Source organism: Ahaetulla prasina, chromosome 3 (genome assembly GCF_028640845.1).
Source record: "Ahaetulla prasina isolate Xishuangbanna chromosome 3, ASM2864084v1, whole genome shotgun sequence".
NCBI classification, from domain to species: Eukaryota; Metazoa; Chordata; class Lepidosauria; order Squamata; family Colubridae; genus Ahaetulla; species Ahaetulla prasina.
The window spans coordinates 206749261-206862219 of NC_080541.1; the positions used below are offsets into that span (position 1 = coordinate 206749261).

Consider the following 112959-nt stretch of genomic DNA (forward strand, 5'->3'; position numbering starts at 1 on the left):
AAAAATAGAACCACTCCTGAATATAACAGAACTAATTTTATTGACTAATGACTAATACAACAGATATGACTTTAATAACTAACCCTTTGAATGAACGAGATTCATTATAAAGAGTAGCAAAACCAAAATAAATTTATTTTTATTTTTATTTTTTATTTGCATTTATATCCCGCCCTTCTCCGAAGACTCAGGGCAGCTTACACTATGTTAAGCAAATGCTTAAATGCTTATCTATTGCTCTGATTGCCAAGTTTTAGTACTTGTAAAAATCCTTTTATGACTGCAGAGACTAATGAACTCTCTTGCCCAGTTTAAAACATTTTTATCAGGTATCCTAAGGGTAGATCCCTTTTTCCATCACATACCTAGGTTTTGAGAGCCAGTTTTGTATACAGTTGCTTAGCAACCACTCAAAGCTACGGTGCTCCCCCCCACCAAAGCTCTTTACAACCCAGCTCTGATAACTATACCAAGCTACTTATACTTACAGTTTATTTTTTCTTCAAATGGTTCCTGGTAGGGTGTATGTCTTTCTTCACATTTTTTACTAGCGCCTTGTGAAGGAGATGACATTGAGAAGTAGGCTACATTCACATATTGAGCTAAAACAGGTATGTTTTCACATGTAATATGATGCAAGACATATTAGAATAGATCAGTGGTGAAATCCAATTTTTTTTACTACTGGTTCTATGGGCATGGCTTGGTAGGCGTGATTGGTAGGTGTGGCTTGGTAGGCGTGGCTTGGTAGGCGTGGCAGGGCAAGGATACTGTAAAATCTCCATTCCCACCCCACTCCTGGGGGAAGGATATTGCAAAATTTCCATTCCCACCCCACTCTGGGGGGCCAGCCAGAGGTGGTATTTGCCAGTTCTCCAAACTACTCAAAATTTCCTCTATCGGTTCTCTGAACTGCTCAAAATTTCTGCTACCGGTCCTCCAGAAAGTGTCAGAACCTGCTGGATTTCACCTCTGGTATAGATCTTGACCTCAGCAACTTTAAGAGGGGTGTACAACTTCAACTCGCAGAATTCCCAGTGTTCTTTGGGAACAGGTTTTCCCAGTTTGATGGAAGTGTTTCATTTTTGTTAACAGAGATCTTTACACTACAGATAGTCATTGATTTATGCCCACAAATGGAACTAGAATTTCCACTGCTAAGCAAGGCAGTTTTTAAGTGAATTGTGCCCAATTTTATGACCTCGCCTGCCATAACTGTTAAGTGAATCGCTGCAGTTTTAAGTGAAACGCATGCTAGTTAATCAAATCCAGCTTTCCCCCCACTGACTTTGGTTTTTGGAAGCTGGCTAAGATGCTGCAACTGTGGCAAATATAAACTGGTAGCCAAATACCCAAATTTTTATCACAGGACCATGGGGATGCTGCAATGGTTGTTAAGGATGAAGACTGGTTGGAAGTAACTTTTTCAGTGCTGCTGTAACTTTAGAGCAGTCACTAAACAATTGGTTTTAGGTTGAGGATTGCCTATTCTGAAAAAAAAAAATTAAATTTGGAAAAACACATCTGTGCTAGATCCAAAACATTGTAGCAGCCCTTGAACTAAATATAGCTGCATTTATAATTTTGACTGAAGGACAGTTAGGTACTCTGGGACTAACTGGTTCTAGAAAACATACATTTGAAAAGATTCCCATAATACTCAGGTTCCACCTAGTGGGCAAATTGTGCAAACTTTGCATTCTAGAGAAATTTAGGAAGTAAGCAGCATGCTAACGGTAAAACCAATCAACACCTATATGGAAATGATAATGGATGGCTCTGGAACCTAATTCCAACTCAATTGTTTTTCTTTTTTGTAATTGCTGCTGTCTACAGGGTTCCATTATCTTCGATCATGACCTTTATACTTACAACTGTTTTCATTCCTTTTAAACAGAAAACTATGGGTTGAAGACTTTAGTTTTAGAATATTTGTTTTTAGAAAGGTGTTTCACATGTTTTGGTTTTAAAAGTGCATCTGTGCATAGATTCAATGCAGACTCTATAATGAGAATGTTTGTATTTTATTTCACATGAAATATTCTTCCTCACATTATTGTGTGCCAGCCTGCATGTCTGTCTTTTTCTTTCTTTCTTTCTTTCTTTCTTTCTTTCTTTCTTTTTCTTTCTTTCTTTCTTTCTTTCCTTTCTTTCTTTCTTTCTTTCTTTCCTTCCTTCCTTTCTTTCCTTTCTTTCTTGCTTTTCTTTCTTTTTCTCTCTCCCTCCCTCCCCCGCTGTGTGATGCATAAACATGAATACAGCTGAGAGTGCGTTGGGATTGTTTTCATGTGGAGAGAGGTATTATCCAAGCTAAGGTTTCTCACTGTTCACTTTTTTCTTTCTAATTCAATTCTGCAGATTCTCTCTTTCCTATGAATTAAAATTTAGTATTAGTCTTCCTTCTTTCCCAAGAAACAGACTTGACACATGTAGGTATGCCTTGAGCAAGTGACCTCTATTGCCATGTTGACATCACATTATCAACCTATTTCGAAGGCTTCATATCATCATCATAAAATGATGATAAGCAATTTGGTTAGTGGCTAAATGCTTAGGCTTTGGTATTTAAAATGATGCAAAAGGAGTTAAATAATTGTACACGATGATGGTGCTAGTTAAAAATTGATGAAGAATATATCAATTGTTCCTTTGCCATTTTAAAGTCAAGTGTCTTTCACATCAAACTTGACTCCTGATGATTTCCTATTGTTTTGTTGGCAACAAGTTGTTATTATATCCTAGTCTTATTTACAGCCCCAGTAATTCCTGATTGTCCCTCATCCAGGTATTAACTAGATCTGATCTTGCTTAGTTTTCCCAAATTCAGACATTGGCTTGATTAGCTACTGTACACCTGCTACACTTGAGTTTGTTTTCTGGTGAGAGCCAGTTTGCTGTAGTAATTAAGGCAATGGGATAGAAACCAGGAAATTGTGAGGTCTAGTCTCACCTTAGGCACAAAGGCAGCCACTTTCTCCCAACCCTAGGAAGGAAGCAATGGAAAGCCACTTCTGAAAAACCTTACCAAGAAAACTGCAAGGATTTGTCCAGGTAGTCTTGAGAATGGGATACAATTGGAGATTTTTTTCCCCACTATATAGGTTGATATTTTTAAATTCTTTTAAAATGCATTTCTAAAGCAACTGTGTGGAATAATTTCAATTTTAAAAATGATTTCATACAAATTTTAAAATAGGTTGAAAATTCCCAATAAAACATGGCAGGTGCCTAGGGGACTACAAAGTGGAAGAATTAGATAGTTTTCAGTTCAATTACTGAGCTTCGTTCAACTCTTCTCTTGGGACACATTTCCCTAAGAAACCTAACTAGTTTCTGCCTGATTAAAGCTTACCTTTTGAGCCTCTTCCAGCCTTATTATTAGGTGCCTATTGTTATTTTATCCATCCCACATGTGCACTTATCTAATACCTGTTGTAAATCTTTTAACAGGAGATTCTTCTTCATGACTATAATCAACCAATGTGATATTTATGGAGAGTCTCAGTCATCCAGGTCATGGTTATCCCAAAGATGCTTTTTCCAAGAGGCAACTGGATTTTCTGATTTTTCTTTGAAGATGTTTCACTTCCCATCCAAGAAGCTTCTTCAGCTGAAAACTTTGAAGAAAAACCAGAAAATCCCAGTTGCCTCTTGAAAAAACACCTTTGGGACAACTAGTGTGATGGTTGTGCTAAATTCATGATCACTTCTGAATGCAGCAACAGAAACAGGTATAAAGAAGTCTCAAGATTTGACCAACACAATATCAATTCACAATGCCAAATAGCTATGAAGTTCCATAAAATTTATTGTTAACTTGTTTTCAGCCATTCCCTTTTTAAAAGTTCTTACACATCTGCAACATGGAACTGCACATGACAATTACTCAATTTGCATGTATATTTCTCTTTGATCAAGAATATGCACATCTCAGTTGACAAGAGGACAAGTACAAAACATTAGCATCACAAATAATTTGACATGGGGATTCATACCTCCAACACAGGAGAGAGGGAAAGAATTTTCTGCTCTACATTTGAAAAGCTTAGAAATACATATTTAATTAGGTGATGGCAACCAACCTGATCACAATTAACCGAAAGTTTTGGAATACTCTCAAACACAAGTTTAAATGTTCCAAGGAAAATGAAACACAATCCACCCTTGGACTGTTCCATTTTAAATGCTCAGGCATGAGTTTTAATCCAACCCTAATCCTCAGTCTTAGTTTTCTGTACCTAATTAGGATATGCCGGATGTGTTACTTTTGCTGTATTTTGATCTTTGGAGGCTTATTTAATACCCTTACTAATCTGCTCCAGAAATGGAATTGTTGGGCAGACAATTTCCTCCCCTTGGATTTACATTAGTAAGTCATTATTGGCTTTAATATCGAATATATAGGTGATCCTCGTTTAATAACTACAAATGGGAACAACTCAGTTGTTAAGTGAAGCAGTTGCTAAGTGTAACTGCTACTGTGGGTATAAGATCTTATTTACTTCAGTATAAGATCTTACTACTTTTCTTTATGCTTTACAGACCTGTGAAAATCGTAAATGTGAGGATTGGTTGTAAAGTTACTTTTCCATCATCATAATTGTGAAATTATGAGGACCACCTGTGTAAGGATAAATGAGGACCACCTGTGTAAGGATCTACCTGTGGGATATTTCCTTATTGTATTACTCATGCATGATATGCAGGTTGCACAGTAGAAGTATAAAAATTATTGACTGGGAGACTCTATGTGGCATTCCCATCTGTGGTCGCAAGCCCAACCCAGGATTTTTGGTATTTTATTTACTTTTTGGAACAGGGAAAAAGTTTAAAGGAATTTTAATTTTTATATTTTGGAGCATGGTCCTTGTCACATTGCATAAAGCACTGTGTGGCCCTCAGGCGGAGGTTATGTATCTGAGTCATTTGGCGCTAGAGAGGATGGCATCATTTGTCAAGAGGACAAAGCAAATAGAAAAAGGCAGTCCCCACAAAGGCCCAAATGAAAAAATGACCCACAGATAAAAAATCAGAGAACATTTCTGTCTTCATGTCATCCCATAGTCTTCTAACCAGGGCTAGCCTGAAAAAAAACATGATCTGAAAGCATTGCCTTAGCATCAGCAAGTGACAAGTAAATTTCCTAAGGAGGAAAATGATGTAGTCCCGGGAGGGTGAATCTATGGATCCTCAACTCACGAACAAATTATCGCACCTGGCAATAGCAATCGCTGTTAAACTTACATGCCATTCCATAATGCTTTATAGCTGTCTCAAGCGGTTTAGGAATAAGCATATTGCCCCCAACAATCTGGGTCCTCATATTACTGACCTCAAAAGGTTTGGAGGCTGAATCAACCTTAAGCCCCATCAGGATTGAATTCCAGACTGCGGGCAGAGTTAGCCTGCAATACTGCATTCTAACCACTGCAGCACCAGGACAACCTATGCAATGGCCATGCCACCTGGGTCTACTGAAAACTACAATTCAACCATATCTGAAGGGAGAACAGTTTACTCAACCTAATGCATTCCATCATGGGTTTATCACCAATTGTTCTGAATCAACATATATAGCCACATAGTCTTATTCCCAATGTGAAATCAACACTGTTACAGAACATGTGCAGTTATCAAAATGTCCCAGTGTTTAAACAGTTATAGTAGAAGTTTTGCTTCCTTGTTATCTTTATTTCTATTGTTGGAGGTCCTTTGTGCAGTGGGGATACCTAACCATCCAATGGATAATGGCTGATGCCACTCAGAATTAACCTCATAATTCATTACACCAACTTTCCCCAATTCTTTGTTCTCCAGAGATGCCAAACTCCAACTCTCACTATTCCAAGTTGATTAGATTTCCTACAGAAATGAAAGGTAGCTAATTGGGGGAAATTGTTCTCCACAAGCATCAAAGTTTTTTATATATATAAAAATAAAAGTTACTGTAAGGAAATGGTTACAGAAGGTAAAAGAAATGCAAGCTTTATATCCTTTCCCCAAATATATCCATGTATTCCAGCAGGTAAAAAAAATAAAAGACAGAGAAGCTATCTCATATGTATTAATCAATTAACCAGCTATTTGCACTGCAATGTCTTTCATTATAAAGCATTAGGATAGCATTCTACTCTTGGATCCTTCAGTCATATAAAGGAAAATGTCCTTTACAGCCCAGTCTAATGCATATAGTATTTTTACACACAAATTTAAAGAGTCACTCCCAAGTGTACCCAGAATTTCAACTCTAATTTATCTGGGAATACACTGAAGATTTAGAAGTGAAAAAGAGCAGAGTATAGCAGGAAAGTGAGAAATTATTAATGGATGATGATGAGAAAGCAGAAAGTCTTAATTCCTATTTTGTGCCTGTCATCTGGGTTAGATGATATTGCTATTGGACTCAAGGACCATGCTTAATACGGGCTCATTTCAGCTTGAGGGAAAGTTTCAAGTAGCGTGCTATCACAACACCCTGTGCTCTTCAATATTTTTATCAGCTAATACTCTTCAAGAACGAAATAAGCTTCAAAATATCTAATCAGGTTTAAGCAATGAGCTGGTGTGAGGAGGATGGATTTAATACAGATTTAAATTCTGCATTTTGATGGGGATCGTATAGGATGGGGAAGACATGACTAGACAGCAGTGAATGTGATAAGATCTGTATGTACTTATTGACCAGAAATTAAACATGAGATAACCATGTGATGCAGCTGCTACAAAGGCAAATCTTATCTTGGGGTGCATTAACTTATATACACAGTCTAGATCATGACAGCATTTTTTTCCATTCTACTTTACCTGGCCATATGCCACTTGAAATACTCTGTCCAATATGAAGCACCAGAGTTCAAAAGTTTTGCTCAAGTACAACATTTTAGCTGAGTGTAATATTCTAAATCACATTTCTTTCCACCTTAAATCTAAACTCCGAGTGCCCCAGTGTTCAAGTTTTAGTGCAATGAGAATTTTTCCTTTGTTACAGGATAGTGAAGAAAATGGAAAGGAAGATGAGGGGTCCTTGGTGCTCTCTGAGCTGGATTGTTTTCTTGCAGACATTTCATTACCCAAACTAGGTAACATCATCAGTGCTAATAAGGAGTAGGGTTTGCTCTCATTTTTATTCTAGTGGCTTTCCCGGCCAATGTTGGTAGGAGTGCTTTTACCACTTTTTCTTGTTCAAAGTGAGGACACAACTGCACATTTATAACCACCACTAACTACTCGGGGAAAAGTCTAATGAAACCTGCATTCTGGGAGAAAATAATGTAATGTGAATTGGGGAATGTGCACAGGAGAATTAGCATTAAAATATTTATTTTTAATAGGGGAGTCTTAATAAATATCCAAAAAGGCAGTGGTAAGGGGATTTATACCTGGACAGAACAGATCAAGCCATACAGGTAACACCTCCCTCAAGTTTTGTGCATCAAATCCGAATCTCAGAGTTCCATTGGCCAGAAAAATGATGCTGCATCCAGGCAGTGTACAAAGCCTCTTCCGAGATGACCATGTGACTAAAGGTCTGTTTTTTCGTGAAGTAGCTTCAGAGCTGTGCTTTGCACAAATGTTTCATCAATAACTCCTAAGGCCTTGCCCATCCCTAATTTCTGATCCTTTTTCTTACCTGTCAATTATCCCATTCCCTATATTCTCTTTGGTTCTGGCAGCCTTGTTTTAGCTGTTTTGCAGAAGACCTCGGAAATGAGAGCTGGAGGTTGCAGAGGGAAAGGTGGTAAATTGTAGGGTGAAACCTAAGCTTCTGACTGTTCTTCTTTTCCTGGAAATGATCTTCCACTCTTACCTTCGTCTTAATAAATGGGAGTTTGTCCTTGTAGAACCAGGATATGGGGTTACAATTTTCTTCTCCTTACCCAAAAAAACTTTTCAATAATTCTCTCTTTAGGAAAAAGACACATTCCCTTTAGAAAACCACCGCAACATGTTTTAACTGGAAAGACTCGTCTGTGAATTCCTTTTCTGCAGAAAATTCAAGAAAATCGTAGCCAATAGAAACCAGGAATTCTGATTTGCGTTGGACCACATCAAAGAGGTCAGCCTGGCATGGGGTATGTACAGTGGCCTGTTAACTACACTGTTGCGTTGCTCAGTTGAAAGCATTTCCCAAGGCACAGAAAATGTTCACAATGAGAACCTGAACTCAAAAGATAAGTAGCAATAAAAATGAGGAAATTAAATAAGTTGACACCCCCCCCGAAAAAGGAAAATACATTTTGAAAAAAAATCCGTCATCTCAACAGCTTACTCAGCACTTTCCAGGTAAGCGGACACATCCCAGGCAGAAAGTTTTTTTTTCTTCCCAGTTACATGCATTTGTTTTCAGTTTGATAAATATAAAGTGACAAAACTGAATCGCTGATATAAGTTCTCTCCGCTTTGTTTGACTGTGAGGGTTTTTTTTGTTTGTGTGTGCGTTTTAACTGAATTATTCAGTCTTCCAGTACTGTTCCCCAGCCAGTGCAGATTGCTTATCCAACTGTCAGACATCGTTCGATGATGAATACACATTTATTGAGTCTGTAAGCACTGTGCAAAGAAGAAAAGCGAGTCCTTGACTCCTATGAGGTTAGTTTTGAATAACTTGGGGGAGAAAACCTTCGTCTCAGGTACTTTAGGACATAGAGAGGAAGACAGCTGACTAAGGTGATCACAGTCACCTTCCATAAGAACGATAAAGTTGTTATGAAGTAAACATCTGCAAGAAAGAACATATTTCTCTGTCACTTGCTGTAACTAAAAAAGGACGTGTTTTTCACGGCTAATTTTGTTCGCTTTTAATAAAAATACAGATTTAAGAATCCAATTGCAGTCTATCTATTTCAGTAGCAACTATAATAGAATTATGAACTCTGAATCAGAAATGTTAACAGGAAACTGTTAATGATACCAGTTCTGTTGCTTAGCACGACTCCTGCTGTTTCGTGGCAATCCTATAGCAATGAGTTTTAATTTTACCTTTGGGGCCTATTTGTCTTCCTATTCCCAGCCTGCTGAATTCAGAGGGGGGAAAAAAGTAAGCATAGCAGTTCACATGGTTCCAACAGGCCTCGTATTAATCCTCAATGAAGGCTACTGCCAGTTCTGAGCTACAAAAATCCAGATTAGGATTAGATGGCAGAAAAAAAAGGAGGACAGAAAAGAAAAATTAAAGGAAAGAAAAATAAAGTAAAGAAAAATAAGCAAAGTAAAATGAGCAAAGCAAAGTCTCTTTGCTGCTTTTTAGCAGCTTGCTGGATTTTTATAGCACAGTTCTGATAGCCCTGTGTCAATGTTAGTTGAATTCTGCCAGCAAACTTTACATTAAAAGGTAAAGTTTTCCCTATCCATTCATGTCCAACTCTACGGGCCAGAGCTCACCTCTGTTTCTTAGCCTGAAGGAATCAGCATAGTCTGAAGACTTTTCCATTGTTATGACTATATGCCAAGGCACATGGAACACTGCTACCTTCCCACTGAAGTGATACCTATTTATCTATTCACATTTGCCTGCTTTCGAACTGCTAGGTGGGCAGGAGATAGCGTAAGTAATGGGAACTCACCCCATCACATGGTGGTCGGGTCTTGAACCTGGCTGTCAGCTTTCCAGTTGAGAAGCTCAGCATTTTTAACTGCTGAGTCACTGCCCTTCCTCACCCTCCCCATTCCCCTCTTCCTTCCTCCCCAAGTGGCAATTCTGGGGGAAGATGTGATGATTGGAAAGATCTTAATCATTTCCCATAGCTTTTTTTTTGCACAGGATTATTTCATAAAATATTTTCTTGATAAATAATTTCTGGACATTTTAAAAGGTAGAACAGGTGAAACTGCATGTATAGGATGGGGAAGACATGACTAGGCAGCAGTGAATGTGATAAGATCTTTATGTACTTATTGACCAGAAATTAGTAGAACAGGTGAAACTGATTTTAAATTATAACTGTAAAATAAACATCTGACTTTTTAAAATAAAAGAGAGTTATATTTTGAAGTACAAACTTGTACATGAAACTTGGCATCCAGTGGGATGTTTTGGGCTGCAGAATATTTTTTTTTAATAAACCTGTTTGTCAAGTTTTGCACAGAAGTGGAGGATAAAAATAGAAATTTGGGAAATTTAACTTAAAATTGGGCATTCACAGTTTCGCATTTGGGACCATTCCAACCATCAATCAATCAAGGACACCATATTGTCTCGCTGTAAATTCAAGACTGCTTTGGAAAGGAGCTGTAATGTTCTAAATGTTCTTTCTCTACTATCAAACCCTTCAATTACCTGATTTGTTCCATTTTCACTACATGACCCGACTAACAAGAGATGGAAAATAAGCCCCTAGTAAACACATATTACTTGATAGAAAGAGTATCAATTAGGGAAACTGTGGGGGATAGTTGAGTGATTTCCCATCTCTGTAATTTCAGCACAGCTGTGAAGCTTTTATTTTCTAGAAGGCTTCTCAATCCAGCTTTTATAACCGCCTCCCCCTCCAATTTCTAGTCCCTGAGCAAGTAGCCTAAGCACACACTGGTTTGAAAGCAAGATCTGCCTCTTATTGTTAATACTGATCTTCCATTCATGAGAGATAATCTTTCCTGATGTTTATATTATATAAAGCTTGATCAAAAACCATTTCAGTTCTTTGGGCCCCTTGCAAAATAACTCATACCTAACTGCCTATACTTTACTAGTTCAATAAAAATGCAACAGATAAAATTATCATCAATTTCCAGCTTCATTATTTAGCAGAAGATTGATGTTCTTTCATTTTGCAAATAATTGTGGAACTTCGAAGGAAGACAACACAAAAGATAGTTACCAATAAATTCATGTAAGAAGACCAGTGAGGCAATGTAGCATGACAGACTGAGTAATTCTGCCACTATCATGAGCCAGTGCCATGTCTGGATGGTCAGTGCCACCATCAGCAGTTCAGTGAGGATCAAGGATGTGAAGGAAATTGCCACAATGTGGACGAATTCAGACTCAAAAAGCAGAAGTGCACCATACATAATTATACTGCCTGAAATGAGAGGAAATGAAAGGAGTTACAGCATCAACCAAAATGACAATTGTTGTCAACTATCTAAAAATGTACATGGTTGAATGGAAAGTAATGTCTCCAAATGATCCTTGAGCTGAACTATATTGATATAATCCAAAGCTTGGAAAATTGCACAGTTCAGACACACAAAAAGTTGGGGGTTTTTTTGTGACAGTACAATGCTAGGACTTGTACCTCATGAGCTGCCAATGAAGCAGTTGTGAAATTGGATCTCATCATTTTACCTTATCCATCCTATAACCCAGACTTGACATTGGGCAACCTCCATATTTTTGTCAAATTGAAGGAATATCTTTGCGGGCATTTGTTGGACAAGGCATTTGTTGATGAGGTGTAAAGGACTACCAACCCCTGACTCAAGAGACAAACTGGAGTTCTTTTGTGAAAGCTTTCAGAAGTTTGTTCATCATTGGCAGAAGTGTTTAGTGAATAGTTATGGAGTATAAAATTATATACTTCCTATTCAACCTCTATACAATTTATTTATTATTATTACACTTATTACCCTTCCTGTTGGGCCCAAAACTAAGAATGACAAGCGATTCTTCCAAATGAGTTTTTTTTTATTAGCTCACATCTACAGACAACATTTTGCTAAACTGAACACTTTACTATCTTTATCTACAATATACTCTGTGAACTACAAGAGAGGAGCTATTTTCATCTTCTTTCTTGAATTATTGTCTGCAGCTCCATAACTGTCTGGTTTGGCTCTGCAACCAAACAAGACAAACACAGACTACAATGGATAATTAGAACTGCAGAAAAAACAATTGCTACCAACTTGCTTTCCATTGAGGACCTGTATACTGCACGAATCAAAGAGGGCTGTGAAAATATCTACAGATCCCTCATATCCTGGACATAAATTGTTTCAACTTCTACCCTCAAAAAGACGCTATAGGGCACTGCACACCAGAACAACTAGACACAAGAACAGTTTCTCCAGAATGCCATCACTCTGCTTAACAATTCCCACAACGCTGTCAAAAAATTTACTAAGACTGTATTACTATTATTCTTCTGTTCTTTACTAGTACCTGTCTCTTCCCACTTATTACTATAACCATGCTGCTTGTTTCTTTCAATTTATATTGTTTTTATTTGTTTCCTAGAACGATTTGATAGCTTATTAGTAACCTTGACTATCACCAAGTGTTGTATCTTTTTATTCTTGATGAATGTATTTTATTCTCCTTATGTATACTGAGAGCATATACACCTAAGATAAATTCTTTGTGTGTCCAATCACACTAGGCCAATAAAAGATTATTCTATTCTATTCTATTCTATTCTATTCTATTCTATTCTATTCTATTCTATTCTATTCTATTCTATTCTATTCATTTCTCTTACAAATCTCTATACTGAGTTGCCATTTACTCCTCTGGAATGTACCCCCTCTCTCCTGTGAATCTACCTCATGATAAGAGTCTGTAATTGCCATAGACAAACCCCCCCCCCCATGATGGGGAGGGCCAAATTATAATTTTTATCTAAAACTTGCAGAATTGTATCTTGTTGTTTTGAATTGATACTTTGATCAATTCAGGAGAAACTGGCTTCCACAGTTCTGATATTAAACACAACCCCATAAAATAGAGTTCCAATAGTCCCTGCAGTGTATTTTTTCCCAACCTGGCCTATTCTGGATGGCTAATTACTAAAATAGTTTCCTAAAGAGAAATGATTTGTGTGTATGGAGAGATCTTATTTTTATCTAGTGAATCTATTTATTCATGATTCATTCTATGTTTGCAAATAAGTCTGCAAAACAATGAAGCCTATCCTGCAAAAATGTTTACTAGCCTGTTTGGCAAAGAAATGCTTTTAAAAAAACTCTGTTTCTCTTGTAAAATCCTTATTGGAACAAGTTGCACAAGAGAATTGGTGGGTTCTCCATCATTAGAAGTGCTGAAACTGAGGCAAAACATACATTTCTCAAGGATGTTCTAAGTTGAAATCCCAAACAGAATTGGGAGCTGGAATTGGTGGTGGCCATGTTTTATTAGTAGCTGGTATAGGAACATGAAAATGTAAATAGGTAATAAGCATTAGGAAGAGTAAGAAACAAGAAACCAGTTTATCACACACAGAGGAAGAAAGAATGGGAAAAAAAGACTACCGGATTTGAATCCAAGGAAAATATGCTTTCAGGAATCAGTGCTTTCTCATATCTGTGTGCATGACTGTTGTTTTCTTCCAACAGTAATCCCTTCTACTTCAATCAGTGCTGCTTCAAAGCAAGGGCATTAGACTCTATGGCCTAAAAACCTCTTTCCAAATCTATGATTCTGTCAGCTGCATTATGCAGAAAAGACCAGGAAATCAACTTCCTCAAATGGTTAATATCATTTTTATTGAGATTGGTTATAAAATCACAGAATCTTGCAAGTCTGATTGTGCTGTGCCTCTTCCTCCTTCTTAGTAGTTCACTGAATGAGGGAAGCATCTGCCTGAACCACTTCTGAATGCTATCTCTTGCTCTAGACTGAGAAAAAAATGTTTCAGTTCCTTTTGCTGATCCAGGTCATCTTTCCTATGTTCTACGCCTTTTCTCATGAAAGAAATGGAAACATTCCTTCCTATCCCAACTTCACATGATATCATTCTTAATTTTATGCACATCTGTAGTATAGATGAAACTTTCTATCTTAAGGCTCAGAGGGACTTGGAATTGATTCTTAGCTATAATCCAAAGCAGGGGTCTCCAACGTTGGCAACTTTAAGCCTGGCGGACTTCAACTCCCAGAAAGCCCCAGCCAGAAAAGCTGGCTGGGGCATTCTGGGAGTTGAAATCCTCCAAGCTCAAAGTTATCAAGGTTGGAGACCCCTGATCCAAAGCATACATAAGCAACTAGATCCATTAAATTCAGCAGGAACTTACATTCACTGACACACAGACAAACACATACACAAGATAGCTGAGCATGTAAGGAGATAAGGTGGGAAGACAAGAGTGACTTTACATTCTGCTTCTGGCTGATCAGAGAATGGCTTCACAGCATCCTAGAGATTCAGCTGCAGACATAAGTCATGACCTCAGCATGAGTAATCTACGCTGATGAGTAATCCGCAGCCTAATTTGAAAAGCAATTTGACCAGTGACTCAAGATTAAGCCATAAAATACAGATTCAGAGAATAACCTTTCCACCATCTGGGAAGAGCTCAGTTTGGGGCCATTCTTGGGCGAAAGCTACTAGCCAAATTGCATGGTGTGATCCATCAAGGGGGTGAAGTCATTCAACCCACAGAACGTAATAGGAGAAGAGTCCTGGCTTAGAAATCTTTCCCACGATGTCTCACTTCTTCTGACTGACCAGAAGCTGTGTGTCCAAATGAAGGCTTTCATATTGTTTCCAGTATTGATACAGCCCTTGAAAATAATTTCTGTTGGAACGTTCTCTCACACATCTCTATTTCCATCCCAACATGTTTGTTTTTCTGATTTTGCTTCTCTAAAGTATCAAAGGCGAGACAAGTGGTTGCCCTAGTGAAGGAGAAGATATACTTGAAAACGAGCGGACAATGGGTCGCAATATTTTGCTATGCATTCAGAGTACAAGGGCAGAATCTCCATCTTGCTTCCTGAGTCTAAGCCATTACTATGGTATCTTGTAGCCAGAAAACTTATTTCAAAATGAAGTCATTTCAATTTCTTCACTGAATTCAGTAATTTCTTGGGTTCTAGGCCATGTCATTCCTTTTTCTTCTGGTGATCAGCAGAAATGCCATTGATAAAAGGCAAATCCCCAGAAGGTACAGCTTCAAGAATGATGCTTCGTGTTCAATATGAATAGTAAGCAGGTAGCAAAGCTCTAGGAACTACAGCTTTGGGCTACTTGAAGCACTGTGAAGCTTCAGTACTTAGTAGAAAAATGGAGGAAGGACTTATACGACTGGAGCACGTAAGCTGGATGAAACGGATTGGAGGAACCTGAAACAAATGACAATGATCCGTCCATGGAACATGTGGGAGAAGAGATTGCAATGGTCTTCATCAGAACCACTTTAACATATCAGCACTTTCAAGGTGGAAATGTAGCAACAGAACCAAGAATTCTACTACTGATGACAGCTTCATGGGTTCATCTCTGCTGCATCTAGTTCAGGGGTGAAATCCAGCAAGTTCTGACAGGTTCTGGAGAACCGGTAGCAGAAATTTTGAGTGGTTTGGGGAACCTGCAAAAACCATCTCTGGCTGGCCACAGAATGGGGTGGGAATGGAGATTTTGCAGTATCCTTCCCCTGAAGTGGAGTGGGAATGGAGATTTTGCAGTAACCTTCCCCTGCCACTCCCACCAAGCCACACCATGACCACCAAGCCATGCCCATAGAACTGGTAGTAAAAAAATTTGGATTTCACCACTGATCTAATTCCATCAGAATTATAGAAAAGGGAATCACAGTTCTGCCAATGGTAGGCCTCAGATGACATAGACCAATTTCCTATGAAACTGTTGATCCTTCCTCTGTCTGTGTTCACACTGACACCAGAGATAAATCTGCTCTTGCTCTGCATATCTCTGGCTTACCTCCAGGCCACTAGTTTTATCTGCCATTCAACAGGCTTTCTGGTGAGAAGGAAAGCAAGACTGCAGCCAAAGTCTGAAGAAATACGATCACTCAGCAGAAGCTAAAGAGAACTCCTGGTGGTCGATGCAGAGCTCTCCAAAATTTGCCAGCTCTCTTTATAACTAGTGAAACTTAAAAAATATGGCTGAATTTCTTTTTTGACAGAGAATTATACGAAGCCAAATTTGGAGAACAATTTATTTCAAATTTTCAGAAACACCCTGATGAATAAAGGAAACCTCTTACCTTGATAGATACTTATTAAAACCCAGATCAAAAATGTCTTATAAGATAACGGCCTTCCCTAAAAATGAAAGGGCAGAAAAATGAAAATGAAATCTGTCTCATATTTGTTAACCTCAAAGTAACATGTAGAAATTTGAAAGGCATACAAATGAAAGAAACTTCGAACCTTCAGGAGATCTTTGTAGAGCTCTGGATACAACATAGCCACTACTGCTTTGACATCTTTATCCAGCACTAGAGAGAATACTGGAAACATGGTGTAGAGGGTAGAATATCTAAAAGCAGGAACACAAGAAATGCCAGCTGAAGTTTACAGTCTACCATTTTAGTGTTCTGGGAAAATCCTCTCTTCATTTACAAAAAGATATAGACAAAAAGCAACGACAATGATTTCATTTTCAAAATTTATCTGTGCCAGAGATTGTAATTTTTTATACTCATTGGCAGGGGCCTCATTTAACACTTTTGCAGAGGACTAAGGAGTAATGATGCAAAGGAAGAAGACAGAATGGGTAATACAAGGGTAAAACCCATTTTTTCTCCACCCTGGGTTTATTTTAGAAGGCTTACTGCTTTCTTTCTTTTTTTCCTTCCTTCTTTCTGTCTTTCTTTCTTTCCTTCCTTCCTTCCTTCCTTTTTTCCTTTCTTTCTTTCCCTTCCTTCCTTCCCTCCTTCTTTCCTTTCCTTTCCTTTCCTTTCCTTTCCTTTCCTTTCCTTTCCTTTCCCTCTCCCTCCCTCCCTCCCTCCCTTCTTTTCCAAAAACATTCATTAAAATTTCATTGCGTCACAGCTTTTGATAATTATTCACTATAATGGAGGGTTATGTAGCATGTCAATTGTAAAGTCATTCCTGAACAAAAAAAAAATGCTTTAAGGCAGGGGTGAAATGTAAAATTTGTTACTACTTGTTCTGTGGGTATGACTTGGTGGTGGGGGTAATGTGACTGGGTGGGCGTGGCCAACTTTTTTTTTTTTACTTTTAAAAGCATTTTTTCAATAACCTCTTTGGCCGAAAAAAGCTTTTAAACGCCTCTGATGATCCCAGCTGAGCCACGCGATCATCAGAGGCTTTTTTTTTACTTTTAAAAGCATTTCTTCAGCCAAAAAAAAAAAGCTTTTAAAAGTAAAAAAAAAGAACCTCTGATGATCGCGCGGCTCAGCTGGGCATGCGGGGGAAGGGGGGCAGGGTTTTTTGCTACTGGTTCTCCGAACCACCCGCCGCCATTGCTACCAGATCGGGTGATTCGGTCCGAACTGGCAGAATTTCACCCCTGCTTTAAAGCAACAGTTTTTACATATATCCATACAATATAATAGCAACTAGCTAAATAACAGGGACGCGGGGGCTCAGGGGCTAGGACGTTGAGCTTGTTGATCGAAAGGTTGGCAGCTCAGTGGTTCGAATCCCTAGTGCTGCCGTGTAACGGGGTGAGCTCCTGTTACTTGTCCCAGCTTCTGCCAACCTAGCAGTTTTGAAAGCACGTAAAAATGCAAGTAGAAAAAATAGGGACCATCTTTGGTGGGAAGGTAACAGTGTTCTGTGCACCTTTGGCATTGAGTCATGCTGGCCACATGACCACGGAGACATCTTCTGACAGCGCTGGCTCCTCGGCTTTGAAACAGAGATGAGCACCGCCCCCTAGAGTCAGCAACGACGAGCATGTATGTGCGAGGGGAACCTTTACCTTTACCTTTTAGCTAAATAACACCAGAATGGGAATGGAAGTGAATAGATGCCAAGAAAAAATTGGTAGGCATCGAATTGAGAACCCAGATTGTAGATGATATGGAGCATCCTAAGGTAGCAGGAAACTGGGTCAGGGAGCATCTTCACCAGTGAGTTTGATAATATCTTACAATATGAGTTTTGTCCATCTTCTTTCTTTCTTTCTTTCTTTCTTTCTTTCTTTCTTTCTTTCTTTCTTCCTTCCTTCCTTCCTTTCTCTTCTCTCCCTCCCTCCGGATTTGTATTACAACTGCTATGTTTCCTATTTCAAAATAGTGGGCAACCGTAAATGCAATAGAATTGCTGATGCTCATACTTTAGATATAAAATCCATGGTAAACCTGTGCTGTCTCAGTAGGGGTCATCTGGGTTCAGAAACTGGGTTGGGTCTGACTAGCCTGTGAATGGCAGATGCCCAAAGAATTGAGGACTGTAGGCTAGAAGGCTGGTAAAGAAAAATCTTAGAAGTCATTGGGAAGTCATTTCTGTAGTGTTACTACAAAAACTATATGGATGAATTTCTATGGCAACCAGAAATCAAGGTTAACTCTAAAGTGTTGAAAGTATGTAAGTGTTTTACTATTAATCCTGCAAAATAACCCTGAATATTGTCTAAGGAGATTCTTGGTCCTCCAGGTCATGATTCTCCCAAAGGTGCTTTTTAAAGAAGCAACTGGATTGTCTGGTTTTTCTTTGAAGACATTTTGCTTCTCATCCAAGAAGCTTCTTCAGCTCTGACTGGATTGTGGGGAATGGAAGGACTTATATTCCTTTCAGACAGCTGGTCATTTGCATTCTTTTAGAGAGACGTTGAGGCCTCTTGGAGGTTTGCCTGTGTCCTCAGGGTCACCTGAGAAGTGCAAATGGGTGTGGAGCTTCTTGGAACTACTGAAAGGGCTCCACACCCATTTGCACTACTCAGGTGATCCTGAGGACACAGATAAATCTCCAAGTGGCCTCTAAAAGAATGCAAATGACCAGCTGTCTGCAAGGAGTATAAATCCTTGTCAGAGATGAAGAAGCTTCTTGGATGAGAAGCGAAACATCTTCAAAGAAAAAGCAAGGAAGTCCAGGTGCCTCTTGAAAAAACATCTTTGGGACAACCTTAAAATATTAAAATTTGAAGAGATGAAAGACTACAGGTCTTAAGAAGCTATTTTATACAATCAGTGTCTTAATTCAATGAGGTGGGAGTGCTCTGCAGACTCTGCAGCTTGTGTTACCGGATACTTTGAATTGGAAAAGATCAATTCCTGGGACTGTCTGAGTACAAATTAGATACTCTACTACTCAGCTACTAACTTTCCCCCATTGTTAATGTCTAAGCGCTGCTTGACCTCTAAAATAAACAGTTATAAAGACAGACGTAATAAGTCTTATGCACTGCATAAATGTGGTGACCAGATATGCAAAAAAAAAAAAAAAATTGCACATGTACACATCAAGAATTGGAACTGCTTGCATTTTCTTGGCCAGATTATATTTTGAACCAAACCTCAAAGTATGCTGCTGAAATGGTCCAAAGATCCAGGACTTAATTTTATCCCAAACGCAACGGGACTCAGCCTCAAACCTTCCCTATGCTGCTGGGCTTTCACCCAAAAAAACGGTGATGTGGGGCAATGGCATTCATTTTATTTTCTTTCTGCAAAAGAGTCATATTATAAAAACATGGCTGCATGGTTTTGTTTACTTTTAAAAAAAATATATCTGCGCCCTGCTTTTTGTTTTCAGAAAAGACACCTCCCTTTTCCCCTCTCCCCTCCAACATGTTATACCATTGCTCCTGGGATACAAAAGTTGCTTTAACAGCTAAAATTGGTCCTAATGGGATCCATGTGCTTTTTAATGGTTGCTGGATTAAAGTTGCTTTCTTCAAAGTGTCCTGCTTCATTCCGATAAGAGCAGTAGAGGCAGGAAGGAAGGAGCGCGACATTTTAGCCTGTGCTACTCATCGCCATGACCGTTTTCAAACTCAGGAAGGCTTCAAACAAATCTCATTATACATTTTAACGATACCACAGGGAAGGGTTTGGCTCTTACCCAATGATGAGGAAGCCTTGATAGAGCGGAACAGAAGCAAAGTAAAACACCGATGAGAAAACTGCCTATGGAATAAAAGGCAAGGAATTATTAGGCTTCAAAGCAAAAAGAACATAAGAGTCAGTGACAACTATCTCTTCAGCTTTCTCTTAACGGAAAGAGTTGGTGCTCCCTCATTTGTCAACTAGCGAAGATTAACACTCAGGACTCAGGAATGAGAAGAGACCAGAGGTGGCTTCACCCAGAAAATTTCGAAATTTCGAAATTTAGAAAAGGAGACATTGCTGTTCATGGTAAATTAAATCGTAGTGAAAGAGATTTTTTTTAAAAAAAAAATGTATTCCAAAAGATATGATGCCTATTCAATAATTCAAAAATTTTTTGAAGGTCAGTATACAATCAAGACCAGAGATATTTCTGCTAGGGCTGATGGATAAAAATTTGGGAAAACTGCATGGTATTCTATTCCTATATATGATAACGACAGTAAGACTTTTATATTCCCAATAGTGGGAAGAGTTGACATTATCTACAATGCAAGAATGGTTGGCAAAGTTGATGGTGTTGGCTAAGATATTGAAACTGAGGGTCTCATTAGAGAAAAAACATTGGATAACTTTCATGCTAATTGGAAGTCCCTTGTGGACTTTTTGCACAAACAGAAAAAATGAAATGATATATTTGGGGACTATTAATATTCATAGATTATAAAAAATAGATGTGAATTACTTTTTATTTATATCTTCTGTAAAAGATGTCTGAAATTATTCTTTCTCTCTTTTTTTGCTTCTTTCTATATTTTTTCTTTTCTATCCTTTTTCATTAGTTCTTATTAGTTCTTATCTTTTTACTTTAAAATTTAACAAAATTATCATATTAAAAAAGGATTATAAGCAATGCAGAGTGTACATATGCAAGATATAAAATGAAAAGCTACATGATCCCAAATCAGTGTAACTCACTGACAAAGTACTATCTGCTTCCACACATGGAAGAAAAACCCTATCAGTTGAATGTGAGAAAGTAGGAATTTACAGATCAAACAGAAGCAATGCTCAAGTCTTGTTTAATTGATTTCTCCTACTGTATTTTCTTTGCCATTTGGACAGAGCAAAGTAAAAATCCTATGTGGACTTTTTTTTTTTTAACTTTCACACCCTGATCCTGTCTGGAGTCAAATGACCAGAGGACACTAAAGACAGTAAAGCAACGGTTCTCAACCTGTGGGTCGGGACCCCATTGGGGGTCAAATGACAATTTGCCAGGGGTCACTTAAGACCATCGGAAATATGGGAAGTATAATTACGAGTCGAAGAATTGCGCTCCAATGGTTGACTCCACAAGCCAGCTGCAGGCTCTTCAAACGCTAGCCGAATTCGGCTTCAGGCGTGATGAATTAAAAAAGAGAGAAATCTTTGCTCTGATGTCTCCCTCTCAAGCCAGCTGCAATCACTCCCAATCGCTAGCCTAATCTGGCTTCAGGCGCGATAAACTTAATAGGGGAGGAGTCTCCGCTTTAATGCCTCCGTCCTCAAGGCAATCACAAGCAGTTCAGATCGCTAGCCAATACGGCTTCAGGCACAATAAATTCAAAATGAAAATAATTTTACGGTTGGGGTCGCCACATCGTGGGGAATTGTATTAAAGGGGTCGCAGCACTATAAAGGTTGAGAACCACTGCAGTAAAGTAACATCACTGACCTGCATGGTACTGATGCACAGACTTCTGTGGATCACAAACTGGCTGAGAGCAGCAGATCTTTTGTAGCTGTTTCTTCCATGCACCATCAGTAACCGTCCCAGATGCTTAAACTGAGTGATGGAGAAATCTGCTGCAAGTGAGGCTTGTTTTCCTTCCTAGGAATACCGTGAAACAAAAATATCAAGACCCTCCATCATTACAGCACCCAGATTTCTCCTGCCACAAAAGCAAGGCATTGTTCTAGTTGTATTCAGAAGCTTGTTCTTCTTAGATCAGCACGTAAGGTCATTTGAATCAGGCATCTGATCGCGGTGAACATGGTACGTGCCTTTTGCACAGCTCCCTCACCTTTAAAACCGAGAAGTGAGGAGCTCCAAAGAACGAGGATTTTTTTTTACCAGTGTCTGGTTGATTTATAGTGCTATTATATGCAGATTATTCAGAGGTAAACCCATCTTGTTTAGTAGAGTTTACTGCCGTGTAATCCGCAGAATGTAGCCTTAGGCATTTACAAAATCATTTTCAGTTTTCTACTTGTGTTTTCCAGAAAATAAGACACTGTCTTACATTTTTTCCCCACCAAAAAAGGCACCAGGTCTTATTTTCAGGGGGGATGTTGTCAACTGACTCAACTCACCCTCCGGCTTCCTTTTTGCTGTCAGAAGCCTTCAGGAATTTCTTCTGTGGATGGCAAGGCTTTCTTAAAGGCATCTGCAGTCGATAACAGAGCTCCAGATCGATCCAGAGCTCTGTTATCTGCTGCCGAGGTCTTCAAGAAAGCCTTGTTGGCATTGCTAGTTGTAGAAGAAATGGGCGGCAAGGCATGTGTAGGGATGTGCGAGGCCTGGCTGAAACTGTCTGAAAGTAAGTAGTAGGGCAGTTCCAACCCCCATCTCCACCCTAGCTTAATTTTTACCTATGCATCCTGGAGTGGGCGGGGTCTTAATTAGGGCTTATTTTGGGGGTAGGGCTTAATATTGGGCACACATGTAAAAATCAAGCTAGGACTTATTTTTTGGGGGTAGGTCGTATTTTCAGGGAAACATGGTACTTCTATTTATTATTATTTATTTATAACACATTTTCTCTTTTTCTTTGCAGGTAGTCTTTGACTTATGACCACAATTGGGACCAGAATTTCTGTTGCTAAGCAAGATGGCTGTTAGGTGAATTATGCCTGATTTTCACAATCTTTTTTGTCATGGTCCTTAAGTGAATCACTGCAGTTGAAGTAAATCAAATGGACATTAAGTGAATCCAGTTTGATATTATGACCCATGTGATGCCATCACAGCTCTCACTGCATGTTAAGGATGCCATGACTATCTCAAAATCATTTCTTAATACTTTTGGATAAGATGGAAAATAATGCCTCGGTTAGGAATAAAATCAGACCAGATGTTGTGACCCAGGCCCAAGTAGGTAGTAGGAAACTCAGTCAGTGAAAAAACAAACTTTATTTGAACAGCTGACAATTACTTCATTCCCAGCGTAGTTCAACTAAATTAAAGCAAATTCCTCCCAACACAAATTCCTCAGTCCTATTGCAAATCTTGGTCCAATTAGGCAAACTGCCAAAGGCCTTTCTTGGCAAACGTTCAGAGATACAAAAATAAATGCAAGAAGACGAAGCTACCAATGTTGTTTTCTGGCAAAGCCCAAACGCTGTTGCTGGTCTGTTTTAAGCCTAATGGGAGGGGCCAATCATATCTTGGACCTACTCTTGAGTTGTCCTTTTTGCTTGAGCTGCTATATAATAATAACAGAGTTGGAAGGGACCTTGGAGGTCTTCTAGTCCAACCCCCTGCCCAGGCAGGAAACCCTACACCATTTCAGACAAATGGTTATCCAACATTTTCTTAAAAATTTCCAGTGTTGGAGCATTTACAACTTCTGCAGACAAGTTGTTCCACTGATTAATTGTTCTAACTGTCAGGAAATTTCTCCTTAGTTCTAAGTTGCATCTCTCCTTGATTAGTTTCCACCCATTGCTTCTTGTTCTACCCTCAGGTGCTTTGGAGAATAGTTTGACTCCCTCTTCTTTGTGGCAACCCCTGAGATATTGGAACACTGCTATCATGTCTCCCCTTCTTTTCATTAAACTAGGCATACCGAGTTCTTGCAACTGTTCTTCATACGTTTTAGCCTCCAGTCCCCTAACCATCTTTGTTGCTCTTCTCTGCACTCTTTCTAGAGTCTCAACATCTTTTTTACATCGTGGCGACCAAAACTGAATGCAATATTCCAAGTGTGGCCTTGCCAAGGCATTATAAAGTGGTATTAACACTTCACGTGATCTTGATTCTATCCCTCTGTTTATGCAGCCCAGAACTGTGTTGGCTTTTTTGGCAGCTGCTGCACACTGCTGGCTCATATCTAAATGGTTGTCCACTAGGACTCCAAGATCCCTCTCACAGTTACTACTATTGAGCAAGGTACCACATATACGGTACCTGTGCATTTTGTTTTTTTGGCATAAATGTAGAACCTTACTTTTTTCACTGTTGAATTTCATTTTGTTAGATAGGGCCCAATGTTCTAGTCTGTCAAGATCTTTCTGTATCTTGAGCCTATCTTCTGGAGTGTTGGTTATTCTTGCCAGCTTGATGTCATCTGAAAATTTGATGAGTTCCCCATCTATCCCCTCGTCCAAGTCATTGATGAAGATGTTGAAGAGTATTGGGCCTAAAACAGAGCCTTGGGGTACTCCACTGCATACTTCCCTCCATGTGAATGTAGTTCCGTTGAGCACTACACGTTGAGTGTGGTTGGTCAGCCAGTTACAAATCCATCTGGTTGTGGTGCTATCTAACCCACATTTTTCTACTTTATAGTAGTAGGTTATGGTCTACTTTATCAAATGCTTTACTGAAGTCCGAGTAAATTATATCGACAGCATTCCTCTGGTCCACTAATTTTGTCACTTTGTCAAAGAATGCAATAAGATTAGTCTTATTGCTCCTGCCTTCTGGCAGCTCTTCTCATGCGTGCATTAGAAACAGGCTCCTCCTGTTCCTCTGCCTCACTACTATCAGGCTCTGGAGGCTCTGGAGTCCATCCCTCACTCCCCGATGGCCCTGGCTCCACCTCAGCCTCATCACTTTCTGACTCCGTTGCCAGCTCTGCAGGCTGCTGGCGGACCACAACACCAGAAAGGTGCAGGATGACAGTTAAATCAAAAGGATATGTCTTAAATTGGGGCTAAAAGCCTAAAAGTTTGACACCCACCAAAACTGTGAGTGGGACCACATCACATCTGTGGGCTCAGGAAAAAAAGATATATTTTTTTTTACTTTTCCACTGCATCAAGTCTATTTTAAGGATTATATTTACATTTTTATGGTTTTCTCATATCAAAATGGAAATAAGCATCTAGTCAAAGGAGGAAGGGTTTTTGATGAATAAAGAAACGATTTGTCCAGAGAACTTCCAAGGTTGTGTTCCATAAATCAGGTGATACTCTGATTGTGAGATTATGTCTATCCATTGAACTAAATCATGTCCCTCTCTCCTGAAACCCCTATCATTAGGACTGTAGCATTGAAACTAAACATCATGCTTTGACTTACCTTTCCTTCAACACCAACACCACAGTCTGCCTCCTGAATCATACTGACATCATTTCCCCCGTCACCTATAACACACAAGATCAAGGAAATTCAGGAAGATTTGGAGTGGCTTAGAATGCTAGCGATCAAATAGGATCTGTAGCTATTCTAAAGTATGTTTCCATTTTAAAGGACTTATCAAGGTAAAAAGAAAACAGAAGCCATGATGAGAAACATGGAGAATTATAAATGGAAAACTGTTCCAGAGTCAACATTGTAAATCTATGTGAGTGAGACAGCTGTAAAATAAGAGCTCTGTTTGGAACCACTCCTGGTATTAAAACCAACACTTTCAATCTAATTGGGCATAAAGTACACTCTGTTGCTGCAAAGGGACAGTTCCAACATGGGAATGCTTCCAGGATTATTGTAGTACTTTTGTATAACTTTAGAGGCAAGCCCAAGTGATGGGCATAGAGTCAAACTGGGCATATGGACATTTAAGGTTTACCTGGATGCATCTAGTGAATGAAACAACTCATTACCACAAGCTAATGAATTTCAACTAGCAGGTGAAATTTAAAACACACACACACATACACACACACACACCCTCAGAGAGACAAAGAAACACAAAATTTCCCTCATGGATGAGGTGGAGACATCTGAAACACATCTGGCTGAAGTCTACAAGTTATCTGGAAGCCACACAGGGCAAATGGTGGAAGCACTGAATCATAAGAACATCCCATTTTTGCCGTTTTCTTTATGGTTGAAAGCCAGTTCCAGTTCCCCTTGCTAGCCAAGCTTGGATCTGCCTAGGTTTTACTTGGTCTGCTACAGCTAACCATAAAGAGACAAATCATTTTAGCTGTAGAATTCCTAGCTGGCAATGACGTCCTTTTGAATGGTTACAATAATGGATTCCAGAGCTTCATTATACACATAACATAAAATGAAAAGAACAGCAGGATGGATATTCTAATATCACTAGCAGTTTAGCATTTCTTTGGACAATTATTTCAGATCATTCAATATAAGCTGCACTGTCTCTCTTCACGTTTTAACTATGCTATGGTTTTTTCCAGTATCATGAGGTGTGAAGTAAGCAAGCGGAATAACTAAATAAAAGAGCAGAACACAATTCACAGTGCCTGTTTTCAAGAAAAGCAGAGATAATAAAACATGGTGGCTAAAATTCAAACCCACAAAGTCTGGGGGAAAGAGCTAGAGCTGCAGTTATAGAAAATGCAAAAATAAAAAATAAAAAAATCCACTATTTGATAGCCAGTGAAGTTGGAACTGCAATTTTCAAATGAAAATCCTCTTAAGAAAACTTTGCATGTCTATAATAAGGGATTGAATTTAAAATGTGGTTTTCTTTCATTAAGAATAAATTATTCCTTAGGAAGAACTGAACCTTTTATCTTGTCTGGAATCTATCTAAATTTAAATCCATGGAAATAAAGATAAAGGTAAAGGTTTCCCTTGCACATATGTGTTAGTCTTTCCTGACTCTAGGGGGCGGTGCTCATCTCCATTTCAAAGCCAAAGAACCAGCGCTGTCTGAAGATGTCTCCGTGGTCTTGTGGCTGGCATGACTAAATGCCAAAGGTGTACGGAACGCTGTTACCTTCCCGCCAAAGGTGATCCCTGTTTTTCTATTTGCATTTTTTACGTGCTTTCGAACTGCTAGGTTGGCAAAAGCTGGGACAAGTAACAGGAGTTACCCCGTTATGCAGCACTAGGGATTCGAACCGCTGAACTGCTGACCTTTCAATCGATAAACTCAGCATCTTAGCCACTGAGCCACCAAGTTCCTTAGCTCCATGAAAATAAACAGCATAAATATGGCTAATAATAGCGTTGAATTTATGCCCCTCAAACACTCAATATGGGATGAAGAAGAGTTATCTCATCTCTCTGAGAACCGGAACTCTGGAGATTTAGGACAATGATAGTACTTTGCTGCAAGAGTGGCAAGGCTATTTAATCCAAGTACTCTAATCTTCAAATTACAATTGAAGACTAGAGTAATAATTATTCAAAGTTACAATGGTACTAAAAAAAGTGTTTTACAACTGGTCCTTGCACTTATGACTGTTTTGATTGTGGTCATGTGATTAAAATTCAAGCCCTTCACAATTTACAATGGTTACAGAGTCCTGGGGTCATGTGATCATAATTTGTGACCTTCCCAACCTGTTTCCAAGAAGCAAAGTCAATGGGGGAAACTAGATTCTCTCAGTGATCATGCGATTCACTTAACAAATGCAATGATTTGCTTAACAACTGTCGGAAAAATATCATAAAATAAGGCCCAACCCACTTAACTGGTGCCTTGCTTAACAATGGAAATTCTGGTCCCAACTGTGATTGTAAATTGAGGACTACCTGTAACTCAATTGATTAAGAGCCATCAAATCATTGTCTTAGCAATCATACAGATTTTCTCCATGATCTCTTCCAAGAACACCAAAATGTCTGTGATTATGATGGAATGGTTTAATTACTCTTCTGCAATTGATCAGGAGATTAGACTCAATCATCGCTTCTGTTTCTCTCTTTGTTTTGTGCCAACTTATTACACTTGCTGCCTCATAGCTACATCCATGGATTTTGCTTTCCTTCAGGAAGCGGTTCCTTTCATTTCATCGGGTGCTGCTTCAGAAACTCTCTAACCTTTATTAAAATTCCAGAAAGATGGAAAACCCATAGATGTGTGATGTTTAAATCACATCTTTTTCTCTGTTTCCATGCACTGAGGAACCAATATCTAAAAAAAGATGCAAAACTAGAGAATCCAGTTGAAGAATCCTTACTATGAAAGATTGCAGGGAAGCTGGGAAATAAAGATAAGAAGAAACAACTGAAAAACTGAAGGATAAGATAGCTTATCCCAGGGGTGCCAGATCTGACCCACGGGGAACTTAGATCTGGCCCATGGGGCTGCCCCGGAAACAGCAAAGGACCAGCCCAAAGTGCTTCTGCCGGTGAAAACGGGCTCCCAAACTCTGTTTTTGGCTGCCATGGTCTCCTGCAACCTTCTGCCAGTGAAAACAGAGCTCAGGAGGGCTGCGTGCATGAGGTTTAACACCTACCTACTGCGCAGGTCAGCTTCCCAGTTCTCTCCTTCAGTAAACGTACAATCTGAGCCTTTTGTGTTGGGGCACATCTACAGCAGATGACTGCTGGACACTGGCAAGCCAGTTCCATGAACTCATACTCATAGTATTTCAAGCATACCTATTCCATGAAAACAACAACAACAAAGAAACAAACAAAGGTAATGAAATGCAGATATTCTTTCTTTTGCTGACCCCTGTCCCTTGTAAGACCCTGCTGTTCTAGATCAGTGTTTCTCAATCTTGGCAACTTTAAGATAAAGCTAAGAATTCTAGGATAACTTCTTAAAGTTTTCAAGGTTTAAAAAGACTTTACTAGAGGAATTTGTATGAAGGCCTTTCTGGCCAAAGCTGGCACCTGCTGCAGAAGCAGGAGCTGGGAGCTCCAGCCAGTGGTGGGTTGCTCCTGGTTTGGTCCGGTTCTATAGAACCGGTAGTAAAACCGGCGTGAGACTCTGCCCACCTGCCACAACATCATCATGGGTGATCTGCGCATGTGCAGAAGTGCACACATGGTCTCGTTACGAACCGGTAGTAAAGGTAAGTAGAACCCACCCATGGCTCCAGACCACCTCTCACCTCCAAGGAATCCCCAGAAATCACCAGGGCACAGTCGTGCTTGCGGCGGAAAGCATTTAGCTCCAAATGTGCTTCTCCACGGTTGGTCACCTGGACAGGAGAGAATGGGTAGGTTAGTGTTAGCAGAGAATTCATCACATGTCACACGGGTGTCAAATCAGCCAGATGGTGGGCATGGTGTCCCTGATACTTCTGTAATTGTGGGTCTTATTTATTTATTTAGTACATATATAGGCTGCCCCAGTCTGCCATAATTCTGTGTAGGTGAGAAAATAAGACAATAGAAACAAGGATATATATAATTCCAAAAAGAAAAAAAAGGTTAAGGTTAGGAGAAACTAACAAGCCAATAGAAGGGACCACCATCCACTCTCATTCATGACCTTGGCAAAATTCAGGTTTTAAAAGTTTGTTTAAGTGGGGCCAGGAATATATGAATCTTGGTGGACGAGGAATTGTGTTTCAGACAGCAGGCACCATGACAAAAAAAAAAAGGCCTGGTTTCTGGTTCCCATCACACAATCTATTGGACCTGGTGGATGTCAACCTATGTCAGAATGCATGAGATGGGCAGAAACTATTGGAAATAGACTGATACTCAGATAGCAAAGCCTTATTCCATGAAGGGCTTTATAAGTAATACTCTAGAACCTTGAATTGCACATAGGACCTTATGTAACTATTGTAGTTACAATGCAGAAGTGTTATCTGAACATATCACAGCATGTTCATAACTGCTGGTGTATTATATTTCAAGTAATTACACTGTAATTGTCCAGACATAAGGTGACCAAAGCATGAGTGACTTTCTTAAGGACCTTCAACGTCAAGTACAACTGACACACTAAATTAATTTAGGTGAAAGTCTTCCTGACAACAGTTCCTGCCTCCAATTCAAGCAGAAGATATGAACCCTGAAAGATCTCCAGATTGTGACTAATCCTGAAAAATGATAGTGCAGTCTCATTCAGGACCAAATATGGATGGAAGCAGTCCAGCTTTGGGGGTGGGGGGGATCCAAATAATCACAACTGCCCAGTCTTGTCAGGATTGAGCTTAAGCCTCAGCGGTGGGTTTCAGATATTGTTACCACTGGTTTGCCGGGCATACACTCACTTCACATGCACCCGGCCTTCCGTGCATAAGCTTTCCTCGCATGTGCGCCTTCCGCGCATGTGCCTGGCCTCGAAAACATGGCTAAATAGGATGGCATAGTGCTGGGGCAGCTAGGCAGGCCCACCCACGATCTCTGCTCTGTTCAGGTTAACTGGTCCAATCTGGCTGAATACCACCTCTGTTAAGCCTGCTCAGTTCAGATTCACACATACTCCAGACGTGAGAAGCGTGAGATGCATAACTGGGTATCATTAGCACACTGATGAACTCTTTCAGTGGCCTCATGTAGAAAGGGCAATTGCCTAAATCCTCTCCCCACCTCTCAACACTGACCAAAACCAATCGCAGAGAAAGGAAGAGACCATTAGAACATCCTGTTCCTCACTCCTAATACCCGGAAGATCCCTGTTCTGACCTAGGCTTCCCAAGAGCATGAAGCAGATTCCTTGTCCTGACTAAAACCTCTTTTTATTAAGTTACTGTGAATTCTTCTCATTCACATCCAGCAAAGTCTTTCAAGGGAGAATTTACAGTCACAGACCTTCTCTGACTTGGAGAGCTGCCAGACCGATATCTTCAAAACTTGGCAAGGAGTCACGAATCAATTAAGCAAACTAATTGTCTCCTGCAAACTCCACTCCCCTTTCGCTCCTCTTTTATTCCCTCTGGGAGGGGCCATTCATCATCCACCTGTGGCCTTACTCCCAAGTCGACCCTTGTTCTTTAGTTGTTCCCTTCGTCTGGCAACTCTGTGCATGAGCATACTGGGAACAGGCTCCAGCTGTTCATCTGCCTCACTGATGTCTAACTCTGAAGGCAGCTGATAACTGGTATACGGCCCTGGTTCCCTCTCTGCCTCCAATGCAGAACCCTCATCAGAGCCTTCCCCAGACTCCAAGACTGGCCCATGTTCCTCCCAACCTCCTCTCTCCGAATCTGCTGCCAGCTCCACTGGCCGCTGGCGGGCCACAACACCATGGTTGATGATACTGAAAGCTGCTGAAAATCAAGAAGAACCGGGGTGGCTACTCATAAATCCTGCATTTTGCTCCTCCTTAGCAAGGAATGAGTCACAGCAAAAAAAAAAAAAAAAGACCCATTGGGCAGCTAGCTGAGGATGTGATAAAGCTGGAGAAATAATTACATTTCACCGTTCTTTATCCCCACTGTGTAATCCCACTGTGTAATCCCTAGGCTCTTATTCATCCTCAATTAGATTCACTTCACTTTGTCTTTTTCCAACAGCACTTTAGGCCTTTTTCTGGCATTTTGTTTCCTGAAGTTCCTCAGAAAAACTAAGGAGTTCATTAGGATCATTGCACAGTGAAAGGCCATGGAGGAGCAATTTGATCCAAGGATTGTAGGCAGTAACAAGTGACTCAAACATTGCAGATTTTGGATGCTTACAAACTTATATTAGTGTGGATCTTATCCAGAACATAGAAGAATGATTAGTGGCTCAAAAAAGAAAAAGAAAGCACTGATCAGTTGTGGGGGGAGGACATATAAAGCCAGGAAGATCAGTTTGGGGGGGGGGACGATGACATATATAGCTAGGAAGAGAATTGGGTTATGAATATGACACTATTCTCACCTAAACATTTTTCTGACATAATTCAGTGCATTCTTACTTCAAATTCAAAGAAGACAAGGGCATTCCAGATTTGGCAGAGACATCTGTGGCATACAGATGTGTGTGTGCACAGCAGATCCAAAACAACCTCACTTCTTGCTTGTTTGGAGGGCTGTTTACCACATTTTGCTCTACAGCAAAAAAAAATCACCAAATCTGGTTTTTGAATGGAACAATCAGTATCCAGGGATCCGTCTGCATAGCCCACTCTTTTTATTCTTAAACCCATGATCACACTTTGTCAAGAGATTGCTCCATCCTGGTCAATGCTATGAACTTGTGACAATTTTAAGAGAGGGTTTATTGAAAGAATTCTAGAAGACAAAGATCAGTAATTTCTAGTGCTCTTTAGGAAATTTAATGCCACTGTATTAAAAGAGCTGAAGTCAATAGCATAAGGAAGAACACATAATACAGTTCAGAAATGAAAGCTACTGTTAAATGCAGGGCTAAAGGACAGGGAAAGATTGAGGGCAAAAGAAGAATGGGACGAAAGAGAACGAGGTGGCTGGATGGAGTCACTGAAGCAGTAGGCGTGAGCTTAAATGGACTCCAGAGAATGGTAGAGGGCAGGAAGGCCTGGAGGAATGTTGTCTGATGGGTCGGACACAACTTCGCAATTAACAACAACAAAGGACATGCTTTGCATGCATGAAGATCTGCATCTCTACTTTAATGACTCAGGATAATCCTTTTGTCTCAGACAATTTAGCTTAAATGAACAAAGTGATACTCCATCTCACATTTATTGCACAGCCATAGTACAGAAACTTTCTTGGTTTGCCCAAAGAAATCTTGGAGCCTGACATTTTGCAAAGTGTTCTCAGAAAACGTTTTCAAAGAGATGTAGGGTTCCTTTTACAGAACAACAAGGATGAGCAATAAATTAGTTCTGCAAGACAAGGACATTCCAGAGTTGGCAGAGACATCTGTGGCATACAGATGTGTGTGTGCACAGCAGATCCAAAACAACCTCACTTCTTGCTTGTTTGGGGGGCTGTTTACCACATTTTGCTCTACAGCAAAAAAAAATCACCAAATCTGGTTTTTGAATGGGACAATCAGTATCCAGGATCCGTCTGCATGGCCCACTCTTTTTATTCTTAAACCCATGATCACAATTTGTCAAGAGATTGCTCCATCCTGGTCAACGCTATGAACTTGTGGCAATTTTAAGAGAGGGTTTATTGAAAGAATTCTAGAAGACAAAGATCAATAATTTCTAGTGCTGTTTAGGAAATTTAATGCCACTGTATTAAAAGAGCTGAAGTCAATAGCATAAGGAAGAACACATAATACAGTTCAGAAATGAAAGCTACTGTTAAATGCAGGGCTAAAGGACAGGGAAAGATTGAGGGCAAAAGAAGAACGGGATGACAGAGAACGAGGTGGCTGGATGGTGTCACTGAAACAGTAGATGTGAGCTTAAATGGACTCCAGAGGATAGTAGAGGACAGGAAGGCCTGGAGGAATGTTGTCCATGGGGTTGCGTTGGGTCAGACACAACTTCGCAATTAACAACAACAAAGGACATGCTTTGCATGCATGAAGATCTGCATCTCTACTTTAATGACTCAGGATAATCCTTTTGCCTCAAGACAATTTAGCTTAAATGAACAAAGTGATACTCCATCTCACATTTATTGCACAGCCATAGTACAGAAACTTTCTTGGTTTGCCCAAAGAAATCTTTGAGCCTGACATTTTGCAAAGTGTTCTCAGAAAACGTTTTCAAAGAGATGTAGGGTTCCTTTTACAGAACAACAAGGATGAGCAATAAATTAGTTCTGCAAGACAAGGCAGAAGAAAACAACATTCACACTGGTTTCAAATCTCCAATGAAGGGTGGATTTGGAAAGTGCCTTGCTATAACATGTGGGGGGGGGGGAGAAACCATTAGAGCAGGAATTAACCATTTTAACATTTTTGATTTGTTCATAAAATGCATTGCTGCCCAGTATTTTGCCTTGTTAAAGAACTTATTTCAGGAGCAGTCCAAGCACCCTGATAAAATTGAGCCTGCAAGAAATTGGAGGAAACAAGAAATCTTTTTCCATGTTGAAGTTCCAGCTTCTAGGACCCATCATATGCAATGATGTTTGCAGCAAGGTTAGGCTTATATCATATGCTCAGGCTGTAGTCTACAAGCACAGTGAAGCTGAATGTTATCCCCCCCCCCCCACCGCCCAATTCAAAATAAAGCTCTGTGGACAAGTGCTAAGTAAATTAAGTTTTATTTGTATTACTCACCAGTCTAAATATATGAATGTCCTGAGACCTGGTTACCAGATGTGCATTCTTAGCTGTACACGTGGCTGTTTCCAGTTTATCCCCTGTGAGCATCCATACCTAGAATAAAAAAAAAAATTCAAAACCTCACATGAATAGAAACAAAGAGCCAGTATAATGCAATGGTTTGCTTTGGACCAGACTCCCTGGAGACTCAGATTCAAGATCCCACTCAACCACTTTTTCTCAAGTCAGTTTACAAGGCAGATGTTCTGGGGATAATATTAGAAGAAGTTCATATTTAAGCCACATTCCACTCTACAAGGAAAGCAGGTTGCATTAAATGTAGTAAATAAATAATGGTAAATAATAAAAAGGCACTTAATAAATGTTTCGCTTGTAGGAAAGTTAATATATGTATTATATTTTAGATATTTAGAAGCCAATGCGGCATAGTGGTTAAGACCAGAATTCTGGAGATTCTATCTCTATTTTCAGCTATGGAAAATTATGGGGTGAAATCACTCTCTCTCAGATCAACCTGCCCCACACCATTACTGTTGTGGGGAAAACACAGAAGAGGAAATACTAAGTATGCTGCCTTGGATCCTGGAGGAAAGCTATATAAATCTAACAAATCAATCAATCAAATTAGTAAAGATGACCCTGTAAAAATACAAAAATATCCCTTCTGTCAAAAGAGTGATGACTTCCTGTGATTTCATGGACATACCCATTTGTTTTTCTTGGCACTAGAGTAGGAAAATTGGAAAAGGAAAATTAGGAAAATTGGAGAAGACCCATCCTCCCTCACATATCATCGTTTTTTTTCCAACTATCCAACATTTGGCACTATAAAAATAAATGGAAGGAACTTGCACCTTTATACCAAGCAGATTATCTCTGTCTTCTGGATACGAGAGTTGGACAAACTAAGGACAAGTACGAATCTGAAAGTAAGTTCCATGATAAAAGTATGTAGCTTCTACTATGTCAAGGGCTCACCACACTTTGCAAGGTTAAAAGCATAGAATTAGGGACCAGTAGGGTGGAGGGATTAAGTGGTGAAATACTATCCATAAAGATATCCCAGCATTAATTAGGTGGGGTCAAGTTGAGTCTGGACAGGGTTTTAATTAAAATATAATTGAAATCATACACTGAGAAGAGATTTAGGCATGATGGCCTGAATAGTCTTTTCAAATTCCACAATTCTTTGAAGTTTTATATAAACACAATGACAAAAGCAATTTTAGCAATTGTGTATTTCAAATAAATTACATGGAATTTTTAAGTAACTGTTAAAAAACCTTTTTATATCATACTGGAATCTAAGAGATATATTTCACAAAAACATGAGTCAACCTTGACCATTTTTGGAGATGGAAGCTGCAGCTATGAGAAATGGCGCCAATAATGCAGTAATGGATGTTCTATAAAGGCAGCTTTAAACTGCTCCATGTGGCAGCTGTCTCAATGCAACAGGCTGTTTGTGTGAAGAAAATGCAACCAGAAAGGTCTGTGGCGACATGGAGAAAATTGCCACATCTACACAATGAGTCATTGTACATCATGAGAAGACAGTAACCATGTGGACAACTTCATAGATTTTTGCATAGCAACCAAAATATGTGCGCAAGTCTCTAATTAAACTTTTTAATAGTCAGTGGAATCCAACAAAATTGACCTGCTTTGCATATTGCACAATATGACATTGTTGCTGTTGTTGGGGAATACATCTTATGGAATGGGCACTAGTGATATATAATCATGTAACCTGCCATAAATGCTACTATACATTTTGTTTTGTATTGCCAGTTGTAAATTGCAAATTTATCTTTGATCCTTATGATGTTTCTATAGTATACTGCAATGTTTTCCAACCTTGGGTGCTTGAAGTATGTGGGCTTCAACTTCCAGAATTCCCAAGCAACTTGAAGAAGCACTCATGTACCAGGTGATACCAAGTTTTTCAAGCAGTCATGCCTTTTCCTGAGATTTCTAGTCTATTATGGGATATGAGAATCCACACTGGGAAGAGTTATAATTGATATGGGAAGGAATTGAATACTTTCAACAGGCAAAGCCAAGAATGTGGGGAGCATTTCTGAGTAGCACAATCATGGCCTTGGGTATTTCTCTACATCTTGGATATTGTATCCATTCTCCCTTTTTTCACAAACGTTCAGGCCATCAGTTCAGATAAGCATTCTATACATCATACATGGCTTCATGTTAGCCAATAGGAAACACAATTCAGTACTTTCTTTATACTATATACACATTGAAATTTGTATAAGATAGTCCAGTTTGCTTGATAATGCTGACAATAATGAAATCAGCTGAACTACATGTTACTCGGGATGAGACAGGTACCTTAGTTATAAGCTGATTTAAAAAGCTTGCTTTCCTGACATGGGGAAATGCTAGCTATGGTGTGATTCCTAAGCCACAAATTTTTTTCCCAGTACAAGTGCTCTCTCAATAGACGGATCCCAACTCTCAGTCATTCTGGGAATCCACATAGCACAGTGATTCCCAAACTGTGAGCCGCGGCTCCCCAGGGAGCCGCGCTATCGTCATGGGGGCGCCGCGGAATATCTGCGCCCGCTGGGTCCGGCGCTGATGCGCCATTTCTGGGGCGTCTGGTGCGCATGCGCAGTTGCAGGTCGGATTTCCGGGGAGCCGCGGGCGCGTCTGGTGCGCATGCGCAGTTGCAGGTCGGATTTCCGGGGGAGCCGCGGGCGAAAAAGATTGGGAACCTCTGACATAGCATATTAACAGTGCCTACTATAAAAGTATACAGAAGGTAAAGGTCTTTCAGTTTGAGCTTGATTCTTTTTAAACTCCATGAAACATCCTTGTATTTTTCTTGGCTTGCTATTGCTTTCTTCTTCTTCTACCTCCCAATCTAGCCTTCAGCCAATCTTTCCTGGAAGACTCCCATTCCGATACTAATCAGCTCTGACCAAGTTAGTTTTTAAAAATCAGCCAAGGTCAGCTAGGTGTTGCCATCTAGCTGGTAATACAAATGGAATTTTTTTTTTTTTAATGAATAGATAAAATAAAATGCATTCCCTTGGAAGTTTTATTGGGCCATCAATCTCTCTGCCTTTAGAAATATCTGGCTCTGAAATCACATTCTTAATGGAACTGATGACAATTTCAGCTGCTGTTTGGTTATTTTAAACAGGTTATATTTAAACAGGTGACATTATATCATATATTTATATATTTTTTATTTATATTTGCCTGACAGTAGCCCTGACTCTTGTCTGAATATCCTGGAAAAGTGTGCAACAGGAAAGTCAGATAAGCAGCAGTATCCAGTGCAGTGGGAAGGCTTTGTAATGCCACCTTTGTCAAATCCTTGAATTTGCTGCTTACAAGCAGAATAGAATATAGTTCCTATTCCAGTGGAACATTCTGCTCAGAGAATTTATTTTGTTAATTAATTAAGGGGAAATGCTGTTCTTCTACCAAAGATTGTAGCAATATCAAACCAGAATTCTGAGATGTGACTCTGTAAAACAATGTAGGCATTTAGTTGATATAGATAGTCCTCAACTTACAACCACAACGGTGTCAAGAATTATGATTGTGAGTCTTTCTATGGATATTAAGCAAAGCCATTGTCTACAATGGACATTTTTTGTTGGAAACTAAATGTAAATGCTGGTTTCTGGCCAAAAAAATAATAATTGTGGTCATATGACTGTAGGAAGCTGTAAACAGCCAAAAATGGGGGCCAGTTGCTGAATGCCCAAAATGCAAGTGATATGACTGTGGGGGGTAGTGTCAGCTGTCAGAACTTTGAATACGGTTTGTATCTTTTTTTTTTTTGTTCTGTTGTAACATTGAATGATTGCTAAGTGACTGGTCGTAAGTAAGGCAAGGATTACCTGCAGTGCTTTATATACTGACAGCCTTATTAAGGTGCTCCTAATGATGTAGAAATCATCCATTTCTGCTCATTATAATTCTGTCGTGTTTATTCAGCCATAGACTAGTACACTGGGGGTGGGGAGGGGGAATAGTAAATCTTACACTTTTGATTTCTGATTCAATCATACCTTAATGCCAGCATTTTTCAGAGTTTCCAAAGTTGGCCTGACATCCACCTGTAGTTGATCTTCTACTCCAGTCAGGCACAGCAGCTCCATCTCCATCTCCAGACTCTCAATCACTGTGGCCACCTTCAGGGAGCGATCGTGGACACTTAATTTTGCTTGGACATAGCGGGCCTAAGGAAGATCACGAGAGACACATCCCTTTACTACTTGTTCCTTCACTAAGTGCTTAGCTCACATCAGAACAAAGTACCATGGATAAGGAAAAGCAGGGACAATTTCCCAAGAGCCAACAGCAATGTCCCCACCTCTATTTTTAAAGCAGCTAGATCATGCTACTCGGTTTTGGCAGCAAAAAGCTAAAATTCAGCAGCATAATTTTTGGTCTCCTTTTTTAATTCACCCACCCCCAAGACAAAAATCAGGTGCATTAAGCCTTTTCAGGGTTTAAGGAGCTATCTTTTTGTCTTTCTTAACGTGTCCAACAAAACTAAAAGCATGCACACAGACACATTAAAAATTTTGGATCGACCATGCCTTCCCACAAAGTCACTGTATCACCACGATGCCCCCTGGTGGCTCAGAGAAGACAGAGAAGATTAAATAAAATGCAGCTCCAGCAGGGGAAAAAGTATCCCTTTCATTTAAAAAAACTGGGCAATTATTTTTTTTTAAAAAAAAACTAGGTGTGGAAGCAAATATGTTCTTTTACTTGCAATTGCCAGCACATTTATAGGGTAGGGAAGAGGAGGAAAAGAGCAGGAAACATATGGGTTGGGTAGCCTCTGTATGTGTGTCTCTCTCTGTGTGTGTGTGTGTATTCCCCTCCCTCCTAAAGCCAGATGGGAAGAGACTGGCCCACATTTCAAGAATCTTTATCTGCGAGAAGAACATGGGAGAATGGTGAGTCAACTGGCTGGCATCCACAAGTTTGATGTGGCCCTTGAGCTGCCAGCTGGCTGCCACTGATACACTAGGAGCACATCCAAAGCAACCCTCATGCCATAAGTCCTTCAACATCCTGGAATAAATCAAGTATCATCAAGGGTGGTGGAGAAGAAGACAATGCAAGATGTTCTTCCCCAATAGGTGCCCTCCATGCTGTGCAGCAACTCGTACGCTGACTCTGCTAGCTAGAATTGGTTGGGATTATATGGATGCCTTTTCCCTTGTCATGCAACGTAGGATAGGATAGGATTAGGATTAGGATTAGGATTAGGATTAGGATTAGGATTAGGATTAGGAATAGAGTAGAGTAGAGCAGAACAGAACAGAATAAAATAGGTTTATTGGCCAAGTGTGATTGGACACACAAGGAATTTGTCTCCAGTGCATAAACTCTCCGTGTACATAGATTGTACAAACAAACATTGTTTGTTTATGTACAAACAATAAAGTAATGTAATCATAAAATATCTACAGGAAAAGGTAGTAGAAAAGATGAGAAGGATAATAGCAATACAGCCATACTACATGAGTAAATATCCTTAAATCTTCTTATGAAAATTTATTCGTGCCTTCTGTCTGCCCTATATCCTTCTTTGATATATGTGTTATAAAGTATTTTGCACTACTCACTTAACCAGACCAGTTAAAGATCTAGAGACTGCATTTGCACAGCATGCCTAGATAGACTATTTACTTTGGTTAGGTGTTTTAACGGTTTAGTAAGTGTGTGGTGCAAATCCAGCCCACTGGATTATTTTATTCGTGCTTTGTGTACCTAGAATATAGGTTAATTTACCAACCAAGTTAAGCATCTTGTGTCAATGTAAGCCATCTTAGTTATTCTACACTTGATGCCTTCCACGTGGATGGACTTTCTCCCAAAATTCTTGGCAATGGCCATATGGTTAGAGGAATTATGGAAGATAAAATTCTGTTCTGGAGGGCATCAAATATAGAAAAGACTACTCACAATTTTCTAAAAGTAAGAAACAGTTCGTGAGGTTGGAATAGTAAAACAGCCACATCCAGAGGTGGGCTGCTGCCGGTTCAGACCGATTCAGGTGAACCGGTAGTTGAGACTCCTGCCCCGGTGCTATCCCGTCCTATATCACTGTGTTTTTGAAGCCGCGTACATGCATGGAAGGCCATGCACATACGCAGAAGGTGCGCACATTTTCGGTGCTGGGAGAACTGGTTGCTACAACTGGCAGCAGCTCACCACTGGCCACACCCAATGAAAATGATAAGATACAAATGGTATATATTTTATACAGCCAATTCACTCATCCATTTTCCAAAATGTTCTACCTTTAGATAGAACATTTTATAAAGTATATAAATTTTTATAAAATATATAAAGTCTGGAAGTTGTCAATGCATGATGGACTGTGGCTAATTCCATCTTTGCCAAGGAAACAGCAAGCATAATAGTTTACGGTTTAACCTATTTAAGCGCTGCCCTGCTTATTCCAGACATAAATGGGATATTCATTTTGAGCTTTATTTCATATTTAATTTGCTTACCTCAAAATCTTGATATTGCTCCTCAGACAGGGATTTCTTTGCTACTACAAGAACCCTTAATCCTTCTCTTGCCATGTTACCACACTATAAAGGAATACAGACACATTCTTATAAGCTAATCTGCCATTGGAAAAAAATATTAGCATAAGAATTGTCCCTGATGTTTTTTTTCAGAGAATAAAATTTAAAAATTTTCCAAATTATGGAATTGCACCATAATATTAACACTATAGTTTTGTTGACCAAGTAATAAAATTGAAACTGCAGTTTTAAAAGTCACCTTCAAAATAATGGTTACAGTTTTATATCAAGGGCTAGCAATCTTTTCAACCGAAAAACCTTGCAAGATTTTGACTATTTTACCTTAAAACATGATTTGATTTTTTGGTGGTAACAATGCTAATTTCACACTTGCAAATGTAAAAAAAAAAAAGACACAACATTGAGATTGCTGTTCTGTACCTCTTCCTCTAGCCAGTCATTGTACTGAACAATGCCTGCCATAACCACATCCGCCCCTTTCATGTAGAATGTTATTTCTCCTGTAGATTCATCCTGAAAGAGACAGAAAACAGGGAAGAGAAAGAAATGAGATGACAAAAGGGGGGGGAAAAATCTCAGGCGCCCTGTTTTAGTACAGATACGAAAGATACAGAAATCTATTCATAAAACATATAATACATCAATTCAATGTCATTGTTTGTTATCCTAATTTGAAGATCCATAAATCAGTAAAAGGAAAATTGCTGTCTCCAAAGAAAATAAGGTAGCGCAATTCAGAAGAAGAAGAAATGGTAATGTTCAAAAACATGGCTTTAGAGCACCAAAGAAAAGTTTTGCATCACTGCAAAAACAACAACATGGAATCTTAGCAAGCCAAAATTAGAAGAATGTACAACAGCTTTTCTCTATGAATTGCTATCTTCTTCCCTCCCCAATTTGCACAGTGTATAGGAGTCAGGGAGTCTCTTTTATAAAAAAAGGCCATTGTACCATCATTTTATTTTTAAAAAGAGGGGATACTCGGGAAAGGGTCTTATTCTTTCCACAAAGTATATAATGGTCCTTCTTTTGATCATTCTCATGCAACTAATTTTTTTAAAAAAATCGGTGTGCATATGTCATTTATGTATTATCTTGTTTGTTCCGTAATATCAGTTTCTAAGATTCGTTTAGCCTGAAAAACAATTAATTAAATTGCAATTTTCTTCCATTATTTGCAAGGCTGTCATATAGAAGATGAAATAGATTTTCTGTTTCTCCAAAGAGTATGTCCTACAGTAACAAATTAAGATTACAGGACATAAGAGTTGTTCTAAATGCTGGAAATTTCTGTTTATGTAAGGTGTTTGGCAGTAGAAGAGATAATTTTGGAAGCAGAAAAGCTTTTATTGAAGATTATTGAAGATTAGCAGTTGTGTGACCACTTATGAAGAATGGTATAACTATGAACTTCTAATATCACTGGGGTGTAGACTAAATAGCCTTTGAATGCCTTACTAATTCAGTGCGTCTAGGAGTTAACACTAACAATCAATCAAAATAATAAATCTGTGTACGTCCATGAATAATTTATGCTTGAAGCAAGTGCTCCAGTGACTGAATGCTCTACCATAAAACAAACTCCAAACTCTCCACATATAAAATCAGCATATCGAGGAAATCAATTCTACCCTAGCCTTTTGCTTGAACCTGTTAATTTTCTATGTGTTTGAACAAAATAAACAGAATCTGATGATGTAAGTTCTATCAAGAAGGGCGAATAGGTAGATTTTCTCATCTTCTGTTTCTGTTCTATTTAATGACAGGTGTTACTGGCTGAAGTCCCAGGCTGAGGTCAGGTTCCCACTGTTTTGCATGGAAAAAGGTTCGCTGCTTTTTCCTCATTCCAGTCATTCTCTTGCAAAGGATAAAACATTACACTAATTCACATTTAGGTTTAAAATACACACGCGTACATTATCTTCTTTTTTTTCTTCAAAAAAAATCCATTTGAAATTGGTGAGTATTAAATCACAGGATTAAGGCTAAAATCCTATACTCACCTAACTGGAATTAACTACACTGAATCCAAAGAGAATATTGAGAAAGAGAAATTTATTAGTTGGTCTATAAATAAGGAATATGTATACTGTTCAGATTCTGTAGACTCCTCTTTTGAGCACAAGTTCTACAGCTGGACTGATCTTGTTTTCTTTCTCCCTTCCCCTAAATGATTTTCAGCCACGAACACATTTTTCTTCTAAAATCTTTGGGATTCCCCCAGAGCCATTGTGGAGCAGTGATTAAGATGTTAGATAAGAACTGAAGACTCATTTCAAATCCATCCTTATCCATGGAAGCTGATTGTCAGTCAGCCAGATGAAAAAACAAACCCAGTTGAAGTTAACAGAAAAGACTTGATGCAAATCCAGGAAGATTATAGTATCTCAATAACATAAACAGAGTGAAAAGAGGCTAACCATCCAAAAAAAGTTCTGGAAATCTCTAAAAGGCTATAGAAGCTAGAATGGGACAAAAGTGCCAGAAATCTCATTTTTACAACCTCAAAACCTCTGCTCACAATTAACTAATATTGAAATCACAGTTCCATAATTTTGAGAAAATGCAGGAGGCACATAGTGTACATTTTCAGCCTTAATCAAAAACCAAAAAATCTCTTCCTGCCAAAACCAAGGAGGGGAAAAAAGAAAAAATCTTTTGGTCACCTAGCATTATTGCCCTGTCCATTACTCCCCCCCAAATGGTAGATGCAGTCCCTTTGTTTATTGGAAAGAAAGGAAATTGAATTTGGTGTTGAGACTTGGGCTTGTAGACATGCCTTCTGTAGAGATGGGAATGGCAGACCTCTCAATAGTATGTGATTTAACACTGAGACCAAATACAAAATTTCTCTCCTCCATAGATGCTGTAGAGTAGACCTACTAAAGAACGCAAATGATTTCTTTCCTCAGATGAAGAAAGAGTTAATGTGACTTCTCTCCCTTCTCCTCTCTGGTTTTTATTTTTTATTTTTAAAACATTTATATGAGCTTGATCAACAATCTTCTTTAGCACTGTAATATCTTGAGGCTGGAAACCAACACAAAGATAAACACCATAAGCTTATTTATACCAATGGCTTTTACATATGGCAGTGGCACATTATTTGTTATCTTTGACAAAAGGACCTACGACAATGGAGTCATCTATCAGACTTCCAATTTCAAATACAAGGGTGCCAGGGGGAAAAAAGCACGCTAAAATATTTCCAACACAAATTAATATCAATGTTTGTGCATTACACGTTTAAACTGGTGAGATATGTTTTAATAACTTTTTTGATAGGAAACTAACAAGAAAGTCCACTTCCTGCAGCGCAGAACTAGTTTTAAGAGCGTTTAGATCTTTCGTCCAATATAAATATCATATCAACTATCTCCTTGCATTAGTCATTTCCTCTCACCAGGTTCAGTAGGAGGTTAGCACATTCCCATGATATGGCACGATTACAAGTATAAATCTGCAGAAAGATTTGCCAGTTGTATTGTTTCTCAACCACATCTTTTTCCACCATAGTCTGATTTTGGGCCAAGGTTCAAAGGCCTTTCCCTCCCTCCCCCAACTCCCACTTGACACATGACAATAGCAGTTTCTGAGTTGCAAAAAAAAAAAAAAAACATTCTCCATTCCAACTGCTCAGAAGAAGAGAGACTGGAAAGTTTTTGTGGTTGAACAAACAGCTACCTCTCTACCAATAAGAGGCAGCAACTGTCTTATTTGCCCAGCTTGTTGGCTATAACAGGATCCCTGGAATCAGATACTATAAAAGTGGACAAATCTTTAACAGCCCCCTCTTAAGAAGAAGATGCTATAAAACTCAGGGAGAGGGAGATTGCTAATTGTTTTACCATTTGCAAGGCAGCTAGAGAATCTAGAAAAAGTATTTAGCCTTTTTTTTTTTAAACTCGGCCACAAAGATTATAAGTAAAACAAACATGATCCAAAATCTTATTACTTTTTGTATGTGAGATTGCCCATCCTTTCCCCTTCCTATTTCTCCACATCACATACATCAACGTGTTATTTCTTGGTATTTTTATCCTCTTAAACAAAAAACAGTCCCAATTTATGCATGCATATGTAGGAAATAGAGGGGAGGCAGTGGCTCAGTGGCTAAGACACTGAGCTTGTTGATTGAAAGGTCGGCAGTTCAGCGGTTCAAATTCAGCATGTAATGGGGTGAGCTCCCATTACTTGTCCCAGCTTCTGCCAACCTAGCAGTTCGAAAGCACGTAAAAATGCAAGTAGAAAAAGAGGGACCAGTTTTGGTGGGAAGGTAACAGCGTTCTGTGCACCTTTGGCATTGAGTCATGCCAGCCACATGACCATGGAAACGTCTTCGGATAGCGCTGGCTCTTTGGCTTTGAAACGGAGATGAGCACTGGCCCCTAGAGTCGGCAACGACTAGCACATATGTGCGATGGGAATCTTTACCTTTTACTATGTAATTATGATTTGGATAATAGGAGGTAGGAAGTGTAGGAAAACGAAGATTCAATAATTCCAGTCTCTCTGAATCTTCTCTATAAACTGGGGTTTTTCTTACGGCAGAAAAAAAAAATCAATGAGCATTTTCCCCACTGCTGGAAAACCCAATAAGAATTTATTAACTTGGAAAGAAATATAATCAAATTCAAGGGGATGGGGTTAGAAGGCAGATCAGATTCTTCCAATGGGTCTTAGAAAATTTGCAGTACTTTTGGAGACAAATTTGGAGATAAATTTTTGATTCCTAGTTGATTATCAAAAACAGCAGTTTTAACCTGAGGAAATGAAAGCAGCTTGGAAAAACAGGCAGATATGTATGTGTGTGTGTGTGTGTGTGTGTGTGTGTGTGTGTGTGTGTGTGTGTGTGTGTGTATGTATGTATGTATGTATGTATGTATGATTCTGAGGTTTTCGCGGGTGTTTATATGTAGGTCTTTGGTTATTCGGGTTTTCTCCCGTGTAAAACTGGAAGTGTCTTGGCGACGTTTCGATGAAGTCTCATTCGTCATCTTCAGCCTGGTGCTAGGAGCACGAAGCTGTAAACACCAGCCTGAAGTTGACGAATGAGACTTCGTCGAAACGTCGCCAAGACACTTCCAATTTTACGCGGGAGACAGCCCAAATAACCAAAGACCTACATATATATATATATGTATGTATGTATGTATGTATGTATGTATGTATGTATGTATGTATGTATGTATGTATGTATGTATATGTATATGTATATGTATATGTATATGTATATGTATATGTATATGTGTATATATACATGTATGGAATGACTATGAGCCTTATTCTGTTCAAAATATTTTAGTATTAAAATTCCAGAGGAGTGTTATAGCAATTATTACCAGCCATTCCCATTATGCAGATCATAATTCCATCAACAGTTTGTGAAGAGCACTATATAAGTCAGGGATTAGGAAAAGGATGTATTTACATATTATGGCATGTGTAACACACATGTCCATATGTTAATCCTAAATTTAAACAAAAAGAAGAAGATATGTGAATCATTTATAGGTAATTACATATTTTGCACCAGGCTCTGCTTTACAAAATATCCTAATAAAGAAATAATAATAACAATACATCTGGAGCAGCACTTGAATACCATTGGCATTGACAAAATCTCCATCTGTCAATTGCAAAAGGCAGCTTTACTTGGAACAGCTTACATCCTGTGACAATATCATTAATATAATTAAGCAGCAACATCTGCCTATCCCAGACCCTTGGGAAGGACTTGATAGGTAGTAAAAAATGCCAAAGCCAGTCTAAATATTTGGCTGACTGTATAACCCACAATAAATTGGTTCCTAAAACCCTGAAATCTCACTCCAATTTACAGAGAATGCTTCCCCCCATGTGCCTATCCATCTTACCCGAACAATAATCCCCATTCGTTTACTTTCGTATGTGAAGGGGAAAATCTGGAGGATGGTATAGTTTAGAATGTGGCCACCAGGAGTCCTCAGCTGCACAGAAGCCTGGTCCCTTCCAACCAGAGTCAAGCCAACACTTTCCGTCCATTGCACCAGGGCCACCTAAGCACAAGAGAAGTCACAGGTCAGATAGACTGCTGAGCTAGTGGGTTCAGAGGTCAAGCGAATGCAACAGGAGGGAGGAGGGAAACAGGCAAAGTGAAGAAGAAAGCAATTCGATTATTAACTGTACCATTTCCTCTCTTGGATTCCTCAGCCTTTGCCTTGGCTAGAAGTGACTTTCTAGTTTGATAACACCTGGGACTAGCAGGTGTGGTTTATATCAGGGGTCTCCAACGTTGACAACTTTAAGCCTGGTGGACTTCAGCTCCCAGAATTCCCCAGCCAGCTTTGCTTGGTTGGTGTTGGGAATATGATAGCAATGGAGAGAATGACCTATCCATGAGGCTGAGGTTCCCAATCTTGCTCTCCTTTCATCCTGTCCCTCTAGAACAGCGTTTCTTGATCTTGGCCACCTCAAGATGTGTGAAGCCAGCACGCTGGCTGGAGAATTCTGGGAGTTGAAGTCCACGTATCTTGAAGTGATCAAGGTTGAGAAATACTGCTCGAGAATCTCAAAAGTAAATGACCGAGCAACTTCAGCACCCTGAAAGGTACACTGAAATAAGAATAAAATGACAGTGAATTAGCTTTTGTCCCAATGCTTTCCATTAGCTACATACAGTACAATCCCTGGAAGATTAAATAATTTTTCTCTGGATAAATTTTAAAAACTTCTTAATGCATGTTTTTTAACTACCAACATTGTTTTTTTTTTGTTGCCAACCTTTTTTTTAAAAAAAATCTTTTTCCCCCCCATGATGAAGAAAGGAAAAGAAAAATACTCTGCCTTAACGTCAACCATGCTGCTAGGACAGGAGAAAATATAGAAAATATTTAGAAAATAACAACTTATGAATACAATGATTATTGAGTGTCAGGATCAATTTATCTTTCACTGTGAGTTCCAATGAATTACTCTGAAACTAAGACACCCAAATATTTCCTCTGCATCTCTTTTTTTTTTGTTTACATTTATATCCCGTCCTTCTCCGAAGACTCAGGGTGGCTTACAGTGTGTAAGGCAATAGTCTCATTCTATTTGTATATTTACAAAGTCAACTTATTGCCCCCACAACAATCTGGGTCCTCATTTTACCTACCTTATAAAGGATGGAAGGCTGAGTCAACCTTGGACCTGGAGGGACTAGAACCTGCAGTAATTGCAGGCAGCTGTGTTTTAATAATAGGCTTCTTACAGCCTGAGCCACACCGCGGCCCAGTGTGTGGGCCAAATATTATCTAATAAGATATGGAATAGAAGATTAATTTCAGGATATACTCGTATCAGTGAAGGTTCCTAGGCCATTATTAGCTTCCCATATAGCACGGGTGTCAAACTCGCCATGTCATGTTGCTTTCACGTGATGTTTTGCGATGTCCTCCCACGTGTAGAGCTGGGTTGGGCGTGGCCTGCATGTGACGCATCCAGCCTGCAGGCTGCCAGCTTGACACCCAGGCCATATAGCAAGCTTTTCTTGCTTCTTGTGCTTTAGCAATGTTATTTGACAGACAGGTAGTATTAATTTAACTTACAACCATTCGTTTAGTGACCATTTGAAGCAGGGGTGGGTTCTACTTACCTTTACTACCGGTTCGCATTCTCCCCGCGGGTATGCACTCTTCTTCATGCGCAGAAGAGTTTTGATGATGTTTGGGTCAGTGGACAGAGCCTCCCGCCGGTTTTACTACCGGTTGTATAGAACTGGTCTGAACCAGGGGCAACCCACCACTGATTTGAAGTTACAAGGCACTGAAAAAAGGTGACTTATGATTGTTTTTCACACTTAAGGCTGTTGCAACATCCCATGGTCACATGATAAAAATAAAGACACTTGGCGACTGGCATGCATTTATGACGGTTGCGGTGTTCTGATGTCATGTGATCACCTTTAGCGACCTTCGGACAAGCAAAGTCAATGGGGAAGCCAGATTCGCTTAACAACCATGTTACTAACTTAACAACTGCTGTGATTCACTTAACAACTGTAGCAAGGAGGATTGTAAAATGGGGCAAAACTTATTTAACAACTGTCTGACTTAGCAATGGAAATTTTGGGCTCAATTCTGGTAGTAAGTTGACGACTACCTCTATATAAATTGCACAAAGGAGCTGCAACCCAAAAAATGCAGCATGGATTGCTTCTTCCTCAGGGATGCCAGTTTTCAAGACGTTCAATAATTTCTCATTAATTTCTACTCTTTTTTCTCCCCCCTCTCACACTTTTTAGTCAGCATTTTTCCACTAGTGAGAACAAAGTTCTCATTGGGGTGAACTGGGGGTGGGGGAATGTCTCACCTTTTAAGAAATTGGGCACGTTTAAGAATTTCCCTTGATGGTATCTGTCTTTTCTGTCAATCGTATTGCTTTGGTTACCTATCAATATTCACACTATGAGTTTGCTGTGAGCACATGACAGTCATTATGGAAGGGTGATGCTGGGTGAGGAGGAACTTAGTAAAATCACTATTTGAGGAAGATGGGATTAAGCTTCTCGAATAAAGGACTTTTATGCAGGGATTTCTACCACATGCACGAAAAAGTGGTAAGCCAAAAATCCAGTCCCTGAGATCAAATGTGTTGTGGTCTGCCAGCAGCCCGTGGAGCTAGCTGTGGAGTCGGAGAGTGAGGAGGATGGGAAGGACCATGGCCCAATCCTGGACTCTGGGGAAGGCCCGGATGAGGGCTCTGTGTCAGAGGCAAAGATGGAGCCAGGGCCATCTGGGAGCGATGCACGGACTCCGGAGTCTCCAGAGCCAGACAGCAGAGAGGCAGAGGAACAGGAGGAGCCTATTCCTAGTGCACGCATGTGAAGAGCTGCCAGAAGGCAAAAGCAGCTAAAGCAAAAAGGACGACTCGGGAGTAAGGCCAGGAAATGATTGGCCCCTCCCATAAGTCTTAAAAGAGCAGCAATGGCTCTTGGGCTCTTTGTAGGAAAGCAACATTGCTACATTTGTTTCTAGCCATCTTCTCTTGTTTCTGAACTTCGTGGCGCTTTGCCAAGAAAAGCCTTTGGCAGGGTGCTAAAGAGGACAAAGGTTTGTGACAAGGCCGAAGGACTTTTTCTGAAGAATTTGTTTTGGAATTATTTTTGGACTCAGCTGAGAATGCAGTAATTCTCAACTGTTCTAATAAAATATGTTTGTTTAGGACTGATTGTGTCTGGTAATAACTACCTGGGCCTAAGTCACAACAAAATGGTTTGGGTTGACAAATCTCTCTCTTCCTTTGCCCTTAAACTGAAAAAAGAGGGCACAGCTGGCATGCTGCTTAATGTGACTGTGATATTTACATATGTTATTCCAGGCATTAAGTGACATGTTGTTAAAATGCTATTCTTAGCTGATGGATTAGTGAATCTAGATTCAATAAAAGGGAAAGGCATGTGGCTTTTAGGAATGGGGTAGCCAATTAGCAATCTGGCATTGGTTTGTGTAAACCACAGCCGGCATTAAACCAAAAACTGCCTCTCTGTAGGTGCTTGCTTGCTTGCATAGTTCTTATTTCATCTGTGCACTTGTAAACACTTCTCTTAAAAACGCAAAAGATCTCCAATGATCCTTCCATAATGGCAATTCCTAGGATTACCACAGGGTAATTCTGCTGATTACACAGCATAAGATGGCAGTGGAGCAGTGATATGTTTTGGGGCTGAATGGCCATGGTTTAGTTTGATTTTGTTCTGACGTTTCACCTGATGTTGCGGCTTGCATCTTCAGAAGCACATAGAGAGGTACACCACAAGGCAGCACACTCTGTCTCTGAAGATGCCAACCACAGCCTCTGGTGAAACATCAGAACAAAAGCAAACTAGATCACGGCATTTGTTCATCCCAAAAGCTCATCACTACTTTGATGCCAGCCATGAAATTCTATATCAATACATAAGACAATAATCTTGCTACAGCCCTCTAATTATTGGCTAGCGTTCCTGTAACTTTCTAGCAACTGAACACTCCTTACTCATAAACTCATCTGAATTTATTGGCCAACAAGGCTATTGATTAATGCCGCTTCAGACCTACGGAGATATATAAAGAGACTCTTCTTACTTTTCCCCCATACTTCAAAGTCTCATTTTGATGGCAGGATCCTTGTGAACAGCTGCTTGTAATGTAGTTGATGGACACATTTTTTTTCACATTCTGGGAAGTGGTGAGGTGTTTTGTGGGGGGTTAAAGGCCACTTGGTCATGTCTTCTCCTGGGCAAGTTATCTGATCAGATTCTACCTCTTACTTAATTTCCCCTCGGTTACTGTAAGGCCTCAGTCAGACAGAATGACGGAGCCCCAGAGGCTGTAACTGATCTCTCTATAAAGATGCTTTCAGGAGCCTTGGCCCAGGAATGCACACCGGAAACAAATGTAGGAAACCCAGCTTTGTGTTTCAGGAAATGAATGCTGTGCCAACTGGTAGAAATTATCCTTTTTCTTCTGAAAAAGGGGGGATAGGGAGATGGACCTTCATGGTTTTGTTCAAATTTCAACATTAACTGATCTTCCTGACTTAAAAATATTTTATTACTATAGAGTTTCAAAGGTATATTTTTAGAAGTCTGTTAAAGCAACATTTCACTGATTTCCTACAGGGAATGGCTTAGCAATATCAAAATTCAGAAAAGTAACTTTAGCTTTTTTCCTTCTTTTTTTTTTAAAAAAGAAGGAAGCCAGCTTTTTAGGGGGGTGAAGACAATGGGAAGACTTATAGTGCCAATATTGTTAAAGAAATTATATTCTTCCAAAGACAGGATTTTATCATGAAAGGTTTAACTTTTAAAACAAACTAAAATTCTGGTATATTTGCTTGTGACAGTCAGTTGGAACAGTGGTTAAGGCATCAGCTTAAAAACTGGGAAACTGTGAGTTCTAGTTCCCCCTTGGACACAAAGCTGGCTGGGTGACCTTGGGCCACTAATTTCTTCTCAGCCCTAGGAAGGCACTTTTTAAAAATCTTGCCAAGAAAACTACAGGGACTTGTCCAAGCAGTCTCTGAAAACTAGACATGATTGAATGGAAATAAAGGAAAATTGTAGGATTTGAGAAATCTTATTTATATAAACCAATTACATTGCCATGGATAAATTCCAAGCATTATTGTCATATGAAAATTAACAGCTGTACTTAACATTATCCATCAGAATACCATTAACCGTATTTGGAAAACAAAAGGGGAAAAAACAGGCATATTAAGAAGAAATAAAAAGACAATAACATTCTTTTGAGGACCATTTTACCTCATCAGGACTAGCAGCTTGGTACACCCTGCAAGAATCTTCATAATGCTTCTCAGCTTCAGCCTGATCTGTCACACCATTCGATTCATAGACAGGAGTCACATTGTGGCAGAGAGCAATTGCTTTCACAGCCTCATGGACACGGCTGCTCAGAGTTTTTCGTACTTTGGTAGCCAGGTTGGGTGCTTTTAAAGCAGGTGGTTCCTGCGACTGCTAGAAGAGAGGGGGAAAGAGGCTGATTGCAATTAATATCCTGAAATTAATACCCTCCTTATGAGTCTGGTCATTCTGAAGATCAAAACTGATGATAAACATACATTGTAGGACAGAAAAAGTAATTTACTTATTTGCTTAGTTCACAAAGGCGACTGGAAAGCATTTATCTAATATAGCATTTCCTCAAAATGTCTTGTTTCTATGGGATAAATGAACATATTGCACGAACAGTTTAAAAGTAAACAGTTACAAAGTTAGGAGCAGTTTTATATGTTCCCACTGAAGCCAATGAGATTTAAACATGCACAAGGGTCCCCCCACCCCACATTTTTCAGTCTGTTTTTCAGGCAAACAGTATTCAAAGGAACGTCTTTTAAAGCACACTTAGAATCACAATTAATGGACATTTGGACAATTGTGCATGGTCAGCTACTTCTCAGCATATGGAATAAATTCATTATTCAGTGAAGTTTTAACTTCATAGCAGCATTCACTTTTAAAATTAAGTCTTCAAGAGATAAATGGCCCTTTGTGCATCTGGAAGATACTTTTAGTAAGAATAATCTCTCTCTCAGCGTTGTTGTCTTCATAACCCTAATACATTTTGACCATAGTAATTGATATGAATATTTGAATACTTAACATTTGGAATTGGGAGAAGGGGCTTGTGCATTTGGTGACGGGACCAGAAATAATCTTATAGAAATGGGTGGCTGAGACAGAACAGTTATGGATCCATGCCTAATCTTACTGTTAATAATAGAATTTATTATATGGGGAATGTCTGGTGAGATAAATTGTCCCCTCCAATGCCAAAGTTCCATCCTGTTGGATAACATTATAATGAAGGAAACAAAAGAGTTGGCAATATTATAGCACCGCAGTAAATAAATCTCAGGGAGAGGTAGAAAATAAAAATAATGTTTATCTCAAATAACTCCTTGCAAAATTACTTGTTACTGTTAATTACGGTTACTCCACAGCACTGTTATATGGTGGAGGATAATACAACATGGTAGCAGCTCTCATCAATTGTTCTCCCATCTCAATATTATTCTAAGGAGCAGATCCTATAATTCTCTAGTCCAGAACAACCAAGTACCCCTTCAGCTGAGAATTTTTTATTAATAATACTATTAAGTTCATTGTCATGTTCTATAAATTTCGGCAATCAAAATTTAGAGGGGAGGGAAAAAGCTTTTCCTTGTTGCTAATTTTACAGAAGTGGGTATCGGAAGCTAATTAATGTACATTGCCAAGATATCTATGTGTCTTGGCCACACCAAACAACTGACCCTCACTCAGCATGACCAATCAGCCATGTGACCAACTGATCATATAAGACCTATAAAAGCAGAAGAGAACTGAAACAAGACACTTCAACTGAAGTCCTACTGATGATGTTACCTAGCCTGGTAACAAAACGCTCAGAGAACAAACCAACATCTATGTGTAGTTCCTGGTCTATTCATTGCATGCCTCAATTTAGATAAACAACAACAAAAGGACAACTGTACAGGAATGTTCTTCATTGATCAAGAGAGGACAGATTACTTTTCATTGGTAGCATTAAGCTCAATAAAAATATAAATTTACAGGGGGAAGAACTTAGCAAAAGATGTTAGCTAATAGGATGTTGCTAATAACATCATAGGATATGATGTTATAAACACAGAAAAGAAAAAAAACCCAAATAGGCAGATATGAGGGTCGAAAGTTTTAATTTTTATTACTGTTTTCAGAGTCTGCACCAAACCTTCCAGATAATTTCACAATTACTAAATTATGCTGGTCACAGGGGAATATATAACCATTGAGTTTCCTGTTCTGTTAACCTCTTGTGTCAAGAGGACAAAAGTTTCACTTCCAGGTCAAAGGGCATAGCATGGTACCAATAATTAGAGCAATGAATCAGAACTACAGTTTAAATGAATCATGGCCAGCAAATGCTTCCAATTACCAGAGATTCTAACCTTTCAATTACGTTTAAGCTTGCAGTCATTGAAAAATCCCTTACCACTGTTAGCTGCTTCTTTCATCTTATTAAATGAAACTATATTAATCAAAGTTGATCTTGGCTACAGGTTGGAGCCAGGAAATAGAACAGTGATCTGCAGATCCACTTTTTCTGCTTCCAGTTAACTTGTGATGGGGAGAAATTATCTAGGAGGCAGCCTATTTAAGGGTCCCTGATTGTGTATACAGAACCTGGATTAATATCACTTACCCATACAAGGTCATTGTCAGATTATGCTGAGGTCAGTAATCTTTTTCAGCAGATTGCATGGGCACCGCCCAGTGGCTGAAATCTCACAAGATCAACACGTTTTGTAAACTGTTGGACCTCTATTTTTGTTAGTTCAAGTTTGGCGTTTCCAAAGATGTTTTGTGGTATTGCTGTAGGTGTGCCAACCTCTGGGTTGTGTTGAAGGCAGGGTGGGATGGGAGAGAAGGAGGGCAAGACCAGATCACCAGAAGATGTGATCCTGTTCCACTCTTGAAGCAAATTTCTTACAGAAGGTGAAGAGCTTTAAAATCTCCACTTTAAAGAAACACAAGCTTTTCCTGCTCCCAATTGTATCTCTGATTTGTGGAAAGAAGATGTATAAAAACAAAGCTAGTGGTAAGTGTTATTTGCTTCCCCTCTTCTATATCTACTTAAAAACAGGAGCTAAAATGTCTCTAGCCAGAAAAGATAAATCACTATGTCGGTCTTTTTTGGAGAAGCGAATGAATAACATGATTTTTTAAAGACATTCAGCTAAAGGTTTGGGTTAATTTCATTACTTCTCCAGTATTAAATTTTTGTTATTACAAGAATCATGCTGCATGGAGAAAATGTGTCTTCACTATTAAAGAGTCAGTTTGTCTAGTGCTTAAGGCACCAGGCTAGAAACCAGGAGACTGAGTTCTAGTCCCATCTTGGGCCAGTTCTTATCTCTCAGTCCTTAGGAGTTTGTTTGTTTATTTGTTTGTTTGTTCAACTTATATAATGGACAACTACTTCCAAAAAACTATGCCAGGAAAACTGAAGGAACTTTTCCAGGCAGTTGGCAGGAGTCAAAACTGATTTGAAAGCAAAAGGAAAAAAGAAAAAGAAGAAAAAGAAAGCCCTGTTATAAGACATTGTGCAATCATTATCATTCCAATTTTTTTCCCTTCTCAACAGATTTTCTATGGAAATGAAAACTGGAAAAAGTAGTATGGAGAGAAAACCAGTAACAGGTTTTACAAATGAAGGAAATGATACTCAATTTCAAAACAGTGTGCCATACAGCACTGAATGCTGTATTTAACAAAAAGTTTTGATTTTTCAGGATTTATCGTAGTATATGTCACAAGTAGGAGATTCATGGCCCTCCAGAGGTTGCTGGAACCTCTGGCTTAGCTGATTTTTCATCTTCCATACAGAAACAATATGAAAACATCATTTCCTGGTGCCAGAATTATGGTTCAGCAACATCTTTTAATTCTATCATTCCTTAACTCTGACATAGTCTCATAATTTTGCTTACCTGTGTATATATGCTAAAGATATGGCTCTGAACTTCATCTATAGAGTCAAACCCATAAGCCATTGTTCCAAGATGGACACGTTTGAAAACCATCTCATTCTGTGTTAAAGTCCCTAGAATAGGAAAATTACGTATTATGGCACAGAAAGAGCAAATTAAACATTTCTAAGTCTCCAACACCAGAGCTGCGTTAATCTAAAGACCATGCATTGCCAAGAAAAGCATCCCAAGAGATATCAAAATATTAGAATTAAATTTGCTTGTTCTGCTTCATCCAGCCACTGCTATTTAAAGAGCAGTGCCCAGCATACCATTCAAAACTGGAAGTATTATCAAGTTGTCATGTATCTCATATCCATTTTGTACATTCAGAAAAATGCATTAAGATCTTTCACAACACAACAAAATAATTGCAGCAGAACCTTAATTCTGTGTCCTGCAAAAAATTATATATGTAAATACCTGTCTTATCAGTAAGCAAATAGGATATTCTGCCTAGTTGCTCTGGGATTGTGCTAGACCGAACTACTGTGCCAGGAATTTTAGAATCCCTTCGGATCATCCAGCTGTAGACAATTTTTCCCATGTCAAGATTCACCCGTAAACTACATAAAAGGAAGAGAAGATGAGGAAGAAGCAACAATGGGTTGTTATTAGGAGTTTACTCAAACACGACTTAAAAATTAGTATGAAGGATGTTTGAATAGTTTTGGTCCTTTGCAATTTACCCCAATTTGGTTCCATCGATATATGTGGGATTGCAACTATCAACGGACAACACCAGGATAAAAATTAGATAAGGTCTGAACCAGATGCTATTTTCTTACACGGGATTTATAGAAACACATTTTCTCGTTTCCGAAGCCACAGAGCAGTGTTCCTCCAGATGACATTTGAAACCCAGTAAAAGGTAAAGGTAAAGGTTCCCCTCGCAGATATGTGCTAGTTGTTCCCGACTGTAGGGGGCAGTGCTCATCTCCGTTTCAAAGCCAAAGAGCCAGCGCTGTCTAAAGACGTCTCCATGGTCATATGGCCGGCATGACTAAACACCAAAGGTGCACGGAATACTGTTACCGTCCTACCAAAGATGGTCCCTATTTTTCTACTTGCATTTTTTACCTGCTTTCAAACTGCTAGATTGGCAGAAGCTGGGACAAGTAACAGGAGCTCACCCCGTTACCCAGCATTAGGGATTCGAACCGCTAAACTGCCGACCTTTTGATCGACAAGCTCAGCGTCTTAGCCACTGAACCACTGCGTCCCTTTCTGTAACTCAGTACTTAAGGTGATATTAAATAAAAATCATTTCTAGGTAAGTTGTAGTCTGAAGCAGTCATTTGAACTCTGGCCATTATTAGCAAACAATGTAATAGGGAGTCTGCTGTAATCCAGTTTAAAATGCTCCTTATCAATATGACCTACATCAAGCAAAAAATTCTAAGTGAATTTCTTAAAAATAAGGAATACTTGTGATGACTCCCCAAAGTAGAGCTGGGAAATCAAAGCACCCCAAATGCTAATGAACTCCATCATTCAACTAAGTCAGTCAGCCCAGGCAATGATGACACTGGTGGGAGTGTTAGAGCAACAGAGGATCCCAAGTTCCTCAGCACTGCTCTAAATATTCACAGCTCTACAGGCCTTTTTCAGGGTGCAAACTATAATTTATATACAGATGAATTATACACATAAATTAGTCAGTTCTTGTGAGCAGTTCTTGCTCGCTCTACTCTGTAAGTATAGGAAGGTTATTATTCACTTGTTGTTACACACAGATTTGGGAACTGTGATTTATTTAAAGCACAGGATTTGTTTTGCTCCTAATGAGGAATGAAAGACTGATACTTCCTACCCACATGTCCCTAAGAGGTTGCCTAATCCCAAGCCTCAGCTAGCCCATTCATGCAGAATTCACAATGGCCTGAAACTGTAAAACCTATCAATAATTACATCATGCAAGAACTTCTAGCATGCTTGCTTTAATCTTCAAGGAAGCACTTTTCACTTGAAAATAACGAGAGTAGTTACATAAAAAGCAAGTAGGCTTATGTTAAGGATATGGAGTAAATCATTTATGGAAGTTTGAGTAAGGCTAAAATGAAGAAGAACCTCAAAAATACAGCTCTATTTTAAAGGAGTACAACAAATACATTTATACCTGATAGGAATGATATTTGAGAACAGAAGAAGAAATCTGATGATCTGAAGGTACCAGCGGCCAGCAAAGTGTTGGAGGGAGACCATGACAAGGGAAACCACCACCAAGGCCGTAAAGAGTATCTTGGTTAGACAGTTAACTTCCAAGTCAAAGAGACCAATCTTAAAAAGAGAAAATGATTGTTTGCATTAACAATTATTGCAACTGGAGCAGGTATCAAACTAAAATATGATCACACACTATTTATTTATTTAGTCAAATACATATTAAATAATATATATGTAAGTATAAGCATGAATTGAATACATAAAATGAATACAACTAAAGGGAACATTAGGACAGGGACGGTGGGCACGCTGGTGCTCTTATGCACACCCCTTACAGACCTCTTAGGAATAGGGTGAGGTCAACAGTAGACAGTCTTAGGTTAAAGTTTTGGGGATTTTGGGATGAGACCACAGAGTCAGGTAGTGCATTCCAGGCATTAACAACTCTGTTACTAAAGTCATATTTTCTACAATCAAGATTGGAGCTCCAGATTTTTTTTAAAAAAAAGAAGATATAGCACATCTTTCCTTAGTCTTCTGTGTAGTTCAGATTTTTAAAACAGGGCCTCAACAGTTGACTTCCAATAAAAAGTAGGAGGCCATTGGCCAGGGATTGACCAATTGGCCAGGGATTGAACCTCTAAGGCAGGTCTGTCAAACTGGCAATCTGCGGGCTGATATGTCACACGCAGGCCATGCCCACCCTGGCTCAGCAAAGGCAAAAAATGTTGCAATATGTCGCGATCCAGCCCATGACATGATTGAGTTTGATACCTGTGCTCTAAGGTTACTTTAAATCTTAAATGCTCCAATTCTATTCAGAGGGTATCAAACAAGGCAAGATTGATTTAGATTATCAATATTCTTCTAGATATGGGGATCAGAAGATTAGGTGAGCCTATAAATTAGTATTATTGTCTTGATAGTTATTCATGGCTCCTGTTTTATTTTTGTGGTACATTGTTATTTCTACTACTATACTGATATTTTTACCTCTGTATATCTGTATATTTATATTTGTAATGAGGGGTCCTTGGTACTTTCTGAGCTGACTTGTTTTCTTGCAGACGTTTCATTACCCATAACTAAGTAAGACCATCAGTCATATTTGTAACACTGTGATGTACTCAGATTTTTTTCTTCTTCAATAAGCTGTCCTCTGACTGTAATAAATATAAACTGAACTAACCCCTTCTCCCTGACACTGTTTTCTGTATGCAGACACGCAGGTGATATTGATATGGATCACTAAGGATCTGGTTTCTGTCATTCTCCTGTGGGAAGCAGTTGACATGAAGTCACAATGTAATGTATGAGTCTGAGAACTCATACATTACATTTTTCATCTAACATGTTTTATATGCACACCTGAGTGACACATGTGAGATGTGTGACAGACATGATCAGGCATCTAAAATGGACTATACAAGTTTGCATATTTACTGGCAAAGCTGGCTTTATAGACCAAGTAAAAGAGATGAGTGTCAACCCTGAAACGAACCTGGCTGAAGCCATCTTTTGCTGCTTCATGGTTGCCACAAGGCATAAGGGAGAAATGGAGGGGGGAAAGTAGATAGCTTGGCTTGGCAGTCAAAACAAAACGTTTTCCTGTGGGAACCAAGGTCATTTCACTAGATGGCTGAAAGAGGAGGAGTGCAGTAACCAAGCAAATGACTAACACCTCCATTAGACAATGTAACTGATGACCTAGGGGAGGGGTGGAACTTTCACTTTTAATTAGGTAAAAACTGCGGAAATTTTCAGTCAGTTTTTACCAGCTATGCTGATATGATGCATCCAATAAAGCTGTTCTTTGAGGAATCTACCTGCCTCAGAGTTCTACTTTTGATGGGTGTATAACTTAGAACTATGACAATGAGTTTATGTTGTAAGCAGCTCAGAGTCATCTGTGTGCAAGTAATGTGGTCATATAAATTTAATGAATAAATAATTAATGATGAAATCATTTCTCTTACCTTACTGCGTGGATTTGAGGTATTCATGACACTGCGTAATTCTTGGCCTGTATAGAGAACAACTCCCACAACTGTTCCTAAAGGATTGAAGCAAAAACATCAGTCCTACACTCTGTTCATATAAGTTATTATATGATTATTGTTCTCACATATATAGTGCACTAGAACAGCTTTCCAGGGAAAGAGCTGGCCTTTTTCTCACTGGAGGTTTCAAATGATGCTTATGGTCACTTATCAGGGATGATTCAGTGCAACAGTGTACTTTGAACATGTAGTTGAACCATTTAACCACTTAACACAACATAATAACAGAGTTGGAAGGGACCTTGGAGGTCTTCTAGTCCAACCCCCTGCCCAGGCAGGAAACCCTACACCATTTCAGACAAATGGCTATCCAACATTTTCTTAAAAATTTCCAGTGTTGGAACATTCACAACTTCTACAGGCAAGTTGTTCCACTTATTGATTGTTCTAACTGTCAGGAAATTTCTCCTTAGTTCTAAGTTGCTTCTCTCCTTGATTAGTTTCCAGCCATTGCTTCTTGTTCTACCCTCAGGTGCATAGAACCAGTTCATGCGTTCTATGAAAAAGTCAGTGGGGTACACGGTATATCATTAATATTTAAGCTGTGTTTTTCCTTTTGCAAGATATCTGATTCACAGAATCCAGTAATGTTGACTAATCTTTTTGGCAAGAATAGAACAATGCCAAAGAATAAAACATTATTCTAGACTGCGATGTATGGAAGATGTGTGCTAGTATCCTTCAATTTGAAACCTTCCAAGTACAGTGGATTACAATGCCAATCTCTCACGCCAATGTTGATTAAGATGTTTGGGACTGATGGAAAGTGTAATTTAAAATAATTTAAGTATGCTAGATTGGAGAAAGATGGTCTAGATCAGGGATGTCAAACTCAAGGCCCGCGGGTGGTATCCGGCCTGCAGGGTACTTAAATCCGGCCTGTCGGGTCGGCTTAGAAATATCAAAGGACTGGCCCACAGTGCCTCTGCTGACCAAAATGGAGGCCTCCACATAGCCTGTTTTTGGCTGGCAGAGTGCTACTGGAGGCTGGGGAGGCCAAAAAAGGGCCATGCAGGGGCCTAAGGAGGCCTCAGCATGACCTGTTTTTGGCTGGCAGAGTGCTGATGGAGGCCATGGAAGGCAAAAACAAGGTATACCCTGTTTTGGCTGGTAAAGTGCTGCAGGAGGCAATTCAGGCTGATAACGGGGGTAGAAGGGGCTGTGCTCAGGGCCCCCCCACACCCTGTGTTGACTGGCAGGGTGCTTCAGCAGGCAGCCATCCCATCTCCCCCTGCTCCCAGCCCCCCCCCTCCCCCCACCGGCCCACAGAGGAGAGCTACAATGCTGTTCCGGCCCTCGAAGAAATTTGACACCCCTGCTCTAGACAAACTTGGGCTCCACAAAAGTGACACAAAAGTGCCACCAGGAAACCTAGGATGATATTTTGCACCAGTAATCCATTTATTCATGAGTTTTAATTAATTTATAAACAGGTCTTAACCAATACAATTTACATGCATAGGTATAATAATTGGAGAATACCGATGGTGTTCAAAAATGAAACAATAAAACATACATTCTGTTGTTAAAATCAGCAGAGCAATCTTTTTTGGGGGCGTGGGGGGGTGAACAATGATGCTTAGAGGCCAGGACACGAAAAGTGTTAAGTGTCAAGAGAAAAGATGTTCAGCTAAGACCAAAACTATACAAGATATAATTTTAATTTAAAATATAACTAAGGAGAGATATCATGATTAATCCCAATACTATAAATTATGGTTAGTTTCTTTGACATTAAACATTCAGTGGCATCTTATACTACATAAACCTTTTGGGAGAATTTAAGAATTTTACTCCAGTAAATTATGTTTTTTTAAAAAACTCCATGATTACACTATAGTAATCAAATCCAAAAATCATATATGTAAGTTAGCATCCCTTAAAATGGGATCTTCAGATCTGTTGAAATGGCAGCTCACAGCCAATTGTTAGGCTGGCTGAGAATTTTGCCAGCTGCAAGGACAACACATCAGAGGGTGCCAGGTTTCAGGGAAGCTTCAGCAAAGAATGCAAGCAACACATGGCACAAAAGTTGTCTGATTACGGTAAATCACAGAACAAACAAAACACAGAAACCATCCTGGCACTACCCAACTCATTGTTTTAATCTCATCTCTTCTGAGGCTTCTGTTTTTGACATGCCTCTCAGTCAGCTAAGTACCATGAACTTCTCTCCCTGAAAGCAGCACATCCATGCCTTAAAGTGCTCAACAAGATGGAAAGCTTATAGAGAAAGAGGTGTACATTTAGCCATCTCAGGGGAGTGACAGCTGAATTGTTTCTTGAAATACGCTTCAGAGAAAAGCCTTTGATTTCTTCCAACTATAGCCTGATACATCTGCTCCTGCTTTTATCAGATGTTCTCCTTTGGAGTCGCAAATGGGGAACCCCATTTATTTGCGGATCTTTTATCCCAGCTTCCCTTTAAAAGTCTCCCTGACACCCTTTCTGTAACTGATTTAAAATGTCAATATAGGGAGCAATTAAGTGCTATTCTAGCAGTGGATGCTTTCTCCAAAAGGTTATTTATTGGAATTCCAAAGGTCTTCTCATCTATAAATGTCCAAAGGGGTAATTAGATGTCAACTCAAACCCTTGGTAGTGTTAGCACAAGTGGAAAACTTCATTCCAACCCCTAATTTCCATTGACAAGAGATGATTATTTTCAATTACAAAGAGATTTTTTTTTTTAAAAAATTGCTAACATACTCCCTGGGAAATTCACACATCAGGCCTTACCTGAAGCAATTACTGTGCTAGCCCAGAGGGTATTTTCAATACTCAAGCTTTCATTCACAGGAGGGTCACTGTCCTCCTGAAAGAGTCAAGGGAAAAATAATAATAATATGCCTTGTGCATACTTTTTAAAAAGGTTCACAAACCATTTCTAGAATCTCATAAATGATAAGAGACATTTAAATTTCTCAGCACTGTTGCTTCAATCCTCAGATGCTGAAAGACCACAGGGTTCTTTGCCTGTCACTCCAGGTGTGAAGCTAATGCTGGAGTGTGATATGTGTCCAAGACAGTCAGTAATGCAGGCTAGAAGAAGCAACAGTTGAACTGCAGCTTCCAATAACACAACACCCTGACAGATTATGGTAACGTACGTTCAACAGCCTGCTGGTTACATCATAGATTATCGTTCAAATCTGAACGGTTCAGGAAATGCTGTGTGGTTGTTTGTAGCTGTTTCTGAGCATTTCATTTTAAATAAATCATGCAACAAAGGAAAACAGCAGTGTTAGCTTGAACCTGCAGATAGCCTTTTCCAGTTATAAAAGGTAGGTTTGCACTATGTAAAACAACAATCTTAACAATCATAACAAGGTTATGTTCACACATTATATTAAGTAAGAACCCTTTTAAGATTCAGGGAAAACTATTCACTGACATTTGTCCTCTTCCTCCCAGCTTTTCTCTCCATCCATCCAAAATTACATGTCCCTTTTGCCAATTGAAATGAATAAACAGATGTGTTTAGAGAAACTCAAAATATTAAAATAATTATCAGTATGGAACACAATCTTACTGCCTTGAATGAAAACTAGTGAGCTACCTGGGCACTTTAAATACCAAATAATTTTTTAATTAAACAACCTTCTTGTATGGAGCAGCTGTATGTCTCCCTTTGAAATATCCTTCTGTAAACCATAGATTGTTTTAAATAGTGGATTAAGTTATAATGATTGGGTTCCCAGATAATATTAAAATAATGAACCAAGCTTTTAATTTATCAGGATGATAGTTTACCATAATTGTCTAATGCTACAGATGTACTAACCATTATCACTTGTTAATAAACATAGTTAAGACAAGCAATGATTTAGTGTCTAAACCATTTCCCATGCTTTATATGTTGATTAGAAAACTGGACAATTATATTTGATGATGTATTGTTAAAAAGGAAAAGTTCAGTGCCAATTCTGATATTTCCTCTTACAAAACTGTAGTACAAGAACAAACTACATTTTATACTGTTCATCTCCAAGCATGTTTGTTTAGATTAATTACAATTACCTATGGAATGGTATAACTTTTATCTTGAAAGCTGTGTACTCCCCAGGTATAACAATTGCATTCTCCAAGGCAACTTGGAGCTTTATGAAAGGAGTCATTAGCTACCAACTTGAACATTTTCCCCAAAGTTCCAAGCTTTAAGATGCAATTGTTGATTGGGACAAAGCTGGGAAGTTATAGGGCAAATCTTCTCTCTGTTATATATCACTTTCAAAAAACAAAATCCCTCCTTATGAAAAGATCATTCATCCAGCACATGTCCCAAACAGAGATCATTACAGAAAGCGTTACCTCGATCTAAAATATATATGGAACATGTAGAACATCTCCAAATACTGTTTTATAAGCCTTTAAGCCCAATGCTCTCCTGAAGTTTCTAAGAAACAATTTTACTTTTTTCTTTTATTAAACAACAAAGTCAATGCTTACTCTTGTGAAGGTCCCAACGAAGTTATGGATGTCAATATTTGGCTCCTCTGCATACACATATGACCTGATTTGAAGAAGGTCCTACAAAGGAAGATGAGAGTATGAAGACCAAAAAGGGGCAAAATTCATTATAATAGCAATACCACTTAGGCTTTACAGTGCTTTATAGCCCTCTCTAAGCAGTTTACAGAGTCAGCATATTGTCCCCAACAATCTTGGATCCTCATTTTACCGACCTCGGAAGGATGGAAGGCTGAGTCAACCTTGAGCTGATCAGGATCAACCCCTGACAGTTGGCAGAATTAGCCATCTCTCCTATAGGAACCAGAGGCCAGGATATGCCCAAATAAACCATCAAGATTTAACTCAGCATGTAGGCTACAAATTGGTTTGAAAAACAAATATGTCAGTAAGAGATTTTTTTTTAATGGCACATATTAGGTTGTATAATTAAAATGACGTTTGTGTTACGTACAGAAGCAGTAGGTAACCTCTGAGTACAGCTGACAGGCAGGCGCAGTTTCCAATCTGTTTCACCATCCAGCTGATCCGTTCGGAGAAAGCAGGACCCTATAGAAATATTCATCTGAGTTAATTTCTCCCCCTCCATGCTATACATAGGAAATATGATACCTCATTATTTAAAGCAAATTCTTTATAGAAAGATTTAGCCTACATGGTACAGTAGGGGAAGAATTTTAACTCCGTGATCTGAGATGTGTTTTAATTATAATTAATTGTGGGGTTGATCATAGGGACTTCCCTTACCAAAACAAAAAACAAAAAACAGCAGATGGCATGCTGAGAAAAAAATTAGAGTAGTCAATAGAATTAGACCTGCCTTCCTCAATGCAGTCCTTTCCTTGCATGTTGGACTTCATGTAAGGTGGTGGTAAAGATCCCAACACTTTCATGTCAGAAAGGATATCATCCACGCAATAGTCTCTAAACCAGTGGTGTCAAACTTGACTTCATTGAGGGCTGTATCAGGGTTTTGCAGAGGGCTGGGTAGCTGTGGACAGGGTGGGTGTAGACAGCTCAACGTCACTCCTATCAGAGGGCATCTATGGTGTCCTGAGTGCTCTGGCAGCAAAAATGGAGCTTGGGAGTGCCATGTGAGGCCCTCCCAAGCTCCGTTTCCATTGGCAGAGGCACCGTGGGCCGGTCCTTTGCTGTTTCCAGGGCAATTCCCTGCTCTAAACACTCAGCTTTAGTTTGTACCAGATACAAAACACTGGTGCTTTGCACAAATCAGAATGATCTCTGGAAATAAGCTGCAAATACAGAGGTTTTACCATTTACTTTTATACATCATTCTTTTTGGGGGGAAGGTTTACTAACATTAAGGCAAATAATAACCCTATAACTTCACTGTTGAGAGCAGCTCCCTGTGTGCCTCCAAACCATCTTTTGATGTGGGTCACAGTCTCTGTGTGACCTACAAACAATTTGACTGTGGCCACCATGACTATAATATGATTGCACTTGAGTCAACAGTGCTACTGGCAGCTGTTCCCTTGATAAATATTATCACACCCAGGCAGGATCCCACTGTCTTCACTTTACAAACTGGTTTTAAAATTGTGCTTTTCTTTCCCCAAAGTTCAGTTTAGGTAGAAGTAAATAAATATTATGAAGATGCTTCAGAATTGCTGATTACATAAACATAAAAGCGGTGGCAGCCTAGAGTTTGCAAGCTGCCTGAACAAATGGTGGGACATCTCAGAAGAGAAGTTAATCTGAAGCTCAATGAAGCCCAAGCTACCACCAACATGCCACATCAATCTCCCTTTCCTTCACACTGCTTGACCTTACACAACAGGACGTCCTACAAGATAAACAAGCTCTATGTTTTTTAAAAAAAAATCACCAATTATAAAATAAGAAGGAAGCTTGAGCTATTGGAAATGAGTGTTTGAGTTGGTCAGACTCACCAAGTTTAAAATTGTATCTACTTAGGTTACATGTTCAAAATGATTATGATGTCCCCTATAACTGGCAAAAGGTTAATGGTTATTTTCACAATGGGTTCCAGATGTTTACCGTTCTTTTCTGATGTCCTCAAGAAAATCATGTCAGCAGGGACCCGTTGGTTCTTCATTGGGAAAAGAAAGGCAGTCAATGAATATTCAGTCCATAATTTTGACTGGAAATATAATATACGGCTAAGAAGATTTATTTTTTCATTCATTCAATTTCTATAGCTGCCCATCTCAATCAATGACTGGGGGGGTGGATTAAAATTCAAAAAATATAGTCAAAACATTTAACAGAAACAATATAATTATTAAGTGAAGGACCTCACTGAGATAGGCTGATTATTGTGTATTACATATATAGAGATTATTGTATAATTCCATACTTATATTCATACATACATAATTCATAGAGCTATGTTACACAAGCAACTTCATAACTTTAAATTCAAGTCTCAGTCTTTTCTAGGTCACCCACAATAGAAAGAGACCATTTAGAAAAATTTAGTTGAAATGGTATAGGACCTGGAGCAGGAGGTTGAAGTGGATGACCTCCAAGGTCCCTTCCAACTCTATTTTTTTCTGTTATTTGATATTTAAGTGATATGGGAATAAACATAACATTTTTGCCATTAGAGCATATCCATTTATTCTCTTAATCAAAATGGTTATTATATGTTTTTACACAGCCACCATTTAATGGAAGTAAAAGTATATAATCCAAATCACTGAACCTGAATGATTGTCAAAGACCAGAAAAGAGCCAGCTCTTAAAACTAGTGAAGTAGAGGTGGATGGATTTTCTAAAGACAAAACCTGAATACTGAACTGAAGCAGAATACTAGCAAGGCTTCAGGCCTTTGCTGAAGTGAAACAGACTTTCCTTTTGGAGACTTCGTAGGCTATGGAGCTTGACAGCTGTCCTGATGTATGCACTTCCAAAGGTTCCCACTTAAGCTGATAATATAAGCAGGAACTACTGCTTTGAAAACATGTGTCTGACTAGTTATCCAAGAAAGGAAGAAAAATCCTTGTCTTTGGCAAATAGCTAATCTGGAGAAGTTTCCTCCCATTGCAATGATTCTGCTGCCCCCAAATGTCCTTATCAGGGATGTGGTTTTTCTTTTACTCTTACATCTGGTTTCTGGGCAACTGCCTTTCTTCTCATCCATATAAGCCCATGGAACCTGCTGTGTCTCTATTAATTTGCACAGGAAAAAAAAGGGGGAAGATTGCCACTGAAAATGCTCCCTTCAACCTGCTAAGAAGTGTAATAACAGAATACTCTTTGTGGAGAAGGTCTTCCCACTAAATTCATCTTTGTAATGTGAGGCTTTCTCCTCCTAATTCTTCTGTACCTTAAAAGTGCTCAGTAATATCCTCAGAAAGTTTCCTTTTGCATTAATGTCAGCACCAGCATTTCTGGCCGAATAGGAAAAGCATCTAAAGCAGGGGTCTCCAAACTTGGCAACTTTACAACTTGTGGACTTCAACTCCCAGAATTCCTCAGCCAGTTCATGCTGGCTGAGGAATTCTGGGAGTTGAAGTCCACAAGTCGTAAAGTTGCCAAGGTTGGAGATCCCTGACCTAAAGGGTTTTGAAAAACAAAGCAGGCTTTCAACCTTTGGTCTAAAGCTAATCAAATAATGGAGCTTCCTTCCTGAAAATTTAATAAACTTCTAAACAAGAATTAAGACTAGTGGAGAAATCTGAACTGGTTTACTACTGGTTTGCTGGCTGCGCATGTACACTACATGTGCGTTTGCGCACCATGCACCAAATGCACCAAATGCAAGGAGGCATGGGGTAAGTAGAACAACGCATGGGGGGGTGATCAGCTGTGGTACGCAATCTTTTTTTTTACTTTTAAAAGCATTTCTTTGGCCGAATAGGTTGTAAAAAAATGCTTTTAAAAGTAAAAAAAAGACTCTGACAATCGCGTGGCTCAGCTGTGATTGTCTAGAGGCTTTTTTTTTACCTTTTAAAGGCATTTTTTAAAAGAAGCAGCAAGTGGGGAAGTGGGCGACCGGGCATTGGGTGGGCAGGGATTTTTGCTACCGGTTGTTCAATCCATCCGCCGCCATCGCTATTGGATTGGCTGATCTGGTCCAAACCAGGAGCATTTCACCCCTGATTAAGACTATAAGATATGGGTGGCAAAATCCAGTTAACAACTAGAGGCCAGTAAAGGGATAGAAGTACATATAACACTCTGCTGTCATGTACTTGTCATCTGGATGTTTGCAGTCCCAGTCTGGTAGCTCTAGAAATGTATTTGACTTTGCATACAATTAGGAAGCAGCCTTCCCAATTTGGTGTCCATCAGATTTGTTGGCTTGTAATTCTGATTACTGAAGTCCAACATATGGAGAGGCACGAATTGGAAGAAACCTGCTGTTCAATATGCTTTAACTATTAATTGCTACATCATCAAAACTGACACTAGCCAGAACATAGAATAACTCAAAGAAATAATAATAATAATAATAATAATAATAATAATAATAATAATAACAACAACAACAACAACAACAACAACAACAACAACAATAATAGCAGAGTTGGAAGGGACCTTGGAGGTCTTCTAGTTTAACCCCCTGCCCAGGCAGGAAACCCTACACCATTTCAGACAAATGGTTATCCAACATTTTCTTAAAAATTTCCAGTGTTGGAGTATTTACAACTTTTGCAGGCAAGTTGTTCCACTGATTAATTGTTCTAACTGTCAGGAAATTTCTCCTTAGTTCTAAGTTGCATCTCTCCTTGATTAGTTTCCATCCATTGCTTCTTGTTCTACATGATGTAGTACATGATTGTACTACATCATGATGTAATACGTGATGTAGTACATGATCGGAAGAGATTTGGCCCATAGAATGGGCAAGAGTCAGACATGACTGAGTGGGTAACATTATTGTCATCATCATCATCGACTGCTAAATGCTGATTCCTCTGTTATATTATGAGTATTGAGGAAAATATTACCATTTTTTAAATGCAGTCATACCTTTTCCACAATGATAAGGTCCCCCACTTGAATATTAGAACTTTTCACCTTCACTGTGCCTGAAGACAAAACAAAATACTGCTTTAAAATTCTCCAGAAGTGTCCATAATTCTTCACAAGACACTGAGCATTCTCGGTGACAACCCTCCTCCACACACTTCAATTCAGAGGGAATTGTTTGGCTCCTTTCTATTGGCAAATATGGTCCATGGCAGATATGATCCTTGATGCTAAAAACTCAACAAGTATTAGCAAAGAGCAATGCCTCATTTTTAAAACACTGTAGAGTAGCTTTATGCAGCTGTGAATAGTACAAATGACCAGCATGCATTTAAATTTGAAACAGAGTGCCAAAGCGAAAGATCAACAAAATGTAGATGGGAATTAAAAACACTCCCCACTCTTCCAAGGAACATTTGGCTTTTAGGAGACCTTATACATCATGACTTGCAAAACAGAGCACAAAAGGTTTGAGAAAATATTGTTTTTTGATACAGCTGGTAAATGCCAATGATCTATATCAAAGCACTGCTCCCTTGGTAGGGGGTCTTTCTGCATTTCATAGGACTTTTTTAAAAAAAAATGCTGGTCTGGTTTACTATGCTTTGTATCCATGAATTGCAAGGAGAGGAAAGCAAGAAAACAAAACTCTTAAACCAAAAACCTAGAAAAGGTATCAAACTCAGCATTTGCTAATTTAAGGACAAAAATGGGCCAAAAGATACATGTTCAACAAACTTGCAACTGATAAATATAGATTCATCTCCCCCCCCCAAAAAAATATTTTTCAATATCCCAGAAAGCAAAAGCAATTTTTTTTAAAAAAATAGCAAATTTGAATGTCCGCTATGAAATTCAAATGTAGATTCAGAGGAAAGATTATTTGTGCCTTGCTATTTTCTCTTCCTGGTTCTTATCAAAGAGAAGGAAATCCTGTGTTAATTAAGAATGTCTTTTCATATGCATATTTTCTTATCCCCTTTGTCTACATTGTTTTACATATGGATGCCTGCCTCCCCATTGTATCATCCAAACAAATAAAAGATAAAGAGATAGTGGGCAGCTTCACAATAAGCATATTCATGCATGATTTGTTGGCTAATTATTATACACTAGAACAGTTATGCAATATTAGGGCTTATTTACATGTAGTTTGAGCCCTAATATTGTTTACTGTTTACAAATTTTACTTAGTATCCAAAAATCTGATACCAGTTAACAAGTGGATTCATACATCGTACTGTACCATAGTTATGTTTATGGTTATAATTATTAATTATGTTTAATTGCTCAACTCCAGTTGTATGAATTTGTACAAAAAAGTAAGCCATGAACCATGATTTATAATTCACGCACTGAATAAAACCATAATGACATTTGTTTAGGGAGTTTCTGCTTCCAAAAACTTAGCAGCTTAAATTTAAGGCTATTAAACCATGGCCTACCATTATGTACAAATGGCAGCATTTTTTTTACTTACCAGATATTCAAATAGTTACAAATTTTATATATGTTATAAATTTGCCTTATAAAAAATAATCATTAGTAGGAAGGTTTTGATTTGGCCCAAGGACACTATAAAGTTCTGATTTGGCCCAAGTCAATGGGCCAATTAAAAGCTCCGTCCATATATTTGACATCTCCCCCTTCAACCCCTCCTTCTCAAAATTGCTGTTCTGATTATCATCATCTTTTGATAGAGTTGCAAACAGACAGAAAGCTGGAGCCAATTTCCTGACCTCTTGCTGTGAGCTTGCTATAAATCTGAGAGTTGACTTCCTTGTCACGCATGTAACATCGGATCTCTTCTACAGCCTCACGGATGATGGTAACAGTAAGCACAAAACCCTAAAGAGGCAGAAAGAGAAATGGTGGCGGATTAGTCAAAGAAAATAGATTAAATCCGAAGAACTTGTCAGAAGACCTGGGAAGTTAGTGAATGATCACAACATGGAGTCAGGGTGAAATATTTAGTTAAATTTTCCATTTCAGAAGAAACCACTTAGTTGGTAAGTAAGGTAAAGGTAAAGGTTCCCTAGCACATATGTGCTAGTAGTTCCTGACTCATCTCTGGTGCTCATCTCTGTTTCAAAGCCAAGGAGCCAGCGTTGTCTGAAGACATCTCCGTGGTCATGTGGCTGACATGACTAAACGCCAAAGGCCCACAGAACGCTGTTACCTTCCCACCAAAGGTGGTCCTTATTTTTCTACTTGCATTTTTTACGTGCTTTTGACTGCTAGGTTGCAGAAGCTGGGACAAGTAATGGGAGCTCACCCCGTTAAGCAGCACTAGAGATTCAAACCGCTGAACTGCGACCTTTTGATCGATAAGCTGAGCATCTTAAGCCACTGAGCCTCCACTTAGTTGGTAGAGGCTAACATTTTATGATGTTATATAATATGATATAAAACCATATGATGAATGATTGAGGGGACTAGGAATATGTAGGGGGACTAGGAGTGACATGATAGCAATCTTCCAATATTTGTGGGGCTGTCACAGAGAAGAAGGGGTTGACCTGTTCTCTAAAACACCTGAGGACAAGATGGAAGCTCCTCAAAGGGAGATCCAACTTAGAATTAAGGAGAAATTTCCTGTCAACAAGAACAATTAATCAGTGGAATGGCTTGCTTCCAAAAGTTATGAGCGCTCAATCACTGGAGGTTTTCAAGAAGAGGTTGGGCAGCCCTTTGTCTGAAATAGTATAGGGTGTCAGCTTGAGCAGGGGGTTCAACTAGAAGACCTCCACGATCCCTTCCAATTCTGTTATTCTGTATTCTATGACTAGATATAACAAGTAGAAGAAATAAGCATTGGTAGTATAAAACACTACTAAAGCCACATTGCTACAATGTTCAAGATGCAAATATTCAGCTTCTATGTTGCTACAATATTTCTAAGATGGCCTTTTCTTTTCTTTTACTTTCTAGATAATACGAATACTTTTGGATCCAATCAAGCTTGTATCCATTTCTCCATTCTGTTCCTGCCAATGGTCAAACCAATGCCTCTGCGAACTCCATAGATATTGTATTTATTGTATTTTAAATATTTTTGTCATATTTATTTTTAAAATATTCAATAATGAACAATTTAAACAAAACAAGACAAATAAAACCCATTCAATATGAAAGAAATACCTTTTCATTTGTGATCCCAGCAACTGATATTCATAAGAAGAAATACATTTATTTATTAAATTTATATGCCACCCTCCTCACTACCCAAAGTTGCTTTGGGTGGCTACATAAGCAGCCTTATCTAATTCTGATAATCTCTACCAGGGATCTCTGGGAGTTGAAGTCCACAAGTCTTAAAAGAGCCAAGTTTGTAGACCCCTGACCTATACTATCACCTTGTTTAGTGCTTGCAAACTATCACAATCCTGCTTATCAAAGTAATGTTTTAAATTCTTGCTATTGGTGATGCTTTTGTTTTGATTTTTTTTTAAAGACACCAAGACACATTCAGAGTGATTTTATGCATGTGCACTCCTGAGCAAAAGGTTGAAAGCTAATGAGCCTCCTTCCCATGCAACCAACTATTCTATCGTGCAGGAGTCACCAACCTTTTGGACCTCTAAATTCATAATTTTAAATTCCACTGACCACTAATATGATCTGCATAATGACCAGTTGGATGGGCATGGCTAGGTGGTCATGTGACTGGCCAGGCGTGGTCGATGTTACTCACGTTGAGGGGTGTCTCCACTTGCCCCTCCCCTCCCAGCCACTCCTCCCCTCCCCATCCAGGCTCCTTAGTGCCCCAACAGGAAGTAGTTGTTGGAGCTAAGCAGCCACCACAAGAAAATGTTGGCAAAACAGCTCAGTTCAAATTGGATCTGACCGAGAAGAAGGCTCAGCAGAAGCATCTCACTGAGGACTATGAGCATAGGCTTTCCAAGCAGAGGGAAGGCCTGTAGGAGTGCAAGGCCAGGTACTGGCGCCTGGAGGCTCAGCGGGCTGAGATGGTCAGTCAATTCCAGGCCATGATGCAGTCCCACTGGAACAAGGCCCTCTGGCTCTTTGCCACCAGTAACACTTCCCTCCATCCTTTGCCCAAAGCCCCACACCAGGAGGCTGAAGCAGACCCCAAGTTGGAATTTCTTCCCCCCTCTGACCCACACAAGAAGACCCCAAAGGGGAAGACTCTCTGCAGCAACACAAACATTCATTGCATGTATTCAGCCCAGGGGCCATAGTTTGAGGACCTCTGATTTAGTGCAATATAAAAAATGCAAATAATTTTTCTGCGGCCACAAAAAATTTCTTGTGGACAACCAGTTGGTGACTGCTGCTATAGTGCTGTTCTTAGAAATATACCCCACTGAACACACAGGACTCTCTTCCAAGTGAGTGAGATTACAGGTTTTGTCCTTTTGAAGGGGAGGAGGGCAGAAATATCACTGACTAAAATCCAACTTCTCACTCTGAAAGCATTTTCTTTCATAGTTTTTCTCTCTCTTTTTCTTTTAAATATTTAAAAATATGTTTCCAGACTGTGATTAATCTGTGTAAGAACATTCTCAGTGTAGCTTCTTCTTACCTGAATCATGGAAAGGAAATAATTTGTTCTGTAAATGTAATTAAGCTGTCCAAAGGAAATCAATCCGCTGTACTAATTTCTAGGAATCTTCCATTCCTTTGCAGAGCTTCCAAGAACATTATTTCAGAATTATATTACTATATGCCTTCAAGGCTTGCCATTACAAAGAGATGCAAATGATACAGGGGACTGACTCCAGCTCTCCCAAATTTGGAAATGATTAGTATATTGTATAAAGCAAGTCCAAAGGAATTCAGGATTATTAAGTCTTATTTGAAAGAATGGCAATATCATTTGGTGAAATAAAGCAACCCTTTTTACATTTACCTAAACTCAAATCCTGTATTTTATTTATTGTATTTTTAATTCCCTCAAAGTTTCTCTTCCCCCAAAGCTGGTTTTAGCCCCATGGGAAGAAACATAGATCTACTTTGGGAGGATGGGGAAAATGTGGTGTTCCATTTGCTATTTTAAAGTAAAAAATAACAGCCTTGAATTATCCAATCGTATCACCACAAGCCCTGATTTGCTATATTGTTGTTCCTTCAATTAAAAATAAGCGGGGTAAATACTTACTGACAGCAAGTCCCAATAACTAACAAGGATTTCTTCTAAGTAGATAAGTAGCATTCAATTATCATACTATTTTATTCCCATTATGATAGCATTTTAATTTGATGCTTAAAATATATATCAATCATTACTCTAAAATGCTACCTCAAAAACCAGTTTATAAGGTATACTATATAAGGTATACTATATAGAAAGAAGAAATCTATGCATTTAAAGTTTGGGGTTCCAAATAATCATTAAAACTATCCCATTTATTCTGCCTCACTGATTCCTCTCAAGTTGTTATTTGACTCCAAAACGGCTGTTTCAGCAGTCTACAATGAACAAAAAGTCTATTATTTATAACTCTGGCAGCTCTCATGCTGAATTCTAATGGTTCGTGTGATCTGAACAAATTACAATGAGCTACAGGTTTGAAGCAAGCCTTGTTAAAAAAAAATACAAACTAATTTCTACAATAAACACCATACAGTAGTGCAGCCAGATGTGCATTCCATACCATATAAAATGAAGGCATACTAAGGATGCAAGCTACCATTAAAAAGGGGGGAAGTTTCTAGCAATCATGCTACATTAAGAAGTGGCTTGCTTTGTTAAATTCTTAATTTAAGCCTAGCCATTGGAGATAGCTATCTCTCAATACTTTTTTTTTCTTTTCAAAAGCAAACAAAGGCTTAATCAGAATAACTACAACTGGGAATGGGGGAGAACAGAAGAGGAAATTTAACCTATTCCTTTCTGTTGCTTTTTACATCTCAAGTCCCCCCAAGCAACTCTAAAAGTGTTTTTTGCCTCATGAAAAGAAATATAGATCTGCTTTGGGAGGAAGAGAAAATCTGGTGTTCCATTCGCTATCTTAAAGTAAAAAAATAACAGCCTTGAATTATCCAATCACATTATCCTAAGCCCTGATTTGCTAAATTGTTTGTTGGGAGAGCTATAATTGAAAGAAGTTAAAATCCCTAAAGGCATACTAAATCACAGCTACCCCATTGATAATCTTGTGTGGCTTCTGGAGATCTCTAAAAAGCATTAGCCATTATAATTTTTTAACGTGACAAAACTGGTTAAACACATAACTGGATTGTTATTGTTTATCATTTTATTAACTTTATTACATTTTTGGCTTTGTTCCTTCTCTTCATCCAACTCTTATAGCTCTCTTCTGACAATTAGTTGAGCCAATAAGAAAACACATGTGAACCAGATTTAATTTACTGCAACGTATATTTAAATCAAATGAAATGAAATTTACTCTTGGCCCTACCAATTTTGCCTTTGGAAACAAGTCATTAACACACTGTTCAAAATCCAAGTGTGTCTGTTGATGCAAAAACAAAACAAAACATAGCACTTCCTTGTATTAAACAAACAATTAAACTATTTGTGGTTTGTTAGACACAGACTGCTGGTGAGAAGAACAAGCAAAACCAGTTAGAATTGTGCAAGTCAGCATATCCTCCTTAATTTCCATATTGGTCAATATATAGTTTATATAGTTTAACCTTTGGAAGGATCTAGAGAAATAAAACAAACAAACCCAAAGACTATCTACTTTATGAGTATTTGTTCAGCGTTTAGTCCATTGTTCCAAAGACAGTTACAAAAATGCTTCCATGACAACCTACTTTTTTAAGGGAGTTAACCCAGGAGAATCTCTTTAACTGAACTCTTGGAATGATTAAGTTATGGGATAAATTACTCCCCTGATCAAGTGTCTCCCTGTGTATTTCATTTTCCTGCACCACTCAAGGTTTTATTTCTGAATTGTGAACCTTTATTAAATCAATTTAAAAAGTTAGACCAAGCATCTACAATTCCCAAAGACATAAAGGGCACGTTTCATAAAATAAGCTAACAAAAAACATTTTAAGTTTCAGCATTAGTTGGATCTCAGAGATAAGGTTAACAAAGGACATCTTGTATTCAAACACTGAAACTTTTCTTGGATAAATAAACCTGATATTACCTACCAGTGGAACCCAATATGTGTAAAGTGCACCAAGCCTCATTTCAGGAACAAATTGAGAACAGGCAAGAAATAAAAAGTAGAGATTGAAGAAATATTTGAATTGGTTGAACAGGACCTAGAAGCAGAGTGGGAAGAAGACTAAGTAAGTGACAAGGGAATATTGGAAGCAACTCATCCAAAATAAGAGCAGCAATCCACAAAAACATGTAAATCTGAGTGGATTCTAAAAAGGAAAAAGTTAGACAGTAAAACTTTACTGATTTATAAACACACACACATACATACACACCAAATACTTTCATCTAGGCAGAATATAGGTAGTCCTCAATTTACAACCACAATTGGAACCAGAATTTCTGTTGTTAAACAAAGACATTAAATAACTTGTGCCTAATTTTATGACCTTTTTGCCACAGATATTAAGAAAATCACTGCAGTTGTTAAGTGAATTAGACGTTCACTTGTGGGAAATCAGCTGGAAAGACAGCAAATGACAATCATGTCACCCTGAGGGGCTGCAACTGTCATGAATGTAAGCCAGCTGCCAAGTGCCTGAATTTTGATCACATGACCATCGTGCAATAGTCAGAACTGCAAGGACTGGTTATAAATCACTTTATTCAGTGCTTTTGTAACTTTGAACAGTCAGTAAATGAATGCTTATAAGGCAAGGATTGCCTGTAGCAGTTTGAATCAGTTCAGTAATTTTTAATCCTCATTCCATTGTACTTTTACACTAGTTTTGGAAAGACACATTAGATGAGAGTTAATTTACTTTAGAAATGTATTCCAAAGTAGATGATTTAAAATAATTGTACATTGGGTGAACAATTCTTGCCTTCATTTAGCAAGATTTAATGGAACTGTGGAAGGCTAGGATATTTCCATATAGTCCTTGAACTATATGAGAATATCCTGGCCTCCCATATTTCCATTAAATCCTGAGGGAAATCTCATGAGGAAACTCTTTTCATAAAACCTTTGCAGTAATTGTGCTATTATAACAACTGGGGAAGGAAAATTCCTGTTCATAAGAAATAACTGAATAATTCCTCTCTTTAAAAAAATGAAGATTTTTAAAAAAAACACCACTTCTATTTTGGTTTGTTGGATATTGTACACAGAGACATTTGTGGGGGAAATGACATCACATACGTCACGATGTCATCATGCAAATAGCATGATTATTGATTTGCATCAGAGGTGTCATGTGACTGGTGCCAATTACATAATAGTGTCATTTGCATAATACAACATGCCACATGTGCTATTCTGGTTTTTGTTGTAGATTGTAAGCAATGCCTATAATCATACTTACTCCTGGTAGAAAAGTAAAGAAGTTGTACTTCTGGTTGTTGACGACATTGCGTGGATATCTCTGATCCCTCTTTTCGGGATGGCCAAGCCAGACGGTTCGAGGCCTGGGATCTCTTCTTCCACAACATCTTAGGCATTCACAGCATCTGTAGAAAAAAAATACACCAGAATTTAAAACCTCATTACCTCATGAAAAGCAAAATAATCCCAGCTTGTTCAACCAAAGGTTGCACTTTTCCGCCATTGTTCCTGACAAAACAATAAGCCAGGATTCTAGATGCAAGCGTAAGAACAAATGACACTTAAGCTAGGCTTTCTAAATCAAAATCAAACAATGGTTTCAAATTGTAATTTGGGATTCCCTTCGCTAATCATATTTTTCTCTTTTAGTTCTCAGAACAAATTGTTTCTCTATATCAGGACTGTCAAACTCCCGGCCCATGGGCCGGATGCGTCACACGCTGGCCACACCCACGCCTGGTTTAGCGAAGGGGAGGAAAGTCCTGATATGTCACATGATGCCATGATGCAAGTTTGACACCCCTGCTCTACACTGAGGTGTATATCGACTAATATAAGATACGTGGTATATCTTATTCTAGCTGAACAGAGGAATAAAGTTCAGCCAAGGCAGTTTTTTCAGCGCTTTAGCACTGAGTTAGAACAAACTGAATCTATCTGTGTAATTTTTTAGATGCATCTTTTAAAGCAGAGAACTCTGACTCCAATTGGCACAAGAGATGCATGAGTATCAGCTCATCAGCCCAAGGGCTGATACACTGGAGCTTTTTGATAAATTGATTGGAAAATCTTGAATGAATCAGAAATGAAGAAACCGACTACCACATTATGCCATTAATATACTGAATCAATGCATGATTGTGCTTCCAAGTCCTGAAAGGGATGCAATCAGGGGTGAAATCCAGCAGGTTCTGGAAAACCAGTAGCGGAAATTTTGAGTAATTCAGAGAACCGGCAAATACTGGCTGGCCCCAGAGTGGGGTGGGAATGGAGATTTTGCAATATCCTTCCCCCAGGAATGGGGAGGGAATGGGGATTTTGCAGTATCCTTCCCCTGGAGTGGGGTGAGAATGGAGATTTTGCAGTAACCTTCCCCTGGAGTGGGGTGGGAATGGAGATTTTGCAGTAGCCTTCCCCTGCCATGCCCACCAAGCCACACCCACAGAATCGGTAGTAAAAAAAAATGGATTTCATCACTGGATGCAATTGTTGCACAAAATCAAATTATGTAAAAGCCCTCCTGGCCACAACAGCCACCTGCATTTTAAGCAGCCTTTGTAAATCCAGGAGGATCCCCAGAAGTGTGCACTGTTCTCAAATGGGGAAGTGCAACCCTATCAGGACCAAAGGTGAAAATGTCTCAGACCTCAGGGGCTCAAATAACCACAGCAATGGAATTTTGTCAGGATGGAGCCTGAGTGCATTCCTCACTATATTGATTACTTCACTTCTAATGCATCAGATTTCCGAAACCTTTTGTTCTATTTTTATTTATGAAATGTTAATCTGCTTTTCAGTGTTTAAAATACCCTAAAGAGGTATTTTGAAATGCCTCTTCATTAAAAATCGAGCAAAACAATTGAGTCCAGAATGTTCAGTTCTTGACTGAATTTTTGAAAGAAAAGTGCAAAAAAATGGATTTTTTCAATGAAATGTACTGTAATGTTTATACAACATCCTGAAACACCAATTAGCCATATACATTTTAGTCCTTTTTACTGTGCGTTTAATGTCATATGAATCAGACTGTTGTGTTTACTGAGTAAATAAGATTTACATTAACCACGATTAAGCAATCATACACAGGCTGTGTATGATTCATGAAAGCTATTATGGAAGCAGCTTTAACACTATGATCTGGCTCTAAGCCTATTGTAATCTGGTAAATAATTAATCATTAGACCCTAGATTCAAAGTAAGCAAAAGACCACAACATACAAATCATAAAATCTGGAGTGGAACAACACACTTAGCCATCATAGGGTTTGTTTGGATTTGGTTGCGTATGTGAGAATGGAATATAGGCATGCCTTGAAGCTAGTGTGATGATTTTTCACTTTGTTATGACTGCTTAATGGTTCTTTATTAGAAATGTAAAAAAAAATACTCTGAAAGAAAGCATACCAAACTTATTCCATTCTATTGTCAATCAATCAATCATACTGAATCCATGAGGCCACCAGGAAGTAAGATCCATTACCTTTTTAATCTTTGAACTTTTTGTTTGTTCAATTTGGAGCTGGCCCTCCTCGTTCTATGTTTAAATATGGAGCTACTGTTCTTAGGAAAAAAAGTTGCAGATGTACTTGAGATAACACACTGAGACAAATGTGTTAAAGAGGCACAAATACACTACAATCTCCAAGACCCTCCCTGTTTCTCCAGCCCTTGGAATTCCCTCTTAATTATGCCACTGAATTTCAATTCAAGCCGAACAGTCAAACTTGTTTAGTATGGTACTTGGATGGGAAATCCCAGGGCAGCTATTTAAGACTGGAATTTGAAAAACGTATTTGAAGAAGGTGACAGATCAGGGATTTCTTTCTTCCTGAAAGACTCATAAAAAATGTAAGACAGAGAATGTATTAAAAACTTAAGCAAATGCTTAAAATAGGCTTAATTTTATTTTTAAGAGAAAAAGAAAAATTTGCTGTCTCCCACCAATAAGAGATTTTAAAAAAGAAAAATCCTGGTACAATTTTCGATGAACAACCCCCTGATAGAAACCATCAGTTTCAACCAAAGAATAACATAATGACAGAATAAAAGAGTTGGAAGGGACCTTGGAGGTCTTCTTATTTATTTATTTATTTTGTCACAACAATATATGTAGGTATCATACAAAAAAGATTATATAGTATATAAACACATATATGAGTAAATATAAGGAGGTATAAGCATATATATATATATATATATATAGGTCTTTGGTTGTTCGGGTTTTCTCCCGTGTAAAATTGGAAGTGTCTTGGCGACGTTTCGACGAAGTCTCATTCGTCATCTTCAGGCTTCAGTTTCGTGCTTCTGGGAGCAATGTGTGATCGCAGCTGTTTCTTCCTTTTAACTGCTAGTGGGGGTTTGAACTGATTGGGTGGGAGCTTGGCTGTGCTCTGATTGGATGGGGGTTTTTCTGTGCTCTGATTGGCTGGGGGTGTGTCCTGTGTTGGTGGGGGCTTGGTTGTGCTCAGTCTAGTCTGTGCTGCAGGGGGATTTGAGCTGGTGAGCTGCATAGCTGTTGTTTGGCTTTGTGGTCGTGCTACATCTTCATAGTGGGTGTCAGTCTGCTGCATGAATGGATTGGAGGGGTTTGAAATGGCTAATGTTGCAGCTGCGGTCTGGCTTCTGGTCCTTGGTCGTGCTTCATGATCAGTGTGGGTTTGGGTCTGCTTTCTGGATGGATGTGCGGTGGTGACATCCTGTGTGGACCTTGTGATCCTATATATATAGGAAGGTGTGGACCTTCCTATATATATATAGGAAGAAGAAAAGAAAAACAATAGGACAGGAACGGTAGGCACGTTTGTGCGCTTATGCACACCCCTTATGGTCCTTTTAGGAATGGGGTGAGGTCAATAGTAGAGAGTTTTTGGTTAAAGCTTTTAGGATTATGGGAAGAGACCACAGAGTCAGGTAAAGTAGTCCAAGCACTGATGAATCTGTTACAGAAGTCATATTTTCTGCAATCTAGATTAAAGCGGTTGACATTAAGTTTAAATCTATTAGTTGCTCTAGTATTATTGTAATTAAAGCTGAAGTAGTCTTTAACAGGAAGGACATTACAATAGATGATTCTGTGAGTTAAGCTTAGGTCTTGTCGAAGGCGACGGAGTTCCAAGTTTTCTAAGCCTAGGATTTCAAGTCTGGTGGGATAAGGTATTTTGTTGTTTTCAGAGGAGCGGAGAACTCTTCTTGTAAAATATTTCTGGACACGTTCAATTGTATTGATGTCAGAGATGTGGTGAGGGTTCCAAACAGGCGAGCTGTATTCTAGAATTGGTCTAGCAAATGTTTTATATGCTCTGGTTAGTAGTGTGGTATTTTTGGAAAAGAAGCTACGCAAGATTAGGTTTACAACTCTTAGAGCTTTTTTTGCTATGTAGTTGCAGTGGGCTTTGGCACTTAGATCATTTGACATGAAAACTCCAAGGTCTTTAACGGGATGGGGGTCGTCTGTAAGGTAATGTCCATCTAGTATGTACTTACTGTTTGGGTTCTTTTTTCCTATATGTAAGACTGAGCATTTGCTGGTTGAAATTTGGAGCTGCCAATTTTTAGACCAAGCGGTTAGATGATCAAGGTCGTTTTGAATGATAGAAGTATTGTCGGTGGTGTTAAATAGTTTGACATCGTCAGGAAAGAGAACACAATTACTTGAGATATGGTCACAGAGATCATTAATGTATAATATAAAGAGTGTTGGTCCAAGGACACTGCCTTGAGGAACGCCACTCTTGACAGGAACAGGATTTGATAAAGCATTGCCAATTTTGATCCAGTTCCTGCTCAGGTAGGAAATCTTATATAATTTCAGAAAAATTGTTGTCCAATATCTTCTTAAAAATGTCCAGTGTTGGAGAATTCATAACTTCTGGAGGCAAGCAGTTCCACTGATTAATTGTTCTAACTGTTAGGAAATTTCTCCTTGGTTTTAAGTTGCTTCTCTCCTTGATTAGTTTCCATCCATTGCTTCTTTTCCTGCCTTCAGATGCTTTTGAGAATAGGTTGACCCCCCACTTCTTTGTGGCAGCCCCTAAAATATTGGAACATTGCTATCATGTCACATTAAGGAAAGCCTGTCACATGAAAACTCTAATAGGACAAGGCAAACACACTTACTCCATGTTCTACCAGCTTGTTGTTGGAAAGTGAGGTTGGGTGAAAGAAACTATCATTCCCTTGAATAAAGTACATTTCAGTGACAATGCTCCCTCAAAGGCATGTAGATCTTTATTTGCTGATAAAGAGATTACTCACTTGACTGAACATTGCTTACAAATAAATACATCTTATTCCAATATTTCTATCTAAGAACTCTGGATGCATCCTGTCCTGATACTAAGAAAACACAAAGAATCCAAGGATACAGGTAGTCCTCTTGTTACCCAATTGAGCCCAACATTTCTGTTGCTAAGTGAAACATTTGTTAAGTGAATTTCGTCCCATTTTATGATCTTTCTTGTCTCAGTTGTTAAGGGAATCACTGCAGTTGTTAACTTAGTAACACGGCTGTGTTAAGTCAAACTGGCTTCCATGTTGACTTTGCTTGTAAGAAGGTTGCAAAAGGTCATCGTAAGAGCCGTGGTGGTGGAGTGGTTAGAATGTGGTACTGCAGGCTAATTCAGCTGCCTGCTGGATGCCTGCAGTTTGGTGGTTTGAATCTCACCCGGCTCAAGGTTGACTCAGCCTTTCATCCTTCCGAGGTGGATAAAATGAGGACCCAGATTGTTGGGGGCAATATGCTGACTCTGTAAACCGCTTAGAGAGGGCTGTAAATCATCATAAATATGAGCCAGTTGCCAAGCATCCGAATTTTGATCAAACGAACACGACAGTCATAAGTATGAAAAACAGTAATAAGCCACTTTTTTCAGTGCCATTGTAACTTTGAATGGTCACTTAATGAACTGCTGTAAGTAGAGGACTACCTGTACTGTGTAAATGTAACATACAACTGCGTCTCTAGAATCTTTCCAAATAAGTGGTCCTTGTTTAATGATCACTCGTTCAGCAACTGTTTGAATTTGTGACAGTGCTGAACCAGTGACAGTTATAACTGGATCTTGTACTTACAACTGTTGCAGTGTCCCACAGTTACCTGGTCATGATTTGAATCTTCTCTGCTTATTTCACACAAGGAAATTTGCCAGCAAGAAGTTGGAAACTGTGTTAACACGAGGTCCTTGTTTAACAATGGTAATTGGAATTGCCAGAACTGCTGTTGCTAAGCGGCAGGGTCACATAGTTTTTCAACTGTGTTGCTCAACGACAGAGTTTCCAGTCCCAATTAATGTAAATAAGGACTACCTGTAGTTTTAAAAAGTGTCTTTATGAATACAAATGCAGATTGAATAAACCATTTTCTTTTTCCCTCCCTTCTTATGCCAAAGGAAAGAAGAATTTCCTTAGTAAGATTCTGGAAACTTGCCTATTGTCTGCTCTTATCCAATTGCTTATTAGACTCCAAGCCTAGTCTGTCTTGCCATTCCCAATTATGAACAGAGAAAAGTTAGCTGCTTATTTCTCCTCTTAAAAATCTTTGGACTCTGCCTAACTAGAGATGCCAGAAAAAGCTAATGACAGTCTAGCCTTCCCTTTGCGATACATTTCAATGCTATAACCTGTCATTGTGTGTTTTGAAGGGTTAGACCTTGTTTCTTCAGATAGCAGTAAATGTGAGGAGTCCTAGTGGACAGTCTCTTAAATATGAGCCAGCAGCCAGCAGCCAAAAAAGCCAATGCAATTCTAGGTTGCATTAACTGAGGGATAGAATAGAATAGAATGAGCTGGAAGGGACCTTGGAGGTCTTCTAGTCCAGCCCCTTGCTGAAGAGGAGAACCTATACCATTTTAGATTAGTGATTGTCTAGACTCTTAAAAACATCCAGTGTTGGAGCGCCCATGATTTCTGGAGGCAAGCTGTTCAACTGGTTCCACTGTTCCATTGCTTTCAAGAGAGATCAACCAATTTCATCAATATATTTCTAAAACAAGAAAGTCACTTCATTTTACTTAGATAAAATCAAGTTCATGTGAAGTATTAGTACCGCCTTATAAAACCTTAGTAAGAACACATTTAGAATACTGCATCCAGTTTTGGTCACCATATTATAAAAAAAGATGTGGAGACTCTAGAAAGAATGCAGAAAAGAGCAACAAAGATGATTAGGGGCTGGAGGCTAAAACATATGAAGAACAGTTGCAGGAATTGGGTTTATCTAGTCTAGTGAAAAGAAGGTCTAACATGATTGCAGTATTTCAATATTAGTGGGGTTGCCACAAAGAAGAGGGGATCAACCTATTTTCCAAAACACTACGAACAATGAAACAAATGGATGGAAACTAATCAAGAAGAGAAGCAACCTAGAACTAAGGAGTAATTTCCTGACTGTGAGAGCAATTAAACAGTGGAACATCTTGCTTTCAGAAGTTATGGACACTAGAGACTTTTAAGAAAAGACTGGACAGCCACTTGTCTGGAATGATATAGGTCTCCTACTTGAGCAGGGCTTGGACAAGATATGTTACTGTTACCTGTTACTGTTCTCACCTAGTTCCCTTCCAATTCTCACATTCTGTTCGGTTTTAGATTTGAGTACTAGGCATATTAGATGAAAGTAAATCTACTGAAGTTAGGAATGCATAAACTTGTGCTTTATTCATTTATTTGCATCAGTTCATTTCCTTCGTTTTTACTCAACTTAATCACGTAAGTTACTAGCACAAGCAGAAATAAATAAAAACCAACATAAATTAAAATGGGCACATAAATAGAGAAAACCCTCATGATTCATGATCCTATTAGAATGGCCAACTTTTCACTTTGCCTTTGCAGCTATGTATTTAACAAAGCTATCTGCAAACAAAAGGAATTCAAATTAATCTCCATACTGTGAAAACATTTTTCCCAGTCAATTTCGAGCTGTTGATTTGTTAGTGCCTCTATGCTTGCTGCATTCTGTGAGTTTCACACTTGCCTGTTACTTTCCTAGCCAGTGATTTTTTCCTAGTGCCTAAAACTATCTTTTTTCTTGCTGATTGTGGGGAAAATTGTGAAATTGGATATTTGTTCTCTTATTGCATGCTGTGACTTCTGCAGTGTTGACAACTGCTCCTTTTCAAATCTAGGGGTTTCACAACCTCACCCATTTTTTTCAGCAAGAAACCTAGGTTGGTTCCACTTTTATTTTTAATAATATCTTTTTCTGAAATAATATACAAGTGATATTGCAACAAAAGAACAAAGTATGCTGCTTCATAAACACATTTTAAATGTCTCTTATACATCTGGGTGAGTCAAATGTTAAAAATCACATAGGAATTTCAAAGTAAGAATATCTTACATAAATAGTTTATTCTAAATTATAAGAATGGACACACTATTCTGCACAGAATCCCTTGTTATCCTTCAAGCATCCCTCCTCGCTCCTTATTTTTCTGGAGAAGAATTCTGTATAATTCAAAATTCTGCATCATAGTCTATCAACATGAATTAGATTAAAATGAACTGGAGTGAATTCCACTTGCTACTATGTTAAGGCAGTTGTATTGATAATTTTTTCTATTAAATTTCTTCTGAATTTTCTTCCCATAAACTAACATGCTTGAACCACTCTACTATTCGCTCAAACTGTTTGAGGGCAATGTTCAAAGAGTTTTATAATGAATAATAGAGTTGCTATGGAATAACTATGGCTCCCATTTGATTTCATTGTTTATTTGGCTACAACGTTTATAGATAGATATAATGCCACATATATATAATATATGATGAGATATATGAGATATAACGAGTTGCTGTACTTTGTTGCCCTGCTTGTACTGATAAAAGCTAGAGAAACCAACTGAAGCAGTGCCTTTAAACCATATTTTAAGACAGGAGTAGGGAACGATGGCCGTTTTATGATCTGAGGACTTCAACTCCCAGAATTCCTGAGCCAGCCATGCTGCCAACTGCATTACTGGCTCAGGAATTCTGGGAGTTGAACTCCACAAGTCAGAAAGGGGCCATTGTTCCCTATCTCTGCTTTAAGACATTTAAGAGTGAATATTCTTCAATACAGGTTCAATAAAAATCTCATTTGGGATGGGGTGGATTTAATCTAGGAGTGGTCCTCTTATTATTTATGGAAATTTTTAATCTATGAGGGGGTCCGCAAATTTATTTATGACAATATTTAGGATTCACACAAGCACTTCTCTTAATACTAAATTTAAAAGTTCTATAAGACTTTATAATTCTAAATTAACATATTCTGTTAATCAAATATTGTATCATAATTTACCATGATTTTTTTTCATGTTCATGCTTTACAGTAGAATGAAACAAGCAATAGAAATCTTAGGCACACACACATTCCAAAATTCTTGGTTGATCCATAAATCTCTTCCAAAATCAGAGGAGATAATAATTATGTAGTTGTAAGTGTGTTGTGTTAAATATATGTTTAAATGTGTAAATGCAGCAGAGTGTGCGGGGAGCTGAATCAGGTCTGATATTTCATGCTCCTTCAACACATTATTTTTGAATTTATTTCTCTCCTCATTTAGGGATTGCCTTGTTTAGCTTTCATTTGCAGTTACAATTGTGATGAAAAAGTAACTTTGTGATTGATCCTTGCATTTATGATCTTCACAAGTCTGTAAAGCAAAAGAGAGCTGAAGTAAGACTGTAAGCACAGCCATGATTTCATTTAGCAATCGCTTCTGAGTTGTCGGTCCCAATTATGGTTGCTAAATGAGGACAGGCTGTTCTCATTTTAACAATGTTTCATTTTCTTTTTGAACTTCTTTGGTTTACTAGTCCTCAGATTCTGCACTCAGTATTAACTTGAGGACCCAAATTGTTGGGGGGCAATAAGTTGACTTTGTATATAGTATACAAATGGATGAAGACTATTGCCTGACATAGTGTAAGCCGCCCTGAGTCTTCGGAGAAGGGCGGGATATAAATGCAAATAAAAAAAAAAAATTGCCCTAAAAGAAAATAAGGGGGTAGGTAATTTTAATAAGGGAGCATTCAAAAGAAACAAAAGCTTAAACCTCTCTCTCTCTCTCTCCTCTCTCTCTCTCTCAATTCTGTTGAAAGCAAAAAATGAACAAAGCCTTCACATGTAGAGGCTCCCACTCATCAATTAAAAAATATAAAAAAGATATTGAGACTCTAGAAAGAGTGCAGAGAAGAGCAACAAAGATGATTAGGGGACTGGAGGCTAAAACATATGAAAAACAGTTGCAGGAACTGGGTATGTCTAGTTTAATGAAAAGAAGGACTAGGGGAACATGCTAGCAGTGTTCCAATACCTCAGGGGCTGCCACAAAGAAGAGGGAGTCAAGCTATTCTCCAAAGCACCTGAGGGCAGGATGAGAAGCAATGGGTAGAAACTTATCAAGGAGAGAAGCAACCTAGAACTAAGGAGAAATATCCTGACAGTTACAAGGATCAATAAGTGGAACAACTTGCCTGCAGAAGTTGTGAATGCTCCAACACTGGAAGTTTTTAAGAAGATATTGGATAGCCATTTGTCTGAAATGGTGTAGGGTTTCCTGCCTGGGCAGGGGGTTGGACTAGAAGACCTCCAAGGTCCCTTCCAACTCTATTATTATGTTATGTTAATTAAATATCTTCCACTAAACCTTTAACTTTTACTCAATATTAAATTCAATACTTAAATATCTTAATACTTAGAAGAAAAATGATTTCTCCTTAAGGAACTATTTATCACTTTCAACTGTAAATTTTTCCCCATGAAATTGCAAGCTGCAGAACAGGAAATTGGTTGGGGAGTGGCAATCAACCAGCAAGGTAGTTTTGTTCTTGTTTTCTCTTTTAAATTAAATATCACATTTATTGCTTTATACTTCACCTCTTGCAAATAAGTGTAAAAGAAATCTTATCTCGTAAAAAAAAAATCTAAATGTTTTTTCTCTTTCCCCCAGAGAAGCAGCAGCTGTAAAAATCTACCGGGTTGTGAGGAATAAGCTAGGAAATGTTAGCTTAGTTTAAATAAGAAATATTTCACCCAGTAGCAGAAAGATTAACTTACACAAGAGCCATTTTCAGACATCCTGTTGAGAACAAATCCAACATGATTTCTATGTAAGGTCAATACTTTCTAAACTAAATATTTTAACAGGAAATAGTCAATGAAAGGCAAGAGATTAAATACTGCTGTTTCCCTGTTCCATGATCCCAGTTGTAATATTTATATATGGAATAAACCAGCAGATTTTAATTTTCAGTTTAGAAAAAAAGTGAAAGGCTGTCTCAGGCAATGATAAAAGAGGAAAGATGAAGAATGGCAAAAGGATGTTGCTTTTAGAATAGGAATGAATCAAGGGTGAAATTCAGCAGGTTCTGACAGCTTCTGGAGAACCAGTAACGGAAAATTTGAGTAATTCGGACAACTGGCAAATACCATCTCTGGCTGGCCCCAGAGTGGGATGGGAATGGAGATTTTGCAATATTCTTCCCCTGGGGTGGGAATGGACATTATCCAGTATCCTTCCCAGGGATGAAATCCACTTACCTTCTCAACAGATTCAAAAGTGCATGCACCACGTATCACGTATGTGCTTGGACCCTCTGCGCATGTGCAAACCCTTCCGCGCATGCACAGAGGGTAAAAAACAGGTTAGTTCCTGGTTAAAACCAAGAAGTAATGACAACAAGGTGGGTGGACGGAGCCTCATACCACCATCGCTACCAGTTCTCTGAACCACCGGCCGCCATTGCTACTGGTTCAGCTGAACCGGTCTGAACCGGGAGCATTTCACCCCTGATTCTTCCCCAGAAGTGGGGTGGGAATGGAGATTTTGCAGTATCTTTCCCCTGCCATACCCACCAAGCCATACCATGCCCACTAAGCCACATACACAGAACCGGTAGTAAAAAAAAAGGAATTTCACTACTGGAATGAATCTCTAGTGTTGGTGCATCTGATCCAAAGTCTCATGAAGGGCCATTCTTCTACCCCAGATTTCCACAAAGAGAGAGAGACAGAGACAGAGAGACAGACAGAGAGGGAGAGAGATAATCCCAAATTCACCCAGTGGGCATTGTGCCTAAAATGGGACTAGAACTCACAGTCTCCTGGTTTCTATCCCGATGCCTTAACCCAGTGGTTCTCAACCTTTATAGTGCTGCGACCCCTTTAATAAAATTCCCCATGATGTGGCGACCTCAACCGCAGAAGGGGAAAAAAAGCGGCAAACTGGTTTTTTTGAATTTATCGCGCCTGAAGCCATATTGGCTAGCGATCTGAACTGCTTGCAATTGCCTTGAGGACGGAGGCATTAAAGCGGAGACTCCTCCCCTATTAAGTTTATCACACCTGAAGCCAGATTAGGCTAGCGATTGGGAGTGATTGCAGTTGGTTTGAGAGGGAGACATCAGAGCAAAGATTTCTCTCTTTTTTAATTCATCGCGCCTGAAGCCAAATTCGTGATTCTTCGACTCGCAAGTATACTTCCCATATTTCCGATGGTCTTAGGCGACCCCTGGCAAATCGTCATTCGACCCCCAACGGGGTCGCGACCCACAGGTTGAGAACCGCTGCCTTAACCACTATGCCAAACTGGCTGTCTAGTTCTGAAAGCTGGATCTACTACAGGAAAGAATTACAACACCCCTGAGAGGAGGTTATTCAGCCACTACTGAAGAGAATATATCAATTTTCATAACTGAAAATTTTCATAACCTTGAACATGACTTTTGTGTGATGGTTCTAATACTTAATACTACCTTTTTGGGAGAACTTAAAACTCTTTTTCCCCCAAGTGTTTATATGACAAGATTCAAATACTGGTTCATTGTCCTTCTCCTTTCTATTAATCTACATTCTCCATTTTAGAAAACAATGGAACATCGATAACGTCAGCAGTAATGTTAGAATAAAACTTCTGCTTTGACACTAAATGTGCTGTTTGCATGCATTCTTTGTTTCATCTGTGCTTAGCAAAGATGACTCTATTGTTTAAAATAACTACAAACTGTATTCATTAAATGAGCACTAAAGTTTGTTAGAATTGCTAGAAGATCCCAGAGGAACTAATTCAGCTCATCGGGATTTTAGATTTTTAAATATAATTAGTAACACAGTTCAAAGAGGTTGGGCTCCTGCTAAGAGCTCCCTGAATCTACTCATCTTCTTCACCAGCTTGCCACCAGACAATGATGTGGAAAAGGGGTACTAAATACTACTGACAGCTTGCACTGTCAAGTAAGTGTTTATAAGGAAAAGAAAAAAGAAGGCAATGACAAGAAAGAAATAGATACCTGGAGAGAAGGTCAAAAGATTGAAGGAGAGGAATATTTCATAGTACCTGTTGCAACAATAAATCTTAATTCTCCAAACACTTAACCCCATATTCAGGAACCTGCTTCTTGACAGAAGTCTTATAAACCGGTCACTCTTAGAGTAGTTTCTTTATGCAGACAAGAAGAAAGAGTATATACTATGTCTGTGTATAAGCAGATCTGCCTCCTACATAGGAGGCAAGATCTCTATATAGGTCTCTGCTTCCAGTTTTAAATTCTAGTCCTTCTGCTCTTGCTTATCCATGCCAATGGATACTTGGCTATTTTCCTCATCTTGAAAGACTCCAATATCTGTTTATACATGTTTTCCTCTAGTCTGAGAACTCTTTTCCCATCTCACCAGCTACAATCCTAAAATCTTCCTTCTTTCTTTTTCTTTTTCTCTTTCTTTCTTTCCTTTCCTTTTCTTTCTTTCTCTCTCTCTTTCTTTCTTTCTCTCTCTCTCTCTCTCTTTCTATTTGTTTATTTATTTATAAATTTTATTGGCTATCTATCTTTTTTTTCAACCCACTTCTCTAGCTCTATCAAGACTGATTTTTAATTTTTTTTTCTAAAATACTAGCTACCACTCCCCAAATACTATATATGCCCAGATTTCAATTCCCATCAGCTCCTTATCAAAGGCATGCAGGGTTTAGACTCCTAAAAGATTTGGAGGCCACCATAAGGCCCAACTCTTCAGTTAAGGAAAAAAGAGAAATTTCTCCCAAATAAGACTCAGTGTTCACCAAGGACAGAAAACCCTGAATGCACAATTACAGAGTAACAATTAATTCTTGCTCAAGTGTGTTCTTTTAACATCATACATGTAATAATAGAAGCTGAACCATGAAGAATAATCTGTCTTCAGACTCCTGCCAATATGACTTAAATTTAATGACATTTCCATTATTACTGGAATGGTGCACTATGTGTATCAAAGGAAAAAAGCATTAAAGCAATAGTACAAGTTTAAAGGACAATTAATCAGACCCTTTCTGGAATATTGGTCCCCAAGCAACATGGAGTAGTACTTGTCTATTAGAATAGCATTTCCTCAAAGATTCAGATGGCTCTAACAATACTACCCATCTTCAAGCATGCCCTAAAAACCTGATTCCCTCCCCCCCAACTTAGATTAGGATATTTGGTGATATTATGGGATGTGACATTAGCACAATGGCATAACCAGGGTAGCAGGATAAAATAAGTAGTTGCTGGAGAAGAAGCTCAGCCTTTCCACCATGCACAGTGGCTCCAATAGCAAATAGGCAACCACAGTCTTTTAAAAAATCATCCTTACGAAACAGTTTCGATCTCCCCATCTCAATGGAAGATAATAAATGTTGCCTAGTGAGCTACCACATGGATGACTGGAATAAAACTCATATAGAGAACAAATTGCTACTATCCATTGAATAGCTATGTCCTCTGGTGCATTCATATACAAGTGTATTACCTACACTTAACCCTAAACCCCATCATGGTACCCTGATTTGTGGGGGGCGGGAGCCTGAGTCACATCATTTTTTACGTGTGAGGGTTAGGATTGACATAAACTGTCTACTTGTTTCCACCAATCGTTCAGCCCTTATTCCCAGGCTTGCTTGCTTACTTATTATTATATGGGAATTTAAAAGCAACTCTTTTTGCAACCCTTGACAAGGGTACTGATCAGATAATCAAGTATTAATCTAGCAAGTCAGAATATTCATTACCTTCATGCACCTCTAAGTAATATGCATTACTTTCGTGCACCTCTTGGAGCAGAAGAAGAAAGTAAGTTGATGTTTACTACAGCTTCCTGTTAATAACTAGGTTGGGACTACTTGGCATACTGCCTTGTTTTAAAGTTGACTTCTGCATCTTAGATGATAAAGATCATGCTTCAGGCAGCTTCCTGATTTATTTTACCTCTTGCAGGAATGAAGAAGTGATAAGATCTTAAATAGGTCACAGAGCTAATGCTCATTTTGGTTTATTAAACCACAGTTTGATTATTCAAACACAGCCACTTTCATATGCACAGACAGAAAAAGAGATTCCTTACATAATTCCCAGGAAAATGAAGAAATGGAGATCAGAGCCAAAAATGATGAACAGGTATTTAAATATTTCCAACAGGTATGAATCAAATTTTAATAAACATTTTGCAAAAGGTGAGTCTGTTTAAATATGTTAAATATGTTAAAAAAATATGCCTTTCTATATACTGTGATATATATTTCATTTTTTTTTTTAAATCATTGTTGGAGGGTTGATTTATCTTCTCTAATTGAAGAAGATGCTTTCTTTCCTTACAAGTGAAATTTAGCCTGAATATAAACCATGGAAAGATTGATATTGACAACACTACGTTCCTACAGCTTTAACAGCAGAAACATGCGTAGAACATTAGCAGGGATAAATAGGATTGGCAAAATGTCACAATGACATACTGTAAACATGTTTTAAACATATCATATCACCTAGTTATGATGTCATTGCACAGATTACAAAATGGTGTGATGATGTCTGTTGCCCAGGGGTGGGTTGCTACCGGTTCGCCCCGGATTGGGAGAACCGGTAGTGGCAGTGGTGGCGAGAGGCTCTGGCCACCCGCCCAGGTCATGCATGCATGGGCATCATGCACGCATACGCGCGCACACACTCTGAGCAAACCAGTAGTGACAGGTTTTGAAACCTATCCCTTAAATACATAAACCATGGCGTTGCATGATGGTATTATGGCACCCATGCAGTTTGCTCCTCTAATGTGTGTGTGTGAAGGAGGGGGAAGTAAGTTTTAGTCCCACCTTAGGCATGAAAACCAGCTGGGTGACTTTGTACCAGTCACTCTCTCTTTGCCCAACCCACCTCACTGAGTTGTTGTAGAGAAAACAGGAAGAGGAAAGAATAGTAGGTATGTTTGCTGCCTTGAGATATTTATAAAAATAATAAAGACAGGATATAAATAAACTTCAAAATGACACATGTAATTTGCATCATGAAGACATGATATTAAAATACCATCATGGCATGTACCAGGCACTTATACTTTTCTCTTATTGCAATTACTTTTTTTTAGGTGGGTATGAGAAACCTGCCCCTACGGTACCTTATATATACGAAAGTCACCACCACATCTTGGCCAAGGTTGGCAGCTCTACTAACTCTGGATTGCAAGATATTAACTCAGCATCATAGAAGAAACAAGGACAAATAGAAGGCATTGAATTATGTTTAACCTCAAGAGGATAAAAAGCAACATGAAAGCTCTCTTCAAATACTTAAAACACTGTCACATAGTTGATTTTGTGTTTTTACTTTTTACGCTTGCTTCTCATTCTCCCAGGAAACATTTGCTGTTGGACAAATTGAACATTACAAAAAAACAAGGTACTTTTTTAGCTTTCAAATGAGCTTAGCATTCTTAAAAACAGCAGTGGTTATAATGTATTTTAAATATTTATATGCCAAGTTTCAAATCTTATAATGCAGCTTGCAACTGCTGAAAATACACAAAAAAAGTACTTCCCCTTAGGCCAAAAAAATGTCTCATCTTGATACAAACAATACATCTAAGGCTATTTGCCATTACTGTTATCTGCCTTGAAGATTTTAGGAAATGCCAGTGAACAACAGCTTTCTAAGAAACTAGCTGCCATTGTCGTCTCCTGCCAACAAGTCATCTAACATTAACTAGCCTGCTATGTCTGTTATAAGATCTCTAACACAAAGAAATTAGAGATAACAGGTTTTTCCTGTTAGCTTTATTAAGTTTCAAAGAAACAATAAAATACAAAGTAACATAAAGGGGAAAAGGGGGAGGGGATAAAAGCGAAAAGTTAAAAAGTAACATACCCAAACACAAAAACAGATAGAACATATACAAAAAGTGACGTGATTATTTTCAGTGCAGAGAAAATTATAAAACCTCTAAGTTTAACAATATCAACATCTAAAAACTTTTAAAATATTAATTAGTATTTAAAAACACAATATTCAAATACTCTCAATCAGTGTAATCTAACATAAAAACCTATAACTAAATAAATCATAGTAATATATTTGACATTCCACAATCTTTATCTAGTCAAATCGGATCTAATCCTCAAATCCCAAAATCAAAACTTCATTTTTCTCCTCATCCTGTAAAAAATCTAACAATGGTTTCAAAGCTGCAATAAATTGCAATATTCTAATTGCAAGTATTAATAGGTTTATATCAGCTGTTCCATGTCGTTTTGTTGAAGTCAGACAAAGTGGAGAAAATGATTGAAAATTATACCATAATGGTAAAAAAAAAATAGCAAATCAAGTCCCTATCTTGATGGAATGTTTACTAAGATGGAAAATTTTAAGATGTGCATATGCTGACAGAAAGAGAGATGATATGTCAGGGTAATTACATTTGTTGAAAGAAGTGAAAATGGTTGGGTATAAGAGTATGCTTCAGTCCACTTTGTTATATAGAAGTGAGGGCTGGGTACGTCGGAAAAAAACATTAAGAGTTGAATGAAAGTGAGAATTAACACATTATTAAATAAGAGATAGAATTTAGCAAGAAAAAATGGGTGTTAAATGAATGTGAATACGTGAGTGAGTGAATATCATAAAAGAAGTCTATCAAGATGTACTAGTAAAATAAAATAAAATAAAACCTATATGAAAAAGCAGTGAATTGGGCAGAGGAAGGAGAAGATTAAGAAAATTGTGGCTATATGAAGATACATTCTCAAAAAGAAGTAAGAAATTTGAAGAAAAATGCTTAGAATTAGTATATGGGTGAAACAAGGACTGGTTATAAGAAATGGATAGCAATAATGAATGGCATTGGCTATAATTTCTTCTCTTTTACTTATCCCATGCCTTCCTTATTCCACACTTTAGTTTTTTTGTTTCTTTGTTTGTTTGTTACAGTTATTCCTCTTTTACACTCAGTACAACTTTGGATATTCTGAAAGGAAACAGTGTGATGGATGTACAATAGACCTACTAAAGTAGCATGTACAAATCCAGGTTTGAAATGGATTGTATTCATGATTGCCAAATTTCTCAATTCTGAAAACAGAATTCTAGAGGGGAAAGCAGACCTTTAGGCTACTGAACTAGAGGAAATTCAACCATTTGCTCAGTCAAAGCTGAAATCAAGTTAAAGCTTCCACCATGCTTTCTCTGTCCATTCTCAGTTTTAAAAAGTTTTAAAAAGGCAAGCTCATCACTTTTCTAGGCAAGAACCTTTCTGCTAGGAAGCTTTTCTTAACTCTCAATCATCAGGGAATATAATGGCTTTTTTGAGGGAATACAGGGGTCGGGGTAGGGCACGTATCATGTGTCCCTCAGTGAGGTGATCATTGCCCTGATGAAATATGACTGGCTAGATCTGGCTCTGGCATAAGGGAGCTTATCGTGGATCCTTCTTGGGTTCCATACAAAATCTGCCCAACCAGCACACACACATACCTGACTTTTTCATTCAATCTGCCAGATTGGATTGTTTGCTTTGCTTCTAGTAAAGTTACCAGTTTCCTTTACAGAGTTGTGGGGTTTTTTCCCCATACTTTTCATTCACATTCCATCTCTCAATAATAATTAAAAAAAGATGCAATTTTGCACACAGGATGCTGAAATTATTTGTGCAATTAAAAATGCATTCAGGACAGAAACAAAATAAAGTAAAACATTATCAGCTTCGAAGTGAAATGGATATTAGTCAAAGTGAGTTCCACCTCAATTAGGATGAGCATTTCCTGAGCAGCAGCATCTCACATACTCTGCATAGAACAATTCATATTATTTCGTTAACCACACTAAAAGCTTTAGCAAAGTGCCAATCAAAATGCACAGAAAGGCTCTAGCGACATGCAATCTATAATGATACAAGCATTACAATAATCTAGGCAGGGGATCAACAATTTTACATAACAGTAACTAGGACAGAGGTTCCCAAAAAGATACAGAAAACTGGAGTACCATCCACATTATGATAACATTCATCCCTGCAGTTCCTAATATTCTCTCAAGCATGGAGGATAAAATAGGACTGGTATCACCTCAAAGAAAAGTGGTTATAGGATGGAGCATTATTCCCTACTTCCTACTTTTTAAAACAGAACAACAGAATAACTGAGTTGGGAGGGACCTTGGAGGTCTTTTGGTTCAATCCCCTGCTCAAGCAGCATATCCATTCTATACCATTCCAGGCAAGTGCTGTCCAGTCTGTTCTTAAAAACCTTCAGTATTGGAGCACCCACAACTTCTGAAGGCAAGTTGTTCCACTGGTTCATTGTTCTTACTGCCAGAAAATTTCTCCTTAGCTCTAGATTGCTTCTCTTTCACTTTCCATCCATTGCTTGTTGTATTCTGGCGCTTTGGAAAATACGGTAACCCCCTCTTCTCTGTGGCAGCCCCTCAAATATTGGAACAGTGGTTATCATGTCACCCCTATTTCTTTTCACTAAACTAGATAGACCCAATTCCTGCAACCATTCTTCATATGTTTTAGAATCAGAACCATTCTCCCAGCCCCCAAACCCCTAAACTGGTCTAGGTCTAAGAGGACACTGCGAAAGATACTTTTCATATTGTCAAGGTAAACAATCATTTGTAAAAGGTAAAGGTAAAGGTTCCCCTCACAGATATGTGCTAGTCGTTCCTGACTCTAGGGGGTGGTGCTCATCTCCGTTTCAAAGCCGAAGAGCCAGCATTGTCCGAAGACGTCTCTGTGGTCATGTGGCCGGCATGACTAAATGCCAAAGGCACACGGAAAACTGTTACCTTCCCACCAAAGGTGGTCCCTATTTTTCTACTTGTATTTTTTATGTTCTTTTCAACTGCTAGGTTGGCAGAAGCTGGGACAAGTAACAGGAGCTCAACCCGTTACACAGAGCTAGGGATTCGAACCGCTGAACTGCAGACCTTTCGCTCGACAAGCTCAGTGTCTTAGCCACTGAGCCACCACGTCTCTCAACCATTTGTAATAACCTTACAAAAATAAGGAACAGATGGAGACTGTATCCCTGCCCAAAAGCGAATCATATTTAAACTTTTATGTAGTAGGAGAGAGTGACATAAGAAATTTCAACTGTGATTCATAAATATAGCTTGAATTTAATAAGCAGCAGTCACTGGATTTTTTTCTGTAAGGACCTCTTACCTTTCTATAGTAAAACGACCTTATCCACCTTTCCTGCTGGATCCTGTGTTGGTTTAATTTATTCCAGTCTAGTGTACCAAGAGATAACCAACAGGTGCCATGGTCGATAGCATCAAAAGCCATTGAGAGATCTAGGAACATGAGCAGGGATATGTAACCCCCTACTATGCCTTCTCTTTCAACAGAGCTTCCATCATGGTAGAGGGTGTTATCTCCAGGCCATAACGCAGTTAAACTGCCACCACTCTCAATTATCTTGGTGAAGAATGATAATCTTACCTTATATATAGGAACGAAGACGTGAGATGAAAGATATGAAAAATATAGGTAGGAACAGTTGAGACAAATTAAGAAACAACTCAATGCTGGGATAGGAACAAAACAAACCTGCCTGAGTCTCTTTGATATAAAAGAGGGCAGGGAGAACCTCTAGCAGGCTTTCAAGATTTTGTTATACCCTACAATAATAATGGGAGGAGGTGGCTCAGTGGCTAAGATGCTGAGCTCGTTGATCAAAAGGTTGGCAGTTCAGCAGTTTGAATCCCTAGTGCTGCATAATGGGGTGAGCTCCTGTTACTTGTCCCAGCTTCTGCCAACCTAGCAGTTCAAAAGCACGTAAAAAATGCAAGGAGAAAAGTAGCGGTCACCTTTGGTAGGAAGGTAACAGCGTTCCATGCGCCTTTGGAGTTTAGTCATGCCTGCCACATGACCACGGAGACGTCTTCAGACAGTGCTGGCTCTTGAGCTTTGAAACAGAGATGAGCACCTCCCCCTAGAGTCAGGAACAACTAGCACATATGTGCGAGAGGAACCTTTACCTTTTACAATAATAAAGTACCATTCCTGGAACCCATGCATTGTCCATTGGACTACCTCAAAGGGCAGACACTACCATCTCCATCAACGTATTTTTCCTGGCTAATAGATGCCAAAAGGGAGCTCCTTGCAGAGACGCTATTTGTGTAACACTTCCTTTGGCTAAAGTAAATTTTCAATAAGGAACTAAACATGAGCCTAATTCTTAGGGGCTACAAAAAATAGGGCTTAGTATCACCATCCACAAGCTATGTTTTCTTCGAAGTCTCACTAAATTAAATTACATTTGCTCTATAATAAGCTTCGAAGTTGTAGATGAAATGTGCTAAATGGATTTCATCCAAGATGTTCAATCATTTCACTCAGCTTCATGGAAAATCTTTAATTTTTAATACAAATTCTGCACAAGACCTCATATATCATAGCTGGGAGCAAAGTGCTCAGCAAAGGTCTCCATCAGACTACAAAAGAAAGGAAATTATATACAATCGGCCTAATCATGTACAAATTAATGCAATTCTCACCTAATCCTAATTTTATTCAACCAGTACTGAGGCACACCTGTTTGGCTTGGTAACATTTACATGTATATCTCTAAGAAATGAAAATTTCTATCAGTCAGGTGACTACCTACTCCTGTTTCATTTATTCTGGATGAAGCAAAAGAATATAAAGCTTTCAGTCAAATTGTATCAAGCTTTTTAAGGTTCTCTGCAAGTCCTTTTTAAGAGTACTGTTCGTTTCATTATGTAAATAAATCAGTGACTAAAGAAAGATAAGGAATTGTCATTCCACAGGTTTCCCTAGCCATTCTTGAAAATTCTACATTGAACAAGTATTAGTATAGGAATATCTTGATGAAGGTTGTTTCCCCTCCCCCCCAAAGATTACTGAAGATGTTCCCTCTTTGCTTTGTGTTTTGTTTTAATAAGAAATAGATGTTTTTCATTGATTATGGGAACAGTAGCCCATCGTTCTATTATTTTTTCCAGTTCTTGGTGTTCCAGTATTTGAATGATTTCCTAATCATTCAAATATAAGCTCGTTAGGATGCAAAATTATCTTACGATGTAAATCAAACTAGGAAACTGAAAAAATATCCCAGAAAGCCAGAGCAAACCATTTCAATATTGCTGTCAGTACTACATGGACATGTCCATAATATCACCAAGAGTTGGACTTCATTTAAGGAAAACTTTCTTTTAATCTGAAATTAATCTGAAATTGAGGACAATTGCAACATAAATCTATTCTACTGAGTCCCACTGAGATTAAGATTATTTATAATATATTCAAGGAGTAGATACAGATTGCATCTTTAATCAATCCCATATGGCAGTTAGTCAATGAAGATGTTGATTAATAAATTAAGAGTATAATCCCATAGATTTATATGCAGAAGCAAACCACTGCCTTGATAGGCAGACTGGAATTCCCAATGTATCATTTGCATATCATGTTTATACAGTATGAGAAAATTATGTATTTAAATATTCATATCTTGATTTTTGAGGGGAAATGCCTTCCTATTCCAATTTATATAATTACATCCAACATTTTCATATTGCCTATAAACAATAAATGACACTGTTTCTCTGTTTTTAGCTAAAATCAAGTATAATATTGATAGACAATGATGGCATCTATAAAAGAAACAATAACACTACAGAATTTATTTAAAGATATAAAATGAACTTATCATTAAAAGTAAAGTAAAATAATCAAGACATCTTTAAGGATGTAAATCAAAACACCAAAGCACCAAACATATATTACGTATTAAAACCACAACACTGAAAACAGTTAAAAGACATTGAATTATGCCTAAAAAATAGCAAAACATGTTTCATCACTGAAAAGATCTTGCTTTTAGTAACTACCTGCCTCACTTCAATGTCTCCAAAGATGATCTTGAAGTCTAGGCAGGAAATAATCCTTCAAGTAATCAAGTAATCACAACCCCTTTAAGACTTCAAATACCCATTGAGTTGCATCAGACTACTTATTGTCCTACTGGAGACTAGTGAGGGTTCAGTGCTGCCTTCTGAAACAGCCCAATATCTCATATATAAGATGATATAAGGCAGCTTTACTTGGAATACCTTACATCCTGCAACACAGATGGTGCTAAATATCTGTAACACCATCAAACATCTACATCTGCCTTGGGAAGGACTCATAGGCAGTCAAAAATGCCAAACCCAGTCTGAAAATTTGGCTGACTGTGTGACAAACCATATTAAAAAATAGGACAATTAGCATATCAACCTGAACTGATACTGTCAAAACTTGATAAGTAATGCTAGCATAACTGCCGATATATTTTTTTTAATGAAAAGGATACACTTTCCTGGTCTTTCTCAGTTCTACAAATGACAAGGATTTAGCAATTTATAATAAATGAATATATTAGAAACACATTAGGAGATCCGGACTCAGGCCAATATTTTAGACTGGATCAATACTTTTGAGATTGCTTAATGGAGCAAGGAGGAGGAATGACCAAGCCATAACCGGGAATTTGGAATTATATATTTATGGGTCATAGACACTACAGGTATTGCTTTATAAGCAGCCTTTCCTAGCCTTCAAACACAGGTGGAGATGCCTTCTCTAAAGGAGTATGTGCCCTTTGTAATTTGAATAACCTTTAAAAATTCTTTTTACTAAGTGTTAGAAATAATAACTGGCTTGGTTGTCTACTTTGAGGCTTTTTCAGTTCACCAAAATGTTATCAAACTAATGATGCTTACCAATCAGACGTTTTCATCTTTACTGGAAATAAACTGGAATAATGAAAAGTTAAGCTGGCCTTCTGAAAGAGTTGAAAAACTCTAATACAAACTAGCTAATACAAACTAGCTAGCTAATACAAACTAGCTAAAACTAGCTAATACAAAAAAAAAATCCCCAGAGGCCAGGAAGGTAGACAGTTGAGAAAAAAATAATGCTACATTAATGTAGCAACACAGTTCTATGCTCTCAACTGCTCTTGATGGTTACAGGAAAGATCACTTCTGTAACCCAGGTGGAACAACCAGACTCTCCAGCCTGTAACTAACAGAGCGTTGGAGCTAAAGTTACATCGATATAATTATTGCAAGCATTACTAACAAGGCAAGATACACAACTGAATTAGTGAAAACACCAGTGGAAGTTGTATAATCCTCAGAAAGTGAACTGCAACAATGGAGTGCCAATTGGCCCACACATTTCACAATCATGAGGTTTGCTTTTCATGTCAATAGAATCACCAGATTAATCCACTTCACTCAGCTATTTTCTAATGCTCATATCCCTAACAAAATATCCATCCTTATGATCAGCTATTAGCTGTAATATGTTTACTACACTTCATTGTGCTCTTTTGTCTTTTAGGTATTCAGGAAACTGCAGTGTGCGCTGCTGCAATGGTTTATGAGTCAGCCTTTGAAGGAAAACCCAAGAAACTTCACATCTTGGAACAAAAGACAACAAGATGGCATCGGCTCCCATTCATCGAACTCCCATTCATCCCATTCAACTCTAAGGTAGGGTTCTTCTACCATTTCAATACTGGCTACTCCACAGTATATGTGAGAAAGAGATGGGACAGGGACCCAGGGGATGCTACATGGCATATAGAACTTAAGTTTTCCAGGAGAACTGGATTATTGTGGTCAGACAAGAAAATAAAGGAATAGATCATCAAACAATAGTAATAGCAATAGCACTTTTTGATATACAGCACTTAGAGCCCTCTCTAAGCAGTTTACAGAGTCAGCATATTGCCCCCAACAATTTGGGTCCTCATTTTACCCACCTCGGAAGGATGGAAGGCTGAGTTCTTAGTCAAGTCATGAATGACTAGGCTCAATTTATGCTACTTTAGACAATTACATAAGACCTAGCTCTGATGCTAGGAAGGTAGAAAGAGAAGAGGATGACCAGCAAATGAAGACGATTGATTTAGTTACAGTAGTGAGGAGTTCACTGTTGGAAGGACTGTGTTAGTGACAGATCATGATTGACAAAATATATCTAGTGGTTGTCAAAAGTCAAAACTGACCTAATGGCACATAATTCATTAATATCCAGTAGAGTGCTATTGCCCACCCTTTTAACTTTCAGATGTGTAAACTTCAATTCCCAGAATTCTCCGGTTGATATAGCCAATCATAGAATTCTGGGAATTGAAAAACCACTGAAATAAAGCAAAAATGTTCAGGGCAACTTAGGGGTATTAGCCAAGAGCTAATAGGTATAGTTCCCCTCCATATTACTTGCTATTTGAAATGTTACCTCACTTAACTTGATGATCAATGACACCTGTGATCTGATCTGCTAGCCATTTTAATATAAGGAATGGATGATCCTCCAGGCATTGCTAATACAGCTTCTCATCATTAGCTATCAGAACTGAAGCAAGAAGAATTGGAGTTCAACCACTACCAGGTGTAGTGGTATTTCTTACCCCTTTTAGATCGAAGTAGCTATAGTATTATATAGTAAATATGCATACACTGTACATGTACAGTACACATGTAGGAAATGACTCTTCTGTTTCTGAATGGAGAGGATAATCATTTCTCCCATAATGGTTCTTTAAATTAAATTACATATTTTTTGTATTGGCCACCCTTCATTTCTCACCCCTCATTCCAATAATGATTATTTGAAGTTGGGCAGGGGTAGGTTTTAATAATGCCTCTAAACCTAATAAAACAGGATTGCATTAATGCTTTAAACTTTATTTCAAAAAGGTGTTACAGAGCACAATGAAGCACAAATGAAGCAGCCACATATTTCCCCATTTCTACCTCATTTATACATACCGGCAATAGGAAATGCCAAAACTACTTTTGTAAGCCAGCCAAGAAAAACACAGAGAGATGATAAAATGCCCACTATCAGTTGAACTTGACTTGAAAGGGGCATTATCTTTTGCACAGATTTGCCCTTTGCTTTTTGGATCGACTCTTGTTGATGACTGTTATGTGCAATAACTGAACAGCTTAGAACTTTCATTTCATAAACATTCATCTCATAAATCAAAGTAAATAGTGCCTTTATTTAACACAGTCCTATATATTTGAACATATATGCCACACCTGTTTATTGTGAATGACTTATATATTTTAATTCCATGCAAGAAGTACTTGGCTTGAAGTACTTCCCCCTCCAGAAGCAGAATAATTAATGAATGAAACAGACATTTTTATGCACATGAAACCTGGTGTTCTAACCTTTATAGACTGAATTTGTGGCATTCAACATTCTTCCATTTTACATTTCACCCTCTATATCTCTCTTTTCCTCACGATGCAAATGTGGGCTTTTAAAACGTGCCTGACATTTTATGTATACATTGTATATGGTACACATTGACTTAGAAACAAAAGAGGAAGTATAAATTATTCTTGAAGCCCAATGGTATGACGACTTGAACTTCAGGCCTGCTATACAAAGAAATCAGAGAAACTGACTAGGAAAGGAATACGCTATTTCATTTGACAGCTTCAAAAGGAATTTTAAAGGCAGAAAATATGCAGCAGCCCAGGTCCAAAAAACCCCAAAAAACTACTCTAGGTCAGGTGTTCCTGATGGACAGGTATAATGTTATACAACAAACCTTCCAGAAATCAGCCATTAAGGGAGTCATTTCTGGGAGGAGGAGGTGGGGGGGGAGGAGAAAGCATTTTAATTGCTAAAATGAAACAAGTTTAGCCTAATGCGGATACCTCTGGAAGGATTATTCCAGAAGATGCACTAGACTTATACCAATGATTAAAGAGTACCAGCCCAAAGTTTACACGCTGAGCTGCCTAATAATGAAAAGGGGTGGAGCCACTCCCAAATTCATATTTGGTGGAGGTCCCTATTGTTTTCTCCTGGTTGTAGGGACACTTTATCTACAAAGAGATGCTTCCTTCCTTTTTTTTCCCCCCCTCCTTCCCAGCTCGGCTCCAGAGAAGGGCCACTTGCCGGCTAAAGCCGTCTCCTTCCTTCCTTCCTTCCTTTCTCTCCCTTCCCTTCCTCATCCAGGTCCTTGAGACTGGAATGGCAGCCTCTGCCTGCCTGGGCGTGCCACCTACAAATGGCGTCAGAATCAACCTGTCAGTTCCTGCTGTCCTGCCTTCCTCCCGCCGCTCGTTCCGGCTCAGGTTCCCCCCCCCCCCCACCACCAAACAACCCTTTCCCCGGGTTATTTCTCCTTCTAAGCCAACCGGGCTCTTTCCAGCGCGAGGGAAACAAGACGATCAACCGAGGCGGTATCGAAACGGGTGTTTACAACGGGAGGGGGGGCGACCGATCCGCGGCGAGGGGAAGGCGGCAGGAGAAGGAAGGCGCCGCCGCACCGTAGAGCATTTAGGGAAGAATCAGAAACCCCCTCCGTCGCTATCTTGAGGGTTTTGGTCAGCTCGGGAGTCGCCGTTCCTGCAGCCGAAACGGCAGGGCCGGCACAGACCCTAGTGGCATTTCTCCCTAAAGCCGCCCCAGAAGTAGCAGCAGTAGCAGCCCACCGGTAGGGCGGGCGGGCGAGCGAAGAAGCCGAGGCTGCCCTCCGTTAGGGGCTGGGAACCAAAGCCGGGGCGGCGCGCCTTCAGCCATGGAAAAGGCGAAGCTTGACTGGGGAACGGGAGGCCGCAGCCCTCGCCCCGGCAAGACCCTCGGAGGGTGGGTGGGAGGGAGGGAGGAGGTCGGGCGCCGAACTCACCCGCCGCGGTGCTTGTTGTCCATCCGCTTCTTCTGCCTGACCGGCTGCAAGGGGATGTTATCGGTCATGACCGCGGCGGCGGTGCCGGGGAGCGCCGGCGGGGGAGGAGCGCGAAGCAGGTCCGGCTCGTCGCCAGCTTTCGCCTCGCCCGGCCCACACCCAGCCTCTCCGCGCTGGGAGGAGAGCGCGCCGCTGCCTGCCGAACCCGGGCGGACTGAGGGGGGGGGGCTGGGCGGCGTCGCGCAGGTAACGTGGACTTTCACGCCGGCTCGCGCCGTCCCCTCCCCCCCTCCCCACAGCCCACCGAGCCGGGTGTGGAAAGTGGGCGAGGGCCGTTTGCTTAGTCGCCTCAGGCGGTGGTGCTTTTCCTCATTCCTCGCGGGGGGGGGGACGCCGCCGCGGCTGCTTCTCTTGCCGCTTTTATCCCCTCTCTCGTCGCAATATCTTCCCGCCACTCTGCTCCTTAAGGCTTGTGGCGGCTCTGGCCCCGGAATTTAAGAGTGGCCTTTCAAGACTGTGGACTGTGAACGTGGGCGTCGTTCCTCCTTGCTAAATCCCTCTCTCGCCCTTCCTTTGGGGTGCGCTTCCTGGTGCTTCTCTTCGCTAACCTACCCTCTCGGAGAGCTCTTACCGGCTCTTATTCAGATCGTCCGTGGAGAAAGCTTAATATCCAGCCCAAGATATTTCTTTGAACGATTCCGTTCCTACGCACTGATTTTTTTCTCATTTTTTATTTTTTGGTTTGCAATCTCAAACCATGCATTTTGAGGGCTAGATCATTGGGGATAGCATTGAGATAACCTTGCTGATAAGAAATAATCTAATCGGAGTTGGGATTGATTATATTTAGAATAGAATAGAATAGAATAGAATAGAATAGAATTTTTTTATTGGCCAAGTGTGATTGGACACACAAGGAATTTGTCTTGGTGCATATGCTCTCAGTCTACATAAAAGAAAAGATACCTTCATTTACATAGGAAATCACTGATACCAGTACTGTACCTGTATTTGTTTATTACTAAGATTTGTATATGCACTTTTGTTTTGCCAACGAAAGTGCTCACATAGTCAAGGCTATGGTTTTCCCAGTTGCAATGTATGGCTGTTGGACCATAAGGAAGGCTGAGCACCAAAGAATCGAGGCCTTTGAACTAGGGTGCTGGAGAAGACTCCTGTGAGTCCCTTGGACTGCAAGGCAATCAAACCGGTCAGTCCTAAAGGAGACCAACCCTGACTGCTCCTTAGAAGGTCAGATCCTGAAGATGAAACTGAAATGCTTTGGCCACTTAATGAGAAGGAAGGACTTACTGGAGAAGAGCCTAATGCTGGGAATGATTGATGGCAAAAGAAGAATGGGATGTCAGAGAATGAGGTGGCTGGATGGAGTCACTGAAGCAGTAGGTGTGAGTTTAAATGGACTCTGGGGGATGGTAGAGTATGGAGGCCTGGAGGAACATTGTCCATGGGGTCGCCATGGATTAGACACGACTTTGTGACTAACAACAACAATTTTTGTACACTGTTTCAGTCATAATGGTTCTGAGGGGCATAGTTCCTATCCAGTAAACATAACAACGTGTAATACTGGTGATATAATTGCCAAATCAATAAATATCCAGTAACCTACCATTTGTAATCCAGCCATCTCCCCTGGTTTACCAGGAACAACAACTTAACATAACATAACATCAGAGTTGGAAGGGACCTTGGAGGCCTTCTAGTCCAACCCCCTTCTAGTCCAACCCCCTTCTAGTCCAACCCCCTGCCCAGGCAGGAAACCCTACACCATCTCAGTCAGATGGTTATCCAACATTTTCTTAAAAATTTCCAGTGTTGGAGCATTCACAACTTCTGAAGGCAAGTCGTTCCACTTATTAATTGTTCTAACTTTGTAACAACTTCATAATTAATGCCCTAACAACTTCATAATTAATGCCCTGCATTGTTCAGTCATCAAAAGCTTTGCAGAAAGGCTCCAAAATGTTTGGGATAAACTAGGAAATCATTTTGAAAAAAGCATCAAGGAAGAATGAAATGAGGATCATTATGGATCATTATGGAGAATCTCAGAATGTCTAAGCCATAGCTTCACTATTAGAAAAAAATACTGGGATAAAATTCATAGAAAAGTAGCAAAATGAAACAATGGTTCACTAAAAATCTCAGACCTGCCATTAAGCACTTGGATGAGCTTCCAGATATCTGAAACAATGTTTTATGGGCAGGCCAAACTAAAGTAGAACTTATGAGGATACATTATTGTTATGTTTGCCAAAACCATTATTCATAATAAGAACCTCATTCCAAATATCAAACATGGAGGTAGAGGTATCATGATTGGAGAAGACTTTCCTACATGGGATCTGGACAAGTTAGCATCCTTGAAGAAGCGGTATAAAGCAGTGATGAAATCCTTTTTTTTTATTGAAATTTCCTCCCCTTTTTTTCCCCCTCCCCACCTCCACCCCCTCCACCCTCCCTTCAAAACCACCCTCCTCCCCCCCACCCCGACTTCCCAGAACAAACACAAGGTATAGTTCAAAAAACAATCATTCACTAAATTTTCCCTTTCCCAGAACACCCATAAGGTATAGTTCAAAAACAAACATAAGCTAAATTATTCCAAAACAATTATACAAATTTTTCCTCTCTATATGAAATCCATTTTTTTTACTACTGGTTCTGTGGACATGGCTTGGTGGGCATGGCAGGGGAAGGATACTGCAAAATCTCCATTCCCATCCCCTCTGGGGCCAGCCAGAGGTGGTATTTGCTGGTTCTCCGAACTACTCAAAATTTCCGCTACCGGTTCTGCAGAACTTGCTGGATTTCACCCCTGGTATAAAGGCCATCTGCCCATGTGCTGAAGCAAAAGTGGTCATGCAGCAAGATTGTTGATTATTTGCCATTAAGTTCATGTAGATAGGCCTTCTGTCAAATGATCTGTTTCTAACTGGTTACTTCAAGATTCCCCAGGGTCAATCCATCAACACTAATTGAATACACCTAAAAGGCAGGTAATATCTACCACTTCAGTATTTTCATTGTCAGTTCTAGATTGGCTGCTGAATCTGTCCTCATTTTGGTTTTCTTTATATTTAATCTTTTTTTTCTGTGCCTTTTGACTTTCATTATTAGAGGATGTAGATCATTTACATTTTCAGAGGACAGTCATCAATTTTCCAGCAATTTTCTTCCTGTAATTTTAAAACTGTTTTCTTCCAGTCCAGGCTGTTTCGATATACTGTATATTCTGTTAAATAAATAAAGTGAGAATATACAGTCTTGTCTCATTAGAAGTCTGGAGCCAGTGTATTTGGCCATGTTTATCTGGATAGTGACTTCTTATCCAATAGATAGTTAGATAGATAGATAGATAGATAGATAGATAGATAGATAGATAGATAGATAGATAGATAGATAGATAGATAGATAGATAGATAGATAGATCTATCACAATCTAGATCTATCTATCTATCTATCTATCTATCTATCTATCTATCTATCTATCTATCTATCTATCAATCAATCATCCTCTATAAGACATTCAAAAGTTTGATTTGTTCTTCAAAGGCCCTTCTACAATCAACATATGGATTTATTTTTGGTGTTATTTGGTTTTCTCTATTATTTAGCATATTTTTGGCTTTGTGTTCTCCCGTACTTCCTACACTACATTTCTTTCTGGTCTTCCCATTCCCAATATTTCTCAAGGGAAAGTGTAGGTTTTTCTCAGGAGAATGTTCCTTCCAGACATGTAGAGTACAAAAGTGTACTGTACTGCTCAACAAATTATGCCATCCCTCCCTTTTGATCATGCTGGCTGGGGTTTATGGGAATCAAACTGTAACTCATAGAAAGCAAATTCAACTCCTGTCCTTCAAGAAACACAATCCAATGTTTTTCTTCATGGCCAATAAATATAGTAATATTTCAAAAGTGTGGCAGAACATCTGCCTCCACAGAAACCATGTATCCTCCAGAGACTTCTGAGCTGCAGCTGCCATATTTCCTCATTGTCTGTGCTCCATAGGACTAAGGTGAAGTCTAAAACATCCAGAAGGCACCAATTAGACAATACCTATTATCCCCACCCCCACCCAATTTCTCTGCCTTAGTTGCATAATCTTAGGGAAATGGTTTTGAGAAGTCTTAGGTCCAAGAATCAGCATAAAATGTAGCAATACAGGATGAGTTTGTGTTTTGGCCATATCAGTTTGGAATTTGGGAAGTTGCTGTCCCAATATCAGTGAGGATATAACTTGTTGGCAAAAGTCAGTTGAGGCATGCATGAAATTAAGACATAGAATGTTGCAACAGCAAAACTGACAGTCCCACTTTTAATTCCAGAAAGTTAATACAGTTATTGTAAAACTGTTCTTGCGTGTTAGAAATGCAAAGGGGGAAGAAATACCTCCTTGAGAAAGTCTGGCCTGGCTGACAGCTAACTTCTGTCTTACACAAATTTTATTATTTATGCAAAGAACCGTTATAATGGAAATTCTCATTTTAGCCCTGAAGATGATTTCAAATGGAGATATTTCATTATTACCAATGCAAAGACCCCCTGGGACTAGTCCCTCTTTTCCTCCATTTTACATTTTGTTCTGGTAAGGAAAAAGGTGTGGGAAAATATGGAAGGATTCCAAATGGGAGACATGATGCTCCATAACTTTTGGCTAATTATGAAGCAGTATGTTAAAATAAAAGCCCTCTCTGGAACTGTTTGCGTTTCGTTTTGTTACAAAAAGGTAAGAGTTTCTTACACAGCAAAGTTTTGAATCTGTTTCCATTCTGCAACCTCTCAGAAACCAGTTTAAAGCTAATATTCAATAGTTTCATTAATGTAGCGCCAGAAAATTGCTGGCTTAGTTCTTGAAATGATCCCATATAAAGCAGGCAGGTCCAGCCTATATTTGGGACAGTGTAAGGAGTACATATAAGGGAAATTTAAGCTTTGGATGGGCATTTTATCATGTACATGCACCATTTACTGCTTGAAAATGAACATCTCATTGTCATAACCTTTAAACTGGACAAAATGACCCATTGTTGGGCAACATTCTTAAACCAAGGTACATCAAATTACAGAATGTGTCCAAAATCTGGAACCCATGACTCCCAAGGGAATGAAATTTGGCTGCTACTGGCTGCTGTGGTCATGTGAACTTCATTTTCGACATAGTTTCAAAATCCCTCATGCTCTCACCCATGCAACAATAGCCGTTTACCTTCTGCTGTGTAGATGAGAGCACAAAGAGAATGGAAGATTCCTGTTGCTTCTTGCCAGATTCCCATAAGGAAACTCAATGCAGAAGCTGGCAAGAAGTTAGAAATTGCTCTTAACAGAATAATAAAAGGGGCCTTTGAAGTCTTCCAATCCAACCCCCAGCTCAAGCAGGAGACTATTTTAGAGTCTCCTGCTGTCTAGTCTCTTCTTAAAAGCCTCCAAAGTTGGAGCACCCATAACTGCTGAAGGCAAACTGTTCCATTGAGTGATGGTTCTTTTTGTGAAGAAATTTCTCCTTAGTTCCAGGTTGCTTTGTTCATCCATCGCTTCTTGTCTTGCCTTCTTTGAAAAATAGCTTGACTCCCTCTTCTTTGTGACAGCCCCTCAAATATTAGAACACTGCTATCATGTCACCCCGAGTTCTTCTTTTCACTAGACTAGATATACCAATTCCTGCAACTGTTCTTCGTATGTTTTATCCTTTAAAACCTTCTCCCACCCAATCGTCTTTGTCGCTCTCTTTCTAGAGTCTCAACATCATTTTTTTATATTCTGGTGACCAAAATTGGATGCAGCCTGAAAGAAGGCATGGCTATTTTAATGATCTGTTAAGACAGTGATTCCCAAACTGTGAGCCGCGGCTCCCCAGGGAGCCGCTCAGGCTGCATGGGGCGCCATGAATATCTGCGCCGCTGGGTCCGCGCTGATGCGCCATTTCTGGGCGTCTGGTGCGCATGCGCAGTTGCAGGTCGGATTTCCGGGGGAGCCGCGGGCGAAAAAGATTGGGAACCTCTGTGTTAAGAGATCATTTCTGCTGCACATTTCAAAGGATTTGGTTGGCCCTGCTCTTCATTACTACTAAAAACTCATTCAATCCTCTACTCCTGAGCAGGCTAATTCACAAACTGCAATTCTGAGAAACAAATTACATCCCAATCCATAAACTCCATTACATCCTAAATCCATAATCTCAGCCTTATTTTGCCCATCCCCTCCTAATATAGAGCAGCTATGAAGACATGTAAGAGCCAATTGATTGCCCATTTTAAAAAAAGGCATTAAATTGTTGGGCAGCACGTGTATTAAATAAACTGAAATGCAAGTAACAATTTTGGGTACCCAGGCTGGAATTATGAGCAGTACAACAGTGTTGTGCATGCTTTTAATCCACACATGGCACATTTATCTCATCTCTGTACCCAAACCCGGGCAAATGTACTGCAAATAATTGCTTAATTAATCGCTTGTAGACTGTAATAAGCCATAATCACCTGTGCTCTGATATGCTAGAATGGCTATGTTATTTTTCCTCATCTCTCCCCTTTCCAGTACAAGGTGGTTGCAGATATCCTTTAAACATAATATTTAATAAAACCATTCAAAAAACTGTCAATATTTGCAAACAAACTATAATGAAGCTTACATGGTCACTGGCTTTTATAAAAACGCTATAAGTCATCTTGATAATGATACATTACTGTGTTATATGGACTTCGGAAAACAATCCCAAGATTAGCAGGAATTTGGGAGGACACATTCACCTCAATAGAAGTTTTGGGAAATGGTTGGAGACAGAAAGTTCTCTAGACTTGGGTAACATTTTGTTTTGTTTTGGTATAGTAAGCATTCAAGTCAAATGTCCTCTAAAACAGCTGTCACCGACAGGTGGTCCGTGGACCACTGGTGGTCCATGATAAAATTTTGGTGGTCGGCAGAAAAATTATTTGCATTTTTTATATTGCACTAAATCAGGGGTCCTCAAACTACAGTCCCTGGGACAGATACGTGCAATGAATCTTTGTGTTGCTACAGAGAGTCTTGGGGTCTTTTTGTGTGGGTCAGAGGGGGACAGAAATTCTGACTTGGGGTCTGCTTCAGCCTCCTGGTGTGGGGCTTTGGGCGAAGAAGGCTGGAGGGAAGTGCCACTGGTGGCAAAGAGCCTGAGGACCTTGTTCCAGTGGGACTGCATCATGGACTGGAACTGGCTGACCATCTCAGCCTGCTGAGCCTCCAGGTGCTGGTACCTGGCCTTGCACTCCCACAGGTCTTCCTTCTGCTTGGAAGGCCTATGCTCATAGTCCTCAGTGAGGTGCTTCTGCTGAGCCTCCTTCTCGGTCAGATCCAATTTGAATTGAGCTCTTTGCCCAACTCTTTCTCAAGGTGGCTGCTTAGCTCCAACAACTACTTCCTGTTGGGGCCCTAAGGGCGGGGAGGCGAGGAGTGGCTGGGAGGGGAGGGGCAAGTAGAGGCTGGCGAGGCACCCCTTGACGTGAGTGACATTGATTTGGCCACGTCCACCCAGTCATATGACCACCTAGACCCACCCACCCAGCCGGTCATTAAGCAGATTATATTAGTGGTCTGCAGGATTTAAAATTATGAATTTAGTGGTCCCTGAGGTTCGAAAGGTTGGTGACCCCTGCTCTAAAAAATAAGGCTGGAAGTTTTTGCTTCTACCTGTCACAGGAAAAAGAAATGTTTTAAGATATTCATTTCTGGTCAATGCTAGAGTTTATTCTATTAGTTTCACATACTGTTCCACATCCAGTCACTTGGTAATAGCTTGTCCTCTATTCACCAAGGCACAAAAGTTTATTTACATTTTATTAAAGACTGTGCCAAGTTTCTCCAAAGTAGTCTTCCTTCTTCACTGACTGTTTCCAAAAACATCCTACAAATGGGACTAGGAGGCTTTTTAAAGCTTGTTTTTGGCAGAGATGAATAATTCTGGGGGAAAGGAATTCCTTCTTTCATTTAAAATGGAA

The 112959-nt window shown here is 39.1% G+C and overlaps 1 protein-coding gene across 4 annotated transcripts; it reads right to left on the reverse strand.

Annotated features, from left to right (window-relative positions):
• Window positions 1-3773: 3773 nt before the first annotated feature.
• ATP9A (ATPase phospholipid transporting 9A (putative)) lies at window positions 3774-105136 on the reverse strand. Of its 4 annotated transcripts, none has more exons than XM_058176266.1 (28): window positions 104962-105136; window positions 77277-77421; window positions 75960-76073; window positions 70607-70715; window positions 68868-68926; window positions 65928-65979; window positions 64360-64454; window positions 63885-63965; window positions 62175-62250; window positions 59352-59428; window positions 57329-57489; window positions 55633-55775; window positions 55171-55283; window positions 51440-51652; window positions 46047-46208; window positions 40591-40683; window positions 40129-40212; window positions 37660-37830; window positions 33608-33706; window positions 28609-28698; window positions 28006-28150; window positions 24926-24990; window positions 21356-21511; window positions 19655-19719; window positions 16052-16160; window positions 15886-15943; window positions 10818-11021; window positions 3774-8719 (listed from the first exon to the last, which is right to left on the reverse strand). In XM_058176266.1, the coding sequence occupies exons 1-28, from the start codon at window positions 105027-105029 to the stop codon at window positions 8583-8585; spliced, it is 3144 nt and encodes a 1047-aa protein (XP_058032249.1). In that variant the 5' UTR covers window positions 105030-105136; the 3' UTR covers window positions 3774-8582. The 4 variants fall into 4 exon arrangements, with proteins under 4 accessions (XP_058032249.1, XP_058032247.1, XP_058032248.1 ...); XM_058176264.1 differs by having other exon boundaries at window positions 51440-51649; window positions 104962-105127; XM_058176265.1 differs by lacking the exon at window positions 75960-76073 and having other exon boundaries at window positions 104962-105127.
• Window positions 105137-112959: the final 7823 nt, after the last annotated feature.

Coding starts and splice junctions, on each gene's coding strand:
- ATP9A (XM_058176266.1), bottom strand. CDS start 105,029: ATGACCGATAACATCCCCTTGCAGCCGGTCAGGCAGAAGAAGCGGATG. Junction 70,716..75,959: donor ACACATATTGGGTTCCACTG/GTAGGTAATATC, acceptor CTGCCTCTTTAG/GGTTTTGTGCTTACTGTTAC. Junction 40,684..46,046: donor GAATGGGGATTATTGTTCGG/GTAAGATGGATA, acceptor TGTCTCTTTCAG/GATGAATCTACAGGAGAAAT.